Source organism: Lepidochelys kempii, chromosome 18 (assembly GCF_965140265.1).
Source record: "Lepidochelys kempii isolate rLepKem1 chromosome 18, rLepKem1.hap2, whole genome shotgun sequence".
NCBI lineage: Eukaryota > Metazoa > Chordata > Testudines > Cheloniidae > Lepidochelys > Lepidochelys kempii.
In genome coordinates, this window is record NC_133273.1 from 5,385,305 (window position 1) to 5,529,483 (window position 144,179).

General features: G+C 47.5%; 1 protein-coding gene across 5 annotated transcripts; it reads left to right on the forward strand.

The window, feature by feature from the left end:
• The first annotated feature begins 14,467 nt into the window (after positions 1-14,467).
• ZBTB40 (zinc finger and BTB domain containing 40) lies at positions 14,468-91,345 on the forward strand. Of its 5 annotated transcripts, none has more exons than XM_073317231.1 (18): positions 14,468-14,584; positions 26,519-27,325; positions 27,989-28,122; positions 44,637-44,853; positions 45,451-45,593; positions 56,638-56,830; positions 61,455-61,591; positions 62,088-62,286; positions 63,760-63,893; positions 67,496-67,664; positions 71,457-71,873; positions 72,535-72,741; positions 74,868-75,032; positions 75,657-75,871; positions 76,654-76,816; positions 77,458-77,544; positions 80,726-80,952; positions 88,384-91,345. In XM_073317231.1, exons 2-18 carry the CDS (start codon positions 26,581-26,583, stop codon positions 88,576-88,578), a joined length of 3,747 nt encoding a protein of 1,248 aa, XP_073173332.1. In that variant the 5' UTR covers positions 14,468-14,584; positions 26,519-26,580; the 3' UTR covers positions 88,579-91,345. The 5 variants fall into 5 exon arrangements, with proteins under 5 accessions (XP_073173332.1, XP_073173333.1, XP_073173335.1 ...); XM_073317232.1 differs by having other exon boundaries at positions 44,658-44,853; XM_073317234.1 differs by lacking the exon at positions 77,458-77,544.
• Positions 91,346-144,179: the final 52,834 nt, after the last annotated feature.

The following is a 144,179-nucleotide window of genomic DNA, read 5'->3' on the forward strand; positions in this document are numbered from 1 at the left end:
AGCGTAGAGCAGCGACTGCTGGCTGGGCGCCCAGCTCTGAAGGCAGAGCGGAGAGCAGCGACTGCTGGCTGGGCGCCCAGCTCTGAAGGCAGAGCGGAGAGCAGCGACTGCTGGCTGGGCGCCCAGCTCTGAAGGCAGAGCGGAGAGCAGCGACTGCTGGCTGGGCGCCCAGCTCTGAAGGCAGAGCGGAGAGCAGCGACTGCTGGCTGGGCGCCCAGCTCTGAAGGCAGAGCGGAGAGCAGCGACTGCTGGCTGGGCGCCCAGCTCTGAAGGCAGCGCTGTGCCAACAGCAGTGCAGAAGTAAGGGTGGCAATGTGAAAAGTGATATTTGAGATGGCAGTGCTGCAATCCAAACCTCTTGTGGCAAAGATGGTGGCAGGGTGTTGGAAAGGAGGGGACTACGCTCAAAAGAAAGAAGATTAAATAAGGGGAAGTTCAGTAGAGAAATTTGTGCCAGCAGCACAGGATAAGTGTCTGTAAATAGATTTGGCATGAGCTGATGAGAGTGGAGAGAAGGCCAGCCAAAATAGATTTGTGGATGGTGCAGATGGATAAACTGTATGTGAAAGAAAGCATAGAGTCAAATATAGTAAACATCTTAAATGAATCACATGGTACTATAGAATCCGTATGGATAGAAATTCCACGCTTGACTAATAAGAGTCTAGCAGTAGGAATATGCTACCAACCACCTGACCAGGATGGTGACAATGACTGTGAAATGCTTAGGGAGATTAGAGAGGCTACAAAAAACTGAAAACCCAATAATAATAGGGGATCTCAACTATCCCCATATTGACCGGGACCATGTCACCTCAGGACGGGATGCATGGATAAAATTTCTAGAAACAATTAATAACTGCTTCTTGGAACAGCTAGTCCTGGAACCCACAACAGGAAAGGCAATTCTTGATTTAGTCCTAAGTGGCGCACAGGATCTGGTCCAAGAGGGGAATAGAGCTGAACTGCTCAGTAATAGCAACCAAAATGTAGTTAAATATTACATCCTTCTGGGGGGGAATACCAAAGAAACCAACCCAAGAAGCATTTAACTTAAAAAAAGGAACTATACAAAAATGAGGAGGCTAGTTCAATGGAAATTGAAAGGAACAGTCACAGAAGTGCAATGCCTGCAAGCTGCACGGAAACTATTTAAAATCCATAATAGAGGCTCAAATTAAATGCATACCCCGCCCCCCACAAAACAGTAAGAGGACCAAAAAGAAAAAATGCCACCATGGCTAAACCGCAGAGTAATAGAGGCTGTTAGAAACAAAAAGGCAAACTTTAAAAACTGGAAATCAGATCCTACTGTGGAATATAAACTCTGGCAAGTCAAGTGTAAAAGGATAATTAGTCAGGTCAAAAAAGAAGTTGAAGAGCACCAACTAGCAAAAGACACAAAAACTAACAGCATTTAAAAAAAAATACATCAGAAGCAAGAAGCTGCCTAACAATCAGCGGGGCCACTGGATGATTGAGGTGCTAAAGGAGCACTCAGGGAAAACAAGGCCATTACAGAGAAGCTAAATGAATTCTTTGCATCCGTTTTCACTGCAGAGGATGTGAGGAAGATTCCCATATCTAAGCCATTCTTTTTAGGTGACAAATCTGAGGAATTGTCCCAGATTGAGGTGTCAATAGAGGAGGTTTTGGAAAAATGGATAAATTAAACAGTAATAAAGCACCAGGACTTATTCACCCAAGAGCTCTGAAGGAACTCATATATGAAATTACAGAAATACTAACTGTGGTACATATACAGAGGCTGATTTAAGCGATAGGTTTAGATGGCTAACGGTAGCTAATGTGACACCAATTTTTAAAAAAGACTCCAGATGCGATCATGGTAATTACAAGCCAGGAACACATGCCTGGCTGTTACTTGTTGGGGTCACTATGTCTCAAACTCATTTTGAACCTGTTACATCCAAAAGGGGCTTCTGGGTATGAGACAAGAGATACACCTGTGTGACCACAACCAGAGCACGTCAGAGATGGCTCGACAAAGCCAAATCATTCCATGGAGATGGTCTGATTAAGTTTGAGGGGAAGACCGTCTCCTGCCCTATAGCTGGCTGGTCTGGGCCCAGGGTGGGGATGGAGGAGAACCAGGTACGTCCCTGCTCTGCTTGACTGTGAGTGACCTGGGATGAAAAACTCTGATCTGAATCAGGCAGAGCGAGGGACCAGGGTACCAAATGTATAGGCATGACACAGCAGGTTGTGCTAGCGGGGGCGTGGCACTATATGTGAAAGAAAGTATAGAGTCAAATATAGTAAAAATCTTAAATGAATCAAACTGCACCATAGAATATGGATGGAAATTCCATGTCTGAATAATAAGAGTATAGCAGTAGGAATATACTACTGACCACCTGGCCAGGATGGTGATTGTGAAAGGCTTAGGGAGATTACAGAGGCTACAAAAACAGAAAATCCATAATAATGGGGGATTTCAACTGTCCCCATATTGATACAGAGATAAAACTTCTAGACACCATTAATGACTGCTTCTTGGAGCAACTAGTCCTGGAACCCACAAGGGGAGAGGCAATTCTTGATTTAGTCCTAAGTGCTGCACAGGATCTGGTCTAAGAGGTGAATATAGCTGAAGTGCTCAGTAATAGTGACCATAATGTAATTAAATTTTACATACTTGTAGGGGGAAAAATACCAAAGACACTCACCACACTATCATTTATCTTCGAAAAGGGGAACTACACACAAATGAGGAGGCTAGTTAAACAGAAATTAAAAGGAACAGTCACAAGAGTGAAATGCCTGCAAGCAAGTTCTGGTTGCCACATTTCAGAAAAAGAGACCTTTTCTTTGGTGCTGATGATGAGACCTGCTTCTGCGCCTCGTTGTAGAGACACCTGCCCCAGAATGAGAGGAAACAGCACTTTCCGAGCCCGAGGACAATCTGCAGCCCAAGAAGGGCCTTAGTACCGAACAGGGGCCACTAACAGGGATTTTCGAGAGGGAGTTGGAAGGGGGGTGGGAAGGGGGAAAGGTACACTTGCCATTCTTTAAAACCTTTAAACTATACTATAATCAAAACTTCTTGATTTAAACAAAAACCCTATCATTAACCTAGGTAACGGTAGGAGAAAATGCAGGCAGAAGCCCAGCGGCAGAGTGGGGGATATCCTGTTTATTGCGTTCAGTGTAGCATGTATAATTACCTGCCCTGTGGATGGGTGGTGTATCTGTGCATTCGGTGCAAGGAGCTCCTGGCCCTCAGAGACTGTGTATGGGCTTTGGAGGCCAGGGTGGCAGAACTGGAGGAGCTAAAGGAGGCAGAGAGGTATGTTGATAAGACTTTATGGGACACTGTAGATTTGTCCCACCTCTGGTCAGACAGCCCCTGCGCTGTTAAGGAGGATGAAAGGCCCAGAGAAGGAGAGCAGTCAACGGGAATAGAGGGAAACCTTCCCAAAGTTGGCACCCTCCTTCCAGATGATGCTGGGGTATCCTCTTGCACTGAGGTTACCTCTCCGGGACAGGGAACTCCAGTCATTAGAAAAAGACAGGTGTTAGTAATGGGAGATTTGATCATTAGAAACATAGATAGCTGGGTTTGTGATGACTGGGAGAACCGTATGGTGACTTACCTGCCTGGTGCAAAGGTTGCGGATCTCTCAAGGAATCTAGATAGACTTATGCGTAGTGCTGGGGAGGAGCCGCCAGTGGTCCTGGTACATGTAGGTACCAGTGACGTAGGGAAGGGTAGGAGAGACGTCCTGGAAGCCAAATTTAGGCTACTAGGAAAGAGACTGAAATCCAGGACCTCTATGGTGGCATTCTCAGAAATGCTTCCAGTTTCAGGTGCAGGGCCATGTGGGCAGGCAGAGCTTCAGAGTCTCAACGTGTGGATGAGATGATGGTATAGGGAGGAGGGGTTTAGATTTATTAGGAACTGGGGAAACTTTGGGGATGGGGGAGCCTGTACAGGAAGGATGGGCTCCACCTAAACTGAAGTGGATCCAGGCTGCTGGCACTTAACATTAAAAAAGTTGCAGAGCAGTTTTTAAACTAAGAGATGGGGGAAGCCGATTGCTGCAGAGGCGCACATGGATCAGACAGAGACGTCTCTTAGAGGAGAGTCTAGTGAGAGAGATTCTCTAGAGTTTAGTCAGGAGGAGAGGATGGAAGAGGCTAAAGTATGGGCCAGATCAGATGAGAAATATTCACATAAAAAAGAATCTGACACATCAGAAAAGGGAAGACAAATAAACGGTGATAAGTTTTTGAAGTGCTTGTACACAAATGATAGAAGTCTAAATAATAAGAGGGGTGAACTGAAGTGCCTTGTGTTAAAGGAGGATATTGACATAATAGGCATCACAGAAACCTGGTGGAGTGAGGACAATCAATAGGGCACAATCATTCCAGGGTATAAAATATATCGGAAGGACAGAACAGTCGTTTTAGTGGCACTATATGTGAAAGAAAATGTAGAATCGAATGAAGTAAAAATCTTAAATGAATCCACATGTTCCATAGAATCTCTATGGATAGTAATTCCATGCTCTAATAAGAATCTAACAGTAGGGATCTATTATCGACCATCTGACCAGGACGGTGATAGTGACAATGAAATGCTAAGGGAGATTAGAGAGGTCATCAAAATAAAAAACTCAATAACAGTGAAAAGAAAAGGAGTACTTGTGGCACCTTACAGACTAACAAATTTATTTGAGCATAAGCTTTCGTGAGCTACCGATGAAGTGAGCTGTAGCTCACGAAAGCTTATGCTCAAATAATTTTGTTAGTCTCTAAGGTCCACAAGGACTCCTTTTCTTTTTGCGGATACAGACTAACACGGCTGCTACTCTGAAACCTGTCAATAATAGTGGGGGATTTCAATTATCCCCATATTGGTTGGGTACATGTCACCTCAGGACGAAATGCAGAGACAAAATTTTTCGATACTTTAAATGATTGCTTCTTGGAGCAGCTGGTTCAGGAACCCCCAAGGGGAGAGGCAACTCTCGATCTAGTCCTGAGCGGAGCGCAGGACCTGGTCCAAGAGGTAACTATAATGGGATCGCTTGGAAATAGTGACCAAAATATAATAACATTTAATATTCCTGTGGTGGGAAGAACACCTCAGCAGCCCAACACTGTGGCATTTAATTTCAGAAAGGGGAACTATGCAAAAATGAGGAGGTTAGTTAAACAGAAGTTAAAAGATACAGTGACTAGAGTGAAATCCCTGCAAGCTGCATGGACACTTTTCAAAGACACCATAATAGAGGCCCAACTTAAATGTATACCCCAAATTAAAAAACATAGTAAAAGAACTAAAAAAGAGCCACTGTGGCTTAACAACCATGTAAAAGAAGCAGTGAGAGATAAAAAGACATCTTTTAAAAAGTGGAAGTCAAATCCTAGTGAGGTAAATAGAAAGGAGCATAAACACTGTCAAATTAAGTGTAAAAATGTAATAAGAAAAGCCAAAAAGGAGTTTGAAGAACAGCTACCCAAAAACTCAAAAGGTAATACCAAAATGTGTTTTAAGTACATCAGAAGCAGGAAGCCTGCTGAACAACCAGTGGGGTCCCTGGACGATCGAGATACAAAAGGAGCACCTAAAGACGACAAAGTCATTGAGGAGAAACTAAATTAATTCTTTGCTTCAGTCTTCACAGCTGAGGATGTTAGGGAGATTCCCAAACCTGAGCCATCCTTTGTAGGTGACAAATCTGAGGAATTGTCACAGATTGATGTGTCATTAGAGGAGGTTTTGGAATTAATTGAGAAACTTAACAGTAGCAAGTCACCGGGACCAGATGGCATTCACCCAAGAGTTCTGAAAGAACTCAAATGTGAAATTGCGGAACTATTAACTATGATTTGTAACCTGTCCTTTAAATCAGCTTCTGTACCCAATGACTGGAAGATAGCTAATGTAACGCCAATATTTAAGAAGGGCTCTAGAGGTGATCCTGGCAATTACAGACCTGTAAGTCTAACGTCAGTATCGAGCAAATTAATTGAAACAATAGTAAAGAATAAAATTGTCAGACACACAGAAGAACATAAATTGTTGCGCAAAAGTCAACATGGTTTCTGTAAAGGGAAATCATGTCTTACTAATCTATTGGAGTTCTTTGAAAGGGTCAACAAACATGTGGACAAGGGGGATCCAGTGGACATAGTGTACTTAGATTTCCAGAAAGCCTTAGATAAGGTCCCTTACCAAAGGCTCTTACATAAATTAAGTTGTCATGGGATAAGAGGGAAGATCCTTTCATGGATTGAGAACTGGTTAAAAGACAGGGAACAAAGGGTAGGAATAAATGGTAAATTTTCAGAATGGAGAGGGGTAACTAGTGGTGTTCCCCAAGGGTCTGTCCTAGGACCAATCCTAGTCAACTTATTCATAAATGATCTGGAGAAAGGGGTAAACTGTGAGGTGGCAAAGTTTGCAGATGATACTAAACTGCTCAAGATAGTTAAGACCAAAGCAGACTGTGAAGAACTTCAAAAAGATCTCACAAAACTAAGTGATTGGGCAACAAAATGGCAAATGAAATTTAATGTGGATAAATGTAAAGTAATGCACATTGGAAAAAATAACCCCAACTATACATACAGTATGATGGGGGCTAATTTAGCTACAACTAATCAGGAAAGAGATCTTGGCATCATCGTGGATAGTTGTCTGAAGACATCCACACAGTGTTCAGCGGCAGTCAAAAAAGTGAATAGGATGTTAGGAATCATTAAAAAAGGGATAGAGAATAAGATGGAGAATATCTTCTTGCCCTTATATAAATCCATGGTACGCCCACATCTTGAATACTGCGTACAGATGTGGTCTCCTCATCTCAAAAAGGATATATTGGCATTAGAAAAGGTTCAGAGAAGGGCAACTAAAATGATTAGGGGTTTGGAATGGGTCCCATATGAGGAGAGATTAAAGAGAATAGGACTTTTCAGCTTGGAAAAGAGGAGACTAAGGGGGGATATGATAGAGGTCTATAAAATCATGAGTGGTGTGGAGAAAGTGAATAAGGAAAAGTTAAAAGAAAAGGAGTACTTGTGGCACCTTAGAGACTAACCAATTTATTTGAGCATGAGCTTTCGTGAGCTACAGCTCACTTCATCGGATGCATACCGTGGAAACTGCAGCAGACTTTATATATACACAGACATCATAATCAAAAAGGCTGACAAAGGAGGTGCTGTTGTCATCATGAATAGGTCGGAATATGAACAAGAGGCTGCTCGGCAGCTCTCCAACACGAGTTTCTACAAGCCATTACTCTATGATCCCACTGAGAGTTACCAAAAGCAACTACAGCATTTGCTCAAGAAACTTCCTGAAAAAGCACAAGATCAAATCCGCACAGACACACCCCTGGAACCCCGACCTGGGATATTCTATCTACTACCCAAGATCCATAAACCTGGAAATCCTGGGCGCCCCATCATCTCAGGCATTGGCACCCTGACAGCAGGATTGTCTGGCTATGTAGACTCCCTCCTCAGGCCCTACGCTACCAGCACTCCCAGCTACCTTCGAGACACCACTGACTTCCTGAGGAAACTTCAATCCATCGGTGATCTTACTGATAACACCATCCTGGCCACTATGGATGTAGAAGCCCTCTACACCAACATTCCACACAAAGATGGACTACAAGCCGTCAAGAACACTATCCCCGATAATGTCACGGCTAACCTGGTGGCTGAACTTTGTGACTTTGTCCTTACCCATAACTATTTCACATTTGGGGACAATGTATACCTTCAGATCAGCGGCACTGCTATGGGTACCCGCATGGCCCCACAGTATGCCAACATTTTTATGGCTGATTTAGAACAACGCTTCCTCAGCTCTCGTCCCCTAAAGCCCCTACTCTACTTGCGCTATATTGATGACATCTTCATCATCTGGACCCATGGAAAAGAAGCCCTTGAGGAATTCCACCATGATTTCAACAATTTCCATCCCACCACCAACCTCAGCCTGGTCCAGTCCACACAAGAGATCCACTTCCTGGACACTACAGTGCTAATAAACAATGGTCACATAAACACCACCCTATACCGGAAACCTACTGACCGCTATTCCTACCTGCATGCCTCCAGCTTTCACCCTGACCACACCACACGATCCATCGTCTACAGCCAAGCTCTGCGATACAACCGCATTTGCTCCAACCCCTCAGACAGAGACAAACACCTACAAGATCTCTGTCAAGCTTTCTTACAACTACAATACCCACCTGCAGAAGTAAAGAAACAGATTGATAGAGCCAGAAGAGTTCCCAGAAGTTACCTACTACAGGACAGGCCTAACAAAGAAAATAACAGAATGCCACTAGCCGTCACCTTCAGCCCCCAACTAAAACCCCTCCAACGCATTATTAAGGATCTACAACCTATCCTAAAGGATGACCCAACACTCTCACAAATCTTGGGAGACAGGCCAGTCCTTGCCTACAGACAGCCCCGCAACCTGAAGCAAATACTCACCAACAACCACATACCACACAACAGAACCACTAACCCAGGAATTTATCCTTGCAACAAAGCCCGTTGCCAATTGTGCCCACATATCTATTCAGGGGACACCATCACAGGGCCTAATAACATCAGCCACACTATCAGAGGCTCGTTCACCTGCACATCCACCAATGTGATATATGCCATCATGTGCCAGCAATGCCCCTCTGCCATTTACATTGGTCAAACTGGACAGTCTCTACGTAAAAGAATAAATGGACACAAATCAGATGTCAAGAGTTATAACATTCATAAACCAGTCGGAGAACACTTCAATCTCTCTGGTCACGCAATCACAGACATGAAGGTCGCTATCTTAAAACAAAAAAACTTTAAATCCAGACTCCAGCGAGAAACTGCTGAATTGGAATTCATTTGCAAATTGGATACTATTAATTTAGGCTTAAATAGAGACTGGGAGTGGCTAAGTCATTATGCAAGGTAGCCTGTTTCCTCTTGTTTTTTCCTACCCCACCCCCAGATGTTCTGGTTTAACTTGGATTTAAACTTGGAGAGTGGTCAGTTTGGATGAGCTATTACCAGCAGGAGAGTGAGTTTGTGTGTGTATGGGGGTGGGGGGGATGTGAGAAAACCTGGATTTGTGCAGGAAATGGCCCAACTTGATTATCATGCACATTGTGTAAAGAGTTGTCACTTTGGATGGGATATCACCATCAGGAGAGTGAATTTGTGTGGGGGGGTGGAGGGTGAGAAAACCTGGATTTGTGCTGGAAATGGCCCACCTGATGATCACTTTAGATAAGCTATTACCAGCAGGACAGTGGGGTGGGAGGAGGTATTGTTTCATATTCTCTGTGTATATATAAAGTCTGCTGCAGTTTCCACGGTATGCATCCGATGAAGTGAGCTGTAGCTCACGAAAGCTCATGCTCAAATAAATTGGTTAGTCTCTAAGGTGCCACAAGTACTCCTTTTCTTTTTGCGAATACAGACTAACACGGCTGTTACTCTGAAACAAGGAAAAGTTATTTACTGGTTCCCATAATATAAGAAGTAGGGGCCACCAAATGAAATTAATGGGTAGCAGGTTTAAAACAAATAAAAGGAAGGTCTTCTTCACATGGTGCACAGTCAACCTGTGGAACTCCTGGCCTGAGGAGTTTGTGAAGGCTAGGACTATAACAGGGTTTAAAAGAGAACTAGATAAATTCATGGAGGTTAAGTCCATAAATGACTATTAGCCAGGATGGGTAAGGAATGGTGTCCCTAGCCTGTTTGTCAGAGGGTGGAGATGGATGGCAGGAAAGAGATCTGTATCATAGAATATCAGGGGTGGAAGGGACCTCTTGATCTCTGTTAGGTTCACTCTGTCTGGGGCACCTGGCATTGGCCACTGTCAGTAGACAGGATACTGGGCTGGATGGACCTTTGGTCTGACCCATTATGGCCGTTCTTATGGCACTATAGAATATTTTGATTAAAAGACTAGAATGATATAAAGTCAACATTGCATACATTAAATGGATTAAAAACTGGTTAAATGACAGGTCTCAAAATGTAATTGTAAATGGGGAATCGTCACTAAGCAGATGTGTTTCTAGTGGGATCCTGCAGCAATCAGTTCTTGGCCCTACACTGTTTAACTGTATTTGCACTGTATTTTTATCAATGACCTGGAAATAAATATAAAATCATCACTGATAAAGTTTGCAGGTGACACATAGATTGGAGGAGTGGTACATAATGAAGAGGACAGGTCACTGATACAGAGCAATATGTATCATTTGATAAGATGGACTCAGGAAAACAATTTGTGTTTTAATACAACCAAATGTAAGGTCATACATCTAGAAACAAAGAATGTAGGCCATGCTCACAGGATAGGGACTCAAGGGTCACGATGGAGCTCCCAGTGTGACATGGAGGCCAAAGGGGCTCATGTGATCCTTGGATGTATTTGGCACTGGTGCAACTGCTGCTGGAATTCTGTGACCAGTTCTGGTTGACAAATTGGAGAGGATTCAGAGAAGAGCCACAAGAATGATTAAAAAACTGAAAAACATGCCTTATAGGGAAAGACTCAAGGATCTTAATCTAGTTATCTTATCAAAGAGAAGGTTAAGGGGTGACTTGACCACAGTCTATAAGTATCTACAGGGGGAACAGAAATTTGATGATAAAGGGCTCTTTAATCTAGCAGAGAAAGTTACACAATGAACTAATGGCTGGAAGTTGGAATTAGTCAAATTCAGACTAGAAATAAGGTATGCACTTTTAATGGCCAGGGTAACTAATCATGGGAAGAATTTACCAAGGGTTGTGGTGGATTCTCTATCACTGGCAATTTAAGATTGGATGTTTTTCTAAAAGATCTGCTCTGGTTTGATCCCAGCTATGCGACTTGAAGCAGGAATTAATTCAGGGAAGTTCCGTGGCCTGTGCTATGCAGGAGGTCCGACCAGACAATCAAAATAGTCCCTTCTGGCCTTAAAATTTATGAATTCTCATTCAAAGCCAACAGCCTGAGAGATTTCCCAACATCCTGGCCAGACTCCCTCACAGGGTCTTGCTTCCCACTCAGGCTGTCAAGAGAGCAGGTCATTTGGTGAGATGGGGGTGGGGGAGTGAGATCCAGGGTATAGCTCAGCTCCAGCAGTGGTAGTAGGGTAGACAGCATCATCCATTGGGAAGAGAGTGGAGAAATTGTAGGGAGATAAGGCTGCACCCAAGGCCAGATCATGACCTACATGAGGTGGGGATGGCATGACCCATTGGGAGGAACGTGAGGGATGCTGAGGCTCCATTCCTGTCCTGAGTGATCCGTTCAGATGCACATAAGATGGTGAAAGAGGCCAGAGGGTGCATTGGGAAGTTGGAATGGTACAAAGGAGGGAGGTTAAGCACTGGAATGGGTTACCTAGTGAGGTGGTGGAATCTCCATCTGTCAGGGTTCCCTCCCCACTCTGAACTCTAGGGTACAGATGTGGGGACCCGGATGAAAGACCCCCTAAGCCTACTTCTACCAGCTTAGGTTAAAAACTTCCCCAAGGCACAAATTATTCCTTGTCCTTGGACAATATCGCTGCCACCACCAAGTGAGTTAGACAAAGATTTAGGAAAAGGACCACTTGGAGTTCCTGTTTCCCCAAAATATCCCCCCAAGCCCCTTCACCCCCTTTCCTGGGGAGGCTTGAGAGTAAACAAGGTGAACACAGACCAGACCCTTGAGTTTTTAGGACACTAAAACCCCAATCAGATTCTTAAAAACAGAACTTTATTATAAAGAAAAAAAAAGTAAAAGAAGCACCTCTGTAAAATCAGGATGGAAGGTAATTTTACAGGGTAATAAGATTTAAAACACAGAAGATTCCCTTCTAGGCAAAACTTTAAAGTTACAAAAAAGAGGGCTAAATCTTCTTCTTAGCATAGGAAAAATTCACAAACTAAAATAAAAGATATTCGAACACATTTCCTTGCTATTACTTACTATTTCTGTAATTTTAGATGTATCATTCAGTAGGAGCTGGATTAGTTGCTTGGTCTCTCTCTTTGTCTTGGAGAGAACAACAAAGAGAGCACAAACAAAAACCTTCCCCCCCCCCAGATTTGAAAGTATCTTCTTTCCCCATTGGTCCTTCTGGTCAGGTGCCAAGTAGCTTAATGGAACTGATTAATCCTTTACAGGTAAAGGAGGGATTTTATGCTACCCTTAGCTGTATGTTTATGACACCATCGTTAGAGGTTTTTAAGGTCTAGCTTGACAAAGCCCTGACTGGGATGATTTAGTTGGGGTTGATCCTGCTTTGAGCAGGAGGTTGGACTAGATGACCTCCTGAGGTCTCTTCCAACCCTAATCGTCTATGATTCTATGAAAGTGGCAGAGCCCTTCATACAGAGGGCCGTACAGAGACACTAGAGGTTGCATTGCTCAGCTGCATCTGAGGAACCAGCAGAGCCCTTGGGAAGAAGGGAGTCGGATGTTTGGGTGTGTAGGTTGAGGGACTTCATCAGAAAGCAGGAGTGTTTAAAACAGGTAGGGATGAGGGGAAGTTCATGGAGATGCCCAGGTAATGCAGGGCATGTGTGAGGCAGGAGATGTAAAAAGATGACATGTACAACCCCCAGAGGTAGTTTGGTGAGGGCATATGGGATGTTCCAGGTAGTGACAGCGTACTTGGCCTGTCAAGTGGTGTCCTCATGAGCCTAAACTGCAGGAATGAGGGGGTTTGAATTGCTTCCATAGTGTGGGGATGGATGTGGAAGAGCAGAGATGTAATTATAAATCATGTATACAGCATCAGAAATACACATGGTGCTTTACAGGACACAGGCACCTACAGGCTAAGAGCAGGCAAACAAACATTCAATAAAAAGGAGTACTTGTGGCACCTTAGAGACTAACAAATTTATTTGAGCATAAGCTTTCGTGAGCTACAGCTCACTTCATCGGATGAAGTAGCTCACTGTAGCTCATTACATCTCTGCTCTTCCACATCCATCCCCACACTATGGAAGCAATTAGTTCTTTTACTGAGCCATGGGGTTTACAGGTGGTCTCCATTCTCTCTCTGGGTGCACGTCACTATAGAGAATCACACCAGTATGAAGTGTGAGTAAAATGCTACCATTTCATGCTGCCTACTAGACAATATGTTTGATTGAAGTGTTTGGGAAATTTCACTTGAGACAAGAAGGCGGGTGCATAAACATTATTTTTTGCTTGAATGTCAGACTTCATATGAACTTGGGCTACACAGTGAAAAAACTAGGAAGTACAAGACACATATCTCTGAGGTAGAAATCTGGAACTAGAGAACTTGCTGGCATTGCTCTGCAGTTTAATTCTTGAGTATCTAGCGATAGCACTCAATACTGTATACTTGCGGGCAAATTACATGTGAGAGGCTGGGTGTGGGTGGAACCTGGAGGGGTGGCTGTTCACCAGCAAAGCACTATAAAAGGTGTCTCAGGCTGGAGAGCTGACAGGACACAGCTGTTTTGTACCCTGGGGAATGTCACAACCCTACCTACTTTTTTTTTATTCTATAAACATGAAGGTCTAATCTTCAACTGCAAACAAAAACTAATTTCTAGAAAGTTAAAGGGAAGTGATGAAAACATCAAGGTCTTTGTCACGCCTATTACTCCTCGCAGACAACAGTAAGCATAAGCTTTAGTTTTATTTTGGAAGTGTAGATTTAGTGCTGGTGAAAAATATTAACCTATTTGACTTTCCATGGGCTTAATTTGGCCCTTGAGCATATGACTTAATTTACAGTTTTTAAATCTGACTGTTATATGCAATGTTGTAGCTGTGTTGTTCCCAGGATATTAGAGAGACAAACTCCTTTATCCCAGATGGCCTGTCACCAGTGTGTGAACACAATCCCAAACCACTTCCACTTGGGCTAACCTAGTAACAGCAGGAGGCTGTCAGTCCATGGGCAGGTGGACTAACCCCTGGGGAAAATCTGACCCACACTTTGCCAGTGGGTTACACACATGTTGCTGGACCATAGCTCCAGCCTAAGCCATAGGCCTGGGCCCCGCGCCCCAGCTCCCGGAGTCAGGCGATCACACAAGAGTCCCAGCGCTCATTCACTGGACAGGAAGGGTCCAGTCCTCCCGACTGCAGGAACTCACTGAAAACGCGAACCAAGCAACACAGCTGCGAGCCAGGCTCGAGCCTGCAGCCGCCCAGGCCCCGCGCCCCGGGCTAGCAGCCCCGCCCCGCCCAGGCCCCGCGCCCCGGGCTAGCAGCCCCGCCCAGGCCCCGCGCCCCGGGCTAGCAGCCCCGCCCCGCCCAGGCCTCGGGGACAGGCCAACCCTCCACCCCACCTGCCCAGGCCCAACCCCGGGGGGTTTCTCGTGTACTCCCCTCGTCACGTGATATGGGAGCCTACTGGACATGCATCACGTGACCGGACCAGCCGCCAGACCCGCTCTCGCCACGTGACATAGGCGGCCGTGCGGGGGCGGGGGGGGGGGGTAAGCTGTGGCTTCAAGATGGCGGCGCGCAGGCCGGGGCCCGGCACCGCCGGGGGGAGCCTGTTGTTGAAGCTTTATTGTTCCTGCTGCTGCCGCGCCGCTCCCAATAAAGGTAACCATGGAAACGGCCGGGCCGGGCAGTAACAGCCACAGGGAGCCGGGCGGGGCCTCAGGGGAACGGGGCATTCCCGCCGCCTTTCTGCCCGGCCGCGGCCTGAGGGCTCCACCCCACGAGCCGAGGGACCCCCCCACGCCCCTGCTCCTCGAGCCGCGGTGGGGGCGGGCTTGTCCCTTATCACCCTCCCGCGCCCCGCGTGCCGGCTGAGGAGAGCCCCGGCGGGTGTGGGGCCCTCTGGCAGACGATGTCCTGCTGCAGTGAGAGCGAGCCGGGCCTTGCCTTGGAGGGGCCGCAGTGCTCGGGGGCCTCTTTCCCCGCTCGCTCCTCCCCGCCCGCGCAGCGGCGTCCCCGGGGCCAGGCCGTGGCCCTCCGCCGTGAGGCGGGGCGCGCCGGAGGCTCGGCTTCCAACCCAGACGCCGTTCCATGCCCGGAGGCGCTTTTGCGCTGCCCCGGTGCGCTCTGGGCCTTGGTGCCGGGTCTGGACCGCCCAGGCCTCTGGGGGACTCTGTTGAGAAGGTCCCTAGCGATTTTTCACATTTTAACTGAGAAAAATGGGATGGACATAATTAGCAAGGATCAGATTTTGTCATGGTTGTTTCTAGTAAAAGTCAGGGACAGATCCCGGAAGCCATGACCTGTCTGTGACTTTTGCTGCTGTGGCTCCCTGGTTCCCCCACCACCGTGGTGGCTGGGAGCTGTGGGGTTCCCGCTCTGCCCATGGCAGCTGGAGCCGTAGGGTGACCATATTTCCCCAAGAGAAAATGGGACACCCCAACCGCTCCCCCTCTGCGAGCCTGTCACCGTCCCTGGAACCCTGAGGAGGCCCCCTCAGGAATCTGTCACATGTCCCAGGAACTTTGCAGGGGCCCCCTGTTGCTGCTTGTCACTCCCTGCCGGGGCCCCACTGGCTGTCAGTCCCAGAGTCCTGCAATCCCTGGGGCTGGAGCAGAGAATGTCAGGGAGGTCTCTGGAAGTCAGGGATTCAGTGACTTCCATGACCTCTGTGACATAAACATAGCCTTAATAATTAGGGACATTCCCAGATCTCTTACTCTGGGCCCACGGCCCTGTCTGCTCTTCTAAAATGTTGAAAACCAGATTGTTGTATTTGTCTCATCTGACAACATGAACTGGCTTAAAAATTGCTGCACTGGTTGCTGGGCTTATAAAAATATTTTAAAACTACTTAGTGGGGTAGGAATTAAAATCCCAGTTGCTGTATGTGTGGAGTTCTTCCAAGGATTTCACAATTGTGCTCCAATTCTTAGAATGCTGTTAGGGTTCAGAATTATGCTGTACACTTTATTATGATGATCTCCTCATTCTTGAACATATATAAGGCACACTTAAGAAAGCTGAAAAGCCTGTCCTGCGCAGTCAGGTGTGCCCAACTAATGAGTGTTACTCAGATTCTTTCTTTGCAAGGTGGGGAGAGAGGTCACTTTATTTAGGTTGTTAAATACAATGTTTATTTAAGCAAATAAATTAGAATGTAAATTTATGAAGAAAAAAACTAAATATCTTCTTTAGTTACTTTTCAAGTATAATTTAATTCATGATCAAGGACCCAACTTATACTTGCATTAGGATGATGTATTTTATTTTTAAAATGTTATAGATATTTTCTCCTTTCTTTATGCATTTCTTTCATAGATTCCCACCCTTGGGTTTCAGAGTAACAGCCGTGTTAGTCTGTATTCACAAAAAGAAAAGGAGTACTTGTGGCACCTTAGAGACTAACCAGTTTATTTGAGCATGAGCTTTCGTGAGCTACAGCTCACTTCATCGGATGCATACCGTGGAAACTGCAGCAGACATTATATACACACAGAGATCATGAAACAATACCTCCTCCCACCCCACTGTCCTGCTGGTAATAGCTTATCTAAAGTGATCATCAAGTTGGGCCATTTCCAGCACAAATCCAGGTTCTCTCACCCTCCGTTCCCCCCCCGCCCAAACTCACTCTCCTGCTGGTAATAGCCCATCCAAAGTGACCACTCTCTTCACAATGTGTATGATAATCAAGGTGGGCCATTTCCAGCACACATCCAGGTTCTCCGTGAGGGGGTGAGAGAACCTGGATGTGTGCTGGAAATGGCCCACCTTGATTATCATACACATTGTGAAGAGAGTGGTCACTTTGGATGGGCTATCACCAGCAGGAGAGTGAGTTGGGGAGGACGGAGGGTGAGAGAACCTGGATTTGTGCTGGAAATGGCCCAACTTGATATCACTTTAAATAAGCTATTACCAGCAGGACAGTGGGGTGGGAGGAGGTATTGTTTCATGATCTCTGTGTGTATATAATGTCTGCTGCAGTTTCCACGGTATGCATCCGATGAAGTGAGCTGTAGCTCACGAAAGCTCATGCTCAAATAAATTGGTTAGTCTCTAAGGTGCCACAAGTACTCCTTTTCTTTTCACCCTTGGGTTGTACATATCCCTCCCCATATAAGCTTGTGATCTGGAAAGCAGTAGCCAGTAGCGACTGCATTTATGCCTTCATATCTCTGGTGTTACAAAAATAAAAAATGAGGGTTTATAAAGAGCCATGGTCCTTAACCATCTCCCAGTTCTTTTTGCGTACCATAAAATCAGAACCCTTGCTAATCCCAATAATCTCTGCTTTGTTAGCCATCTTTAGTGCTGTTTTAGCTAGTGGGAGGAAGGAATGGGCTTACGTTTAAGGCACTAGACTGGGATGCCACAGGCTTCATGTGTGACTTTGGGGATGTCACATGGGGCAGATTTTGTGGGGAAAAAAAAAAAGTTCAGCATCCAAAAGCTTCCATTTGGACAATCAGATAAATGGCCAGATTTTCAGAAAGAGTTAATTTCCCATTTGGGCACTGTTCTCAAAGGGAGCTGATGAATATGAAGTATTTTTGGAAATTTGGCCCTTAATTGCTGTGTGCTTCAGCTTCCTATTTGTAAAATGGAAATAGTAGTATTTCCAACTACAGAGGGGAATTGTGAGGATACATTCATTAATGACTGTGATGGTGGCCTTATCAGTACCTAAAGAGAGAGATTTTAGGGTATAAAATCTTAGAAAATGTCTCCATGGCCAATGCAGAGAAGACAACCAGCTGTGAATCCTCTGAGGCCAAGATGCTTCTCTTGGGGATAAGTACTCCTGGGGGAATTCTGCAACAAAAAATTAAAAATTCTGCTCACAATATTTCAAAATTCCGCATATTTTTTTGTCAAAATAACACAATATAATCACACCACTTTCAATTATTTTGGTCATTTATTTCAAAATACCTGTCAGCAAGTATGTCTGTAACGATACAGACAACAACAAAGATTCAGGAAATGTTTTCTGACAAATAGATTCCTTACTAGACATATTAATACAGAACTCTCAGTAATAATTCATTTAAACTACAATACAGAATCGTATTTCCCGCACTCCTCAGAAGCAGTGTAAAGGCTTGGGGGAGTCAGGGGTAACAGAGGAGATGAGGGAGATGGAAGTAAATTGCTGGGAAGGAGCCTGAATGTGAACTTGGAGGGTTGCTGGGTATAGGTGGGAAAAGTATGGAACAGGTTTTTTGGGGGGTGGGGAGGGATTGTTAGGGAGTTCTGCCATGCGGACCCTGGGTGATCCCTAGCTTCTCTCATTCAGTCAAGAACATCTGCCCCCTGTCCAAATGTGTCCCTCCACCCCCTGTCCAAATGTGTCCCTGCACCCTCACTCAGACACCCACTTCCCCATCCCCATGTGGTCCTGCACCCCTCCCCCTGACCCTGTGTGGCTCTATACCCCTTCCCCCCATCACCATGTGTCTCTGTGCCCCCACCCAGACACTCCCCTGTCCCTATGTGTCCCTGTACCCCTCCTCCTGTTCCCATGTATCTCTGTGCCTCCACTCAGCCACCCCCATCCCTACATAGCTCTGCACCTTCCTCCCCACTGTGGACCTGTGCCTCCACTCCCATTCAGCTCCTGCCCCAGTCTTTCTTCCCCCACTAGCCCTTATGAGCCCCTGTCTGATCCCTCTCCCCCCCCCCCCCCCCGCAGCCTAAGCTGTCTGTCTCCCCATAGCCCCTGTCTCCTGACGTGGCCTGACAGGCGCTGCAAAGAAGGCAGGTTCTTTCTCTTCCCTAGCTGGCCTGGAGCTGCTGCTTTGTTCTATCACCACAGCGCCCTCTGGTGGGTAAAAGGCAGAACTGAAGCAACATTTTGGGAGAAGCTTTTTTCTGCACAATAAATTAAAAATATGCATGTCTCAATAATTATGCACACGCACAGTAGCACAGAATTCCCCCAGGAGTAGATAAGGGAGTCTCACGTACTGATCCATCTGGTCCCATCCCACTTCTCTTCTATTAGCTGGACATGCTGGTTGTTGTGAAGTTGCTTATGAGAGCAGAGCAGCTGGTATTGCTTTTATAGAGCAGTACTGAGGGATTTGTTTTGGAATAGAATAATTCTATGGACTTTACAAACAAATTTGAGGAAAATAGGCACCATTTTGGGCTGACCATTCTTATACCATGTCCTTCCAAAAGGTTTTCCTTTAGAAGACTTTCAGTGAGGATCATTATGGACTGCTTCATGCCCTGTCTGATATCCGTCTCTGTCAAGGCTAATTCCCCACTCTGGCACTTGGAGTACAGAAGGTAGGGGGGCCTGCAAGGATTCTAAAAATTAATACTGGCCACTCCAGGCTTGTATTAAACTCCCAAGGTTACAGCTTTTCTCTGACCTTGGATTGGTAGATGCTGCCACCACCCAAGTGCAGAACCCCTTTGAGAACCAAGGAAGGCGCACTCGAGAATTCCTTCCAGTGGGGTACCCTAAAGCCCTTTCACACATACACCCCCCTCCAGGAAAGAGCTGAGAAAGAAAGAAAGAAAAAAGGAAATCAGCTGTTGCCACCAGCTAATTAAACAATGTGTACACAAACCTCTTAAGACACAAAAATCCAATTCTGTTCTTAAAAAAGGTAAATTTTATTAATAAGAAAGAAAATACAGCTGGAAACTTAAGTTACTGCTAGATTTTAAAAGAGCAACTACAAGAATTAAGCACCAAGAATCGCTTTTCTTGAGGTCCAGCTTAAAGGTTATAGGCAAAACAAAAACACTTGGGGTTAGCACAGAGTTGTCCACAAGCCATAACGAAATAAATAGGATAAACCAAATTGCGTCTTCCTAGACATTTCCTGACCTACTTACATATCTGGGGTTTTAAATGAGTAGTTTCTAGGTATGATACTGATGATTTTTTCATACCTGGCCCAAGCTTCTTATAGCATAGCTGTTGCCCTGTCTTTCTCTCCCCGGGGGAACAACAACAGACGGACAAAAGGGGAGTTTTTTTTCAATTTTAAAAAGTTCTAGTCTTCCCATTGGCTCTTTTGGCCAGGTGCCCACTCACTTCCTTTTACCTATCCATAGCAGTGAGACTTTTTAACCCTTTACAGGTAGAGCAATTAGAAAACAGCTACTAAGAGCGATTTTATAGCTACTAGCTGGCTGGGTGCCCATAAAAGAGAGCTACTCCCACCCCCTTTCATTTATCACAGTCTCACTGGAAGAGTATGTTCTGTGCTTTATTGAAAGCAGACTGGCACAAAGGAGCTGGTCAAAACAGTGTAAACACCACAGTGAATTACAGTGTGGAATCTATATGTGTGACGTAAACATGAACAGAAATTGAAATCTGCAACTGGCATCATGTATGTATTGCAGGTGTTACTGAAAACCTGTATAATCTCAGTATTTCTCTCAGCATTTTTGGGCACAATGAGGCATGCTAGGAACAGAGTTTCAAAGCAGACTTTCTTTCAGAGTAGCAGTCGTGTTAGTCTGTATCCGCAAAAAGAAAAGGAGTACTTGTGGCACCTTAAAGACTAACAAATTTATTTGAACATAAGCTTTCGTGAGCGACAGCTCCGATGAACTGAGCTGTAGCTCACGAAAGCTTATGCTCAAATAAATTTGTTAGTCTCTAAGGTGCCACAAGTACTCCTTTTCTTAAAGCAGACTTTGACTTTGTTTTTTGTTTTTTAGATTTCGACCGGACTTCCATGATTGTAATTTTGTACTTTGATTAGGGCTACAGTGTTCCAAGTAGGATAGATGGCAACCCTTGCTTCAAAGGATAATGGAAAACTCACTGTGAAGAGCTGGGACATACCAATTTGTTTTTCAATCTATTTTATTTCCATTCAAAGCATCAGTGCAGACAGATAGCCTAGGAAAACAAGCAATGCTTTGGCTGTATTCTGCCACGTTTAGAGATTGAGGAAGACTGAATATAGTCAAAGTGTTGCTTGTTTTCCTCTATCTGTCTGCACTGATGCTTTGAACTGAAATAAAAATAGATTGAAAAACAAATTGGTATGCTCTGGCTCATCATACTGAGTTTTGCATTATCCTCTGGGAGCATTGCCTGCTCCTGCACTTTGGATCACCCAAGAGGAAGGTAATGACCCCTCAGTTTCTTTCAACTCTTCAAAAGACTGTCACTTTTGGTGGGAGAGGAAAGATAATCCATTCATGTATGTGATGTTCTGGCTTTCCAATAACCCTTTTTCTAAGGTCATCATCTTGATAACAAGAAGACAGGAAACTGGTAACATGCACACAAAAAAGTATTTAAATTCTGAGTTAAGACAGTCACTCTGTCCTTAACTCTCACATTTACACAGCATTTGATATGGAGCCTCGCTCACTTTTCAGAGACTGCTGCAATGGCCAAGGGACAGCACAGTGAAAGAATGTGACGGAACGAACGTCGGCTTTATGTTCACTTGTGTTTATTGGTTTAGATGAGAACCTTTAAAAACATGATTTGAGCAGGTGCAACATGGGCATTGACAAGGCAAGCTCACCTCTCACGGAGAGCAGTCATCTTAGGAGAGAGAAGGACGTTTGCCCCAATGACCAATTCAGGGCTTAGCTACTGTAAGCAGAGTGCAAACAAGGGGCCCAACTAGTGACGACCGTGATAGGATATTTCATGATGCGGGCTTTAGACTCATCAGCTGTCAGACCGAAGTGACTTTTATTTATAGCTGGCAGGCTGGATTATTCTCTTTGCTGATCAGTAAACCTTCATTTTATGTACTTTGCATGCTTTGTAATTTCCTATAAGCTTGAATATAAAATATTTTCCCGTAATGTTCTTACACTCAGAGTGTTTAACAGCATTCCCTTGTTTAGCCCCTTATTAGGCAATATTATCTTCTTTTGCACATTGCTTTTATCACCAGTGTCTGCATTGTCCAGGTCTGGCAATAGCATTTGTTAGCAAAGTTCTGTCAGCGGGGGGAGCCCACAACTGTGAATCTGTAGATTGTTAGTCACTTTGGTTCTAATAATCTTTAAACACAATGTTTAAAGCAGGTTTTGGTATTTTTATCGGTATCAGCAGAGGTGTTGGTCAGAACTTTATATATGTTAGTTATGGCAGTGCCAAGGATATGAGATCTTCATGAGTACAATGGCACTGGCCCTCTGACAATCCCTGATGTTAACAGCTTTCTAATGGCATGAGAGCACTAGGTACTCCTGAGGGAATTCTGTGCCAAAAAATTAAAAATTCTGTGCACAATATTTTAAAATTATGCAAAATTCTGCAGATTTTATTGGTCAGTAAATGAACATGGAGGCTCCAGCAGTGGGGAGCACAGGCCATTGGCTGCATGGAGGTGGGAGATAACCCTGTAGTTCCCCCTCTCCACTCCAGAAGGATGGGGACTTGGCAATGAGGCCGTACCTGACCCTGACACAGCACAAGGTCCTGCCCATTCACGCCAGGTGTACCAGGTATGGGCAGGCAGGCTTAGCCCAGCAGGATCCAAATGTAGAGGGACGTAGTGGGGGGGATCCAGGTGTAGGGTGAGAGGGTTCTGTGTGGAGAAATCTGGGTGTGGAAGGCTTGGCGACAGGTCCAGGGGGGATCTGGATGCACAGGGGCTTGGTGAGAGGTTCCAGATGCAGGGGCAATGGGACTCTGCCAGGGGGTCTAGGTGAAGGTGGTTGGGGCTCAGCAGGAGGGGTTCAGGGTTTGGGGGGCTCTAGGTGTAGGGGTTCAGTGTAGGGAGGGGGTCCAGGTACTGGGGGAGTGGGGCTTGGTGGGGTGGGGAAGTTCTATATGCTTGTGTTATACAGAATGTCAGACTGGATGATTGCATTTGTCCCTTTTGGCCTTGGAATCTGTGAAAATGGTCCTCAGTTCCCCTCCAAGGCAGCAAGCTCCCTGGATGAGAAGGCATGAAATGGCCTGCTTTTCCTCATATGGTTCTTCCTCTCTTGATCCATGAAGAAAGATTATAATTGGGGGGCTAACTCAGTTCAGCAAGTGTCTTGGCCTTCTCTCCAGGAGACTCCCTCGCACAGCCCCTTCTTTTGTTTAGATTGCCATGGAGTAGCATTGAAAATGAACAGAGGCAGCTTTCTGATCAGAAGAGGAACAATGTTCAGATGGCTCCCATGCCCCAGAGGAACCAACAACTGCACAGCTAAGCTGTGCTGTACAGAGGGTTTGAAATCCCTAAAGAAGTGAGCTCTCAAATCCTTGAGCTTGGCTCAGAAGTGGCCTCAGCGATTCAGGCTGAAAAAACAATAAAATTGCCTTTTCCTTTCAAGCAGGGATGGCAAGAGGCACAAAGAGAACATGCTGTCAGTGCTTAGTAGATAAATAACAAGTAATAATGATGACCTGAAAATATTCCCTGTACAGCCCAGGCAGTAAGCCAGCTTTCCCAAAAGTCATCCATAAAGTGTCTAGAAGCTGAAACCAGACAAATTCAAATTAGGATGAAGACACACATTTTAACAGTGAGTGTAATAAACCATTGGAAAAAACTACCTAAGGAAGAGGTAGATTCTCCATCTCTTGATGTCCTTAAGTCAAAACTAGACACCTTTCTTGAAGATATGCTTTATCCAAACATAAGTTATTGGGCTCAATCCAGAGGTAGCTGAGTGAAATTTAATGGCCTGTGATATACAGGTCAGACTAGATGATATAATGGTCCCCTTTGGCCTTAAACGTTATGAATAAAAGATATGTAATCTGCCCAGGGAGCTTATGCATCTTGGACAACAGTCCTGAGGTTGAACATAGCAGTCACCTTTAGTGTAAAGAAAATGTCCATTCTCTTTGGGATCTCAGTGGCTCTTTAGGACTCTGCAAGTGGATGACTGCAAAAGGGGCTATGACTTAGTGGCTCAGAAGCACTGGCAGCCATGGTCTATGACCCTCTGCTTCAATGTTGTCTGTCTTGGAGAAGGGGCAGGGGCCTCTGAGGCTGGTCTTGGATTTCTTGTATAATGTCTTGACCCTGCAACCTTATCTTCACTACTCCTGACCATTAGCATGGTGGGAAGAAGACTCTGGCTTCAGCCTTGGCACTGTGACGTTGAAGCAAACAGGTGGAGGAGACTGACACTTTGGAAAAGATTTTGAGGATGGGGCTGAGTAGAGAACTCTTCTTCCAGGACATAGATGCTCCCTATTCTCCTTTCACAGGGAATATCCCTTCTTTTATTCCACACCAATCATGATCAAATCCCATTTCAGATACTAGAGATTCTTCAGCTCTAGGCAAGCAGCAGCTGGGGAAATGCTGCTGATACATTGAATCTGGGAAGAAAAATGCGCCTCCTTCTCCTCTCACATATGCCAGTGTAATTCCACTGGTGTGAGTTGTTACTCCTGATTTACAGTATTGTGGGAGGATAATTGAGCACATATGTTTAGTAAACCTGAGCCTAGGTAGCCGATCTGGCACTTCCCACGCAATGGAGAAGAGTTACAGACAACCAGTGGTAATAGTGACACACCTAAGCCATGTCTACCTTTGATCCAGGGAACCAGAAGGTTGAGCTGTTCAGTGTTCAGATTTATACATATTCAGGGAAAGGAGCCTCTATGCTGTACTCTGGGCATTCCTTGACGCATTTTGAAAATGCATTTATTTCCCCGGCCCTCCTGCATCTTGAGTAGCTCAAAAGCTTGTCTCTCTCACCAACCGAAGTTGGTCCAACAAAAGATATTACCTCCCCTACCCTGTCTCTCTACTATCCTGGGAGCAACACAGCTACAACAGAACTGCAGACAACTCTGTCAGTGAGTCATGCTGAACCCTAAAATGTCTGAGTCAATGTGAAGCGATGGAAACCACTACAAGCATGGTTGAGAGCTCTCCAATCATCACTACGATTCGGCGTCTGTTCTCATATGTACTGGTATTCTGAGGCACATGACATTATGAATTGCACCCGTTTGACAGAATGGGCGTTCATCACCAGGCAACTGAAGACATCGGTGTGGGGTCCACAATGGGAGTTAGGTGCCTAGAAAATCACAGGAACAACACTGCAATCCACAAAGCCTGAGTTCTCACTACAAAGAATGGGGAGAGCTGGGCGCTTAATAATGTGATCCACAAAAGCCAGCACACTAGGCAGGGAGCCACGTAAGCTAGCCAGTGGAAGATGATGAGCAGAGGAGTGTGTCCTAAGCCCTTCCCCAAGTCTGGGCTACAGAGATGTGCCTATTTCTGAGAGCAATATACAAATGGGAGCTCCTCTGCTGGAGTCAGGTGGCTTAGGCACCTAATGGGTTTCTTGTGGGAATGAGTTAGGTGCCTGACTTGCTCCACAGAAAACAGGGTGGGAGTGTAGCTGCTGCCCACCATATAACTTTTAGCCTAGTGATTAGAACACTTACCTGAGATATGGGAGATCCATGCTCAATTTCTCCTCTGCCAGAGGAGAAGAAAGGATTTGAATAGGGGACTTCCACCTCTCAGGAGTGTGTGTTAACCACTGAGATATAGGATATTCTGATATGGGGCTCCCTTGGTGCCTCCTGTTGAAGCTGCTCCACTGTGTATCAATAATTAAAGAATCATTGGGCCAAAAAGTAAGAGAGATATTGACTTTATAGTCAAATGGTAGGGCACTCACCTTGGAGGTGGGAGATCCAGGGTCTAATCCCTCTGCTTCAATAATGTTTTAATTATTTCTCCAAAATGGAATGCTTCTCTTCCCCAGTATGTGGATCGCTCTGGGGTTTAGGCAGGAAATAGGCATCTGGATGCCTACAATGAGGCAGTAGTGCACATGCTCACAGGCAGAAACATAGGCATCTAGGGAGCTTTTACAGTGGAAATTTAGGTGCTGAGACAGTTTAGGTGCCTGCAGTTGTTCAGTGGGAGTTTTGTGGACCACAGTGAAGCCTAAAATTGAGATTTGGGTGCTAAAGTACCTTTGTGAATCTGGGCCATAGTTTATATCTTTACAGTGTCAAAGATGCTGCACAACAGGCCTCCCACTTGCATTTCTTATCAAGGAGGCAGTAGCTAACACTAGACTCCTCACACCTTAATAATTCTGTGACTTCTGAGCCCCTTTACACTGTTGGTAAGTATTTCATAGGTGTGCTTTTCAGGAGTGAAATTCACCTGTGTGGAGTGGCCCAGCAAAAGTCATGTATGCCTTCAGGCTTGCTTGAGCTCCCAAGACAAGATTTAATGGGACTCGGGTGGTGCATAGGTTTTGTGTGGGCCCTCTGCATGTGGCTAACTTCACCCTATGAGAAGATCCCTGCAAGATGTCGTGTGTAATGTTCAGATGGTGGGCATAACCAGTTTTCACTAGAACTCTCTTCTCTGCACTTGTGCTATTTCTCTGCCAAATTTAAACTCTGAGCAGTTATGAGTTAAAAGCAGATTTAAAAAAGAAGTCACAAGACTGTTTTTATGTTGGGGAAAAATGTGATTTTGTTTGTATTGTCTGTTCATTCTCCCCATTCTTAAATATACCTTAATTATGGTGGCCATTCCTTAGAAAATTAATGAAAATTTTAAACAAAAACAGGAAGGTTTTTTAGCTGTTTCTTTACACCTTGCTATTGGCTGAGTAAAGTGCTAACAAGGTATTTTGTTTTATCTGTAGCTGGTTCGCATTAAAGCAGTGTTGCATCTGAAGGAGGAAGAGGCCAGTAGACCACTGGAGCAATGGAGCTTCCCAATTACAGCAGGCAGTTTCTACAGCAGCTTTACACGCTCTGCAAAGAGCAGCAGTTCTGTGACTGCACCATCTTCATTGGGACTGTGCACTTCAGAGCACACAAGCTTGTGCTGGCTGCTGCCAGTCTGCTCTTTAAGTCCTTGCTGGATAGCACAGACACCATCTCCATTGATGCTTCTGTGGTGGCTCCTGATGAGTTTGCTCTTCTGCTAGAAATGGTGTATACCGGCAAGCTACCACTTGGCAAACATAACTTTACCAAAGTTATCTCTGTGGCTGACAGTCTGCAGATGTTTGATGTGGCTGTTAGTTGCAAAAACCTTCTCAGTGACCTCATCAACTGCTCCACTCAGAATCAGGTAGTGAGGGACAGCTCCATTCAGACAGTAGATTCATCCAGAAATAATATTGACGCTAATGAGCTACCCCAGACTGAAAACCCTCCTGCTGAAGATGCTACAGATGCTCAGCTTCCTGAAAAGGCTTCAACTTCTGTTGGCTCTGAAGAACCTGAAATGGAGACAGTCACTTCCACCACAGCACAAGAAATTACTGTGACTCACGCCTTGGGCCATGAGGAGATTCTGGAGGAGGAAACCCCAATGGATTCAAAATCCCGCAACGAGGATTCAAATGCCCATGCTGACCACCATTCCCCTTCCAGGCAGGACAGCTGTGAGGAAGGGGAGGTTACTGAGCCCGTGAAGAAGAAAGGAAAAATTGGTGATCCAGGTGAGCAGTTGGGACTCCAGTCACAACCCTGTCTTTCAGCAATTTGCAACTGAGCTCCTTAATTGGTTCCTTGTGTCTGGGTGGGTGGGTGGGGTTAGTTTGGCATGTGTTCCCCTGCTAATGCCTAACTCTGAAACAAGGGTCCCCTTCTAAGAATTCAGTGGATGCCCTCTTCTCCTTTGAACCCAAACAGATCCCTTCTTGCCTTGGGCGTTACAAAGTCTGCTTCCTGATGTACTGTTGTTATTTCACCTGAGCTGCTGTGAGCAAAGCCTGTTCTGCCTATATGTGGACTTCTGCATCTGACATACAGTAGAATCCATTTTTGGTGCAGAGGAAGGGAGGTGGGTAAGGCAATCTGCAGAGCAATAGGTGACCACATAAGTCTGCTAATAGTACTTTTAGCCTTTAAACTTCTGTTCACCATGGGAGGAAATAAAGGTTGCATTTTAAGTAAATGGTTCTAACTAGTGTTAAACACTTTCTCCCCTGCAGGCTGGATGACCTGTAAAAGGAATCTGTGAGTCAGTTTTTCCCTATTATATCAGAGGTGATATAAACCCTGTGTAAAGTGCTAGTTATAAACTGATGACTGTCCATCGTCTTATACTTTCCATGAATCCTTTCAATAAATGAGTAACTCGGCTCACTTCTTACATGCAGAAGCAGAGAGCAAAACCTGTAAACTGGATTTCCTGCTTCAGTATGAAGGTGTTTTCTCAGAGGCCTTTTCTGATACCAAGACCGTGCTGAAGAGACTGGATGAGTGCAGGGGAATTGAAGGGTCTCAGAGAGAGGTAGGTGGTTTGCCGGACAAGCAAGAGGCTTTTCCCCTTCCCTCACCCTTTTAATGGTCTCTGTGTAGGAAATCCCTTCCTGAAGTTTGCCAGAAATTCTAGTAAGTCAGGTGTATGTGTCTGTGTTCCTGAAAATTTTTGACCGCTGGTAGGCATCAGCCATAAGCTTTTGATTCCAAGATCCTCTCTCAGTAAAGTATGCTTGTTCTTCAGATGGACAACACAAAGCAACAGATCTACAAAACCAAACAGCAGGGAGATTGGAGTGGGCCTTTTGGAAACAGATTCTTGTGTCATGTTGCTTGAAGGACAACGCCCTTGAGAGAACGATGCCTGTGAGAGAAGCATGTGTGAAAGCAAGCTTGCTGGGGCATGTAATCCAGAGATTTAAATTTATGCCTGAAGGCACTTTCGTTTGTACCAGCTCTGGCCCCCGGAAGGGGCGGGGTTAAGGGGGTCAGAGCCAGCCCCAGCCCACCCTGTGAGGTAGGTCCCCCCCCCCCCCCGGGTAGCAGCAGCAGCCCGGGGCTCTGGGGGCTATTTAAAGGGCCCGGGGCTCCCCTCTTCTACCGCCCTGGTCCCTTAAATAGCCGCCGGAGCCCTGGGGAAGCGGCGGGGCTTCAAAGGCTATTTAAAGGACCGGGACGGTAGAAGCAGGGGAGCCGCGGGCCCTTTAAATAGCCCATGGAGCCCTGGGGTAGGGGGGGCTCCAGGGGCTATTTAAAGGGTCGGGGCTCCAGCTGCCTCTGCCGCCCCGGTCCTTTAAATAGCCACTGGAGCCCTGGAGTAGCGGCAGCGGGGCTCTAGCAGCTATTTAAAGGGCCCGGGCGGTAGAAGCAGGGGAACCCCAGGCCCTTTAAATAGGTGCCGGAGCCCTGCAGCCGCTACCCCAGGGCTCCAGCAGCGGGGCCCTGGAGGCAATTTAAAGGGCCTGGGGCTCCAGCCACTACTGGGAGCCCCAGGCCTTTTAAATTGCCCCCTGGGGAAGCTGGGCTGCCCTAGTACGGTGCACCGGCTCTTACCGGTACACCATACCGGGGCGAACCGGCTTACTTTCACCTCTGACTCTAGTCCTCACTAGTACTGGCTGCTTGCCTCCTGTTTGTGGTGTTCTCTTCAGGAACAGTATCAGTTTATTATTGTAAAGGACTGATATATGAAATGGGAAAATTAAACTTGGTATGATGGGGTATACAGACTCCTCACTTGCCAAGAAAGAGTTCATGAGAGCCTGTGGGCCCAGTCATCCTCACCCCTTTATACATGTGCAAGGTGTCAAGCCTGGAGGGAGGAGATAAAAGAGGAAAAGTCCAACTCAGTGGTGGGTGATTGGGAGAGGGAGTAGACCACTGGACAGGACTGGCAAGTCCCTGCAGAAACTAGTTTAGGACAGGACATTGGTAAATACTACTTTAAACTGGGGAAAATAAAATTGTTGTTTCAGTATACTAATGAAAATTACTGAAACATGTTTAGGATTTTGATAATAGTTTTGCAATAATGTGGGGTGTTTAATTTTATAAATAAAATAAAAAAGAGCCTTAACCTAAAGCTGTATGCTATTGCCTTGGCTACTTCAAACAGAAACAAAAACTTTTTAATCTAAGAATTCCTCTTCTTTGTTTAGCAATGAATATTACATGTTTGTTTAGCAAACAAAGAAGAGGAATTACCAGATTTAGAAGTTTCAGTTTCTGTTTGAAGTAAACTGCCAAACTAACTGTCTAGTCAAGGACTCCATGTCTTAATCTGGCTGGCTGGAGTTCAACTGCTCCCATTGGACTCAGTGAGTACGGTGACTCAAGTCAAAATATTTCAGCATGAGCAAAGATGGAAACCACTTTATAGAATCATAGAATATTAGCGTTGGAAGGGATCTCAGGAGATCATCTAGTCCAACCCCCTGCTCAAAGCAGGATCAATCCCCAATTAAATCATCCCAGCCAGGGCTTTGTCAAGCCTGACCTTAAAAACCTCAAAGGAAGGAGATTCCACCACCTCCCTAGGTAACGCATTCCAGTGCTTCATCACCCTCCTCGTAAAAAAGATTTTCCTAATATCCAACCTAAACCTCCCCCACCGCAACTTGAGACCATTACTCCTCGTTCTGTCATCTGCTACCACTGAGAACACTCTAGCTCCATCCTCTTTGGAACCCCCTTTCAGGTAGTTGAAAGCAGCTATCAAATCCCCCCTCATTCTTCTCTTCCGCAGACTAAACAATCCCAGTTCCCTCAGCCTCTCCTCAGAAGTCATGTGTTCCAGTCCCCTAATCATTTTTGTTGCCCTCCGCTGGACGCTTTCCAATTTTTCCACATCCTTCCTGTAGCGTGGGGTCCAAAACTGGACACAGTACTCCAGATGAGGCCTCACCAATGTCGAATAGAGGGGAATGATCACGTCCCTCGATCTGCTGGCAATGCCCCTACGTATACATCCCAAAATGACATTGGCCTTCTTGGCAACAAGGGCACACTGTTGACCCATATCCAACTTCTCATCCACTGTAACTCCTAGGTCCTTTTCTGCAGAACTGCTGCCAAGCCATTCGGTCCCTAGTCTGTAGCGGTGCATGGGATTCTTCCGTCCTAAGTGCAGGACTCTGCACTTGTCCTTGTTGAACCTCATCAGATTTCTTTTGTTCCAATCCTCTAATTTGTCTAGGGCGCTCTGTATCCTATCCCTACCCTCCAGCATATCTACCTCTCCTCCCAATTTAGTGTCAAATGCAAACTTGCTGAGGGTGCAATCCACGCCATCCTCCAGATCATTAATGAAGATATTGAACAAAACCGGCCCGAGGACCGATCCATGGGGCACTCCACTTGATACAGGCTGCCAACTAGACATGGAGCCATTGATCACTACCCGTTGAGCCTGATGATCTAGCCAGTTTTCTGTCCACCTTATAGTCCATTCATCCAGCCCATACTTCTTTAACTTGCTGGCAAGAATACTGTGTCAAAAGCTTTGCTAAAGTCAAGGAACAACACGTCCACTGCTTTCCCCTCATCCACAAAGCCAGTTATCTCGTCATAGAAGGCAATTAGATTAGTCAGGCATGACTTGCCCTTGGTGAATCCATGCGGACTGTTCCTGATCACTTTCCTCTCCTCTAAGTGCTTCAGAATTGATTCCTTGAGGATCTGCTCCATGATTTTTCCAGGGACTGAGGTGAGGCTGACTGGCCTGTAGTTCCCAGAATCCTCCTCTTTCCCTTTTTTAAAGATGGGCACTACATTAGCCTTTTTCCAGTCGTCCGGGACCTCCCCGATCGCCATGAGTTTTCAAAGATAATGGCCAATGGCTCTGCAATCACATCAGCCAACTCCTTTAGCACGCTCGGATTTAGCATCCGGCCCCATGGACTTGTGCTCATCCAGTTTTTCTAAATAGTCCTGACCACTTCTTTCTCCACAGAGGGCTGGTCACCTCCTCCCCATGCTGTGCTGTCCAGTGCTTGACCCAATTCAGGGCTATTCTGAGAAAGTTCACAAAGATAGCAAAGAGAGTCTTAGGTGCAGAAATTGCAAAGAAAAAGTGAGTGTAAAGGCAGACTGTATGAGGAAACATTTTGCAAAATGCAGTGGAAAGAACAAAGACACCAGAACTACTGACTTTGGCTAAACGTATGGGAGTTAGAATCAGACTCTGAGGATGAAAGTATTGATATTACTGCATTGTTATTGCCAAGAATATTAAAAAAAAAGCCAGGGCCAGGGCCATATCCAGGGCTATGTGTGGTTTGCTATCAGGGACCAGGAAAGCATTGAAGGACCTCCTGGCTGGTTGCTAGGACTGACTAGGGACCAAGCCTGGCGAGGGCTGCGGCAAGATAGTGTCTCCAGGGAGGAAGCCCTGGGGATACAGCCCCATACAAGGGCTGGACTACTTAAACACCACAGCCCAGGGAGGGCTAGAGAGACATGCCCAACCAGAAGGGGGCACTCATGAGAGGTGGGTGCCAACCCCGTTATGCCCCCTATGCATTGCCCAGCTGAGAGGGGGTGCGCCTGTGTGGAGCAGATTTTCATATTTCGCTGTGCTCAGTAAAGCCTCACAGTGGAACAGCTGCTCAGTTCTCTGCATCACGGATTTGTCCTGAGTCATGTTAGACTGTTATAGATGTGCATTACTCTGGCTCGTCGTTCCTGAGTACTTCTAACGAAGAAAGTTCCATTCTAAAAACAGTGGCTATTGGTGACTTTGCTCGATGCTCCTTTTGTGTGAAAGGACGTTTCATGTCCTGAACAGCGGCAGCCGAGCACCAGCCGCCATGTGAACTCAAAAAGCCACTGAACAAAGTGTGAGGTCAGTTCTAAAACAACAATACTATTATTTTCAAATCCTAGCGGATCTTAAACATAAAAAAGAAGCTTACAAGAAGTGGAAGGTTGGACATATGACCAGGGAAGAGTATAAAAATATTGCTCGGGCATGTAGGAATGTTATCAGGAGGGCCAAATCGCACCTGGAGCTGCAGCTAGCCAGAGATGTCAAGAGTAACAAGAAGGGTTTCTTCAGGTATGTTGGCAACAAGAAGAAAGCCAAGGAATGTGTGGGCCCCTTACTGAATGAGGGAGGCAACCTAGTGACAGAGGATGTGGAAAAAGCTAATGTACTCAATGCTTTTTTTGCCTCTGTTTTCACTAACAAGGTCAGCTCCCAGACTGCTGCGCTGGGCATCACAAAATGCGGAAGAGATGGCCAGCCCTCTGTGGAGATAGAGGCGGTTAGGGACTATTTAGAAAAGCTGGACGTGCACAAGTCCATGGGGCCGGACGAGTTGCATCCGAGAGTGCTGAAGGAATTGGCGGCTGTGATTGCAGAGCCACTGGCCATTATCTTTGAAAACTCGTGGCGAACCAGGGAAGTCCCGGATGACTGGAAAAAGGCTAATGTAGTGCCAATCTTTAAAAAAGGGAAGAAGGAAGATCCTGGGAACTACAGGCCAGTCAACCTCACCTCAGTCCCTGGAAAAATCATGGAGCAGGTCCTCAAAGAATCAATCCTGAAGCACTTGCATGAGAGGAAAGTGATCAGGAACAGCCAGCATGGATTCACCAAGGGAAGGTCATGCCTGACTAATCTAATCGCCTTTTATGATGAGATTACTGGTTCTGTGGATGAAGGGAAAGCAGTGGATGTATTGTTTCTTGACTTTAGCAAAGCTTTTGACACGGTCTCCCATAGTATTCTTGTCAGCAAGTTAAGGAAGTATGGGCTGGATGAATGCACTATAAGGTGGGTAGAAAGCTGGCTAGATTGTCGGGCTCAACGGCTAGTGATCAATGGCTCCATGTCTAGTTGGCAGCCGGTATCAAGTGGAGTGCCCCAAGGGTCGGTCCTGGGGCCGGTTTTATTCAATATCTTCATAAATGATCTGGAGGATGGTGTGGATTGCACTCTCAGCAAATTTACGGATGATACTAAACTGGGAGGAGTGGTAGATACGCTGGAGGGGAGGGATAGGATACAGAAGGACCTAGACCAATTGGAAGATTGGGCCAAAAGGAATCTGATGAGGTTCAATAAGGATAAGTGCAGGGTCCTGCACTTAGGACGGAAGAACCCAATGCACAGTTACAGACTAGGGACCGAATGGCTAGGCAGCAGTTCTGCGGAAAAGGACCTAGGGGTGACAGTGGACGAGAAGCTGGATATGAGTCAGCAGTGTGCTCTTGTTGCCAAGAAGGCCAATGGCATTTTGGGATGTATAAGTAGGGGCATAGCGAGCAGATCGAGGGACGTGATCGTTCCCCTCTATTCGACATTGGTGAGGCCTCATCTGGAGTACTGTGTCCAGTTTTGGGCCCCACACTTCAAGAAGGATGTGGATAAATTGGAGAGAGTCCAGCGAAGGGCAACAAAAATGATTAGGGGTCTGGAACACATGAGTTATGAGGAGAGGCTGAGGGAGCTGGGATTGTTTAGCCTGCAGAAGAGAAGAATGAGGGGGGATTTGATAGCTGCTTTCAACTACCTGAAAGGGGGTTCCAAAGAGGATGGCTCTAGACTGTTCTCAATGGTAGCAGATGACAGAACGAGGAGTAATGGTCTCAAGTTGCAGTGGGGGAGGTTTAGATTGGATATTAGGAAAAACTTTTTCACTAAGAGGGTGGTGAAACACTGGAATGCGTTACCTAGGGAGGTGGTAGAATCTCCTTCCTTAGAGGTTTTTAAGGTCAGGCTTGACAAAGCCCTGGCTGGGATGATTTAACTGGGAATTGGTCCTGCTTTGAGCAGGGGGTTGGACTAGATGACCTTCTGGGGTCCCTTCCAACCCTGATATTCTATGATTCTATGTATCTTTCTGTTTAGCTTTTCTTTCAAATTCATTTCCTTACTGTGGGCCCAGATGTGTTTCCGATGGAGCAGTTGCTAAGACAGTCTGTCCTGTTGCATAAAGTGTCCTCTTTACATTTTCCCATGTATGAGAGTAGGAGTCTTAACTATTTTTTAACAAGGATTACTTTTTCTGCTATGCATTCCACTGGCCTCAGTGGCATTCTGCCTTTCAATATGTGGCTACAGACCCACCCACCCATCCCAAATTTCCTGAGATGCTCCAGACTGCAATATTGTTCTCTTTCACATCCTGCAGGGTTGCTCTATGTAAACCTCCCTACTTCCTCCCACATATGATGGAATAAGGTATCACTATGACAGTATGACATGCTGTCCTGTGACAGTGTGACATAGCATCCTGTTATTAGGGCAGGTTTCCCCCTTTTTAAAACCCAAACCAACGTGTTTACTCATTGGAAAAATCTACATTACTGAGATACTAGGGAGAAGACCTTAACAGCTCAAAAGTCAGGATATTCAAAGTTCTTCTCCAAAGATCTCGGAGCGTTCTCAATCACAGGACTGTTGCCCTCAATGCCTCGAATTCTGGAGCTCTGTGAAAAGCAGTGCTTGTTGCAGCTGCACAAGTGCTATCTGGTGGCACTGAACATTCAGCATCCCAAGTTAGAGGAAGGAAGTGAAGCTCCCATTTCTTCTCTGCAGGAGAGAGCCCAGGAACCTGCCTGTTGCACCCCCTTAGGCCATGTCTGAGCACCTTCTCTCATGAAGTTTCTTGTACAGTTAGTTTCTATAGATTCGTTTGGTTTTCTAGATTCTTTCTGATTTTGGTCAGTTTTAGATTGTTTTACACACTCTGATGCCTTGCAGCTCGGCTCAGGGCCTGCACCGTGACTGAAGCTCTTTCAGACTTCTCTCTTAAGACAGGCTCTCCATTCTCTGTCCTGTTGCAGTTTGAATTCATTCTTTCATTCATCAGTTGGGATGCAGGACAAAGGGCTAAATATTGGGACAGTCCCAATTTTATCAAACTGCAGGGTCCCTCAAAGTGCAGAGCCTAGGGCGGTCGCCCCAAATCACCCTACCCAAGGGACAGCTCTGCCTACCAGAAAGAAGACTGAGAGGGGATCTGATCGTTTTTTATAAATACATTGGGGGAAGACACCAGTAAGGTAGAGACCTATTTAAGCTAAAGGAAGTTGTTCACACGAAAACAACTGGGGATAAACTGGCCATGAATAAATTTAGGCTGGACATCATAAGAAGATTTCCAACCATCAGAGGTGTGGGGCTCTGAAACAGCCTCCCAATAGAATCATAGCATTGTAGGACTGGAAGGGACCTCAAGAGGTCATCCAGTCCAATCCTCTACACTTGTAAGTATTTTCTTACTAAGTATTTTCTAGACCATCCCTGACAGGTGTTTGTCTAACCTGCTCTTAAAAATCTCCAGTGATGGAGATTCCTCAACCTCCTTAGGCAGCTTATTCCAGCGCTTAACTATCCTGACAGGCAGGAAGTTTTTCCTAATGTCCAACCTAAATCTCCCTTTCTGCAATTTAAGCCTATTGTTTCTTGTCCTATCTTCAGAGGTTAACGAGAGCAATTTACCTCTCCTTGTAATACCATTTTTTTTGTACTTGAAAACTTATGTCCTCCCTCAGTTTTCTCTTCAGACTAAACAAAGCCATTTTTTTCAGTTTTCTCTCATAGGTCATGTTTTCTAGACCTTTAATCATTTTTGTTGCTCTTCTCTGGACTCTCTCCACATCTTTGCTGAAATGTGGCACCCAGAACTGGACACGGTACTCCAGTTGAGGCCTAATCAGCTCAGAGTAGAGTGAAAGAATTACTTCTTGTGTCTTCGCAAAAAGAAAAGGAGTACTTGTGGCACCTTAGAGACTAGTACTCCTTTTCTTTTTGCGAATACAAACTAACATGGCTGCTACTCTGAAACCTGTTCTTGTGTCTTGCTTATAACACTCCTGCTAATACATCCCAGAATGATGTTTGCTTTTTTTTTTTTTGCAACAGCGTTACACTGTTGACTCATATTTAGCTTGTGATCCATTATGGCCCCAGATCCCTTTCTGTAGTACTCCTTCATAGAATCATAGAATATCAGGGTTGGAAGGGACCCCAGAAGGTCATCTAGTCCAACCCCCTGCTCAAAGCAGGACCAATTCCCAGTTAAATCAACCCAGCCAGGGCTTTGTCAAGCCTGACCTTAAAAACCTCTAAGGAAGGAGATTCTACCACCTCCCTAGGTAACGCATTCCAGTGTTTCACCACCCTCTTAGTGAAAAAGTTTTTCCTAATATCCAATCTAAACCTCCCCCACTGCAACTTGAGACCATTACTCCTCGTTCTGTCATCTGCTACCATTGAGAACAGTCTAGAGCCATCCTCTTTGGAACCCCCTTTCAGGTAGTTGAAAGCAGCTATCAAATCCCCCCTCATTCTTCTCTTCTGCAGGCTAAACAATCCCAGCTCCCTCAGCCTCTCCTCATAACTCATGTATTCCAGTCCCCTAATAATTTTTGTTGCCCTTCGCTGGACTCTCTCCAATTTATCCACATCCTTCTTGAAGTGTGGGGCCCAAAACTGGACACAGTACTCCAGATGAGGCCTCACCAATGTCGAAGTTTTCTCTCTTCCTAAGCAGTCGTTTCCCATTTGGTATGTGTGCAACTGATTGTTCTTTCCTAAGTGGAGTACTTTGTATTTGTCCTTATTGAACTTCATCCTATTTACTTCAGACCATTTCTCCAGTTTGTCCAGATCATTTTGAATTTTAATCTTATCCTCCAAAGTACGTGCAACCCCTCCCAGCTTGGTATCATTCACAAACTTTATAAATGTACTCTCTATGCCAAGTAGTGGTGACAAACAACCTAGTTAGTTTTAAGATAGTGTTTGATAAATTTATGAGTGGGATTGTTTAACATGGTTGCCTTCTATGATGCGGGGCGAAGGTTGGGGGCAAGGCTTGATGGCCCAAGGGATCCTTTCTGGCCCAGTCTCTTATGTCCTGAATCTCATGCTTCAGGCCTTCAGCTAGTTTCCCCTAATGGTCAGGAAGGAAACTTTTCCCTCCCTGAGATAGTCTTATTTTATTTTTCTCTTTTTCATCTGAAGGTTTAGAGATGGCTGTGGCTGGAGATGGGATGCTGTATGGTGTGGGCCAGTGCTCTGAATTGGTACAGAGTATTCTTTCTCAGCTGCATGGTGGTGGGTCTTGCTCACATGTTCAGGGTAAAACTGATTTCCATTCTGGGAGCTGGGAAGGAATTTTCTCCCAGGTCAGATTAGCAGGGACCTTTGAGCACAAGAAGTGGGGGTGTTTCTCCTTTCTCTGCAGCATGTAGTGCAGGTCATTTGCTAGGTTTACCTGGGTATATCTCACCAAATTAATTCCCTGCCAGTCCTGGGGCCTCAGTCATTGGTGCACTCTGGTCCCACCTGTTCTCTGCCTGTGGCATACAATAGTTTAGTCTCCAGAGGGCTGTAATAATTTGGTCCAGTCTGCATTGTTGGGCTTGGTGTGGGGATGGCTAGGTGGGATTTGATGACATGTGCCATGCAGGAGGTCAGACTACATGATCTTCTGGCCTTGAACTCTATGACTCTAAGGCCACTTCTACACTACCCGCCGAATCCGTGGGTAGTGATCGATCTATCGGGGATCGATTTATCACATCTAGTGTAGACGCGATAAATCAATACCTGATCGCTCTGCTGTCGACTCCGGAACTCCACCAGGGCGAGAGGTGGAAGCGGAGTCGATGGGGGAGTGGTGGCCGTCAATCCCGTGCTGTGAGGATGTGAAGTAAGTGATTCTAAGTCGATCTAAGATATGTCGACTTCAGCTACGCTATTCTCGTAGCTGAAGTTACGTATCTTAGATCGATTCCCCCCCCCCCATAGTGTAGACCAGGCTTAAGTGGCTGCAGAGGTCTGAGGGGAGACTGATTCAGAGGAGAAACCATGAGCTGGAGGTCCAAGAGAGGAGACTTGGAATCCTGGAAGGACTCTGTCCCACATAACAAAGACCACTCAAGAATGTTGAGGAAACTGAGGCAGGGAATGGCATACATATTTTGAATGGCTCTGTATATCTCTTGTACTGTCGAAAGTGAAGAGTGATTGTTTTAGATATCCTTCACAAAGACTGTCTCTTTACTTCAATTATCATGTGTCTTTGAAAGGGTAAACTTTAAACCAGAGCGCTCACAAGGGTGGAGTTCTGGGAAGGGTGAGAGAGGTGTGACGGGTTCAAAACTGGTCTTGGGTCCTACAGCAGCTTCCATGAAGAGTCTGTGCCCAGGGAGTAAGTCCGGAGGCTAAAGAAGAAGAGGGCCTGGAGCCTACTCAGACCAAAGGGGATCTTTAAAAAGCACCTGGGCCCAGCATGTGGGTCCTAAAACACCAGCTGGATGAGTGTCCAGCAAGGGAGCATGATCAGGGCAGTGATAGCAGGTAATAGCCATTTTGGAGCCACTGGAGCATACTCGGAGAAGAGCAGTAACCAGGTGTGCAGGGAGCGCCTCTTTCTGCTTCACACTGCTTCATGCTGGCTACTGCTGTTAAGTCCTCCGGTCTAGGGGAGCTTTCCAACTTTTCAGAGCCTCTTTTGTGAGTAACTCTTCTCTGCTGGCAAGTGAAATATGTGTATTTTTAATAACGTGTCAAGAGAGGGCAAGCAGACTCTGTACCATAGCTGGTAATTTTATGGCGATTTTGCAAGGATGCCCATTAAATCGTAGGCAACACTGGCTTTTCAGCTCCTCAGGTTTCAGCAGTGGTTTGCCTTGGACATGGCCGGCAATTTCTCTGTTCCTTAAGCATTTCGTATTCTTTAGCTTTTTGGACCTTTTCCTCATCCATGAAGGGGTACCTGGTTCTTTACAGTGGACACATGGCACTTCTAGGAAGGTGGCTACACTATGCTCACATTTTCCCTCTATGGTACCACTTCATTATTTCCTGGCACATCCAGTTAAGGTGTATAAAGTCACAGGGTTTCTTCCTTAAGTAATCTTTTGGCTCATGGCTCAGTGGACCCATTCTCTTAAATCCATGAGAAATCTTAGGCCAGGTCTACATTAATACTTATTTTGGTATAACTTACATTGCTCAGGGGTGTGAATAAGCCACCCCCAAGCTACATAAGTTACACTGACCTGAGAGTCAGCATAGAGTGTCTTCACTAGACACACTACAGTGTCTGCGCTGATGTAGCACTTCTAGTGTAGACTAGCCCTTAGTTTCTCCAGTTTTGACTCTACAGTCTCTGCTTCTGGGGATGGAAAATATAGACATGCCCTTGATGAGTTACTTTTCTCTTTAGGGCAGAGGTGGGCCAAGTTTTTGGCCTCAGGGCCACATCTGGGTATAAAAATTGTATGGCGGGCAATGAATGCTAACGAAATTGGGTGTCGGGGTGTGGGAGGGGGTGCGGGATCTGGGGTGGCACCAGAAAGGATGAGTTCAGGATGTGTGAGGGCGCTCTGAGGTGTGGGGGGTGGGGTGTGAGGGCTCTGGCTGGGGGTGTGGGCTCTGGGGTAGGGCTGGGGATGGGGGTTTTGGGGTGCAGGAGGGTGCTCCGGGCTGGGACTGAGGGGTTTGGAGGGCAGGAGTGGGCTCTGGGCTGCGGCGGGGAGGGCACGGGCTCTGCCTGGGGGTGCAGGCTCTGGGGTAGGGCTGGGGTTTGGGGTGCAGGAGGGTGCTTTGGGCTGGGACTGAGGGGTTCGGAGGGCAGGAGGGGGATTAGGGCTGGGGCAGGGGGTTGGGACACAGGGGGGTGGGGGCTCAAGAGTGCAGGCTCCTGGCAGCGCTTACCTCAAGCAGCTCCCAGAAGCAGCAGCATGTCCCTCCTCTGGCTCCTATGCCAATGGTTCCCAGCCAATGGGAAATGCGGGGTGCGGTGCTTGAGGGAGGGGCAGCATGCAGAGAGCCCCCTGGCTGGCCCTACATGTCGGAGCTGGAGGGGGGACATCATGCCGCTGCTTCTGGGAGCTGTGCAGCAAGCTTCCAATCCTGCTCCCCGGCTGGCGTGCCGGAGTGGGGCAAGCCCTTGACCCTGCTCCCCAGTGGGAGCTCAAGGGCCAGCTTAAAAGACCTGACAGGCTGGATGCAGTCTGTGGGCCGTAGTTTGTCCACCCTTGATTTAGTGAGATCTGAGGTTTTTTGGTTAGAATCTCTCTGTGTACCTCTCGTATAAACTATTCCTATATAATTTGGTTCTGGGCTCGCTGAAAACTGCTTGGAAATGAGAAGGAGACTAAAATTGCAGTAATTTGGGGAAGCATGGAAGAGCTTTGCTGGTGTCAAATCTTATCTTCCTGTGCTGTCTTAGAGAAACTCAATTCAAATTATTGCACAGCTCATTTGTTCCATTTACTGCTAGGTTCAGATGAAGCGAAAGGAGTGTTGATTTTTCCATGTAAAGTAAATGTCACTGTGCTTGTGGATCATTTCCATTATATATGAGCCTGCCCAATTATTGCTCTCCTTTTGCAAAAGCAGGAATTTTTGAACAAAGTTATGAGGGAGTAAACTCCTTTATCCTCTGCATCCTGAATATTGGGCAATTGGCTGAAACTTTACTTTCTTTACTAAAGGCAGTGCTAGAGAAATGCTCTCTGTTGCTGGAAAAAGGATCCTGAAGTTCTGGTCTATGACAAGGCCTTTGTCCCTGGTTTTAGTTTGTCAGTTAATTGACATTTTGTGGGCTGAGGTTGAGATGGGACTTCTCTAGCGACATCACCGTTGTTTAAGGATCCACTTGTCAGTTGTCCATGAGAATGCATGTTAGAAAAACAAAAAGACCTCTGGTATCTGAATTGGCAGCGTTGGAATCGGAGTGCACATTTTCTCTATGACTTCTGTGTGCATCATGACATTTTAATTAACTTTATAATTTGGTTATAACCTGCTTGTTTTTTCTATGGTTCAGATATGTAAAACTAGTTCCTGTGCCATCCATGCTGATAACAATTCTGTCTGTATTGAGAGGGGAAGGTTCTGTGAGTCTTTTACTTTTGCTTCAGTGTGTGCACTTCAAAAATTGTTCACTAAAAAAACAACTTCCTTTCACAGAGGATTGATCATTATGTCTCTGAATTTTCCCAGCAGAAACCTTCCTTTTATAGATGGTAAGCCTTGTGTTGCAGGAGACTTTACAGCAATGCTCAGCTAGAACTCTGTGTACAGCCTGTCTCTGAGAGAATATAAATGGGATTGAATTATGGAATCAGCAACTACCTTGTTTAGGGATGACTTTGTTAACCAAATATACCTTGGAGGGGGTGTGGTAGAGTGTGATGAGGGAAGTTCTACATTGAGCATGACCCTTATATCTTGTAGTTTTCCTGAGTTCCAAGGATCCATTCTGCTGTCCCTCAGATAATCACTTTCTCTGTGAAAGTGCTGTGCAGGAGCAAATCACGCAGTAATGGAGTCACGTGAGTTGCTCTGTAGCTAAGGTGTGCTCGGTATCCTGTTCTAAACTCTGGTGTGTGGTTTTTTGGGGTTTTTTGTTTTTATCACATCTCATCATAACTTTTGAGAAAATGCCCTTTTGACTTTCATTAGGTTAAGTAATCAAGCCATTTTGCAGATAGTGCAGCTGATTTTAGAGAGTACTGCTTACTGCCCCAGCTAACTCTCATAAATGTGTCAAGATTTGTCTTTCAGGAGAAGTACACGCAACCTGACTAATAACAAGACTCGGTTTAAAACCAAGGAAGTTATTAATGTTGATGCATGTTGTTGCTGTAGTACTAGTTACTAGCTGACCAAATTCAGATTTAAATAGGAATTCCAGCAGCACTTGTAAGGAATTCCTAGGGAATTTATAAGTTCTGCAGTTTCTCTTGCATGAGTTTCTGTTAAAACTCACTGGACCAACTGTTGTGTGCAGTGTTGTTTGTCATATTGGTCCCAGGAGAAGGGTTTTATGAGCATTCTAAACAATGCTGGAAAAGCACCAACTCTCTGATGCAGATGGGGTGTTTGGGAACTTAGTGTTTTATTCAGAAAAATTGGTTTGATGTGTTCAAGGCTCTTTACAATGAAAAGGGTTTAAAACATTAATTTATAATAAGTGAAAGCTTAGATTCCATCTAAATGTGATATTTCTTAAGCTTTTCCAGGACCTGAGGCATTTTTAAAGTTTCATAGCCAATAATTGTAAGATGCACTATTGAGTCTTCCCCCAAAATGCTGGAAGGTTCTAGTTCTCATGGAGGGCTGTGTCTGAGAGAGGCTGTTCTAGAAACACTGAGAACAGTGGGATTCTTCATCTTCAGAACACCCATCCTAACAAGTCCCAAACAAATTGGAAAAACATTCATCAATATAGAGACAAGGTGGGTGAGATAATATCTTTTATTGAACCAATTTCTGTTGGTGAGAGATAGAAGCTTTCAAGCCACACCTTGACCAGTTCCTTAGCATATGTGCTAACTACTTATGCTAAACAATATGTTGTATCTTGCATTTTTCTGTGATGCTTGGAGTACCTTTCCCAGATCTGTGACTCAAAATCTTGTCTCTCTCACCAACAGAAACTGGTCCAATAAAAGATATTACCTGGCCCACCTTGTCTGTCTGATATCCTGGGACCTACACAGCTACAAGTGCACTGCATTCTCCAAAGTAGTCCATTGAGAAAGACCTGCAATTGGGAGCTTGGGTTAGCTATTCTCTTTACCTTTTAAAAAAAAATTACGAACAATGCTACTTACTTTCTCATATAAGCAGTGAAAGTCTGATCCTGGGAAAGTGTTGAGCACTCTCAACTCCCATTCACTTAAGTGGAAGTTGAATGTGCTCTGCATCTCACAGCATCAGGCCCTTAAAGAAAGGGGCCGGGTGTGCAACACCAGAGAATTTACTAGGTCTGGTTATCAACTTTTTATTCCAAAATGCTCTTCACATTAAAGATCTTTAAGTCAATACTCCAAACATGTCTGCATCACCATTCTTCCCACAGGTCCTTTATAACGGAACCCTTGATGTCCATGTTCCTCTCTTTGGCAGTAAAAATGCCATTAGAAGGGTAAGAGCTGGGGCTCATGCAGCTCTCCCTCTGTGGCTCATGCAGCTCTCCCTCTTTGCAGTAGCTCATTGCATTGTCACACAGTACTAATACATGAGCATTTATACCTGTTACAAAAAGCAAGTACACCATCCCCGATGGGGCCTAAAGCAGTTATCTTCAGTCTTTTTACCATAGAAATGAAAGTGACTATGATAGCAGAAAATGGCCATTCTCCCTGGAGCTGGGCTATGCGCTCAACTTCAAAGGTACTTTTGTAACATCCCTGGAGTCTTTAATAAAGGATGCAAAAAGAAAAGGAGTACTTGTGGCACCTTAGAGACTAACCAAAGGATGCCTGCTCTGAAGGGATGCCTTCTCTCCTTGAGAGTGAGACAGCTTGTGTCTTAAGGGGCGGTATTTACAACATTAATGGGCTCTAAGGAATGGCCATGAGAGCTCCAGCTTATTTTTTTCCCCTGTTCTATCCCTGATTAATAGGTTCCCTAGCAGCACAAGCACATCCACCCTATTGTGCTGGTGTGGGACATAGTGATAGACTTTAGAACCCCACATTCTGATCTTACCACTACCAGCTGAAGCTCTGTGTGCTTGGCATTGCTGAACATCAGGCACCAAACCTTTTTCGGTGTGGTGTGCCTGGTTTTCTGACTTGAGGTCAAAGGTTCCCAGATAGTCTTGCTTAAAAAAAACTTCCCTCTCTCCATGCACACAAGTGACCTCCTTGTTTTGCAGTGAAACCTAGTATTCCCCACTCCGGCCTTGAGTTGTCAAAACTGCTTTGAATGTGTTTTATTAGGTACCTCAGCACTGTTGGAATCTGGCTCATGCACAGGCTCCTGAAGAGATGTATTCAGGCCTGAAATAGGGCCACTTGCCAGCTGCAATTTGTCAGACTGACAATAAATATAAAAGCTGGTCAAGTAGGCTTGTCGTTCTCCTTCCTGAAGGCTTATGGGTGAATTTAAAAGTGTTCTTGTAGCTGATACAGAATTTGATGTGGTTGGAGAGATGAATGTGCCCCTCCACTGGGCACCTCACCAGTCGGTGGGCTGAAGGACTCTGCTGAGCTAGGGGCTGTGGGTGGCTGACCTTTTGTGTACGTCCGCACAGGGCAGTTAACTGTGTTACTAACCCCGGCTAGCATTTTCCTGTTGTCTTACAGATGCTAGTAGCATGCTTGGAAGACACCAAAGAACAGTCAGCGTTCAAGAGCTTGCTCAGCAAAGTGAGGGATGAGCAGAGTCTGGATGCTGAGACTGTTGTGTCTGTACTGAAGCTGTTCCGAAACACACATCCCAAGATAAAAGCAGCACTGCTAGAGAGAGAGCAGGACAGTGGAGAGACCCTGCAGCAAACAGGTAGGAGGGCAGGCACACCCATGGGCATGAGAACAGCTCTTCACCGGGTCTTCCAAAACCCTTCTGCCGCTCTCCCAGCACTCTTTATTCAGGCATGCGGATTTCATTTCACTCAGGCCCTAGCTCTCTGTTGTGTGTGATATAGCCACAAATGCTAACCGAGATCTCCACGCTTTTCGGAGCAGGATTTTGCATTTCCACTCTGACTGCCTGCAGTGGAGCAATCTCAGAAATTTCTTTGCCCTTCACTCACTTTAGGTCTAAATCAATGGCTAGGTGGCCAGCGTGGGCCAGTTCTCTGACTGTGCCTCAGGATTGACTGTTCCTTTCTTATTTGTGTTTGACACAAAGCAGTGGCCTCGCAAACCTGTCATTAACCTCCAGTTTGCTTTGCGGCTTTGTGCTCTGTTAGATAAGTGAGACATTTTTCTTTCATAGAGTTTAAAGAGAATAGTGAAGTGTTTTTCTCTGCTACTTATGCTCAGGATAAGCTTTACTATTCACTTAGATCTTTCTCTCACTGGAAAATCTCTTGCTGTCACTTTTTTCAAACATGACTTATTTTTTCTCTTGCATTTCCAAATCTTTCTTCCTCAGGGAGCACAGAAGAGGGAAAGACCCTGTCTGCTCTATTACTGGAATACAGGGAAGAGCTGATTCAGAGCGTAACACAGCTGAGCCCCATCACAGAGTTCCTAGAAACAGGAGAGGAGGGATTCCTGACTGGCTTGGAGAAGCGGGTAACAAATCTGAAATAAGGAAAGCTCTGTATGTGTGAGGTGTACATGTGGTTCCACAGCACTTATCACATGATTTGCCAGGTCACAGTTGCTTCCCTGGGCTGGTAACTACCTTATTTACCCTGCATAGCATGGAATAGAAATAGTTCAGGTCCTCCCATTAACTTTCTAATTGAACCATGTGAATATGAGAGCTGAATTGCAAAGGCTCATCACTGAGATGAGCACTCCCAGTCCCAGGTCTATGTACCGAATGCCCCACTGGCCAAGCTGGGGGAGGGGAGGCAACTAGTGTTCTTTATAAGTTCTGTGAAAGTCCACTGTAGTGAACCCAGAGAGCAATGCACTACCACAGGGCTGTGAAGGTCAGGTCAGGAAATTAAAACACCAGTGCTGAATACCCACACCCCAGCCTAATTAGTAGGCATGTCATTCTGTATATGTTTGTCTCAGTTGTTAAGTTATCTTTCAGGTAACTCTCCAGAGCTTTTGGTTTACTTAAACTGGAAAAACAGTTGTTCATACGTGTAAAACATCGCCATATGCAGAACATCCTCTTCTCAATTTTTGATATTCAGTGTTAGGATATAGATATTCAGGCCTGTCTGCAAAGGCCTGTACTTTAAGAATTTAGGGGTATTCTTATCACTTGGCTAGTTCTAGAGGTATAAAAGAGAGAATCAAAATCACTGTCTGCTGGTGTAAGGGCCTTCTCTTACTGTGACAGTTTGAGGCCCTGTTCTTAGGCTAAGGCCTTTGGCTAAGCAGCAGAGGCAGCCATAAGCTAGGAAGCGAACAGTCACATCCTCACATTCCAAACTAGTCACATTGAAATAAGGTGCTATTGGGCTGTCAGGCACTATCAGGACAGGATTGTATTCCTATCACCTCCAGAGAAAGGGAAGTACCTAGAAAATGTAAAAGGAAACTTAGTTTGATAGCATCCTGTCTGGCAAGAACTCACTTATCAATAGCTAGGATGTGAAATCCTCACTTCTGTATTGTTTTGTCATTATAGTTCCCACTTTGCTATTGTTTATTGGCATGGTCTCTGTCTGGTTCTGTGATTGTTTCTGTCTGCTGTATAATTAATTTTGCTGGGTGTAAACTAATTAAGGTGGTGGGTATAATTGGTTAGCTAATCATGTTACAATATGTTAGGATTGGTTAGTTAAATTTCAGTAGAATGATTGGTTAAGGTATAGCTAAGAATATTACTATATAAATTAGGGGCAAACAGGAAGTAAGTTGGGATTCGAAAATAAGGAAAAAGGAACTTGTATTTTAGCTTGCTGGAAGTTCACCCCAATAAACATCGAATTGTTTGCACCTTCGGACTTCGGGTATTGTTGCTCTCTGTTCATGCGAGAAGGACCAGGGAAGTGGGAGAGTGAAGGAATAAGCTCTCTAACATTCAGCATAGTTGAAATTTACTAATTGCAACTCTTAGTATTTCCTGGTGGATTAGCAGTGCTCACCTGTGAGTGACTGCATTGTGCACACAGACTGGCCTAGCCTAAAGGACCTTCTGTTTTATACAGTTTAGCACTTTCTGCATTGTTTGGGGAAGGCTGTTTACAATCCATCTACGTACACCAAAACTCTGAATTCTCTTGTGTGTGACCTGTGATATATTTGGTAAAGGTGCCTGCAACCTCATTTCTGTTGCAGTTAGTTGGGCCTGTTTGTTGCCCTATGACACAGTATTGCAATGAATAGAGAGTATCCGTGAGGCCATTGGTGGGAATGAAGCCTGCTTTCTGTGTGAGTGGGTTTGACTTGAGGCCACAGCACCTGAGCTGAGAATCTCTGTTCTTACCTATGATAGTCTCTTAAATTACTGTTTGTTACAGGCTCCTTTTATTAACTGCTCCCAGCAAAATGTCTCTGAGCATGAACTGTGCTGCCAGCCATTCTAGAAGGCCAGAGAAGGTGCTATTATCAGAATCCCAAGTTTACCCCTCCTGGCTTTAGAGATTAGCCCAATGTTTGGTAAACTTCCTCCATTGAAGGAGACATGATTAAATGGGAGTGGGTACATGAGAAGGAAGGGTCACACAAAGCAGTGAGCATCCACCACAGGTATTACAAAGCCTGAGGCACAGATGCTCCAAGAGGTTGCATGGATCTGAGCTCTTGGTCCTTGATGCTGCATCAGGAGTGTAGATCTGTATGCATTAAGAGCAAGTGGAGCTAGCTGAAATTTTTCAATTTTTTTTTTTTGAAAAAACATCTTTTTTTGAAATCTTAAGTACTCCCCCAAAAATTCTGTTGTTTTTTTTTCTTTGTAGTGGTGTTTTATTTATGAAATTGTGAAATGTAATGCAGACTTCTTCGTTGAGTGATGTCCCTATGGGTGCCCCGAGCTATAATCGGAGATTTATGTTAGCAGTGCCTAGTTGGGTTGCACATATGCGGTCCCCGTCTTGTGCTGCTTTAGGCAGTTAACTGGCGTTGTGCGACCAACTGTCCTTAGTTCCTTCTTTACCGCCATTGGCTGTGAGTCAGTTCACTTAGCAGTGCCTCAGAGCTTATTTAGTGTAGAATAACCCCAGTTAGTTCTAATACTATTAGAAATAGTCAACCTGTTTTCATTTGTTTTGTCCCTGTTTATTCCCCCTCCCTCCCCAAAATCCTATTTCCTGACTAGAAGTAGGTTTTCGTTGAACCTTTACTCCCAGTTCTCCCTTCATGGGGGGGACGAAGCTCTCCTCTCAGGGGCATGCCCTGTTCCCCTGGCTTTAAACGCTGCCTCACCTGTAAGGCTATCGATACCAGTGTTGGACAGAACACATCCCTCAAAAGTGTTCGCACTGCCATAAGTTAACAACCAGGACCAGGAAAGCCAGGAACTTGTAACTAAAATTACTCCTAATGGAGAAGTCCCTCAGGCCAGCATCTGAGCTGGAAGCAAGGACACCCACCCCCTGCCTTCCCCCCACACACACACCCCAGACACAAATCACCTATGGCAACCTCTGACAGAGGCTCTTCTACTAAGGCTCAGACAACAGACCACTCAACTGTAAAGGCGACTAATAAGCATCCTGCGGCTTCGCCAACTCGGGAAACGGCCAAGAAAAGGCGTTCCCCGCACCAGCATGCTCAGACTGTACCTACCACACCATAAGCCTCTACAGCTGAGGTAGCAGCACCCTCCGGTTCCATGGGTACAGCGAGAGCTAAAGACTCTAAATGAGTCAGCTCTGACACAGTAGTAAGGAGAAAATGAAACCCCCATGCTTCTGCACCACCGAAGCCAACCTGGCACCCAGCAGTTCCCCGCTAATGCAAGCCATGCTGCTACCTACTGGTGATATACTGCAGCTGGCGTGCGTGCCCGTCCCGACACAATCAGCAGCACCAACCGCTACGGCCCCCGTGGCACCGCCACAGTCGGTACTGAATCAGTTCTAGCTACAAAAGGATTTGACGGTCTCTTCAATGCCTGAATTACCCATCTTCGGCACCAGCGGTCCCCCAGCCCGCTCAGTACCAAGTCACCTTTCCACTACGCCTCAGTCAGCTCCTCCCCCCTTTCAAGCGACGACGATGATGATGATAATGGAGAGATTTATTTCTCCCAACACTCTTTTCCCATTCACAATCCGGCAGGGCATGCCCCATCACACAGAGGATATCATGCCGAGGCCAAAGAACCTCAGTGGTACAAGTACCCATGGATGACACCCATGCCACCTCCACCACAATGGTCATATTGGACACCACGAATGACACATCCCTCTTACCACTGCAAACCTCCCAGTCCATGGTACCGGGACCATCTCAGCCCCCTGAGGAGGTGCCTGCAGAACAGGATGAACCCTGTGACTAGGATGTTGAACCTACCCTCCACTTTTCTTCATCTTCTCCTGATGACACCATCATCCCCTCCGCCTGCCTCTTCCCCCCCAAATAAAACATTGGGGACGACTTTAAACAATTTTGAAGACCTCTATAGGAGGGTTGCAAGCTCCTTGGACATCTCACTGGAAGAAATCCAAGAAACACAACACAAACTTCTTGACATTCTATTGACCTCATCTAAAATCTCCCTACCCATGAATGAATCTATCATGGAACCAGTTAGACTGATTTGGCAGACTCCTCCAGCAACCATTCCACCAACTTGTAAGAGCTCTGACAGAAAATATTATGTGCCATTGAAGGGCACAGAATTCCATTTTTCCCACCCCACATCAAATTCTTTGGTTGTTGATGCAGTCAACAAACAGGGCAGACAACCATTCCCCAAAAATACATCATATGACAAGGACTGGAAGAGGCTTGACCTCTTCGGCCGCAAGGCTTATTCTTTGGTGACTCTCCGTCTTCAAATTGCCAACTATGAAGCACTACTTAGAAAATATGACCACACAAATTATGTAAAATTAGCAGACTGTATTGAATTTCTCCCCAAGGAGAAAAAAGAACAATTTAGATCACTCACCTCTGAAGGACAGCTGATTGCCAGAATGGCTTTGCAGGCTGCTTTGGACTCTGCAGATATGGCAGCCCGGTCTACAGCTAAGGTGATAGTCAGGAGGAGAGCTTCTTGGTTGCATCTCTCTGGAGAAGCCAGAGAGGTGCAATTGACACTGAAGATTTTCCATTAATAGACCTAAATTCTTTGCAGCCAAAACTGATGAGTCTTTACATACTCTCAAGGGCAACTCTCAAATCCCTGGGTATTTATACCCCTAGGAACACGAGAAGACAGAGCAAATATTACAATCCACAAAAGTTCCAATCTACACCATATACACAATCAAACAGGCAGTACGAACCTCAGGGTTGTAAACAAAGGTCTTTAAGGAGACAACAGTCTCCACCACAAGCTGCCACGTCCACCAACCATCCTCTAGACAGCAAGTTCGATGTGTTGGTCGAGGGCCCGAGAACGCTACATCTTTCAACGCTGGAACCCTTTCCCATCTCAGACCTTCTCAGACCGTCTTATCCCATACTACCCAGACTTGCAGTCCATCACAACAGACGGATGTGTATTGGAGATAATCAAGATCAGATACTCCATCCCATTTACTTCCATCCACCCTCCCTCTCTATCCTCCTTAAGGGACTCCTCTCACAAACATCTACTGTAACAAGAGGCTGCCCATCTCTTGCATCTAGGAGCAGTAGAACTGGTACCATCAAAATAGCAAGGGAAGGGTTTCTATTCATGTTGTTTTCTCTCAGAAAAAAAAGAGGATGGAGACTCATTCTCGATCTCAGACTTCTCAACAATTTCGTAAAAACCCAACACTTCAAGATGGTCACGCTAGCCTCCATAATCCCGGCGTTAGAAAAGGGGGACTGGTCCTCTAGGATGTGTATTTTCATATAATCATCCATACCTCATGTCGGCAGTTTCTTTGGTTGGCAATAGGACAGGATCACTTCCAATACAAGTTCCTTCCTTTTGGCCTATCCACTGCCCCTCGAGTTTCTTCAAAGGACCTTGCTGTTGTGGCTGCCTGCCTATGCAGAAAAGGAATTATGATATTCCCATACTTGGACGATTGTCTGCTCAAAGCACCGACACAACAAGCGGCACTAGATGCCACAGCTGTAGCTCACGAAAGCTCATGCTCAAATAAATTGGTTAGTCTCTAAGGTGCCACAAGTACTCCTTTTCTTTTTGCGAATACAGACTAACACGGCTGTTACTCTGAGAACAGACACTCACGCTCTTTACGAGGTTAGGCCTCCAGATAAATGCACAAAAGTCTACACTGAAACCAGTGCAAGAAATTAAGTTCATTGGAGCGTACCTCAATTCTCCCGAGGCAATGGCCTCTCTACCACAACAACAATTCCTCACCTTAACCCACCTGATTTCCATGGTACAAATCAGTCCTCAAGTCACTGCCAAGACATGCCTGCAACTACTAGGCCACATGGCCTCCACAACGTATGTCGTCAGGCATGCAAGACTCCACATGAGGTGCCCACAAGCCTGGTTCCAATTGGCTTATGTCCTCCACAGATACAATATAAACAAGTGCCTCACAATATCAAACAAGGTAAAAGAGTCTCTACTCTGGTGGACTCAACCAGACAATGTCTGCCTAGGTATGCCATTCACACAAACTCCCCCAATGATGACCATCACGATAGATTCTTCACTTCTGGGCTGGGGAGCACATTTACACCCGCATTCTATCCAGGGCCACTGGTCCCCAATGCAAATTCTTCTGCACATAAATCTTCTAGAATGGAGAAGTGTTCGCAATGCTTGCTCCCAGTTCTTATTGATCATCAAAGGCAAGACCATACAGATCCTCACGGACAATGTGGCTTGCATGTTTTATATAAACAGACAAGGGGGAGCACAATCACACTCCCTCTGTGTAGAAGCCATAAGACTCTGGCAGTGGTGCATCAGACACAATATCCACATTACAGCACAATATCTACCTGGCTGCCAGAACACTATGGCAGATACATGAAGCAGGAATTTCTTCCAGGACCACAAGTGGGAACTGGACACACACGTTCTCCAGAACATCTTCAAGAATTGGGGATTCCCTATGATAGACCTGATTACAATGGCACAAAACACCAAATGCCCACTGTTCTGCTCCAGGGCAGGACTCGGTCACCGCTTTCTGGGTAACGCTTCCTTGTGAAGTGGAAAGCTCCTCTCCTTTACATAATTTGATAACATGATTTTGGCAATTAATTGATCTTTAACTATTCATGATAAATAGGACCAATGGCCTGTGATGGGATGTTAGAAGGGGTGGGATCTGAGTTACTACAGAGAATTCTTTCCTGGGTATCTGGCTGGTGAATCTTGCCCACATGCTCAGGGTTCAGCTGATCGCCATATTTGGGGTTGGGAAGGAATTTTCCTCCAGGGCAGATTGGAAGAGGCCCTGGGGGTTTTTCGCCTTCCTCTGCAGTATGGGGCACAGGTCACTTGCTGGAGGATTCTCTGCACCTTGAAGTCCTTAAACCATGATTTGAGGACTTCAATAGCTCAGACATAGGTGAGCGGTTTATTGCAGGAGTGGGTGGGTGGGATTTGGTGGCCTGCATTGTGGAGGAGGTCAGACTAGATTATCATAATTGTCCCTTCTGACCTTAATATCTATGAATCGACACGCGTTTCCCCCAGCCCTCCTCCTAACTCCGGTGAGCCACAAGATCAGACATGAAAACACCAGGGTAATTCTGATTAGCCCGCATATGGCCTTGCCAAACTTTCATAGAATATCAGGGTTGGAAGGGACCCCTGAAGGTCATCTAGTCCAACCCCCTGCTCGAAGCAGGACCAATTCCCAGTTAAATCATCCCAGCCAGGGCTTTGTCAAGCCTGACCTTAAAAACCTCTAAGGAAGGAGATTCTACCACCTCCCTAGGTAACGCATTCCAGTGTTTCACCACCCTCTTAGTGAAAAAGTTTTTCCTAATATCCAATCTAAACCTCCCCCACTGCAACTTGAACTTTGTACCCTTACCTTCTCAAACTCTTGGTATGCCCACCACAGACACTCCCGCTTCTGCCTCGTCTTCTGTCTCAGAACACAGGTCACATTCTTCATCCGGATCCCCAAAGACTCCATCTCAAAGCGTGGCTACTCAGTGGCTGAAGGGATCTGAAATAAGGTATTTGAATGAAGTACAAAACACTTCGCTACATAGCTGCAGAACAAACACCCGCACCACCTACCTATACAAATGGAAACAATTTGATGCATGGCGCCAACAAAAATGAACTGCAGCAATTTCAGCCCCTTTGCCACTAATACTGGACTACTTATTACAACTTAAAAAGTTGGTTCTTTCCATGAGCTTGATTGCAGTGCATCTCTCCGCTATCACAGCGTTTCACGACAAGGTAGACGAATTATCTATATTTGCTCACCCACTCACCAAAAGGTTCCTCAAAGGCCTCAACAACTTCTACCCTGAAGTGAGAAAAGTTACCCCACAATGGGACCTTAATCTAATCTAGTCCTTCAAATACTCACCTGCCCTCCATTTGAACGCAGGATGACATGCTTTTTGTTGCATCTTTTCTTATGGCGATTACATCTGCCAAATGGATGGGAGAATTGGGCACTCTCATGGCAGACCCACCATACACAGTCTTTTTCAAAGATAGTTTCCCTCGTGAGATTTTGCCTAAAATTGCCTCATCTTTTCACCTCAATCAACCTATCCACCTACCGATATTCTACCCCAAGCCCCACGAGGCTAGATGGCAGTCCAGACTACATACCTTGGATGTACGCAGGGCAATAGCCTTCTATGTAGACAAAACAAAAGCCTTTTGTAAGTCTCCAAAACTGTTTATTTCAATCACTGAACGATCGAAAGGGAATGCCATATCCACACAGAGGCTATCCAAATGGATTTCGAATTGCATAAAACTGTTACCATCAGCATGTCCAACAACCCCATTTGGGGATTCTCATTCGTTCCACCATGGCCTTATCAACCCCCAGAGCATTCCTTAACAATGTTCCCATTACAGAAATCTGTAAGACTACAACCTGGGCCTCAGTCCATGCATTTACTCAACATTATGCTTTAGAACAACATGCAACCTCCGCTACCCTGTTTGGACTCTCTGTACTCTCATCTGCTATGACTTCAACTCTGAAGCCCCTTCCACCTACCGGAGGGCAGAAGAAGAAAAAGAGAAAGTTACTCACCTTGTGCAGTAACATAAGTTCTTCGAGATGTGTCCCCCTGTGGGTGCTCCACTACCCTCCCTCTTCCCCTGTACTTCGGAGTTTCACACTAGTGCTCTGTAGTAGAGAAGGAACAGAGAGGGGGTTGGTCGCATGGCGCCAATTAGCCTTCTGAAGTGGTGTGAGATGGGGACCACGCATGTGTGACTCAACCGGGCACTGCTACCATAAATCTCCAATTATGAGGTCAGGGGCAGACAAACACCTAAAGTGGAGCACCCACACGGACACAGATCTCAAAGAACCTATGTTTATGCAAAAGGTGAGTAACTCTCTCTTCTTTTTTTTTTTTTTTTTTTTCCCCCACAATGCTGATTCACCCCAAGAGCAGTTCCATCCTGTGCATTGAATGAGGCAGGGGTCCCATGGAAACAATAGTATGTGATCTTGTAATTAAAAGCTATCATAATGCATACAGACAAGGGGGCTGGATTAAGGTTGCATGTGCAACCTTAACTGTGGCATTTCCTAGCTTGTGAGAGCTTGACTTTTCAATCCTTATATTCTTTTAACGTAACTTTTTGATGCAGTTTCCTAATTTAAAAAACAGATTGAAAAAATGCAAATTCCATCATGTAGAACCATGCTGACCCCCAGGCTGTGTCATTAGCAGGGTCTGGACCCTTTACAGTCACAGCACAGATCTACAACTTGAGCTAACAGAGTAATTGGTAGCAGTAGCAGAAGGAGATGAAACACACTTTTCCAGTGGGTTTCACAACTATTTGCTGACAGCAGAGCAATGTAGAGTCTGCTGTTTGTAAAGGGTTTTCTTGCATAGTGTCCATGCTAGCCTGTGTTTGGAATGTGGTATCTGTTATTCCTTGTGAAAAGACCATCTCTTCTGCTACTGCCTGTATTCGAGAAGTGCAATCTTGTATTCAGAGTGTGTTTTTAATCTTGTGCTAAGTATTTGTTATACCATGCATAAGGGATGGTCCATGGCTGGGTCATATAAATAAATCACTGTTAACAAATAAGATATTTATTAAAATAATAAGTTTTTTCTCTCCCTTCCACCCATTTTCCAGGAGCAAAAAAAAGAAAAAAAACTGAAAAAACAAACAAAAAAACCTAAAAACCAAAAAAATTTTTAAAAGGAAATTTATTTTGAATAAATCAACAATCTTTTTGGAACCTGCAGAATGAAAATAACATTGAAATTCTTTGTCAAAAATGTTTTTTCCATTTTTTGACCAACTCTAAGTGCCAGGTTCAGTGGGAAAACATAATCCCACTGGGGGGAGGGATAGCTCAGTGGTTTGAGCATTGGCCTGCTAAACCTAGGGTTGTGAGTTCAATCCTTGAGGGGGGCCACTTAGGGATCTGGGGCAAAATTTGGTGATTGGTCCTGCTTTGAGCAGGGGGTTGGACTAGATGACCTCCTGAGGTCCCTTCCAACCCTGATATTTTATGATTCTATGATCTGACCTTGTGCATAGAGGGAGGTCAATAAACTACATATACCTATGTGACGGGTTCCCCGAGGTGCCATCTGGAACTGGGTGCCACTGAGCAGTCTGTGCCACCAACCGGGGCTCCCTCTCATACTGTGATGCTGTGACAAGCTGCAAACCTTTCCAGGTACTGCACTTACACAACAGCAGTAGAGAGACTCCAGCCAATTCCCCGCAGCTTCCCAGACTGACGCCCCAGGGCTGTACCATCTTGCCCTGGTCAGAAGCCTGAACAATGTAAGTTTATTACTCAATCTGCCACTTCCACAAAGGAAAGTGGACATCCACCAGCCCTTACAATCTGAGCGGATTTCCTAAGCTCTTCAACCAAAAAGTGCTGTTTTAGGTAATATATAAAACAGGTTTATTAACTATAGAAAGACAGATTGTAAGTGATTATAAATAATAAAGCATACAGATCAAAGTTGGTTACATAAGAAATAAAAGTAAAATTGCAATCTGAGTTCTATAAACTAGACAGGATTTGAATCAAGCAGTGTCTCATCCTGATAGATAATACAAACAGGTTACAGATCTTCCATACACAGGTTGGAAGTCTCTTTCAGCCAGAGACCACCTTCCCCAGTTCAGTCATTATCCTCCAGACGTGTTTCTTCACAACCTATTTTTCTGGTTGACAAATGTCAGTCACATATAGTGTGCTTATAAACCAAAGTTACAGGCACCTTATAAATACTTCAGAGTATGATGTGAAATACTGAAGCAATGGATACAGTAGGTGCAATACTAGAAAAAGTGTAAAAAGATTATACAAAACTAATAGAGCATTGTGTAATCTTATGCCATTTTAGGCCATCTTGAGTCATTCAGACATAAGTCATTAAGAATTTCTCATAACTGGTTGTTTGCTTGTTCCTTCAGGTGATTCTGGATTGCTGTGAAGGCAGCTCCCACAGGGAGGCAATGGAGAGTCTGCTCAGGAAGGTGGTGGAAGAGAAGACCCTGAAAGCTGAGAGCTTGGTAAAACTCCTTGGGGCTGTAAAAGCATCATTCCCTGATCTGCACCTTCTTCTAGACAATTTGGTGGCAGCAGCAGTTGTGTCTGATGGCACAGGTATTAATGGATTTAGCTCAACAAAGAAAAGCTAAGGGGTGACTTGATCACAGTCTATAAGCAGCTACCTGGGGAGCAAATATTTGATAATGGCTTCTGCAATCTGTCAGAGAAGGGTATAACACAATCCAGTGCCTGGAAGTTGAAGTTAGACAAAATGAGACTGGAAATAAGAGATGTAAATTTTTAACTGTGAGGGAATTAGCCACTGGAACAATTTACCAAGGCAAATTCTCATCACTGGCAATTTTTAACTCAAGATTGGATGTTATCCTAGAAGATCTGCTCTAGGAATTATTGTGGGGCAGTTCTGTGGCTTGTGTTACACAGGAGATCAGACTGGATGATCACAGTGACCCCTTCTTCCCTTAGAATCCATGAGTCTATGAAATCTTCAAAGTGTTCAGATAATGGCCAGAAAGTTTGGATGTTTGTCTGGACTTCAGTGCACTTCTGAAAGCTTACTTTTATAAAAGCAGAAATGGAGACTATTTTCACAAAACACCAAATGAGTGAAAGAACAATGGGATAAGAGGACCTTGCCAGTGACAATGGTCTGTCCCTCCCCAGGCCCATGTTATGATACAGAGCAAGTGTTACCATATGCAAGCCCATAACTGCTTCTTGGTGAAATTTAAATATAATGATTTAAAGCTAATCTGTTAAATACAAGAGTGTTTCTGTCCAGTATCTAATTACAAATAAGCTTTTTAGTTAATCACATGAACATAACAGCACTGGTATCTGCGACAAACCTAAGGTTGCATACAGTGTTCCTTTTATAGGCAAAATTGCCAAACTCCACTGTTTGATGCACTGATGTATTAGTGGCATATTTGGCTGCTCGTACAGGTGCCCCCTTATGTGAGAAAAGCAGATACCAAAATCTCGCAGATACCAAAGCATTCAAGCACAAACATCGCCTTTCATGCCCAGTATTTCATGTTAGCCAATCTCACTGCTGAGGAAAATGAGTCTCTCTCCAGAGCGCAGGATGTGACTAGCTTTCTTTCAGAAGGCTGGTTTTGAGTGCCTTTCCCCATGGCTTGGGACTCATGTGGAGATTGTGGGCTAGATTTTCAGTTTGTGTATATCCATTGAAATCAGATGCCAGCTGAGAATCTGACCCACTAAATTCCACAGGAGTCTCTTTGGTTCTGCAGAACATATAAGCCCTACAGTCTCCCAGAGCTGATGGGTGTCCCTGAGATCTCTCTCAGGATCTTACAAGGTTTTATCAGAGAGCTAGATATAATTTACAGGACTAAGGAGAGAACCAGAGCTGGAGAGTGGGCAAAGCTATAACCTCTGCAGCAGATGGGACACTTAAAACAGTTACACCTTCCACATCATGAATGACCATATGAAATATAGGTTCCCACACTGAATCCAGGCCCTCTCTTGGAGCTCTTTCCGTTAATGGCTGCAATCCTGCAGTGTTTAGTTGGCATTTATACAGTTTGTTTTGTAAATTTATAATGTAGCCCTATGAAAATCTAGCTCTAATAATCTAATCTAGAATTGGTGTTTGGCCTTACCCAGGAGGGTCCCACAGATGTGTCACAGAGCAAGTTAAAAGGGAGGGGCTTTCCTGTGTCACAGGTAAATGTCGATATAGTAACATGGGAGAGTCAGTAGTTCTTTCCCAGGGACAGGACCTAGGGCTGTCACATAGACTGGCACTGTTACTGTGTTTAAGCATAGTGTGTGGTAGTAATGAGACCTTTGAAGCAGTCCCTATGTGATGGCTGCTGCTGGAGTCCTTGAGTCTGCATTAATATCTGTTGAATGCAAAGTCCTTGAGTAATTGTGCTGCTGTGTTTTGCCACAGCTGCAGTTTGGAGTAGGTTGCTGGGCAGTGTCAAAGTGTAATTGCAGCTCGAGACCACGAAAGTATGGATCACCACAGCATTGGGGAGAAAAGAGTGTAACTCCCAAATAACCACTATTAATGCATTTATAGTCATTTCTGTGAAAGATTTCAGGCTCCAAGGCATTCAATCCCACACAGGAGACCCTGGCAGATGCCTACCTCCAGTGTGCCCAGTGCAGCCCCTATTCTGGCTCCTCTATAACCTCCAGCTGAGGTTCTGGTTGCACCTTCTCTATTTAGGCACTCCCTGTCCATGGCTGCACTGAGTCACCGCACCTCCTCCTCAGCAATGTTCCATCTAATTTCTTAGATCCATGTGTGAAATGAATTTTTTGTTATGTGCACCAATATGGAGGAGATGTGTGGCGGGGTGGGGTCGAGGGGTTCAGAGTGTGGGAGGGGGCTCAAGGTGCGGCAGAGGGTTGGGGTACAGTGGGGTAGGGGAATTGGGGTACAGGAGGGGGCTCAAGGCTAGGGCAGAGGGTTGGGGTGTAGGGGGGGCAAGGGGTGTGGCTGGCGTTGAAGGCTCTGGGGGGGGCAGGGATGAGGGGTTTGGGATGCAGGTTGCAGCGGGGAGAGAGGACTTCCCCCAGTCCGCTCTCGCTGCAGCAGCTCAGGGCTGGGGGAAGGGTGCCTCTCCCTGGCCACAGCAGCTCTGTTTTTTGAGCTCTGAGGACCATCCCTCATTTGAGTGGGGTTGGACCTTCTATCCTGTGTGGGCCTAGGTCCTCCCTCCTGGACTTCAAATAGGCCAGCATCTTTCATCAGTGCTGAAGCCACTTAAAAATTAAAAACTAAATTGAAATGCAGTGAAATGTAAATGAAAGTTTAATAGAAAGCAAATTTGTGCTCATAATACCGAGAAATCCCTCTGTGACAAACATTCCAGGCAGACAGTTTGCCTCATCATTTGTTGAGCACCATTGCTTCCCTTGAAACATCAGACTACGAATATGGTTAATTATCTAATGGTAATACCCATTCCAGCAAGGAGCATTCCTTCATTACATGAGTTGCATATTCTGGAATTGAAATTGGAATAAATAGAAGCACAGTTCTTTACCATGGAAATAAAGAGTGTGGGAGAGTCCACTGATACCGTACTGCACTGTGTGTCAAATTGAACAGCTCTGGATTTGGTAGAGTATTACTGTGATGTGAAATGTACCTTATTGCTATGAACAGAGTTTAAGTGACTCATACTAAGTGTGCATGCATTTTCAGGGCTAGACATGATTACAAGATTTGGAATCAATTCTAAGAATTAATGTTTGTTTAATGAAATCTTAAACATTAAACATGAGAAAAAAACCTACTAGTTCTTAGCCCAGCTCCCTGCTCAGTGCAGGATTGTTCCTTACAGCTCCAGGATGCTACATTTAACGCTAGATTGGGCAATGAGGCTTTCACCGCTTCGCTTGGGAGACCAGGCCACTGTCTCATTTAATTCACTGGCAGGAAGTTTTTTCTGATGTTCACTCTGAATCTTCCTTTTCTTAATTTCATCCATTAATTCCCATTGCCCCCTTTCACCACCCTAAAGAGTTGTGCTCTCTCTTTACAGTGTGTACATTTCCAATTCTTTGAGACTCTCTATCTATTCCCCAAAAGCCCAATAGCTCTGTAATTGTAACTCATTCCTTCCTTCAGCATCTGAATCTCATTGGTGCTCTTTCCTGATTCACTCAAGTTTTCAACTACATTCTGGTGTTGCTGTGCCTACAGTGGAATGTGGCATTCTAGGTTCCTCATTTCTCAGGTCTTCAGAAGAGGCATTGGGGTTTTTTTGTTTGTTTGTTTTTTGGCTGCTGTTTTGCAATCCACAATTTGCTTTACTTTCCCCTAAATATTCTCATCAAAGATAACCCCGCCTACCCTGACCCAGATTATCTTGGCCATGTGGTTGTTTGGGAAATGGTGTAGTGTATTTAATATATTACTTGTACACACCTGAAGAGTTACTCACAGTCTGTGACTTATAGACCATAGGCGCCCTCAATGTAACGACAACTAAAAGTCAGCAATGGAACCTTCTAACTACAGGGGAATCGAAAGGAGAAACTGTGAAGGATCGTCTCACAATATTGTCTTCATATACTGGACTATAAGGTCTGTTTAAGAAGCTGAGCCTTTGATCTTCTGAACTAGGAGGACTGTGACTGATGCTTTGAATAGACTAGGAATATCTATCTATCCAGCCAGGAGACTTTTATGTGTATACACACACTGTACAGTTTATAATGTCTCCTTTTATATGGATAAGTTTAGAGCTCAGACAACTGAATGGCTAATAGCCTTTGGCTAGACCTCACTAAAGGGCAGGTGGACACTGCAAACTTCTGTTACACAGCTCAGCCAGTGCAGTGCACCTCACACCTGCTGCCATCCATTCCTTCTGATCCCCGGGGCTCTGCCAGTAACACTCCATCCTGACTGGAGTATCTAACTCTGATATTCATAGCACAGTACTACCAAGACACCTCAGACCTGTCCTGCAACCCCTTGGCCTCCAAGGCTCTTGTGAGGAGAATCTGTGCTTCCTTCAATTTTCAGTTTACAGATCCTTAGTGATTAGAACTGAAGCCTATTTTTACCTTGCATCCTGTGCTTGGATTTGGACCCAGGTCTTCCAAATGAAAGGCTACTGCAGTAACCTAGTGTTCCGGTGTGGTCCCCTGTCTGCTTTATCCCCTTAGCTCTGAGCATCAGAAAGGCACAACATATTGAACTGTTGTTTTCATTTGCATTCAGCCAGAAGGACCCCAGAGGATTATGGGACCCAGTTACTGAAACGATACCAAGAAAACTTTGCAGAGCTCTTCATGGACACACAGATGCTGCTGCGAGGGATCTCAGCTGCACAAAACTTAGCTCCTGGAGAAAGAGAGGTGAGAGGATTGTCTGTCTTCATATTTGACTAGAGTATGGTGTCCTAAACCCTGATTTGTATGTGGAAGGCTAAAGAGGACCTGATTATTTCATTCATCAGTGCAACACGATGTGGGTTTTTTTATTGCAGAAGTTGGGTTAATGTCTTGTTAGCTTTCACCAGGTGCAGCAAAACACAGCAAAAGATGGATTCATGGAGCTAAAAGTTGCCAAATAGCAACTACTCACTCCACAGCCAAGGGAATGGCTTCAGTTTCTCTTGGTGCTGGCATGTCTTATCGCACACTGGTACTCCTGTAAGTACCCAGTCTGGCTGCACATTAGCTGCTGCATGGCTCAAGCATTTTGGTCACATGACACATATTCCTGGTATAGGTCGCAGCAGGGCACTATCAAAATGCGCGTCCAGATCTCCAGCAGGCAGACGGCTAGTTGGCTAGTCTGTGGCAGATGCATAGAAGTTCCTCTTAGTGTCTTGGTGCCTGTTTCTTGAAGGTAATGGAACAGATTGTGAAGAGGGAGACTGACTCGAGTGGTTTCAGCTCACTCGTATCTGCAGCACTGGAAGAACAAACTGTGTCGGTGACTGCTGTTTGGCAGCTGCTACTGGCAGTGCGAGAGGCAGAGCTTCCTCTGAACCTGCTCATTGAGGAAATCCGGAAGGAACCCGATGCAGAGTTTTTCTTCCAAACAGGTAGTGATGTTGTATTCTGGACAAAGATGCTTTCCTTCTAGATCCCACCAGATCCTCCCTGAGGTGCCTTTCTCATTGTTCCCACCCATCCGTCTCCCCCTCATCCCCGCAGACATCAGAAATGGATTATCTACAGAGCCTCCCTCCCGCAGTCAACAACAAATCTCACTCAGTCTACTTTCCTCCTATGCTTTAGAGGTGCTTTCCTCTCAGATCCCACCAGATCTTCTCACTTCCTGCACTCCCCCCTGCTGCAGATGTAGAGATGTACAACAGTTCTCACCACAATCCTGTGAAGTGGTGACTAAATGCTTCAGAGTTCAGATAAGCATCTAGAGGTTTGGCTGTGTGTCTGAATCCCTTGGGTCACCCCCCAACGTGGCTGGAAAAATGGTGAAAGCCATCTTTCTTGTATGACTTCCAGCACCCACTCTTTATAGTTGGAGCCGGAAACACCAGAACAGCTTTTCATGTGGTGTTATGCATTGCTAGAATCGTGTAGCATATTGCTCATTGAAATGAGAAATAAGGGGACACAGCAGGACTGGAGAACTGATATTTACTAAACTCTTTCAAACAGCGCAGCATTTGTCTCTAGAAATCAGCAAAGCTTTTGGGGCCTGGGGAGGGTGTTTGTCTTTCCCTGACTCAGTTCCCTCTCCCTGGTGTCCTGCCAGGTAACGAAAATGCAAGTCTGTCACCTCTCTGCACCTGGTTAGCACCTTCAGTAAAAAACTGATTTGAAAGAATTCAAGAGGTACCATCAAACTGAAACCCTATCAGTTTGAAAACATAAGCTAATGGTAACTCCAAGGCCACAGCTGGTACAGGTCCACTGCCTGACCCTCTAGAACTTATTTCTGCCTCAGAGTTTCCCTGCCAACTATAATTACATTTTTCTACTTTAAAATGCTTTTCTTTCCCCACTTACTGAATAATAATCTCACACAAACAAGAGTGGCGCTCAGCTGGCTGACTCGCAATGTTGGGAAAGAGTGAAGCTGACTGTACACAAACTGCTGTTAAATGTACCAGGTAAACACACTGGAAAAACTAGAGAAAATATATTTATCCTCTAATTTGTTCCACTACAGCAATCTTAGGCACTGCTGGTTACAAAAGCAGGCAGGATGCACTCAAAGAGAAGTGTGATGATTGTTTAAGTTGACTGTGTTTCTTTAAAGAAATTCCTTCAAAAGAATCACGAAACCTGTTCTTCTCACCCCACGCTCCAAAGTGGACAAGCATTGAACACTGTTACTCCTGCTTTATTGCTAATTGGATTAGTTGTTGAATGGTGTTTTCACAGCCATAACTAATGCCACCAAAGTCTTCACCTTAGTCCTTGACCCTCCCCCAGCTCTCAAAGGGAAGCGTTCCCACTGAGGGGAGGTGCCCCTATCTGAAATGGGGTGAATAGAGATAAGAGCCTGCAGGAACCCCCTCCATTCTTAATATATTCTTTTCCTTCAGTGGCCACCAGTGAAAGTACAGCCATCGAGATAATACTGAGACACAGCAAGCTGATCACGGAGGCCATCAAGCAGAGAGCTGGACTGGAGGGCTTGGCTCCAGGAGAAGTGGGCCTCACAGAGGCAGTGAAAGAGGTACTGATGGGGTGGTAAGGTGGCCCACAGCTGTCCTCTGCTTTAATGCAATGTACATTCCATGATATTGACGGCTCCTAGCTTGAAATGTTCCATCCTGATTCAAGTTGAAACCACTTAGATCAGAGTAGAACATGGCATACTGGCATCTGTGTTCTCGGAGCTACCCTTCTCTGAGAATGAGGGGTTGACAGACATTTTATGCAAGGTATGCATGCAGCTCTGGCTCCTGGAAGTTACCAATAGGCCCTCATTTGAGCAAAATGTGGGTGCCCTGCCGTACAGTACCAGCTCATCTCTGCAAAGTGGCATAGATGCCTTAGGGAAGCACAGCTGTCAACTAGCATGGTGTGGACTGTCCTGTAGGTCAGCAGCCTCCAGACTGCCTGTCAAACAAGTGAAGTATTCATAGGGGACATGCTGAGAATGATATGGCTGTTGCTATGACTTGGTGGATTTTAGCTGTCTTGTAATGTTGGCAAGCCCACCTTGGCATTCACCTCTAGGAAAGGGAGACTAGGCCACATCGAGCCTGTAGAACTAAAAGAGGCAAAAGCATCTGCTGGGCTCCTCAGTGGCTGGCTGGTGGGTGAAATTTATTCACAGAGCAGCCTTCAGCTGGTCAGCTCTGCTCTTCTAATTGGTGTTGCAGCCTCTCTGAGGATTTGGTGTTATTTAGACTGACTGTAAATATTTGTTAAAATGGAAAGTTCTCTCAAGCCTTGACCTGTTGCAAACTCCCTAGTAACATCCTCAACTCTTCCCATGCTGTTGCTTATCTCATACACAGTTAATGCTTCTATGGCCAAGAAGAGCTACAGTGGGTATAGTGGCATGGGGTCAGAGTTGAAGGGGAGGGAAACACCCAAAGGCCATCGGAATGATGACTTTAATGTCCTATAAATCACAGCACATCAATGCTATCTCCCAATGAAAGGCTGGAGTTACCAGTTAGCTAACAATGTCATTACCCTCAAGGAAAGTGAGCTATTGGGGATTGAAATGGTCCCCACTTCCTTGGAGCAGCAGTGCTAGGTTGGCTCAGTCCAAAAGCAGCAAATTGAAATCATGTAACCTTTTCTTTTTTTAAATCCCCAGAAGCCCTTTCAGCTGGTGCAGAGTTATAAACTAAGTAAAACACAATATGTACCAAAGGAAAGTCAGCAATAGAGGAGGTTTTGGAACAAATTAATAAATTTAACAGTAATAAGTCACCAGGACCAGATGGTATTCACCCAAAAGTTTTGAAGGAACTCAAATACGAAATTGCAAAACTACTAACTGTGGTATGTAACCTATCATTGAAATCAGCCTCTGTTCCAGATGACTGGAGGATAGCTAATGTAACACCTATTTTTAAAAAAGGCTTCAGGGGCAATCCTGGCAATTACAGGCCAGGGAGCCTGACTTCTGTACCAGACAAATTGATTAAAACGATAGTAAAGAACAGAATTATTGGACGCGCCAATGAACACAATATGTGGGAAAGCGGGAACGTGGCTTTTGTAAAGGGAAATCATGCTTCATCAATCTATTAGAATTATTTGAGGGAGTCAACAAGCATGTACATAAGGCTGATACAGTGGATGTAGTGTAGTTTGATTTTCAGAAAGCCTTTGACAAGGACCCTCACCAAAGGCTCTTAAGCAAAGTAAGCCGTCATGCGATAAGAGGGAAGGTTTGGATCAGTAACTGGTTAAAAAATAGGAAGCCAAGAGTAGAAATAAATGGGCAGTTTTCACAATGAAGAGAGGTAAATAGCAGGGTACTCCAAGGATCATAGAATCATAGAATATCAGGGTTGGAAGGGATCTCAGGAGGTCATCTAGTCCCACCCCCTGCTCAAAGCAGGACCAATCCCCAACTAAATCATCCCAGCCAGGGCTTTGTCAAGCCTGACCTTAAAAACCTCAAAGGAAGGAGATTCCACCACCTCCCTATGTAACGCATTCCAGTGCTTCACCACCCTCCTAGTGAAAAAGTTTTTCGTAATATCCAGCCTAAACCTCCCCCACTGCAACTTGAGACCATTACTCCTCATTCTGTCATCTACTACCACTGAGAACAGTCTAGCTCCATCCTCTTTGGAACCCCCTTTCAGGTAGTTGAAAGCAGCTATCAGATCCCCCCTCATTCTTCTCTTCTGCAGACTAAACAATCCCAGTTCCCTCAGCCTCTCCTCAGAAGTCACGTGTTCCAGTCCCCTAATCATTTTTGTTGCCCTCCGCTGGACGCTTTCCAAATTCTTCACATCCTTCTTGTGGCGTGGGGCCCAAAACTGGATACAGTACTCCAGATGGGGCCTCACCAATGTCAAATAGAGGGGAACGATCATGTCCCTCGATCTGCTGGCAATGCCCCTACTTATACATCCCAAAATGCCATTGGCCTTCTTGGCAACAAGGATCTGTACTGACACATGCTATTCAGCATATTCATAAATGATGTGGGAAAAGGGCTGAACAAAATTTGCAGACAATACTAAACTACTGAAGATAGTTAAGTCCAAAGCTGACTGCAAAGAGTTACAAAGGGATCTCACTTGACTGGGTGACAAAATGGCAGATGAAATTCAGTGTTGGAAAGTGCAAAGTAATTGGAAAAAAATAATCCAAACTATACATACGAAATGATGGGGTCTAACTTAGCTGTTACCACTCAAGAAAGCAATCTTGGAGTCATCGTGGATAGTTCTCTGAAAACGTCTGCTCAATATGCAGTGACAGTCAAAAAAGCGAACACTGTTCGGAACCATTAGGAAAGAGACAGATAATAAGAAAGAAAACATAATAATGCCACTGTATAAATTCATGGTACACACGCATCTTGAATATTGTGTGCAGTTCTTGTTGTCTCGCCTCAAAAAAGATAAATTAGAATTGGAAAAGCAGAGAAGGGCTATGAAAACGATGAGGGGTGCGGAACAGCTTCCATAGGAGGAAAGATTAAAAAGACTGGGACTGCTCATTTTAGAAAAGAGACGACTGAGGGATCTGATAGAAGTCTATAAAATCATGAATGGTCTGGAGAAAGGGTTGTTATTTCACGTATTCTTTACCCCTTCACATAACACAACTTAGGGTCACTGAATGAAATGAATAGGCAGCAGGTTTAAAACAAACAAGAGAAGGTACTTCTTCACACAACTCACTGTCATGCTGTAGAACTTGTTGCCTGGAGATGATGTTATGAAGGCCAAAAGTATAACTGGGTTCAAAAAAGAATTACAGAAGTTCATGCATGATAGGTCTATTGATGGCTATTAGCCAAGATGGTCAGGGATGCAACCCCATGCTCTGTGCATCCCCAAATTTTCAGTTTCCCGAAGCTGGGACTGGATGACTGGATGGATCACTCAAAATTGGCCTGGCTTGTTCATTCCCTCTGAAGTATCTGGCGCTTGCTGCTGTCAGAAATGAGTTACTGGGCTAGATGGACCATTGGTCTGACCCAGTATGACTGTTCTTATGTTCTGAGCTCTGTGGCGAAAGGCATGTTCTTCTGTTTCTCATACAGGGGTCTAAACCAAGCTAAAGCAATTACAGGAATGAAAAAAACATAGTCTGCCATGTGACTACTTCTTCTCTCTTGTGTTTCTTTAGCTACTGAGTATTTCTTCTCAGAAGGAGAGTTCAGAGGCCTCCTTGAAAGCAGCTCTGAGCGCTGCACAGGAGAAGTCTGTACCTGCCATCAAGATCTGTCAGCTGTTATGCACTGTTCATGAGTCTTTCCCAGGCCTACAACCAGTGATGCAGGAGCTGGGGCATGTGGGTAAGAAACCTGCAGGTACCACTCCAGTTCGCTTACACCAGTCTCTGGTAATTGGAGCTGTGTGTGGTTTAATGTGAGATCACAGCATGGAATTGTTGCCTGCCCAACCCCTGTATTGTACTATTAGAATGGGGCATTCACTAAAGGTGTGCTTGGGATTCTAGTGGATTCATGCATGTCCCCTAGTACTAGGAAATGTACTGCAAGGTCATTCCTACATTAGCAGGGACATGGATTGGTTGGCTTAATAGGTGTCGACCATCTCTAACTTCAGTGATTCACCCACTACCTTTATATGTGATTTCATGGGCTAGGCTTTTGCTCAGGAAACACTCAGGCTGTTTGTTAGCTGCATTGCATGTTCACTGGTTTACTTTCATGTGGAGCTATCTCAGCCCTGGCTGTTCACATGATACTGGATCCATGTACGTTTCTGTGTTCATATTGTAAATATATTAGCCATCTCATAGGTTGACCTAAGAAAACGGTATTGTCCAGCACAAGTCTGTAGTGATATTACAACCCTATAGCACAAGGACTATGCAGTTTAGTGGTTGTTTGAACATTCAGGCTGTTTTTCCCAGTGTATTCTTAATTTGGCCCTATTGTACGTATGCTTACCCTCTAGTTCCATTGATTCAAAGTGAGCAGGCTGCATACAGCCAGAATGATCATGGTAGTGCCAGCATGGCTGAGGCTGTTCTGATTCTCAGACCCGTCCAAACTCCAATACAGATATGATATCTCAAACAGATGGACAGATCCTCCATCCAGATTCACATTCCCTGTCTGTCATAGCATGGATACTGGTTGGCATACTTCAGCACAGAGAATCTCTTCAGCTGAGATACAAAATGTTCTCCTCCACAGTAGAAAGGACTCTGAGACTTACTCTGCCAAGTGTAAAAGATTCACTATCTCGACACAATAATGCCAGTTATTGCCATCTCTGCTTCTGATACCAGGCATCCTGCAGTCCTACTGTCATTGATAAGCTCTCTGAGAGTCCACCTAGCAACCATCTCACCTTTCCACCCTACAGTTCAGGGGTATTCCACCTTTTCAGACCCTACGGTGACTAGGTGTTCCTAAAAGGCCGTATGAGGGTATAGCCTCCATACAGAAAACTTTCCCATGCTAGGGATCTAATTATTATACTGGCAGGGTTATGGGCCCACCTTCTGAGCCACCAGCTATATGTTTCCTGTTTCATCTTTCTACCAGAACAGATGTTCTAGTAGCAATAACATCAGAAGGTAAGGATGATAAAAGTACTAATGACAGGGCCCCCACATATGATTTTTAATAATGACAGGGTGTCCTCAAGACATCATCCAAAATTTATACCGAACATAGTTTCTGACTTCCGCCTAAACCAGGTTATACATGACCTGTGTTTTCCCCAAAACCACATTCAAACAAAGGCAAACCTAAGTGTCACACCCTAGCTGTTCGCAGAGTGCTCCTTTTACACTGATAAAACTAAGGCATTGAGGGTATTCCCCAGTCTGTTCATAGCTTATGCAGATGAAAGGTCAGGCCATTTCAACACAGAGACTTCCTAACTGGATTTCTACTTATTCTTAGCCCACATAGACCCACCAGTGAGAGTGACAGTGTGTTCTGCTAGAGCACACGCAGCTTCTGTTGCTTCTTTGAGCAGTGTTCTGATACTAGAAATATGTCTGGCAGCAACCAGCTTTACTCAATGGTGGAAGCACCAAGATCTGATGCTCGTTCTGGTTGGTCTATCCTGTAATCATTGTTGAGGTATCTGGGTGTGGGGTTGCTCAGAGCACCTCAGAAAACAGGGGGGTTTCCTGCTTAGCTTACAGCAATGGTGGTTCTTTGAGATGTGTTGTTCACATCTATTCCAGTGTTTGGTGCAATCGAATTCAGCACCTGTTGGCCAAAGGTGGCTGTTGGGGGACTAAGTGTCCAGGTGCTCCCAACCAAGGGCAAAAGGGCAGAGTGACCCCACCTGCCCCTCAGTTCCTTCACCAATACAGAGTCCAGGCTTAATCAGACCTCGCAGTAGCAGGAAGAAGGGCAGGTTAAGGAATATATTTGAACAACCAGTCTTGAGGAACTACAGTTCCTGTAATTTGAGTAATCATTTCTTCTTCATTGAGTGCTTGTCTATATACATTCAACTGCTGGTGTCTTACAAGCAGTGACCTAGATTACAGGAGGTGGGTTCTAAGAGTCTTCCTTACGCACCTGCCTCATATACACATCCTGTGCATTCTTTGGGTAGTTTATGTACTATAATAAGTATTGCAGCTCAATGGCAAGTTCAATTCAGGGGGTGAAATCCTGGTCACAGTGAAGTCAATGGCAAAACTCCCACTGACTTCAGTAGGGTCAGGATTTTCACCCAGGATGCCGTATCAGTCAGCCAGGGCCTGGGAACATCTTAAGTCCCAAGTTCCTTGCTGCTCATATCTTAGAGAATGTTCTCTGTAGCATATCCAAAAGAGTGTGTATTGTCTAATCACAAAAACCTATTTAAGATGATTTAAGGTGCTGAAGGCTACAGGGAGCCTCAATGCTGTGAGTGGGAAAAGCTTCCTGTGCTGGTGTCAGGGGAGTAGATTTGGTCTGTGGGAGGGGAGTAGAGTGGAACTTTAGTGGGGCTGAAATGGAAGAGGTGAGATATTGATGGTGCTGTCTTGGCAAGGGAGGGTGAACTGGAGGCTCATCTTAGAGTTTATTTTACACTCTCTACATTTTCAGTATGCCACAGAGTGACATCTTTAGGTTTCAGAGTTAATGATGCATTAAAATACATGGGTATTTAACATCCCTCAGCTGTTTTTCAGGCTGCCTACAAACTCAGGGTGACAACACTGCATTTGTTACACTCAGTTTACATTTGCAAGGCTCACTCCATAACCACAAAAGTTAGAAACATACTTTCAAAAATGCAGCCTGGAGTTCCTGAGAACCGTGCTGTGGCAAGGGCTGAATTCTGCACTAGTTTCCATGGCCACAGATTTGCAGAATTCTACCTATAATGAAGAAGCCAAATAACTGTTTATATTTGTATTGCCTCCCCCACACTGATTACCACGGGGGGGGGGGTTCCTGTAGGCTGGAGTCTGGTGTACATTTTCCAGTTTGTGTCTTTTGGGATTGTGCTGATGCTGGGGCTTGAAAAATTGTTAGAACCTCTGAAAAGGGGGCACTAATGAGTGATTTTAAATCCAGTAGCGGTCTTCCCAGAAGAGCATGAAGCACCCCAGAGTGTTAGTGTGTCCTCTTAGAAACAGGCTATGATGGAGAGGGATTCCTGGGACTTACCCTGTTCAATTAAGGGATCTGTATTCACTTTAAATGGAAAATTCAATGCTGCCTTATCTCTGGTGCCACTAGGGTGCCATCATAACAAAGGCCTCAAACCTGCAAATCTTTACCCACACAGTAATTTCACTCATGTGAGTAGGAGGCAGTTTCAGAAGTGCTGAGTTCCCTGCAGCTCTGGTTATTCTCATTGGTGCTGAAATGAGAGCTGAGTTCTTTTGAAATTCTGCCCAGGTGCTCTGTCGCTTTATCCAACCCTCTGTAGATATTGGCATTTTTGACAGAGAAATTCAGGCCTGATGCTCCACTTCCTTGCACCTGATATTGTCATTGCGACCTTCACAAAGTGAATGTGAAGTGCTGCCATTCGGATGTGACCATGTTCTGTACACATTCAGGCATCCATTCACACCTCTTAGTAGGCATGGGGTGAGGAAGGCCAGAACCTGGAATTGTCAGTAAGCACTGAAATGGGAGTTGTGCACACAGGGTTCCTGACCGAGGGAAGTGGGGAGAAGGCTGGAATCAGGAAATGGAAGGTGAACAGTGAATCCCAGATTGAAGCTATGGACAAGGAGGAGGAGAAGGCTGGGGGTGCAAGCGCCAAGGAGCAGAAGGAGCCCCAAGAGAAAGCTCCCTCCAAGAAGAACTTTGTCTGCAAGGCCTGTGATAAGAGCTTCCATTTCTACTGCCGTCTGAAGGTGCACATAAAGCGGTGTCGTGTGGCCAAGGGGAAGCAAGTGCAGTGTAAAGAGTGCAGTGAGATCAAGACCTCCAAGAAGGAGCTGGAAAAGCATCAGCTGGAAGCCCACGGAGGGCCTGGAGCTGCAGGGACAGCCAAAAAGAAGAAGAAGCGGCTCCCAGTGACATGTGACATCTGTGGAAGAGAATTTGCTCATGCCTCAGGTAGGATTAGACCTGGGAGAGATTCCACAAGCAGCCGGGGAAGAGGTGCTTAGATACCAGGGTAATGGCCATAACGACAACACATTAGATAGCCTGAAATCAGAGCCCCTTCCCTCACTTATGCACTGGGGACTCTAGGGGAGATTGAGAAGCTCTGAACTGCACTGTGGAGAGGGAAATGCAGTTCAATTCATTTCACCTGCCCTGCTGATTGCCCCAGCTTCTTGCGTGATTGTTTTTTCCACCATTGCATGAAGCTTATGTCGGAAAAGTGGGGCTGCTGGCAATTTAAAAGGCCTCCAGAAATAATTGCACTGCAAGATGGCCTGTTCAGTTCTTCAGCTGGTGGTAAGAAAAGGGCCAAAGCTTCTCAGTGCTCTGGGTTCTTTTTCCCCTTACCCCAAGCCTCCCTGCTGTCAGCGTGGTGGATGGGGTAACACTGCTCTATGGGCAGAAGAAGTTCACTGCCATGTCATTCTTTCCTCTTATCAGCAAGTGGCAGCTAGGGAAGCAGTTTGGGACTGCTGGCTGCTAAGAAAATCAGCTCCTTGGATGTGAAGTTAGGCAGTCACCTGGTGTCACGGCTGGGATGGGGTATTGCTTTTGTACAAAATACCTTTGTGCCGGGCATTAACTGCTGCCCTTGGTCTCCTACCCCCAGGAATGCAGTACCATAAGCTAACGGAGCACTTTGACGAGAAGCCCTTCTCCTGTGAAGAGTGTGGTGCCAAGTTTGCGGCCAACTCCACCCTGAAGAACCATCTGCGGCTGCACACCGGAGACCGCCCCTTCATGTGCAAGCACTGCCTCATGACCTTTACGCAGGCCTCCGCCCTGGCCTATCACACGAAGAAGAAGCACTCTGAGGGTGAGCCTGCTGGAGTCATTGTGTCCCTGTTGTGCCCCAGGGCCTGTGTGCCTTTGTGTATGCTTAGAGGAGGAGCATGGCCTGGCAGTTAAAGCACAGGGCCGCACTATAGGTGCCCTGGCTGCAGAATGGGATATTAGTATTTACATATGTGAGGGGTCATGGCTTCATCCATCCACGCCTGGCTACCTCTACTGCTCCTGCCTTGCTGGTGGGTTGTTCCCTCAGCCTCCCTGGTAATGGCTCCTCTGCTTTTGTCCTTGGCTGGTGCCTGTCTCCCTGACTGCCTGCCTTTCTCTAACCTTATCTGCTGACAATGGTTTCAGTTACTCACATTAGCAGTTGATGCAGATCATTCCCCAGCTCCAGCTGCCTCTAACATCACCCTGTCACTGCCCAGCTGCCATCTCACTCTGTCTCTGAAACAGACCTTCCTGTGTTCCCTCTCTCTGCCTTTGTTCTCTGTGTCCACTGCCCTTCCTGTCTTCTGGGCCCACAGCTCCAGTGTCTATTGACTCCTCCCCTCAGCCCTACATTGAGTCCTTCGCTGAATCAATGCTTCTCCCTGTCTGGTAAACCTGCCCTTTCCTCTCCATCCCCACTGCTGAAACCCCAATCCCCACCTGGGTCATCTCTTGCCTTGATTATTGCTGGCTGTCCTGCTTCTCTAGTTTGTCCCAGCCACAGCTGTGAAACTCCTCTGACCTCAGTACCCACTCCTGGAATCCCTGGGTTGGCATTCTGACTTCTACAGTCTCCCATACAAGCTCCAAGACCTTGCCTGGAAGGCAGCACATACTGTTGTCCCCACCTAGTCCCTGTCTCTTTCTCCTCCTCCACTGCACCCCCCCCCCCCGCCCCCATTCTTGTCCCAGGCCTCTGCCCCTCTCTTCCCCTTTTGTCTCTTCCTCCTTTTCTGAGCTTTATACCTTCTAAGCACTTCCATCTCTGCCTGGAACAGCCCTGCTGTCCTTGCCTGCCTGATGCCCTCTCTGCCTCCAATCTCACTGTTTCAAACACGATTGAATTCATGGAAGTTCTATGGCCCATGCTTTGCAGGAGGTCAGACTAGTATAGTTATCTCTTCTGGCCTCATCTATGAAAGCAGCCTGCCTTCCCCTCTTCTCTGCAATAGATTTTCCCATGGTACATTTTGATAACAAATCCAAACACAACACGTTTCCATTTTGGTTTTCGAAAACTGAAAAAGTTCCTGCTTTTTAAAAAAATATATATATATATATATTCCTTTTTTCTCTGTCTCTCTTTTTAAAAAAAACAAACAAAAAGCTTCCTTCCTCTTTTTCCCTTCTGGAAAAAAGGTACAAAAAGTAGGAAATGGGGAGAAGGTGAGGGGAACCCCCAAAATCAAAACCCATTTTTGGAAGGTTTTGAAAAATTAAATTAAATGAAAAAATTTTGCTTCATTTTAATTTTTGTCACTGAAAAATATAAAAATCAAACTGTTTTTCCAAAACATTTAAATTTCAAGGAAATTGCACGTTAGACTGGAAAATGTTTCAGTAGAAATATTCCACCTCACTCTACTCATCAATGCTTCCTACATCCTCCCTCACAGAATCATAGAATCATAGGACTGGAAGGGACCTCGAGCAGTCATCTAATCCAGTCCCCTGCATTCATGGCAGGACTAAGTATTTTCTAGACCATCCCTGACAGACTGCTGCCTTGGGTGTGTTTCCTTGTGTCGTGGAAGCTTGTAAGCTCCTCTGAGCAGAGAACGTGTTGCTATGTTTGTAAAGCACATGGCAAACTTGTGGCATAGCATAGATGTTTTACAATAATAAAACTGTGTCTATAGAACAGCTAGTAGTTAAATGGTCTGCATTGTAGCTGCATGTATGATATTGTCTGTGTTTATAGTCAGAGAGAGCTCACCTTTTGCACACAAGGTTTTGTGGTTCTGATGCCAGCGTCTTTGGGAAGGACTGCTTTTGTCTGGAAGTTTGTCTTGGAACCGACACCTTGCTCACATGAGAGCTTTTGTGTTCCGTAACCTCCGGCCTCCTTTCCTGAGAAGTGAGCTTATGATGTCCAGAAATCCTGTCCCCCTTGTCAGGGCCAGCTGGAGAAGTTCCAGCCTCTGATCTTGGCTCTCACTGCAGGGAAGATGTATGCCTGCCAGTACTGTGATGCAGTATTCGCCCAGTCCATTGAGCTGTCTCGTCATGTGAGGACTCACACCGGAGATAAGCCATATGTCTGCAGGGAGTGTGGGAAAGGATTCAGGCAGGCTAATGGGCTCTCCATCCATCTGCGCACCTTCCACAGTGAGTATCTGAGCCCTGCCATGCCTCAAATAGAGTCCTTCCCATAAGGCAGAACAGAGCTGTTGGAGCTCCTTAAACAAATGGCCATCAGAATGTGACTGAGAGGCAGAGATGAAGGGGCGATGCCATGTTCAAGTGTTTGATGTTCCAGACCACAGCAGTCCTTGCTCTGCCAGGCAATGCAAGGGGCAGTCCTGGTGTCCTGGAGCTTCATGGGCGCTATGAAGGACTGCAGTCTGGTCTTTCACTGGTGCTTCCATGATGGTACTTTCCCTCCTGGAAAGGAAAAGGCTGTTAAGCTTTACATGGTGGAGGTAGGGGTGGGATCTTCTCAAGGAAACAACAGCACCGTCTAACAACACAGGCCAAGGGAAAGTGGGGCTCCAAAGAACCAACTGGGAATCTTCATCACTGTAAGTGACGGGGGAAGAAAGAGGGGAATAGTACTTACCTGCAAAGATCCTAAAACTCAAATGTTTGCTATTGCCTGGAAATAACTAGCATTTCTTTTCCTCTCTTGCTCCCCTCTTTCTTCTGCCTCTTCTCATTTCTTTTCTTCTTGATCTGTCTGTCTTCCTCTCTCCTCTCCCCCCCCCGCTTTTCACCACCTCTTTGTGGGAGCAGATATTGAGGATCCGTATGATTGTAAGAAATGTCGGATGAGCTTCCCCACCCTTCAGGAGCATCGCAAGCACATTCATGAGGCCCACTCCAGAGAGTACCATCCCTGCACTACCTGTGGGAAAGTCTTCAGTGCTCCATCCCTCCTGGAGCGCCACATGGTGACCCATGTTGGAGGGAAGCCATTCAGCTGTGAGATTTGTGACAAAGCCTATCAGGTGGGCTGGGCTCAGTGCACATGTTACCCCAACATCCCAAGTACCCTAATGCACGTGTTATCCCACCCCTCCAGCATACCCCATTGCATGTTGCTTTTCAGAGAAACCACTCACTGACAGTGTGCAATTAGACACTCACACAGGGCAATGCCTCCATTGCAAAAGGAACAAGACGACTCGTTGTTCAGAGCAGGGGTAGTCTTGTGACCAGTAGAAAGAAGGGAGGCGTACAAACAAGGACAATAGAAATCTGTAGGCTTTGAAAATGTGCCAGTTGCAAAGATCTAGATAAATTCCTGCCCTGGACTCCCCAGAATCTGAGCTTTGGCTTCAATATAAAGTTTCTAGCCTTCTTGGCTGCTAAGATCCGTTAGAATAGAATTCCCCATTTTGCAAATGGCTCCCTAGTGAAGCAGCAGGTATGAAAATTTAGCGCCAAATGGGCCTGTAGTGAGGAGGATGGGAGAGAATGAGTAGTGCTGGGCTTTTCAGAGGCTGTGGGATGAATTTTGTTAGTAGAGCTCACATGCTTTCTAAGCCCCACTCAGGATGCTGTACTGCTGATGTAAATGAGTTACAGTAACACAAGCAAAGTATCAACTGTACTGAGTGGCACAGGGTGGGTTGGGATCAGATCAGATGAGCAGTACAGTTTGCTGTGTGTCTTCCCATGGCGCACAGCTGCTGTATCCATGTGGCCTTATGACCACAGCCTGTTGCTGTCACATTACCCTGTGGAACAGCTTTGCCATTGTAACATGGTTTGCTTTATGTCTTTACAGCAATTGTCAGGGTTATGGTATCACAACCGGACCCATCACCCTGATGTCTTTGCAGCTCAGAATCACCGCTCTTCCAAGTTCTCCTCACTGCAGTGCAGCTCCTGTGACAAAACCTTCTCCAGCACTACTGCTCACAAGAAGCACGTCAAGGCAGAACATGCAGGTAAGAATCCAGCACTGTGTGCTCTGGGGAGCCAGTGCTGTGGAGTTCGAAGTGAGCTGCATGAACAGCCCTAACCTGGCAGGATTGTGCACAGCAGTCTCCTGAGACAGCACTAAAATTCACTATATCCCATCAAACCAGTCTCCTCCAGTGAGTCCCCTCTCTAGGAATGTCTACACTATAATTAAACACCCGCAGCTGGCCCGTGTTAGGTAATTCAGCCTTGCAGGGCTCGGGTTACGGGACTGTTTAATTGCAGGGTAGACATTCGGGCTTGGGCTGGAGCTAGGGCCTCATGAGCAGGGAGGGTCCCAGAGCCTGGGCTCCAGATCAGGTCTGTACATCTACACCACAGTTAAACAGCTCCACAGCCCGAGCCCAAGTCAGCTGACACAGGCAAGCCGTGGATGTTTAATTGCAGTGTAGACATGCCCTCTGTGTGATTAACTCATTCTGTAACAACTTCCCTTTGCTAAGTCATCTCTCCTAAGATGCTTCTTGTTACTGTAGTGAGATGGGCTCTTGCTGCCATGGCCCCTTGAGAAATGGCGACTGTCTAGGTCGGGAGCCCTGGTCCACAGTGACTGTCTGATTTGGAAGGAACTTTGAGCCCACACCTCTCCCCATGCTCTTCTTTTCAGATGTGAAGTTCCATGAGTGTGAGAAGTGTAATGAGCTTTTCCCCACGCTGGCTCTGCTGCAGGTCCATGTCAAGTGCAGGCACTCAGGTCTTTTTTTATTGTTATTTGTATTCCCATAGCACCTAGGGAACCTGTGTCATGGACCAGGCCCCCATTGTGCTAGGTACTGTACAAACCCAGAACAAATAGCCCTTGCCCCAGAGCGCTTGCAATCTAAATATAAGACAACAGATGGCTACTGAACAGAAGGGGGAGTACAAGGAAACAGTCAGACACTACTGGTCAGCACCAGCGGACTCAGCTCACCAGCAGCCTAACTGTTGTCTTTTGTAGGCATCATGGCAAAGGAGAGTTTGAAGGAGGGATGTGAAGAAGGCTAATGAAGTGGCTTTGTTGGTGTTTATGGGGAGCGCCTCCCAGACATGAGGGGCAGTGTAGGAGAAAGCACAAAGGTTCTTGTTTGAAAATTTAACAAGTGGGTGATGGAGGCTGGCATCACGAGCCAATTAGAGGTGGGAGTCAACATCTCAATAGTGAATGAGAGATGATAGGTAGAGTGGGGATAGGCTGTGAAGGGTCTCGAAAGTGAATACAAATAGCTTATGTATGGTACGCTAGAGAAGAGGGAGCCCGTGGAGGGACGCAAAAGGCAGGGGGGATGTCATGGTCCGTGCAGCGAGCTAAGAGAATGATCCTTGCAGCAGCATTCTGAATGGATAGGAGTGAGGCAAGGTTGCCTTTGTCAAGGCCCAAGAGAGAAGCATCTTGCAGTAATCAAGACATGAGATGAGAGCCCGGAGGAGAGATGTAGCTGTGTGGATGGATAGGAAAGGCCGTATCTTAAGGATGTGATGGAAGAAGAATCTGCAAGATTTAGACATAGCTTGGATGTGAGGCCCTAGAGTGCATTCCAAGTCACAGATGATGCCCAAGTTATGGGCCTGTGTGACAAGCTTGGTTGGATAGTTGTCCACAGTAATCAAGAAAGGAGGTAGGGGAAAGGTTTGGAGGGCTGGGGAGATTAAGAGCTCTGTTTGAGCCTCAGTTAATGGCTAGACATCCATAAGGGGATGTAAGAGAGGCAGGCCAAGATTTTAGTTAGGACAGAAGGAGACCGGTCTGGAGTAGCGAAGTAGATCTGTGAGCCCTCAACATAGAGATGGTAGTTGAATTTGTGTTTGCAGATGAGATTATCACAGATGAGTTGTAAAGGGAGAGGAGAAGGGGATAAAGACAGAGCCTTGTGATAGCACCACAAGACAGCTGGGGTGGGGTATGAGGAGGATCCTCCTAGGACATGCTGAAGGAGGAATTAGAGAAGTACAAGGAGAACCAGGAGAGGACAGTCAGGGAAGCCAAGGGAGAAGATGATTTCAAGAAGAATAGCATGGTCAGTGGTGTCAGAGGTGACTAGCAGGTCAGGGAGGATGAGGATAGAGGACTGGTTCTGAGATTTGGCTAAAAGGGGGACACTGGAGACTTTGATGAGAGCAGTTTCAGTAGAGCTGAAGGGGAGGAAGCTACTGTGGAGAGGTTCTGGAATGGAGTTCCACTTTTCCAGTTCCATACAGTGATTGTAGAGAGCAAGGAGGGAGATGGGGCACTAGTTTGTGAGGTAGGTGGGGTCAAGGGTGTGTTTTTAAGATGGGAGAAACTAAAGCATGTTTGTCTTGTGAGGGGAATGAGAGAGGAGAATGAGAGTTTAAGGAGAAGAATAAGGGAGGGTGTGAGGGAGATCAGGAAATGGGATGGAGTCAGTGGGGCAAGTCAAGGGGTTGGAGGAGGAGAGCAGATGAGAAACTTCTGTGTCTGTGAGCAGAGGAGGAGAATGTTGTAGGTGGGGAGGCGGGAAGGGAAGGCAAGCTGAGGGGAGGGGGAAGGTCACTGTCATATTTTGTCAATTTTCTCATGGAAGAAATCAGCAAGTTCCCATGTAGAAACAGAAGTGGAAGCAGGACAAGGAGGGAGGAATGAGTCAAAGGTGACAGAAAACGCGGCTGGGATAGAGGACATGGTGTTCAGTTAGGTTGGAGAAGGAATGTGTTTAGCTAGGAAGATGGCGGAATTGACGGAGGAGAGAACAAATATGTAGTGGAGGAAGTCACTTTGGTTCCAGAAATTTGGCCCAAGACACGCTGGAGCAGAAGTGGAGGAAGCAGATGTTGGGGGTGAGCTGGGGCTGAGCGTTGTGAGGGCAGATCTTGCAATGGTCTTTTTAAATCAAAATTGGAAGTTTTTTCTAAGTGATCTGCTCTAGTTCAAACAGGAATTAATTCAGGGCAGTCCTATGGCCCGTGTTGTGCAGGAGGTCAGACTACCTGATCACAGTGGTCCCTTCTGGCCCTATGTTCTATGAATGTATGAGTTGAGATTGGAGAGGAAGGCTGGTGGATCATGGATGACAGCAGCGTGGCAGGGGAGAGGAGAGAAGGGTCAGATGCAGGACTGCTCAAATGAGGAGAAGGAGTGAGGAGGGAGAGGTTGGCAGCAGTAGTAATGGGAGAGAAGAAGCCCAACAGCCCCACCACAGTCTGATACAGGGCAAGGAGTATGAGAGAAAGAGGGCAGCTGTAGAGGCAGTATCAAGTTGAAGGGATCCAGGTCTGTGTGAGAGCCAGGAGCTGGAGAGAGCGAGGTAAAAAGAGGTCGTGGATGGCTGAGATCTTGGTGGAGATGGAGTGGGTGTTCCAGAGACAGCAAGAGAAGGGGGAAGGCGAGAGATGGGTATGAGGGGTGGAGGTGGTGGCAGGGATGGGGTTGGCAGGTAGAGAGGTTGGGGGATGGAGGGAGGTCCAAGTTTGGGGCAAATATCTCCCGAGGTGAGAAGGGGAGTGTGGATATAGGATCTGGATTTGAACTGGTGGAAGGAGATGGGAAGAGAAGGCGGGAGCTGGTGGGAGCTGTAGAGGGGTGAGGGTAACAGGAAGAGGCAATTGAATCAATGCAGGGAAGAGAGGGATGGAGGCTGTGATGCAGAAGGGGGGTGGAGAGAGCTATGGGTGAGAGGCAGATGGGCAAGATAAAACCAAACCCCCACAACAATCCACGCCATAGTGCATCACAAAGTGCAGGCAGGATCCCTCACCATCGTATTCAGTGTCCCACCCCTGCACACACCACTGTGCGGCTCATTGCAGAGCCTCTCACACACTGCTCCTCATTGTCTCCAGCATCACACTCCTTCCTCCCATGCCTACCCCAGCCCTGGCTCTCTGCTCTTCCAGTATGTTCCACTCAGAGTGATGCTTTCTCCATGTCTCTTACACAGGGACCCAGCCATTTCGCTGCTTGTACTGCATGGCCTCCTTCCGCTTCCCGGGGGCCCTGCAGCACCATATCACCACAGAGCACTTTAAGCAGATAGAGAGCACCTTCACTTGTGGGCTGTGTGGGGAGCTTTTCACTACTCGGGAGCAGCTGCAGAGTCATTACAGCGCTGAGCACCCAAAGGTGACGTTCACGGAATGCCAGGCCACCACTGCCCAGCTTGTGCAGGTAACTGATTCCTCCAGTCACTGGCAGGCACCATGAGTGCCAGGCAAACCTCATGTAGGGGAGGCTGGAATAAGCTCCCAAAGTTGAAATGCCTCTGTTGATAGAATCATAGAATATCAGGGTTGGAAGGGACCTCGGGAGGTCATCTAGTCCAACCCCCTGCTCAAAGCAGGATCAATCCCCAACTAAATCATCCCAGCCAGGGCTTTGTCAAGCCTGACCTTAAAAATATCTAAGGAAGGAGATTCCACCACCTCCCTAGATAACGCATTCCAGTGTTTCACCATCCTTCTAGTGAAAAAGTTTTTCCCAATATCCAACCTAAACCTCCCCCACTGCAATTTGAGACCATTACTCCTTGTTCTGTCATCTGCTACCACTGAGAACAGTCTAGATCCATCCTCTTTGGAACCCCCTTTCAGGTAGTTGAAAGCAGCTATCAAGCAATCCCCCCTCATTCTTCTCTTCCGCAGACTAAACAATCCCAGTTCCCTCAGCCTCTCCTCAGAAGTCATGTGTTCCAGTCCCCTAATCATTTTTGTTGCCCTCCGCTGGACTCTTTCCAATTTTTCCACATCCTTCTTGTAGTGTGGGACCCAAAACTGGACACAGTACTCCAGATGTAGCCTCACCAATGTCGAATACAGGGGAACGATCACGTCCCTCAATCTGCTGGCAATGCCCCTACATATACATCCCAAAATGCCATTGGCCTTCTTGGCAACAAGGGCGCACTGTTGACTCATATCCAGCTTCTCATCCACTGTCACCCCTAGGTCCTTTTCTGCAGAACAGCTGCCGAGCCATTCGGTCCTTAGTTTGTAGCGGTGCATGGGATTCTTCCATCCTAAGTGCAGGACTCTGCGCTTGTCCTTGTTGAACCTCATCAGATTTCCTTTGGCCCAATCCCCCAGTTTGTCTAGGGCCCTCTGTATCCTATCCCTACCCGCCAGCGTATCTACCTCTCCTCCCAGTTTAGGGTCATCTGAAAACTTGCTGAGAGTGCAATCCACACCATCCTCCAGATCATTTATGAAGATATTGAACAAAACCAGCCCCAGGACCGACCCCTGGGGCACTCCACTTGATACTGGCTGCCAACTAAACATGGAGCCATTGATCACTACCCGTTGAGCCTGACAATCTAGCCAGCTTTCTATCCACCTTATAGTCCATTCATCCAGCCCATACTTCTTTAACTTGCTGGTAAGAATACTGTGGGAGACCGTGTCAAAAGCTTTGCTAAAGTCAAGGAACAACATGTCCACCGCTTTCCCCTCATCCACAGAGCCAATTATCTCGTCATAGAAGGCAATTAGATTAGTCAGGCATGACTTGCCCTTGGTGAATCCATGCTGACTGTTCCTGATGACTTTCCTCTCCTCTAAGTGCTTCAGGATTGATTCCTTGAGGACCTGCTCCATGATTTTTCCAGGGATTGAGGTGAGGCTGACTGGCTTGTAGTTCCCAGGATCCTCCTCCTTCCCTTTTTTAAAGATGGGCACTACATTAGCCTTTTTCCAGTCGTCCGGGACTTCCCCCGATCGCCATGAGTTTTCAAAGGTAATGGCCAATGGCTCTGCAATCACATCCGCCAACTCCCTCAGCACCCTCGGATGCAGCGCATCCAGCCCCATGGACTTGTGCTCGTCCAGCTTTTCTAAATAGTCCCGAACCACTTCTTTCTCCACAGAGGGCTGGTCACCTACTCCCCATGCTGTGTTGCCCAGCGCAGCAGTCTGGGAGCTGACCTTGTTCATGAAGACAGAGGCAAAAAAAGCATTGAATACATTAGCTTTTTCCACATCCTATGTCACTAGGTTGCCTCCCTCATTCATCAAGGGCCCACACTTTCCTTGACTTTCTTCTTGTTGCTAACATACCTGAAGAAACCCTTCTTGTTACTCTTAACATCTCTTACTAGCTGCAACTTCAGGTGTGATTTGGCCTTCCTAATTTCACTCCTGCATCCCCGAGCAATATCTTTATACTCTTCCCTGGTCATTTGTCCAATCTTCCACTTCTTGTAATCTTTTTCTGTGTTCAAGATCAGCAAGGATTTCACTGTTAAGCCAAGCTGGTCGCCTGCCATATTTACTATTCTTTTGACACATCGGGATGGTTTGTCCCTGTAACCTCAATATGGCTTCTTTAAAATACAGCCAGCTCTCCTGGACTCCTTTCCCCCTCCTGTTATTCTCCCAGGGGATCCTGCCCATCAGTTCCCTGAGGGAGTCAAAGTCTGCTTTTCTGAAGTCCAGGGTCCGTATTCTGCTGCTCTCCTTTCTTCCCTGTGTCAGGATCCTGAACTCGACCATCTCCTGGTCACTGCCTCCCAAGTTCCCATCTACTTCAGCTTCCCCTACTAAGGGTTGAGAGGTCCATCCCTCTCCTTCCTCCCCTGCCTCCTCCCAGCCCCATTATTCTCTGCATTGGTGGGCATCCCCAGCTCCCCTACTTCCACTCCTGCTCCACAGCTCCCCTGCAAAAAAGCGTGACTCCAGTGAGCCCCATGTCTGATAGGTCCTTAGGCTGCTTGGAGCTCCCTGGGCTCTGGTATGCAAAACACAGGGGTGTGACTGGTTTGGTGGGGAGGAAGGAGGGAGCCCTGTCAGTATGTTAATACTTTAACATCAGTCAGGGTTTGGGTAAGCAGGAAGTGCTGAGGCTTTGTTCAAACTGAATTGGTTCCCCATCATGAACAGCCCTTTACCTCCACGCTTTCCATTCCACAGACCCAGACTCCCATTCTCACCCATGCTCTCGGGGAACTCAGACAGAGGTGTTGGCGAGATGTGTGGAGCAGACTGATTACTCAAAGGAAGAGTCTGTTGGAATCCAGATGACATTCCCCATTAGATTATAACTATTTTGTAGAAGGCCAAATTAGGCCTGGAACCCCATACTGTCCCTTTAATATTGACAGGTTTGAGAGTAACAGCCGTGTCAGTCTGTATTCGCAAAAAGAAAAGGAGTACTTGTGGCACCTTAGAGACTAACCAATTTATTTGAGCATGAGCTTTCGTGAGCTACAGCTCACTTCATCGGATGCATGCCGTGGAAACTGCAGCAGGCTTTATTTATACACAGAGAATATGAAACAATACCTCCTCCCACCCCACTGTCCTGCTGGTAATAGCTTATCTAAAGTGATCATCAGGTGGGCCATTTCCAGCACAAATCCAGGTTTTCTCACCCTCCACCCCCCCACACAAATTCACTCTCCTGCTGGTGATAGCCCATCCAAAGTGACAACTCTTTACACAATGTGCATGATAATAAAGTTGGGCCATTTCCTGCACAAATCCAGGTTCTCTCACCCCCTCACCCCCCTCCCAAAAACCACACACACAAACTCACTCTCCTGCTGGTAATAGCTCATCCAAAGTGACCATTCTCCCTACAATGTGCATAATTAAGGTGGGCCATTTCCAGCACAAATCCAGGTTTTCTCACATCCTCCCCACCCCCATACACACACAAACTCACTCTCCTGCTGGTAATACCTCATCCAAACTGACCACTCTCCAAGTTTAAATCCAAGTTAAACCAGAACATCTGGGGGGCGGGGGAGGGTAGGAAAAAACAAGAGGAAATAGGCTACCTTGCATAATGACTTAGCCACTCCCAGTCTCTATTTAAGCCTAAATTAATAGTATCCAATTTGCAAATGAATTCCAATTCAGCAGTTTCTCGCTGGAGTCTGGATTTGAAGTTTTTTTGTTTTAAGATAGCGACCTTCATGTCTGTGATTGCGTGACCAGAGAGATTGAAGTGTTCTCCGACTGGTTTATGAATGTTATAATTCTTGACATCTGATTTGTGTCCATTTATTCTTTTACGTAGAGACTGTCCAGTTTGACCAATGTACATGGCAGAGGGGCATTGCTGGCACATGATGGCATATATCACATTGGTGGATGTGCAGGTATACGAGCCTCTGATAGTGTGGCTGATGTTGTTAGGCCCTGTGATGGTGTCCCCTGAATAGATATGTGGGCACAATTGGCAACGGGCTTTGTTGCAAGGAAAGATTAAGAATGAGCTCTCAAAAATGGATACTCTCATAAAAAACCAACCTTCCACACAAACTTCCTCGTGGCTGGATTTTACTAAAACTAGACAAGCCATTTACAACGCACACTTTGCTTCTCTACAAAAGAAAAAGGACACTAAACTTTCTAAACTACTATATGCTACAAGGGGCCACAGCAATGGTTCCCTCAACCCACCTAGCAATATTGTTAACCTATCCAACTATAATCTCAGCCCAGCAGAACCAGCTGTTCTATCTCGGGGCCTTTCCTTCTGCCCCTCCATCCCCACGAACATGATACAGTTCTGTGGTGACGTAGAATCCTATTTTCGACGTCTCCGACTCAAGGAATATTTCCAAAATACCTCTGAACAACATACTAATCCGCAGAGACCTCCCTACCAACACTACAGAAAGAGGGATGCTAGGTGGACTCCTCCTGAAGGTCGAAACAGCAGACTGGACTTCTACATAGAGTGCTTCCGCCGACGTGCACGGGCTGAAATTGTGGAAAAGCAGCATCACTTGCCCCATAACCTCAGCCATGCAGAACACAATGCCATCCACAGCCTCAGAAACAACTCTGACATCATAATCAAAAAGGCTGACAAAGGAGGTGCTGTTGTCATCATGAATAGGTCGGAATATGAACAAGAGGCTGCTCGGCAGCTCTCCAACACGAGTTTCTACAAGCCATTACCCTATGATCCCACTGAGAGTTACCAAAAGCAACTACAGCATTTGCTCAAGAAACTTCCTGAAAAAGCACAAGATCAAATCCGCACAGACACACCCCTGGAACCCCGACCTGGGATATTCTATCTACTACCCAAGATCCATAAACCTGGAAATCCTGGGCGCCCCATCATCTCAGGCATTGGCACCCTGACAGCAGGATTGTCTGGCTATGTAGACTCCCTCCTCAGGCCCTACGCTACCAGCACTCCCAGCTACCTTCGAGACACCACTGACTTCCTAAGGAAACTTCAATCCATCGGTGATCTTCCTGATAACACCATCCTGGCCACTATGGATGTAGAAGCCCTCTACACCAACATTCCACACAAAGATGGACTACAAGCCGTCAAGAACACTATCCCCGATAATGTCACGGCTAACCTGGTGGCTGAACTTTGTGACTTTGTGCTTACCCATAACTGTTTCACATTTGGGGACAATGTATACCTTCAGATCAGCGGCACTGCTATGGGTACCCGCATGGCCCCACAGTATGCCAACATTTTTATGGCTGATTTAGAACAACACTTCCTCAGCTCTCGTCCCCTAAAGCCCCTACTCTACTTGCGCTATATTGATGACATCTTCATCATCTGGACCCATGGAAAAGAAGCCCTTGAGGAATTCCACCATGATTTCAACAATTTCCATCCCACCACCAACCTCAGCCTGGTCCAGTCCACACAAGAGATCCACTTCCTGGACACTACAGTGCTAATAAACAATGGTCACATAAACACCACCCTATACCGGAAACCTACTGACCGCTATTCCTACCTGCATGCCTCCAGCTTTCACCCTGACCACACCACATGATCCATCGTCTACAGCCAAGCTCTGCGATACAACCGCATTTGCTCCAACCCCTCAGACAGAGACAAACACCTACAAGATCTCTGTCAAGCTTTCTTACAACTACAATACCCATCTGCGGAAGTAAAGAAACAGATTGATAGAGCCAGAAGAGTTCCCAGAAGTTACCTACTACAGGACAGGCCTAACAAAGAAAATAACAGAACGCCACTAGCCGTCACCTTCAGCCCCCAACTAAAACCCCTCCAACGCATTATTAAGGATCTACAACCTATCCTAAAGGATGACCCAACACTCTCACAAATCTTGGGAGACAGGCCAGTCCTTGCCTACAGACAGCCCCACAACCTGAAGCAAATACTCACCAACAACCACATACCACACAACAGAACCACTAACCCAGGAACTTATCCTTGCAACAAAGCCCGTTGCCAATTGTGCCCACATATCTATTCAGGGGACACCATCACAGGGCCTAACAACATCAGCCACACTATCAGAGGCTCGTATACCTGCACATCCACCAATGTGATATATGCCATCATGTGCCAGCAATGCCCCTCTGCCATGTACATTGGTCAAACTGGACAGTCTCTACGTAAAAGAATAAATGGACACAAATCAGATGTCAAGAATTATAACATTCATAAACCAGTCGGAGAACACTTCAATCTCTCTGGTCACGCAATCACAGACATGAAGGTCGCTATCTTAAAACAAAAAAACTTCAAATCCAGACTCCAGCGAGAAACTGCTGAATTGGAATTCATTTGCAAATTGGATACTATTAATTTAGGCTTAAATAGAGACTGGGAGTGGCTAAGTCATTATGCAAGGTAGCCTATTTCCTCTTGTTTTTTCCTACCCTCCCCCCCCCCCCCCCAGATGTTCTGGTTTAACTTGGATTTAAACTTGGAGAGTGGTCAGTTTGGATGAGGTATTACCAGCAGGAGAGTGAGTTTGTGTGTGTATGGGGGTGGGGAGGATGTGAGAAAACCTGGATTTGTGCTGGAAATGGCCCACCTTAATTATGCACATTGTAGGGAGAATGGTCACTTTGGATGAGCTATTACCAGCAGGAGAGTGAGTTTGTGTGTGTGGTTTTTGGGAGGGGGGTGAGGGGGTGAGAGAACCTGGATTTGTGCAGGAAATGGCCCAACTTTATTATCATGCACATTGTGTAAAGAGTGGTCACTTTGGATGGGCTATCACCAGCAGGAGAGTGAATTTGTGTGGGGGGGTGGAGGGTGAGAAAACCTGGATTTGTGCTGGAAATGGCCCACCTGATGATCACTTTAGATAAGCTATTACCAGCAGGACAGTGGGGTGGGAGGAGGTATTGTTTCATATTCTCTGTGTATAAATAAAGCCTGCTGCAGTTTCCATGGTATGCATCCGATGAAGTGAGCTGTAGCTCACGAAAGCTCATGCTCAAATAAATTGGTTAGTCTCTAAGGTACCACAAGTACTCCTTTTTTTTTTAATATTGACGCTATCAGTAGAGAATAACTCTTTGGATGTGGGAGCCCGGTGTGTGAGATTCCCTGGGATGGTGTTCCACTCGTGTGTTATCATAGAATCTTTATGATCCAAGACTGCATATGGTGCTAAATTATAGCAGCTTTGTGAAGAGAAATATTAAAATTGCTTGCCTGACTTCTCTTTTTCATCACTGGTGCGTGCAGCTTGGAGTTTCCCATTAGGCTCATGCGTATTGTAATTGCAGTCCTCTGGCGTGAAAGTAAATGTTATCATTAGAGCTTGGGCCGAGAATGAATGATGCAGACGTTGGAGCAATTTAGAGGAAAGCATGCTCTAAGTATCTCCTTGACTCTCTCATTCAGGTGATTCAGACATCGGAGCAAGGAGAAGCAGCTGAGCAGATGATCACCTTGGACGAAGCCCAGCTTGCTGACTCCCAACTCTTTGTGACATTGCCAGATCCCCAAACTAACCAAGCTGGCTCGGAGCTAGTGGCAGTGACTATGGAGGACTTGTTTGATGACAAAGTAACTCTGATTTGTGAAGAGGCTAAGTGAGGCATGGCTGAGAGCACTTGGAGGGGAAACCACCAAGCTGGCTTATCGGCTGTACGTACCGAGGTGTGCTGCTCTGGCAGTGAAAAAAACTGGGATATATGAGACTGGCAAAAGAAGTGACACACACTGCAGGCCCAGCACATGTGAGAATGTGAGAGATTGGCAGTACTCACCCTGCTTGGAAGTCATGGATCCAGGATGGCGTCCTTCCCTAGCAGGGGCGGTGGGCAGCAGCTTTTGGTTCTGAGGGAGCGGGCCACATGTCCCTTCCAGCCCAGGTTTGAGTAATAGGAAAAGAGAGATGGAGCACAGCTAAGCAAAGGCTCTGCACAAGCATGTGTGGGGAGCAGAAGAGGGAGATGGAGGGAATTTCATTCAGTCATAGAAAGAGTTAGGGGCTGCCCGTTCAATAATCAAGAACCAGACTAAGCGCTGCTCTCAGCTATGTTGGGGTGCTGGTGACAGATGCTTATGGAGAAATCAGAGAGTATAAAGGCTGTACATGGACACACACGATATTTGCGAGAGCATAGATCTGTGTGGATAAGGCAGCTTCTGGTACACTGCTTCATTTCTTCTCTTGCCCCCTCTCACATGCTACACTGCTCTTGAGGCCTCTGATGTGTCTATACTGCATTTTAAACCCCTGGCAGCAAGTCTTAGAGCCTGGGTCTACAGGCTCAAGGTCACAGGGTTCACTCTACAGCACTAAGAACAACCATGTACATGATTGGGCTTGAGCTCTGACGCCCAGACATACCCATAGAAAATTTGGCTGCAGCTGGGCCCTCCCCTTGGATCTCTGCTCAAGCTGAAGTTTCAGGGGCATTGCCCTAAGTGTCTGTCTTAACCTGACAAAGGGAAATCCAAAGCTTAGTCATGGGAATGAAAATAAGGTGTCTGGGGCTGGCAGCTGTAGGGTCTCAGGATCAAGCACGTGTGGGACAAACCATTGTGCATAGTTACAGGATGTTGGGTTACCTCTCTCAGCAGATGTAGCATATCTAATTAGCTGTCTGTTATTCAGAAAGTGGCTGCTAAGCAGGTGGGAATGGCCCAGCCTCATTCTCTCCTTTAGTCAGGACCGTTAAGCACCAATCTTGCTAACTTGGGGACTACTTGGAGCCTTGTAGGATTTCAGCAAGTGGCCCTTGCCTTTCTCAGGCCGAGTCCTCCTGGGAAAGCTGGCTGTCCATCCATCCCACATCTTGCATCCCCCTCAGCGTTGCACAACTTTTAAAATGGTATACAGGAAGCTCTAACCCAAAGTCAAAAAACACTAGCCTCCGATAGCCCCTAATATCTGCAGCTGGCTCCGTTAACCTGTCTCCAGCAAGGGTTAGCAATGCCTTGTGTAGGCAGAGCCTAATCCTGGCCAAATCACTTCCAAGGCTATCAGAACAGTTCATGCCCTACACTAAGTAGTAGGGTCAGACCCACAGCTGGACAGCTACAGCTTGTAGCCTCTTTGTAAGATGACAAAGCCGCAAGATCTCCCTGCCTCCTCTAGTGCAGCTGAAGCTGCAGTGTTTGAAGAGAGAAGCAGCTAATCTGAGTGCTGTGGTCCATCATTTCTCAGGCGTTTAATACTATTACTGATGAATTGGCGCTCATGCAAATATTTCTCTTTGAGCACATAATGGTTGCCAGAATTGTACACAGCCATTCCCCTGCAGCACACAATACATGGCTTTGTGAAACGCTTTCAGATACCTTGCATAAAGCTCGCTGTCTGTGCCAGCACAATGCAAAACCTTCATTGCTGTGTAATGGCCCCTTTAAGAATAAATTTCACAAAGCATTCTTATCTGCAGTTTCCTAAAATATAATCTGATAATTAATGGTTTGCTGAACCCATTACGAAGTGCGAGTAGATGGATGCGGGGTTCCTGCAGCTCAGAGGGAAGTAGTAGCATTTATCTTCCTTTTCCTCATGCCAGAAGGTTGAACTCTGCCACTGCACCATTTACATGCTGAACAGTGATCCTCATGGGCAGAGCCCCCACGGTGAGCTATACCCATGTAATCATACTGCCCAGAGCCACACAAGAGCAGAAGATGAACAGATCCTGGCTTTTCAACAGCATCCTGAGCTGGTTCCTTGCAACCACTAGCCTGAGACTGTTGTTAAATAGTCCAAGCTTTCCTTGCCAATCACCTTGCTTGATGCCCCTATTTCAACTTGAAGGATGTGAGCAAATGGCCAAGGTGCCATTTTCCTTGCTGAGAGCAAAGGCCCAGAGAAGCAGACATTCTGCAGCATGAGTTTGTGGGTGACGGATGATGATGTCGCTGAAATGCTGCACAGTGTGTAGTGATGTGCTCCTACCTCTGAATCTCTCCCTCAGGCACGCACATGCTCAGGCTGTCTGTCCCTGCGGATTTTAAGTCAGAAGCAAATCGAAGACCCTTAAATTAACCCTGAATCCAAGCAAATCGAAGACACTTAAATTAACCCTGAATCCAAGAATGGCCAGGAGATGGTGCTCAAGGTCTTGGGAGGTCATTGCAGTGGAAAGGCCTCTGCTAACTTTTGCTGAAGCTCTCCTTGGACATTTCCAAACCTTCTCTCGCTGCTGGGCTCTTGGGCCTCTTGAGAATTTGACCTAGCACCCCAAGAGTTAAAGCACCACTCTGTTAACACAGCATGAAACTGGTTTGATGAGGCTTAGGGCCAACCCCCTCTCCCTAGGGAGGGTAAAAATGCTTCTGCTTACTGCTAGCAGCAATGAAATGGTCCAGGAACAATTCCTCCTTCGAACAAGAACAGTGAAGAAAATAGCATTGATACTTATCATATCTAAATATAATCGTCTTTCCTTTGCAGGATGCACATGAAATTGGGAGTAGGGAGGTGGGAGGGGGTGCGGGCTCTGGGGTGGGGTCAGAAATGAGTGCAGGGTGTGGGAGGGGGCTCCAGGTTGGAGTGTGGGGGCGGATGAGGGCTCGGGTGGGACTGGGGATGAGGGGTTTGAGGTGCAGGAGGGGGCTTCAGGCTGGGACCAAGGGGTTCAGAGGGCAGGAGTGGGATCAGGGATGGGGCAGGCTGATGGGGGAGGGCTCTGGCTAGGGGTGCAGGTTCTGGGGTGGGGCTGAGGATGAGGGGCTTGGGATACAAGCGGGGCTCTGGGCTGGGATTGAGGGGTTTGGAAGGCAGGATTGGGATCAGGGCTGTGGCAGGGGATTGAGGCACGGTGGGGGCTTGAGTGCAGGCTCTGGGCGGCACTTACTGTAAGCAGCTCCCGGAAGTATGTCCCCCTCCGGCTCCAAGGCGTGGCCAGGCAGCTCTGCACGCTGCCCCGACTGCAGGTACCACCCCTGCAGCTCCCATTGGCCGCAATTCCTGGCCAATAGGCGCTGTGGGGGCGGCGCCTACAGACGGGGCGCCGCACAGAGCCGCCTGGCCACCCCTCTGTGTACTATGTAGGAGCTGGAGGCTGGGTCATGCCAGCTGCTTACTGAGAGCAGGGCAAGCCCCCGACCCCACTCCCTGGCTGGAGCGCCGGAACAGGGCAAACCCACCACCCCACTCCCCGGCGGGAGCTGAGTCCGGATTAAATGGTTTGACTGGCCGGATGTGGCTCGCGGGCCATAGTTTGCCTACCCCTGATCTAGTTAGTAGTACCCTTCATGTTAGAGAAGTGTTCGTTGTAGTAGTTTGTTTCCCTCGGTGGTGTCCTCACTAGGGTTTAAACATAGGTCTGTCATGTGGGAGAGCAATCCCAACACACGATGCTTGCTCAATCTCAGCAAGGCCCACATCAAAGAGCATTGTACGTGTGATGAGTCCCCCGCGTCGTCTTCCCCCCCCGGGGTGCAACCTGGAACAGTGATACCACTGAGACCTCTGATTCACCAGCCTGGGTTTCCTCTCACACTGTGCTGCTGTGACAAGCTGTAGACTGCTCCTGGTCCTACACTTCCACCAGCATTCACACAGGCAGGACTACACCCAGCTGCAGTTACATGTAGGCTCTAGCCAGCCACTGCATGAACCAACAATAGAGAGGCTACAGCCAAAATACCCCCCACTTCCCAGCCTAGGACCCCAGAACTGTACTGTCCTGCTCTGGTCAAAAACCCGATCGGTATGAATTTATTACCCAGTTCACTTGTCCCTTGATGTGGAGAGGTCAATGCATACCAGCCCTTGTTAACTGAGCTGAGATTTTCCCAGATACTTCACTCAAAACCACACTGGTTAAGATAAAACAAGTTTACTAACTACAGAAAGACAGATTTTAAGTGATTATAAGTGATAACAAACAGATCAAAGCTGGTTACCTAGGAAATTAAACAAAAATGCAAACTAAGCCTAATATTCTAATAGGATTTGAATCAGCAATATCTCACCCTGACTGATGATACAAGCAGTCCACCAAGTTTCCATATACAGGCTAGAAATCCCTTTAACCCAAGACCAGCACTTCCCCCAGTTTAGTCTTTGTTCCTCAGGCATTTCCAGGTGTTCTCTTGTGTGGGGAATGAGGCCCCAAAACATAAACGCTGACTGCATGGGTGCTCCAGGGCTGGAGCACCTATGGGGAAAAATTAGCGGGTGCTCCAAACACACCGGCAGCCAAGCTCCCTCTTCCTCACCTCCTTTCCCCCGCCCCCCGCGAGCATGCCACATCCCCACTCTCTCCCTTGCAGCACTTCCCAACCTCCTGCCACTTAACAGCTGTTTGGCAGAGCTTAGGACTTTCCGGGAGGGAGGGGAAGGAGCAGGGACGTGGCGCACTCAGGGGAGGAGGTGGAGAAGAGGCAGGGCAGGGGTGGGGATTTGGGGGAAAGGGGTGGGAAGGGGGGCATGGCTGGAGTGGGAAAAGGCGGGGTGGGGCAGGGACTTTGGGAAAAGGTGGAATGGGGGTGGGGTGAGGGTGGTGCAGGGGTGGGAAGAAGCAGGGCAGGGGTGGGGCCAGGTATGGGGGGGTGTCGAGCATTCACTGGGCAGAGAGGAAGTTGGCGCCTATGCCCCGAAAAGATGTCACTCCCTATCTTTTATAGTCTCTCCATAGGGCTGGAACCCCTTTGTCCTAAGCCAAGTTCCCAGCCCAGTTTGTGGAAAAATACATGTACCAAAATGGAATTCAGTATCATGTGGTCTGGTTGCATGCTTTGCTGACTCATAGCAGCCATTAATCATAGGCTGGCTGAAGCATTCCCAGATGAGGACAAGCCTTTTCCATAGTCCATTGTCTTTGTTGATGGGCCATTAGCACTGTCTCTAGCTTCTTCTTCTTGTACCTGAAAGGCTAGTTGTGGGTGTTACCCAGAGGAAGCACATTTGAAATACAGATGCATAGTCAATATTCATAATTTCAGATACAAAAATGATACATGCACACATAGGATAATCATAGTCAGCAAATCATAACTTTTCAATAGACACCTCACTTGATACACTTTGTACAAGGTGCATCATAATTGTCATGATCATAACATAATTATACCACTATGAGGAATATGGGATGCAGTGTAACAGTACAATCTGCAGATTGTTTAGATCACCCTTGGGTACCAAGAGCGCTGCCGCCTCACATTCTGGAGCAGGTGCCTCTCTGAAAAAACAGAGGAGCTATTCCCTGTTGACTGCACTCCACAGCATCTCCCCACTCTCACTCCCCACCCCTCTTCAGGGATCCCTCTCATGAAATACCACTCTTCAAGCATGTCTGTCTTTTGCTGGCTTTTGGAGCGGTGGAGGAGATTCCACTGGAACACCAGGGTCATGGCTTCTACTCCCAGTACTTCCCGATACCCAAATCCAAAGAAGGGGTAAGACACATCCTTGACCTTCGCAGCCTCAACAATTATATCAGGTACATGAGGTTCTGAATGGTCACTCTATCAACTATTTTCCCTATGTTGTCTCAGAATGATTGGTTTGATGCTCTGGACCTTCAAGATGTCCACTTTCATGTGGCAATTTTGCTGAGCCACAGAAAGTTCCTTCAATTTATTGTGACAGAACACCACCTTGAGTACACAGTGCTTCCATCCAGCCTCTCCTCTGCCCCCTGGGTTTTTCCCAAATGTGTGGTCGTTGTATCTCAAGAAGAAGGGAATTCACATCTTCCCTTATCTGGAATACTGGTTACTGAGGAGAAGATTCAGAGAAGTTCTTGCTGGTGTCAGCACAACACTGCATTTGTTTAACAGTCTGGGTCTCGTTCTAAACACTGGAAAGTCAACCTTGGCTCTCACTCAAAAAATCGAGGTCACTGGAACCCTGTTATATTCCCTGACATTGAGAGTGTTTCTGCCAACCAACCGTTTTCAGATAACTAGCCATCTTTGCCTCAGTCTGCAATCTCAGTCCTCCATGATAGTTCAGACATGTCTGAGGCTCTTGGACCACATGTCTGCATGTGCATTGGTAGTCCATTTTGCAAAGATGTGCCTTCACCCCCTTCAAATGTGTCTCAGGATGATCTACCATCCTACTCTTCATTCTCTAGACCAGCGTTTCTCAAATGTGGCCTCCAACAGCCACCAGCGGCTGTTTTTGCGGCCACGACCACTTCCTGAGCTGTGATTGGGGGACAAAGCAGCAGCCCCTCCCCTCCCTGTTGCTCCTGGATGCTCCAACTTTGTGTTTGCTGGCGCCGCCAGCATGGAGCGGTGCCTTGCAGCACCTCTGGAGCCACTCGGGGCACAGTGCCAGGGGAGCCTTGGACTCTGCAGGCAGCTGGTGAGTTCCCAACCCACCTTCCTAGGGGCAGCAGGGCTTGGGCTCCGGCATGGCAGGGCTTCAGGCTTGGGCCCCAGGGCTCCGGCAGCGGTGCTTTGGGCAGTGGCAGATTACTGCATGGGCCGACAGGGCCCGTGCCTAGGGGCCCCGGACAATTTGCTCCTTTCCCTGCCCCGGGCTCCTCCTCACTGCTCCTCCTCTTCCCCCTGAGGCCCTGCCCCCTGGCCTGGCTGGAAGATGGAACCTGTGGTAAGGTGAGCCTATTCCCCCTGCCCCCACACAGAGCTGGCTGAGCTGCACACCAGAGCCCCTCTCCCTTTGTCCCCCATGCAGAGCAGAGCTGGCCCGAGGGTCATCCCTCCTCCATGCTGAGCTGAGCTGGCCCTGGCCCCTCCATACCTCTGTGCAGAGCTGGCCTGAGCCACTTGTCCAAGTCTCCCTCCTCTCCCACGCAGGGAGTCCAAAGACCTGCCATCCCGGGGCCAGAGCCTGAGCCCAAGCCCTGCTGCCCTGGTGATCAGTTGCCAAGAGCAAACTGGACAAATGCCCAGTTTTACCAAAAAAGTTGGGACATCTGGGGCCAAAATGGGACATATGGTCACCCTAGGCTGGGGTCCCCAAACTTTTTTTGGTTATGCCCCTCCCCCCTTACCCAGTCCGTGCCACCCTGGGAGCTGGGCCAGGAGCAGGGCTGGATTTGGGGGCCAGGAGTGGGGCCGCAGCTGGGAACAGGATTGGAGCTGCAGCTGGGGCTGCAGCCAGGAGCAGAGTCACAGCAGGGGCAGGTCAGGGCCCCACCGTGCCCCCCCGAACATTTCTCTGTGCCCGCCTAGGAGGCGTGCCCTACAGTTTTAGGGACCCACTGCCCTAGGCTGTGGTCAGAGCTGCCCAGGGAGCCTGGGCTGCTGTGGGGAGCCCTGGACCCACCACCTGCCCTGGGCAGCATGCCTTGGGGGTCAGGGACATGTGCCAGGGGCTGCTCTTGGGGAGGAGCAGGGGGCAGGGCCCATCGTGGGGGAAAGGGAATGTGGGGGGCCCAAATGTTTGTGCCCAGGGCCCCAATAAATCTTAATCCACCTCTGGCTTTGGGCTCAGGCTCCAGCCCCAGGGTGGCAGGACTCACCACTTACCCACCCCCACATCGTCCCTGACCCCCAACTTCCTCCCTGGGCTTCTCTCCCATCCCATCATTCATGTCCCCCGCTGCCTCTCCAGTGTCCCCACCCCTCCCATTGCCCCTGGCCCCCACTGCCTCCCCGGACTCCCCCCAGCCAATCGCTCACAGGCCTGGCTGCCTCCCTCTCTCCCCCATTGCCATGGACTCTCTTCTGCTGCCTCACAACCCAGTCCCCACCCGCCCCTGCTCCTCACCTCTTGACCACGGCCCCCCATCTGGCAGTGGCACCCTGGGAGGTCACCCACATCTCCCTCCTGAAAGACCAGCCCTGGTTAAATCTGCCATGCCTGCCCCCACCTATTCCCCAATACAGACATCAAACCATGGTGTTTAGGTCCACTAAAGAACAGAGACAACTGTGCATTATTTTTATTACTGAGTCTGCAAAAAAATAAACCTACATAAATACATTGCAATGATTTGGGTGTGTATATGTGCATAGTTATTTGTTTTGTCTAAAATTAATTAATTTATTTTATGAAAAAGTGTCAGAGCAGCCACCAGCAGGAACTCTGAGCACGACAAATTTTGTTGTGCGAACCCCTGCTCTAGACAGACCAGTTCATCTTCCTACAGGGTTCCTGGACTCCTTGTAGTAGTGGATGTGTCCAGAGAACATTTGCCAAGGTGTTCCCTTTGTCCATCCCTTGCCAACCAGGTTGGTTGTTACCAATCCCTCCCTGATGGCTTGGGGGGCGCACCTGGGTGCTGAAAGTAGGGGGATTGTGGTCAGAGCAGGAGGCCTCACAACATGGTGGAGATTTAGAGCGTCTACAGTGCATGTCACACTTTTTGGGATCGTATCAGAGACTCGTAGTTCATATGCTTATCAACAATACCACTGTGATATATTATGTGAACAAACAAGGGGGAGCATGCTCCAGGTTGCTCTGCCTGTGGAAGCAACAGGCTGTGGAAGTTCTTCCTTTGGCTGTGGAAGTTTTGCCCTGAGGAGAACATTACTCCAATAAGTGTTCACTTGCCTGGGGTTTGGAATCATCTTGCGGACCATCTCAGCAGGTATTTTTCCCTGAGTCACGGATGGTCCCTAAAGACAAGTGTTCTCCAGGTCATCTTCAAAGCTTGGGGCATCCCAACAATCAACCAGTTTGCTGGAAGGGACAACAGGAAATGTCGTTTCTGCTGTTGGGGGGGCCTCAGTCCAAACTCCCTGTCTGATGCTTTTCACCTCAGCTGGCAGTCGGCTCTCCTATATACCTTTCTCCTGATCATCCCTCAGGTCATCCTCAAGCTTAAGGTGGATTGGGCCTAGCTTATTCTCGTTGCCCCAGCATGGCCCAGTAAGTTCTGGTTCTCCAACCTTCTCACACTGTCTATTCAACTTCCCATACCGCTTCCTCTCCATCCTGACTTACTCACTCTGAACCAAAGCTGCACCTTTCATCCTGCGCTTAGCTCCCTGCATCTCATGGCATGGCTGCTGCTTGGCTAAATCTTCGGTGGCTATCCAGCAGGTGCTCCTCAACAGTAGAAAACCTTCCACCAGATGGCCTGTTCAGCTAAATGGAAGCGATTTTCAGTGTGGTCATTAGCTCACGGAATCCAACTAACACTGGCCTCTATCCAGGACATTTTGGAGTAGCTACTGCACCGTCAGTCATTGGGGCTTGTGTTTAGTTCGTTAGAATGGTATCTGGCAGCGATATTAGCATTTCATCCCCCCATTCAAGGAAGATCAGTCTTCTCCAATGCCATGGCAGCAAGATTCTTAAAAGGTCTCTGTCTACATCCTTGAATCCGAAAGCCAGTTCCTCTGTGGACCATTAACTCAGTCCTAGCGGTCTTAATGGGACCTCCATTTGAGCCCCTGTCATCTTGTCCCTTTCTGTTTTTGTGTCAGAAAACTGCATTCCTGGTAGCAATAGCATCCACCAGGAGAGTGTATGCATTGCAGGTTCTGATGGCTGGGCCTCTTTATGCACAACTCTCGAAAGACAAAGTGGCTTTACAACAGCATCCAAAATGTTTGTCTGAAGTGGTTTCTCGGTTTCAATTGAACCAGGTGATAGATTTGCCTTTGTGTTTTCCTAAGCTGCATCCATCTCAGGAGGGGCAGTGTGTCCACACCCTAGATGTCAGGCGATGTCCTGGACAGGACTAAACCATTTCATGCTTCGCCTCGTTTGTTTGGGTCATGTGCAGATCGCATGAAGGGCCGAGTGGTCTCTTCGCAGATGATCTCAAAATGGATAACATCCTGCATCAAGACTGCTTATGAAATAGCCTTGGCTACCCCTTCTCAGCAGATGCGAGCTCATTCTCCAAGGGCAGAAGCAATGCCTGTAGCATCCCTCAGTGACGTTTCCATATTGGACATTTGCAGGACTGCTACATGGTTGTCAGTACCTACGTTCATGGACCATTATGCCATAACCGTGTCTTCCACGGCAGATGCAAGCTTTGGTAGAGCAGTCCTGCAGTCCTTGTTTAGTTGGATTCCAAGCCCTGCTTCCTGGGGTGAGGGTACTGCTTGTGAGTTGCCTAGGTGGAATACATAGCTGCATCTACTCGAAGAAGAAGAAGAAATGGTCACTGGTTCTTCAAGATGTGAAGCAGACGTGTATTCCTTGACTTACTCTCCATCCCATCTGCATCAGAGTACTGCCCCTCTGTGAGTACTGCTAGGCAAATTTCTCTGGCTCTGGTGCTCGGGACATGCACGGACATCCAAGTCACATCTTGAAGGACCGCAGTTAGTGAATAACTCTTTCTGACTGCCATGGATTAGGCCTCAGGCCCCCAGTACTATGTGCTGTCATCAGCATCTCAGCTGCTAGTTGAGCACTCTTGTTTAATGCCTCAAGCTTCCCTCTACAGTGTGTGAAATTAGGGGCTGGGGCTGGAGCCATGCCTGAGAAATTTGTTACTGCAGTGACTGCTCCTGAGAGGTGGAAACTTATGATAGGCCTGGCCTTTCCAGCCCTGTGCTCGGTGCAGTCACTCACCAGCAGGACAGCCCCAGGCAGCGCTGTTTCCGCTCTTGGTGTTCTCACCCAATCTAACACAAGGTCTGATTTAACCAACAGACTAGCCCACCCATTTAGGGTGTCGGCTTCTTGCATTTGTACATGGGCTGTTGGAAACAAAATACCCTCCCCTCTGGGGATCCAAACCCCCAGGAGTGTCCATCCTGCAGGATCTGCGATGCTGTGGGTATCTTGAAGGACTCCCATGGCATCTGTTTAATCTACTCAAATTCCCTGTACATTGGGCAGTTATTCAGGAGGAGGTTTGTACCAATAAGCTCTGCTGCTCTCTGCAAACTGTGGCCTGAGGTGTTTAAGCTCCCCACTCCCCCGCTCTCCCACTCCCCCTCAAGATCCAAAGGTTCCCACTCCCAACATGTTCTTCCCCTATGGAAATCCCTTCCATTGTGCTTTCCTCCCGCCAAGGTCCAGGTCCTGTCCTTGGATCCTTGTGCTGCATGGCAGACTCCTGCTCCCTACAGCAGCAGGCCGAACCTGGTTTTCATAGGAATCCTTGCTGGTGTTCAGAATGGGCAGTGTGATAGCAGAGCCAGTTGTGCTGCTGCAGTCCCCAGAGTAGTGATGTGCCTGCAGGCGTTCCCCGGAGACGGGAAAACAGGTTTGTGCCCAAGGGACAATGTTATCTCAATTCTGTAGGTGTCCTCTGCACTAAGTGGCCCAGAGCCTGACCCTAGAGCTGACATCCCAGATCAGGCCCAGACAGTGCAAGGGGTGAAGAGCTAGCCTTTGGGTCAATGCAGCAGGATGTCTTCACTTCTGAAAGTCTCTGGAGAAGCCAGGGCGGGTGTTAGATGGGAATTCACTAGTGAGCAAGCCTCAGCTAATGGAGCTGGGTCTTTCAGCTGACAATAAAGCCTCCTGCTTTTAGATTTGAAGATCCTGGGTTCAATCCCCACTGCTGACGATTCTACCAGAGGTGTCCTACTATGCTTGCAGTGGATCAGAGTGAAAGTGGTCCTAGTAATGGGTAGAAATAAGCAGATTTATCATGGTGAAAAGCTGGGAACTAAGGGCCCTACACATAGAGTTTGGGTCCATTTGTAATAAGTTGCTTCTTTAGACTATTCATGGCTAGAGGTAGAGAAGATACCAACAATGGAGGGAGGGTGTGGCTGGGTAAGGATGTCCTTATCGAATGTGAGCAAATCATTTTGGGAAGGGGAGTAGCTCTTTGCACGGTTCTGGTTCTGAGCTCCTCCATCACCCTCAGCCAGGAGCCATTCCACTGAAGCAGTGGGGTTGCAACAGCATAAACCCCGTGGAAGACCTGAACGGGGCCCTATGCATGTCTTCCTGGGCACAGCCACATCTCCCTTCCAGACTCCTGCATTGTGCCACTGTGTGCTGCAGCAAGGCCTACCCCAGAAAGGAGATAGAGGATGGCACCAGCACTGTGAACTGTTAGCCAGAGTATTGCCATTGTACAAAGTCCATCAAGCATCTCCTGCATCATTGCGAGAATAATACTTCAACCCCCCACTTCCAGCTCTTTCTGCAGTGAATATGTCAGAGCAAATGGCAACATTAATGGCACCTGCATTCTATCTAGAAAGAAAGTGTATTTTTCAGAGCATATACTAGCATGGAGTATGTACAATGTAAGGTATTGATTGCTAATTTCTTACTTTATGCTGCATTTGTTTTTCTTCTATAAAAATAAAATGTGAAAGATGAAATATGTAACTGCACTGCAAAATGTAAATGAATTGATTGATTGGGAGGAAAATGCGGTTTTAGAAATTGCCTGTATCTGTGATTTTCAACTGCTCTCCCAGCTGTGGGGTAGAAAGTGGGCACCTGGACTTGTGGAGTTCTGTTGTGTCTCTAAAACATTGCGCCATCCTGAAGGCAGCCAGGCGCTGGGCCTAAGTCACGTGCAGCATAGGCTGTGTTGCATAGGAACTGCCAGACCTGAGCAGAACTGGGCCCATCTAGCCCTTTACACGGTCTCCAACAGTGCCCAGTATCAGATGCTTCCAAGAAAGAACCTGCAAAAGAACCTTGTAATGGACAGTCGGGGAATAACGTGGCCATTGGGGAAATTTCTTCCTGACCAGGATCAATTAATGGTTGTTGGCTTATGCCCTGAAGCAGGAAAGTTTATAGCCCTTATTGTGGGGTTGTTTTTTTTAATCTGTTAAAATGATGATGTTTACATTTTAAAGTTGAGTATCTGAAAGTTAGGAAACAACTGTTGCCCATCCCGTTCATGTGTCCATTGTGTGCACTGTGTGAGGCAGGATCCTGTTGAAAAAACAGTCTGTAATCATCTAATTAAAGATTATCTCATAAAGTAGATACCCAAGGGGCCCATAATAAGGTTGCACAGTAATGGTAAAGTGGCATTTCTTAACTTTTGAGTGCTTGACTTTACATTCTAAATAACATTCTTTAGTCTTTTCTAGGAAATTTCCTGTTTTGGGTTGCGTTTTTGTTTTCCTTTTCTTTTCAGGAAGTTTAAAAACTGAATTCTAGTACGTACAGAATACCCATCAGGCATCTCAGCAGAGTTAGAACCTGAACATTCAACATTACAGCACCAACTTAGACCACGTGAGCTTCAGGACTAACTACGTTAGTGGGCAGCAAGAGAACTCTGTGAGCCTGGAGGGTTGGGGGTGGACTCAGTCCTCAGGATGGGCTTGGGGGAGAGCTCAGTCCAGCCTTACTCTCTCTTTTCACCTCCTCCCTGAAGTTGGAGGAGTTCTTGTCCCTTCTGTTGCCTCAAGAGGGGGGGATGTGATGCTGGGTCCGTATGGTGGTACCAATGGTGGTAGGAGGGAACCTGGCCTGCTGTGAGGGCTCTCTCTCCACCCTCCTTGGGAGTAGGGGGAGCTTTAGTCACATGTTCAATATCTTCATAAACGATTTGGAGGATGGTGTGGATTGCACCCTCAGCAAGTTTGCAGATGACACTAAACTGGGAGGGGTGGTAGATACGCTGGAGGGTAGGGATAGGATACAGAGGGAACTAGACAAATTGGAGGATCAGGCCAAAAGAAATCTGATGAGGTTCAACAAGGACAAGTGCAGAGTCCTGCACTTAGGACGGAAGAATCCAATGCACCACTACAGACTAGGGACCGAATGGCTCGGCAGCAGTTCTGCAGAAAAGGACCTAGGGGTTACCGTGGACGAGAAGCTGGATATGAGTCAACAGTGTGCCCTTGTTGCCAAGAAGGCCAATGGCATTTTGGGAGGTATGAGTAGGGGCATTGCCAGCAGATCGAGGGATGTGATCATTCCCCTCTATTCGACATTGGTGAGGCCTCATCTGGAGTACTGTGTCCAGTTTTGGACCCCACATTACAAGAAGGATGTGGAAAAATTGGAAAGAGTCCAGCGGAGGGCAACAAAAATGATTAGGGGACTGGAACACATGACTTCTGAGGAGAGGCTGAGGGAACTGGGAATGTTTAGTCTTCAGAAGAGAAGAATGAGGGGGGATTTGATAGCTGCTTTCAACTACCTGAAAGGGGGTTCCAAAGAGGATGGCTCTAGACTGTTCTCAGTGGTAGCAGATGACAGAACAAGGAGTAATGGTGTCAAGTTGCAGTGTGGGAGATTTCGGTTGGATATTAGGAAAATCTTTTTCACTAGGAGGGTGGTGAAACACTGGAATACGTTACCTAGGGAGATGGTGGAATCTCCTTCCCTAGAAGTTTTTAAGGTCAGGCTTGACAAAGCCCTGGCTGGGATGATTTAGTCGGGGATCGGTCCTGCTTTGAGCAGGGGGTTGGACTAGATGATCTCCTGAGGCCCCTTCCAACCCTGATATTCTATGATTCTATGTGGTGGCCCCAAGAGTGAGGGGAGGAAGAAAGGGCCGCTAGGACTCTGTGCCAGCTCGGGAGAACCTCATCCTGGTTCTCTTCCTTTATACCAACTTCCTTTATACCACCCAAAGCTGCTCTAGGAGCTCCCCGATGTTCCTTGTATAGTGGCTGCTGCTGCTTTGGCATATTTACTTATTATTCTGCCAGACTGCCAAAAGTATAAAGAATGCAAGCCAGAGAAAGGAAATGGAGATTTTTAGCAGATTGTCTTAACAGAATTTCATGGGACAAAGAAAAGGCACTTCTGTAGTCCAAGGGCATTCACCTTCCTGAATATCAAATGTCTGCTTCTAACAATGAAGGTGTGAGAGCTTCTCAAAGAAACAGTTGAGTGTTAGAATAAATACAGGGGTCACTACCTGCTGTCCCTAGAATATTTTTTTTACCCTAACTAATGTTTCCATTATCCAAATAAATGGCTAATCCTAATATGCCCCTGACTGCAGTGATACCTTATGGCAATGAGTTCCACAAGTTAATTATGTATTATGTCAAAAAGTGCAAACGGGAGCCCTCGCTTTACCTTCTCTAGATGATTTTTTTGGTCTAAAGCTTTGCCCTGTCCCCTCTTTTCTGTGTCCTCTCTAAATTGTCCTAATGTTATCCATCTCCCCACACATAGAAATCTGATTTAAAATGTGCCAGTTTTTAATCCATTTATGATGTGCCATGTTGATTTTGTGTAGCGTTCACTGATAGATTTTAAAATATAATTGTTAACGGGGACTCATCATCAAACGGGGGTCTTTTGGTGGAGCCCTGCCAGGAGCTGGTTCTCAGCCCAGTGTTTTGTCAGTGATCTGAAAGAAAATATAAAGTCATTGCAGATAATATTTGCTCATGATGCAGAGATCAGCTGAGTTATAACAAAGTGATCTAGATTTCTGGGTAAGCCTGGTGCCATTAAACAATGTATATGTTAGTATGGCCAGATGTAAGGTTATAGAGGTTATATGACTAGAAACAAAGTACATCAGCCACTTACATTTACAGAGATATCCTACAAAGCAGTTATGTTGGAAAGGACTTGGCCAAATGAATGTGAACTCCGAGTGATGCTATGGCTAAGACCATACTTGGATACTTTAACAGGGAAATATCAAGTTGGAGTAGGAAAATTGTATTACCTCTGCACGCATCGTAGATTTGATCATTTGTGAAACTGGAATATTATGCACAATGCTGGTGTCCACATTTTAAAGGGATGTTGGAGAGGGTATAGAGAACAGCTACCAGTATGGTTCAAGATCTGGAAATCTGCCTTACAGTGAGAGACTTAGGGAACTCAATCCATTTAGCGCATCAAAAAGAAGATTAAGGGGTGATTTGATCACAATCTGCAATTCATAGAATCATAGAATATCAGGGTTGGAAGGGACCTCAAGAGGTCATCTAGTCCAACCCCCTGCTCAAAGCAGGACCAATCCCCAATTAAATCATCCCAGCCTGGGCTTTGTCAAGCCTGACCTTAAAAACTTCTAAGGAAGGAGATTCTACCACCTCCCTAGGTAACGCATTCCAGTGTTTCACCACCCTCCAAGTGAAAAAGTTTTTCCTAATATCCAACCTAAACCTCCCCCACTGCAACTTGAGACCATTACTCCTTGTCCTGTCCTCTTCTACCACTGAGCATAGTCTAGAACCATCCTCTCTGGAACCACCTCTCAGGTAGTTGAAAGCAGCTATCAAATCCCCCCTCATTCTTCTCTTCTGCAGACTAAACAATCCCAGTTCCCTCAGCCTCTCCTCATAACTCATGTGTTCCAGACCCCTAATCATTTTTGTTGCCCTTTGCTGGACTCTTTCCAATTTATCCACATCCTTCTTGTAGCGTGGGGCCCAAAACTGGGCACAGTACTCCAGATGAGGCCTCACCAATGTCGAATAGAGGGGGACGATCACGTCCCTCGATCTGCTCGCTATGCCCCTACTTATACCTCCCAAAATGCCATTGGCCTTCTTGGCAACAAGGGCACACTGCTGACTCATATCCAGCTTCTCGCCTACACAGGGAGAATATTTCTGATACTAGAAAGTATTTTCATCTAATAGCCAAAGGCAGAACAAGATCCAATGGCTGAAAATTGAAACTAGAAAAATTCAAACTGGAAATAAGGTGCAATTTTTAAATAGGGTAATTAAGCAGAGGAACTATTTAGAGGGGTGGCAGATTCTCTATTGTTTGAAGTCTTTTAATGGAGATGGGCTGTCTTAAAATCTACAACCTGTGAATTGTTTCAGAGGAGCAGTCGTGTTAGTCTGTATTCGCAAAAAGAAAAGGAGTACTTGTGGCACCTTAGAGACTAACCAATTTATTTTGTGAGCTACAGCTCACTTCATCAGATCCGATGAAGTGAGCTGTAGCTCACAAAAGCTTATGCTCAAATAAATTGGTTAGTCTCTAAGGTGCCACAAGTACTCCTTTTCTTTTTACGAACCTATGAATTGTTCCCCATCACTGATCCTTATCTAGTTCTGCTTTTTTCTGACATAGAGTGGTGTGACGGGGTAACATCTGGCCTTTGCTGCTCCCCACAGGTGGCGAGGCAGTCCTACTACACCCTGCCCCAGGAAGCAGCAAAGTGAAGGGGAAGGATTCCTCTAAGTCTGCCTAGAGAAGCCTCACAGAAGCAGCCAATCAGAGCCCAGCAGGCTCAGATCAAAGGCACTGCCAGGCCTTAGCAGGTCAGTTCATGGCTGGGACCTGAGGGGGAACGAATGGTGCTCCTCTCTAGCTATGAAAACTTGAGGGCTAGCCAGAGTCTATTTTCTGGCTGCATTTTGCAAAACTGGATTTGCAAGAAGAGAGAGGATATAAGAACCATACCACAGTATAAGGGTGAAGCTAAAGGGGCCAGGTAGGAAGAGGCTCAGGGAAGAAGCAGCAGCAATGAATTGGATCGAGCTGTTCGTGGCTGCTGTTTATAGAATCTCTGGGTTGGAACCTGGAGTTCCCACACTGGCCACGTTTAAAGTGGTATAAACCCCAAGAAGAGGAGCAGGCTTAGTTGGAAGCCAGGACAAAGGGCTGAGTTTGAAGGGCCCAGATCTAGGGCTGAAGATCTTAGTGAAGGCAAATAGACTGTCTACTTATTGGACTCCTTCTACCCCAGAGGGGGTTCATTCAGGCAGGAAGGCCAAGTCACTGAAGACCCATCAAAGTTGGCCGGTAGCCTGCAGGGAGCACCAGAGGTGAGAAAAGGACTGCGGTACTCCAGTTAGCTGCTTCCAGGAACTCCGGAGGTGAGTGCCCCGTTGTAAGTGGCCACAACTGAAAACAATATCGAAAGTCAGATCATGGCATCAATTTATATTTAACAGCATGGCCATATTCTCATTGTTATTTTCTACTGTCCCATTCTACATACTGCTTTTTTTATTGTCTCTGTGCACTGAGAAGTTAATTTCATTGAACGGCCCACAATAACATCTAGGTCTTTTTCCTGAATGATTACAGTACATTTCAAATTTAGCAGTATGCAAGATCAATTCAAATTGTTCCTTCCAATGTGCATTACCTAGCATTTGTCAACATTACATTTAATCTGCTGTTGTGTTGCCCCCTTTCCTAGCTTTGTTAGCTCCCTCTGAGGTTCCTCACAGATCTTTCTAGTCTCAATTAACCTAAATAATTTTGTGTCATCTGCAAATTTAGCCACCTCACTGTTCCCTTCTCTTGCCAGATAATTAGTCATTCTGTTAAATACACACAAGTCTAGTGCAGTTCCTGGGGGAACCTCACTGTTCATCTTTTGCCATGAAGAGCCAGTTTGTGATCCATGACAAACTTCACCTCCCACCCTGTGATTTCTTGGTTTTTTTAACAATCTCTACTGAGGCTTTTGGAAAGCCCAAATCAATTAAATAAACTAGTTCTTCTTCATCCATTGCTTTATTGACACAAATAATTCTAGTAGCAGATGCATGATTTTCCTTTATGGAAACTATACTACTTGGTTCCTCTGTGTTTTACAATTCTCTTTTTAAATATTGTTTCAACCCTGGTACAGCTGAGTCTGCTGAGTCATAGAATCTTCTTTGCTTATTTGGAATTGCACTTTTTGTTATTGAAGAGGCATGGGGCGTGCAGTACTTGGATGGTGTGTGCATAGTGATTTACGTTTTTATAATGCCTTTAATTCTGAAGAAACCCAGACTGTCTTACCTGCTATATATCCAAAATCTCTTAACCCATATTTCTCTGATTTATGACGCAAACAGTTGTTTAACTGCACAGGGCAATGCTGAATGACAGCGTAGCAGAAGAATGCTGAGGACAGCTGAAAATACAGGAGCAATATAGAATCATAGAATCATAGAATATCAGGGTTGGAAGGGACCCCTGAAGGTCATCTAGTCCAACCCCCTGCTCGAAGCAGGACCAATTCCCAGTTAAATCATCCCAGCCAGGGCTTTGTCAAGCCTGACCTTAAAAACTTCTAAGGAAGGAGATTCTACCACCTCCCTAGGTAACGCATTCCAGTGTTTCACCACCCTCTTAGTGAAAAAGTTTTTCCTAATATCCAATCTAAACCTCCCCCACTGCAACTTGAGACCATTACTCCTTGTTCTGTCATCTGCTACCATTGAGAACAGTCTAGAGCCATCCTCTTTGGAACCCCCTTTCAGGTAGTTGAAAGCAGCTATCAAATCCCCCCTCATTCTTCTCTTCTGCAGGCTAAACAATCCCAGCTCCCTCAGCCTCTCCTCATAACTCATGTGTTCCAGACCCCTAATCATTTTTGTTGCTCTTCGCTGGACTCTCTCCAATTTATCCACATCCTTCTTGAAGTGTGGGGCCCAAAACTGGACACAGTACTCCAGATGAGGCCTCACCAATGTCGAATAGAGGGGAACGATCACGCCCCTCGATCTGCTCGCTATGCCCCTACTTATACATCCCAAAATGCCATTGGCCTTCTTGCCAACAAGGGCACACTGCTGACTCATATCCAGCTTCTCGTCCACTGTCACCCCTAGGTCCTTTTCCGCAGAACTGCTGCCTAGCCATTCGGTCCCTAGTCTGTAGCTGTGCATTGGGTTCTTCCGTCCTAAGTGCAGGACCCTGCACTTATCCTTATTGAACCTCATCAGATTTCTTTTGGCCCATATAGGGAGAATGTAATCACCCAAAGCGGGATGTGTAAGCTCAAAAACTTGTCTGTGTCACCATCAGAACTTGGTCCAGTAAAAGATATTCCCTCACCTATCTTGTCTCTGCCCTGGTCTACACGAGGACTTTGGGTCGAATTTAGCAGCGTTAAATCGATGTAAACCTGCACCTGTCCACACGATGAAGCCCTTTATTTCGACTTAAAGGGCTCTTAAAATCGATTTCCTTACTCCACCCCTGACAAGTGGATTAGCGCTTAAATCGGCCTTGCCGGGTCAAATTTGGGGTACTGTGGACACAATTCGATGGTATTGGCCTCCGGGAGCTATCCCAGAGTGCTCCATTGTGACCGCTCTGGACAGCACTCTCAACTCAGATGCACTGTCCAGGTAGACAGGAAAAGAACCGCGAACTTTTGAATCTCATTTCCTGTTTGGCCAGTGTGGCAAGCTGCAGGTGACCATGCAGAGCTCATCAGCAGAGGTGACCATGATGGAGTCCCAGAATCGCAAAAGAGCTCCAGCATGGACTGAACGGGAGTTACAGGATCTGATCGCTGTATGGGGAGAGGAATCCATGCTATCAGAACTCCGTTCCAGTTTTCGAAATGCCAAAACCTTTGTCAAAATCTCCCAGGGCATGAAGGACAGAGGCCATAACAGGGACCCGAAGCAGTGCTGCATGAAACTTAAGGAGCTGAGGCAAGCCTACCAGAAAACCAGAGAGGCGAACGGCCGCTCCAGGTCAGAGCCCCAAACATGCTGCTTCTATGATGAGCTGCATGCCATTTTAGGGGGTTCAGCCACCACTACCCCAGCTGTGTTGTTTGACTCCTTCAATGGAGATGGAGGCAACACGGAAGCAGTTTTTGGGGACGAAGAAGATGATGATGAGGTTGTAGATAGCTCACAGCAAGCAAGCAGAGAAACCGGTTTTCCCAACAGCCAGGAACTGTTTCTCACCCTGGACCTGGAGCCATTACCCCCCGAACCCACCCAAGGCTGCCTCCTGGACCTGGCAGGCAGAGAAGGGACCTCCGGTGAGTGTACCTTTTAAAATACTATACATGATTTAAAAGCAAGCATGTGAAAGGATTAATTTGCCCTGGCATTCGCGGCTCTCCTGGATGTACTCCCAATGCCTTTGCAAAAGGTTTCTGGGGAGGGCAGCCTTATTGCGTCCTCCGTGGTAGGACACTTTACCACTCCAGGCCAATAACACGTACTCAGGAATCATTATACAACAAAGCATTGCAGCGTATGTTTGCTGTTAGCCACAGGGAGGGGGGAGGGTTGAGGGGGTAGCCACGCGGTGGGGGGAGGCAAAATGCGACCTTGTAACGAAAGCACATGTGCTATGTATGTAATGTTAACAGCAAGGTTTACCCTGAAAGAGTGTAGCCACTGTTTTATAAAATGTGTCTTTTTAAATACCGCTGTCCCTTTATTTTTTCTCCACCAGCTGCATGTGTTTCAATGATCACAGGATCTTCTCCTTCCCAGAGGCTAGTGAAGATTAGAAAGAAAAAAAAACGCACTCGTAATGAAATGTTCTCCGAGCTCATGCTGTCCTCCCACACTGACAGAGCACAGACGAATGCGTGGAGGCAAATAATGTCAGAGTGTAGGAAAGCACAAAATGACCGGGAGGAGAGGTGGCGGGCTGAAGAGAGTAAGTGGCGGGCTGAAGACAGGGCTGAAGCTCAAATGTGGCGGCAGCGTGATGAGAGGAGTCAGGATTCAATGCTGAGGCTGCTGGAGGATCAAACCAGTATGCTCCAGTGTATGGGTGAGCTGCAGCAAAGGCAGCTGGAGCACAGACTGCCACTACAGCCCCTGTGTAACCTACCGCCCTCCTCCTCAAGTTCCATAGCCTCCTCACCCAGACACCCAAGAACGCGGTGGGGGGGCCTCTGGCCAACCAGCCACTCCACCACAGAGGACTGCCCAAAAAACAGAAGGCTGGCATTCAATAAATTTTAAAGTTTTAAACTTTTAAAGTGCTGTGTGGCATTTTCCTTCCCTCCTCCACCACCCCTCCTGGGCTACCTTGGTAGTCATCCCCCTATTTGTGTTATGAATGAATAAAGAATGCGTGAATGTGAAGCAACAATGACTTTATTGCTTCTGCAAGCGGTGATCGAAGGGAGGAGGGGAAGGTGGTTAGCTTACAGGGAAGTAGAGTGAACCAAGGGGTGGGGGGTTTCATCAAGGAGAAACAAACTGAACTTTCACACTGTAGCCTGGCCAGTCATGAAACTGGTTTTCAAAGCTTCTCTGATGTGTACCACGCCCTCCTGTGCTCTTCTAACCGCCCTGGTGTCTGGCTGCGTGTAACCAGCAGCCAGGCGATTTGCCTCAACCTCCCACCCCGCCATAAACGTCTCCCCCTTACTCTCTCAGATATTGTGGAGCACACAGCAAGCAGTAATAACAGTGGGAATACTGGTGTAAGCAGTGTCAGGATGAGCTCCACCCTGCCATCTGGTGGTGAGGTGTGGCAAGTTGTGGAAAAGAACTTCAGGGGCTGATCTCATTTGCATAGGCACACCCACCCCGCCTAGAATGAGGCCATAGCTGCCCAAATGGTCACTTTGGCTGCTGTGGGATCCCCAGTGTCTCTGTTATTGGGGCAGGAAGAATAAATTGTTATTACCCTGATTATGGGAACTGTGCTTGGAACTGTACGTGGCCTTTTGTTATGATGGAGGGACTCACCATCAACTAAGTAGCACTCGCTAGGCAAGGGTCATGGGTTCCAAAACTCTGTAAATTGAGAGAGGTTGGGGACAAGTATTAATACTAGGTGGCATGGGCCCCTTGGTGGGGGCCTTACATGCTAATTGCACTTCCTCCTTTCTTCACTGTGGAATATCAGAGCTAATTTTGATTCCATTAGGAGTCTAGTTACAGGCTGCTAAGTCCACTTTGGGCTAATGGTGCACCAGCACTGAGGCTCCCCTACTACAAGCTGAATTCACCTAAGAGCTGAAATCCCTGAGCATTGTGTTAAGTAGTGGGGGAGCCTGAAGATATATTGTGGAGAAGTTTGCGGGATGGCTGAAGTGCCTTGTGGGCAGGCTGGTGGAGCAGTTCATGGGACGGCGGGAGCTGCTGGTGGGATGCGGAGCGGTGCGGAGCTGAGCAAAGCAGTTTGTGGGGCGGCTGGTGGAGCGGAGCGAAGGCTTATGGAGCTGTGGGGCAGTCAGCTTCAGATCATCAGATCAGATCAAAAAAGGTGCCTTTTACCCCCACCCCCATCTCCACCAGGTTGGGAGGTAAAGCTCTGCAGATAAACTTTTGAAATCTGGGGCTGCCCTGACCAGGGACAGAGACTTTTGGGTCATTGGACTTTTGGGACTTTGGGTGATTTGGGGTTGCTGGACTCAAGAACCAAAGGGAAAGGGCATGCCCCAATTTGCTTGGGGTGAGTTTTTTTGCTCATGGGTTGTGTTATGAATCCTGTTGGTGGTGTTTCCCCAACATAATGCCACATTGTTTCTCTCTGTTATTAAAAGGCTTTTTGCTACACTCAGACTAGGTGCTTGCAAGAGAGGAAGTATTGCCTCTGGGAGGCGCCCAGCGGGGGTGGTTTATATATTTGTCCCAGGTCACTGGGTGGGGGCTCGAACCGGTTTGCATTGTGTTATTGGAATGGATCTTCTAGATATTGAACCCGGCCCTTGTTGCTGCCAACTCTGATGGGCAGAAGGGTTACACTGGTTTCGCTGAGGTCTAAGCGAGTCAGTAAACTGCGCCAGCGCGCCTTTAAACATCCAAATGCACATTCTACCACCATTCTGCACTTGCTCAGCCTGTAGTTGAACAGCTCCTGACTACTGTCCAGGCTGCCTGTGTACGGCTTCATGAGCTATGGCATTAAGGTGTAGGCTGCATCCCCAAGGATAACTATAGGCATTTCAACATCCCCAACGGTTATTTTCTGGTCTGGGAATAAAGTCCCTTCCTGCAGCTTTTGATACAGACCAGAGTTCCTGAAGATGTGAGCGTCATGTACCTTTCCCGGCCATCCCACGTTGATGTTGGTGAAACGTTCCTTGTGATCCACCAGAGCTTGCAGCACTATTGAAAAGTACCCCTTGTGGTTTACGTACTCGCCGGCTTGGTGCTCTGGTGCCAAGATACGGATATGGGTTCCGTCTATGGCCCCAACACATTTAGGGAATCCCATTGCAGCAAAGCCATCCACTATGACCTACACATTTCCCAGGGTCAGTACCCTTGATATCAGCAGATCTTTGATTGCGTGGGCTACTTGCATCACAGCAGCCCCAACAGTAGATTTGCTCACTCCAAAGTGATTCCCAGCTGACCAGTAGCTGTCTGGCATTGCAAGCTTCCACAGGGCTATCGCCACTCGCTTCTCAACTGTGAGGGCTGCTCTCATCTTGGTATTCATGCGCTTCAGGGCAGGGGAAAGCAAGTCACAAAGTTCCATGAAAGTGCCCTTCGCAGCCACTGGGAATTGTCCCAGACCTGCAACACTATGCAGTCCCACCAGTCTGTGCTTGTTTCCCGAGCACAGAATCAGCGTTCCACAGCATGAACGTGCCCCATTAGCACCATGATGCATGCATTGGCAGGGCCCATGCTTTCAGAGAAATCTGTGTCCATGTCCTGATCACTCACGTGACCGCGCTGACGTCGCCTCCTCGCCCGGTATCGCTCTGCCAGGTTCTGGTGCTGCATATACTGCTGGATAATGCGTGTGGTGTTTAATGTGCTCCTAATTTCCAAAGTGAGCTGAGCGGCCTCCATGCTTGCCTTGGTATGGCGTCCGCACAGAAAAAATGAGTACAAAACAAATCTGGTCTATTTCTTGTTTTGATCCACTCCATCTATCTTTTACATCTTTGGCTGGCAGCAGACGGTGCAGTAGGACTGCTAGCCGTCCTCATCTCTTACCTGCCTGGCAGAAGATGGTACAGTAGGACTGCTAGCAATCTGTATCGCCTGCCTGCTCACCATAAGATAGTTCAATAGGACTGACTGCAGGACTAAAGAGAATGACCTGGTCAAGTCACTCCAAATTTAGTCCCTGCGCCCATGTCTGGCCAGGAGCACCTCAGACATAACGATGATGGCTACCAGTCCTACTGCACCGTCTGCTGCCACAAGGCAATGGGTTGATGCTGCTGTGTAGTAGTGCAGTACCACGTCTGCCAGCACCCAGGAGACATACGGTGACGGTTACCTGAGCGGGCTCCATGCTTGCCGTGGTATGGCGTCTGCACAGGTAACTCAAGAAAAAAGGCGCGAAACGATCGTCTGCTGCTGCTTTCACGGAGGGAGGGAGGGAACGGGGGCCTGACAATATGTACCCAGAACCACCCGGGACAATGTTTTAGCCCCATCAGGCATTGGGATCTCAACCCAGAATTCCAATGGGCAGCGGAGACTGCAGGAACTGTGGGATAGCTACCCACAGTGCAACGCTCCGGAAGTCGACTCTAGCCTCGGTACTGTGGAAGCACTCTGCCGAGTTAATGCACTTAATGCGCTTAGAGCATTTTCTGTGGGGACACACACACTCAAATATATAAAACCGATTTCTAAAAAACCGACTTCTATAAATTCGACCTAATTCCGTAGTGTAGACATACCCTCTGAGTGGAATGTGACAAAACAGTGGGGCTAATGTTTCCTACTCTTGCAGAAAGTGCCATGGCATCCATCACCAGGACTGTGGTTATACATCACATCAGACACGACATCTCCAGCAGCACAGCACCCCCTAGCACCCTAGTGGAGCACTGGCTCAGTGCTGACTCAGGGGATTGTACCACCTACTGAATTGTCAAAACCACTTTCACTGGCACCTAGGCTTTCTCTGGAGCAGTGGTTCTCAACCTTTTTGGGCTCAGGACCTATTTGTAAAAATGAATGGCCTGTCGTGACCCAGTAAATAACCTGGGGACGGAGGCCCTGGGGTGGTTTCGGTTGCATCCCGCTCCCCGGAGGGTTGGGTCCTGCCCAGAAGTCACCCCACAGTGATGGCTCCTTCAGCTCTGTGCTGTGGGGCTGGCTGGGTGAGGCTCTCTGCTCCCGGTGCTGCAGGCTTCAAGGTAGCAGTGCCGCTCAGATTTGGCCCCGTCCTCCTAAGTGGACCAAATTTGTGTGAGTGGAATTGTGACCTGGCTTGTGGGGTTGCAGTGCCACTCACTCAAATTTGGCCTACTCGGACTCCCATTGTCATGACGGCTGGCCCAAATCTGAGTGGCGCAGAGACCCCAGAAGTTGCCGTGTCTGGAGCAGGGAGGCGAGCCCAGCCAGCCCCATGGAGCAGAAGCCACCATGCAACCCTTTGAAACATTCTGACGACCCAATTTTGGGTCCCAACCCATGGGTTGAGAAACCCTGGAATAGAGACCTCTCATCCAAGTATTAGCCAGTCCCAGCTTTGTGTTGCTTATGGGATTTGACTTGGGAACTTAGCCCGGGCTGGCAGCAAGCTCCCAGCCCCTCGTACACACTGGAATTAGCAGAAATGATGGCATAATAGAGAATGCAGCTGGAGCCTCATTGCTAGTATCTGTCTTGTTCCCCTCATATTGTTACCTGTTGTTTTCCTCTACTCCGGTTCTTCTGGCTGCAAAAGGCTCTACTGCTCTCGCATACCTAATGCTAGACATTGCAGAAAGATGGCCTTGCATTTGACAGGGAATCAGGCGTTGCTGAGTGATCATTCTGAACTTGTCGGAGCAACTCGGTGCAGAAGCAGCAGAGAAGGGTCCCTTGACAGTGTCAGTGCTGTCAGCACCTTTCCTCCAGACTGCCATGTGCCACAACGAATACAGGCTGGAGCCCTGCCGCTTCCCTTGGCAACTTCAGACTCATCTGTCAGACAACCTGGCACGACAAATTGCTTTCTTTACCTGGTGTGTCAGCTGCTTGTCTCTTCCCCTATTACACTTTGGCTGTGAGCGTGAAGGGTTTAGCCAGAAGGCTCTGGGCAGAGCTGCCGTGCTTCCTCCGTGACCCACACGGTGCTGGGCACTCACCTCACTGCACCGATCGAACCCAATTTCCTTTCCCATGTAACAAGCCTGTAAGCAGCTGGAGAGAACAGAACCAGGGCTGGCAGGTGCTGGCTGAGAGTTTGATTAGACGCATCGGGACAATTGTATACCAAGGAGCAGTCATTTCCCTTCAGGGGAGGTGTACACAGATACGTAATGAGGGGCTAACCTAGGGGTCGTCAGCCTTTCAGAAGTGGTGTGCCGAGTCTTCATTTAATCACTCTAATTTAAGGTTTTGCGTGCCAGTCATACATTTTAACGTTTTTAGAAGGTCTCTTTCTATAAGTCTATAATATATAACTAAACTATTGTTGTATGTAAAGTAAATAAGGTTTTTAAAATGTTTAAGAAGCTTCATTTAAAATTAAATTAAATTAAATTGCAGAGCCCCCCGGAGCGGTGGCCAGGATCCAGGCAGTGTGAGTGCCACTGAAAATCAGCTCGCATGCCGCCTTTGGCACGCGGGTCATGGGTTGCCCACCCCTGGGCTAACCAGTGTCCGTAAAAGCAGCCTGACTTGTTTGCGCTCTGGAGAGCACAAAGGTTCTACCAGCAGCAAAGCCCCCTGCCCAGAGACCAGATCCCGCTGTCGAGTCACAGAGGTCACCCCAGTGTGCTGGTGAGTTCTCAGGGGAATGAGCATCATGCCTGGGTGCTTTAGCAACAGATCCCACATGTGAATGGCTGCGCTTGGCCTGGGGAAGATGGAGAGGATGGTGGGTTCAGGGATTCATAGAATATCAGGGTTGGAAGGGACCTCAGGAGGTCATCTAGTCCAACCCCCTGCTCAAAGCAGGACCAATCCCCAACTAATTCATAGAATTGCAGGCCAGAAGGGGCCATTGTGATCACCTAGTCCGGCCTCCTGTGTAAGCCAGGCCTGGGAAATTCCCCATAATGCCTAGAGCAGCACTTTTACAAAAACATCCAGTCTTGATTTTAAAATTGTCAACGATGGAGATTCCACCATGACCCTGGGTACATTGTTCCAGTGATTAATTACCCTTACTGTCAAAAACGTACCTGTTATTTCCAGTCTGAATTTGTCTAGCCTCCACTTCCAGCCAGTGGATCATGTTAGACCTGTCTCTGCTAGACTGAAGAGCCTGTTATTAGATATTTATTCTCCATATTGGTATTTACAGACTATGGTCAAGTCACCCCTTCACCTTCTCTTTGTTAAGCAAAATAGATGGATCTCCTTGAGTCTATCACTATAAGGCAAGTTTTCTAATCCTTTAATTGTTCTCATGGCTCTTTGAACCCGCTACAATTCATCAACATCCTTGAACTGCGGGCACCAGAACATGGCACAGTATTCCAGCATTGGTCACACCAGGGCCAATGCAAAGTTCTGCTGCTGGATTTGCCAGCTGGCAGGGAGGAAATAGCAGGCTTGTCACATGGGCTAGGGCTGATGCGGGATGTTTCTGGGCTTGTTTCTAGGGAGGGGAGGGGAGGAGTGGGTAGAGGGAGCAGGTTGGCAGGGCTGCAGTGGGGTGGGCTTGTCATACACAGGAAAACAACAGCTTTCTATCACAACTTTACCCCATAGGCGCTTCACCAATGGGTCATTGAGCACTGCAGGGGGAGAGCCTGGCCCCTACCCCTCTCCATAGCAGAGACTGCTTCTACCTGGGGCCTCCACCTACCCCAAGCGTGTGAACTCTGCAGGGCCCCCCCCATCTCAGGGCGGATTGGTACCTTCTGCTCCCTGGTGCCTACCTGGAATTCCCATGAAGATCCTAGAGTGTCCATCCCAGCTCTGGGGATTTGGCCCATCCAGCCTCGTCACAGGTACATGCTCTAGCCTCTTTGTTAGGGCAGCAGTGCTATTGGATCCAGGCTGCCTGAGGACTTTATTCTGAACCTACACTGGCCAGTAGGGGAGGTTTCCCTCATTAGTGAGTCTCCAGCGATGTGCAGGGAAGCATCTGGGAATTAGGGGATAGCTTAATGGCCAGTCAGCCTTCAGGTCCCTTGTCCCCAAGGGAGGCTGACAAGATCTCTTTATTCCCCAGTGAATTGCTTTTCCAGATTAGCCTCAGGATGTGGATCAATAGAAATGGATGCAGATGGCGCAGCTGCCTTCTCTGCCTCCACCGAACCCTATTTGCACATGTCCAAGATCCCCCCCTTCCCTACCAATTCAAACGGGGCCTTTAGCTAAGTGCTCTTGTAGCACAACCTTTCCCTGTCTTTATGAGACCCACATTGAACATGAGCCTAACTGTGCCGCATCCCTGGATTCGCCCCTAGAGTTGCGGGGCCACTCTTAGGTCCAAGCTGCCCTCCTGCCGCAACCCTTGCAATGACAAGGTGGAAACTGAAGGTACAGGTACATAGCTAGGTGGCGGGGAGGGGGCTGCTCCACATAGCTAGATGGTGGGGAGGGGGCTGCTCCTCATAGCAGGATGCCACCAGTTAGGAAAGCTGCTCGCTGTGACGTGCATTCCTGCTGCCTCTAGTATGTCCCTTGCTTTTCTTCTGGCTGGTTTCAAGATGGCTGACAGAGAAACCTGGCCCCAGGCCCTCCCCAGCCATCTCAGTGACTTGCACTCCCAACAAAGGTGGAGAACTTGGCTCTTATCCCGACGTGCAGAGATCTAAGCATTGACCAATGGGCCTCTGGGGAAACCTTATCTCTGGTGTCCCAGGTGCTCCTGGAATCCTCTTCAAACCTTTAGGGGATGTAGCCTGAGACTGTATCCCCTCAGGTAGGTGGAAACCACTTTCTCTGAAAGCAGCATGTTCTGTGCCAGTGGCATTAGCCTGCAGAGCGAAAGCATTACACCCACTGAGTTTGTTCTGAATGAGGAGTTGTGTGTTAATGAACCAATTGCTTTACCTCGCTGCTGATCTCTCCTTGTTGTCCCTCTCCCTGAGTCAGATGAGTTCTACTTGCAGGTTTACCTTTCCTGTATTCAGAGATTCATAGAGTTTGAGGCCAGCGGGGACCATTAGACCTCGTGTGTAACACAGGCCAGGGAATTTCACCCTGCAACGAGCGCATTGAGCCTAGTAACTTGGGTCTGGCTAACGCCTCTGCCAGAAAAGCAACCAGTCTGGTTATGAAGACATCAAGAGATGGAGAATCCACCACTTCCCCTGGCAGTTTAACCACTGGCACAATCACCTTCACTGGGAAAAGTGTGTGCCTAATTCCTCATTTTAATTTGTCCGGCTTTAACCTCCAGCCATTGGCTCCTTGTTCTGCCTTTCCACAGCAGCTGCAGGGAACGTAGCAGCTTATTCATTTTAAAGAGTGAAACAAGAATGAGAAGCCTCCCTCCACAGTGGCTCTGTGGACTGTGCCCCACTGGTATAGGACCAGGTTGGTATTATTGAGTGGCTCTTGGTAAGAGGTAGGGCAGCCCCCTGGGCTCAGAGGGAAGCAGCAGTTGCCTCTCCAATAAGAGGCAGGCACCTCGTCATGGGGGGAGGGATAGCTCAGTTGTTTCTGCATTAACCTGCTAAACTGTGGGTTGTGAGTTCAATCCCTGAGGGGGCCATTTAGGGATCTGGGGCAAAATTGGGGATTAGTCTTGCTTTGAGCAGGGGGTTGGACTAGACGACCTTCTGAGGTCCCTTCCAACCCTGATAGTCTATGATTCTATGTCATCTCATGCCTGGGCCTGGCATTACCCATGGGGGTCTCTTGGCACGGAGTGGCTGGTGGGGGTTCCAAGCATCCTTGAAATGCAATCCCACTTGCGTTGGCTCACAGCCTGGGGCACTCTGCAATTGCAGCTGCTGGGTCAGCTGGGAGGAGAGGAACACCCGACACACTGGCTATTCTGGTAAACAGAGTCCCCTCTTCTCCATTGGGCATGTGTGGGAGGGTGTTTGGTTGGAGCGTCTCTTCCCTTCTTCCTTGATCTTTCCAGCTATGACGTTGCTCTGGACATTGCTAACGGGAAAGGAAGTGGGCCAACGGATGCTCATGTACTGGCTCCTCTGCGTCCCTGCATCCGCTAGTGGGGCCGCACGGCTGTCGCTGGAGGAGGAGGAGGAGGGTTACAACGAATGGAATTACCAGGGAGTGACGTATGTATTTAGGCCCCCTGGTTTTAAACTCTGGTAAAACAGAGCATGTCCAGAGATCTCCTTCCCAGTTCCCCCCAACCTTTTGCTCCAGGACGAAGCATAAGACATTTCAGCACAAAGAATTCGTTCTCAAAGTTGTTAGTGACTGCAAAGAGGGGTTTAGAAGAGAATGACCTTCAGTACAGGCTATAATCTCACTCCCTGATGCTCTAATATGCCCCACTCACACAAATACATATATCCGGCGTCCTCCAGCGAGCATCCCTTCGGGAAAATCAATGAGGAAATGGGATTTGCCAAACCTGATCAGACCACTGGGCCTGCTCCTCCAGTGTCCTGCCTCTGGCCAGGACCAATAGTATACATGTCTCAGGAAAGGGAAACACCCCCCGTTTACCCAGGCACTTACGCTATAATCTAGATGGATAAAATCCTTTCTGGGCTCTGCATGTGACCAGCTCCTGCTTTTAAGTACGAGCTTAAGTTACCCTTGTCTCAGGCCCAATCCTGTTCCCATTTTCTCCTGTGCAAATCCCATGTCACTCCACTGGTTTCAGATGAGTTACACTCACAGAACTGAGCAGTTCTGCAGGCTAGCAGCTCCTATTAGAGACTAGAGGGGCACGTGCTTTGTTGCTCATGTGGGCCCATGCTATGTGTTCCTCAGCTTTTTAAGTGCAAATGCTTTTCCAGGTTTAGGGACCACTGGAGAAGGTGTCTGGGGGAAGGATCCTAGCTGGGAGAGCTGAAGCCAGAAGAGTTGTAACAATGAAATTGGGCAGGGAGAGGAAAACTCCCAGGAGATTTGGATGGGAATAAAATAAAGTGTGACAGCAACATGAAAAGGTCCTGACAGAAAAGCATGGACGCTTCCTAGCTTGTGTAGGCTGAGTGTATTGCACCCTGCAGGGGCCCCTTGTATCCCTCCTTCTATTCCTCCACGCCTCCCTCCAATCCCCCTCTATTGAGGGACTCCCTGTACCCTCCCTCATTCCAGGGGCTCTGTGTGCTACCCATCCCCCTCCCTCACCCACCAGGGGTTCTGTGTGCATACAGCTGGTGGCAGGAGACAGGAATTGCCAGTGTGGTTCCTCATTCCTCCTTTTCCCCTGTGTCCCCCTTCTCCACAGTGCCAGGGACTCTGTGTCCCCCCATTTCTTCCCCATTCCTCCCCCATCAGGGTCCCTTATTCCTCCTCCCACAGGGCTGCAGTGTGCAACTCCTTCTCCACATTCTTTCCCCCACTCCATTCTCATGTATTTTCTTTCCGTCTGGGAGAGACGTATTTCCGGGTGTCCCCAGGCAGACTCCTTTGGGATGACAGGGTGGAGCTGGGAAGGATGCTGGACGGGGTCGATGACAGATGGGCCATTACAGAGCTGGTTAAAGTTGCTGGCCAGCTGCCAGGGACTCCATGTGTATCTCCCACTTCCCCCTTTTGGTTTTTCCAATTTTCACCCAAATCCACTGGCCCGTGGATTTGGGCCTGTGGCCCATTCTGGCCCGTGCTGCCGAGACCATTCCTGACCGTCTGGAATTGCTCAGGTGGGTGGGTTACAGTCAGAGAAATACCACCAAGTTAAACATAGACCTTGACTTCACTCCGCCACACCACTGACAAACCGCAGTGTCCCCTGGCCTCCCCCCACCCCAGCCCTGTAGTTACCAGTGCCCTTGGCAGACTGGGTGATCTGCACCTGTCCCTGGCACTCCCTCCATCTCCGCTCTTCTCGGCCCTGGCCAACCAACAAGTTTGCTGAGCCACGTTTCAGCTCCGTTGCCTGGTCCAGAAATTGGTTTCTAAGTTACTAGCATCACTAAGTGCCTAGCATCACTGAGAGCCCCCTCCCTTACCCTTTAACCCTCGACTCTGCTCAGGAGGCACCTTCTTTTAGCTGCTCGCCTCCTGAAGCCCAGAGCCTTACCTCTGCCCCTGCCCCCACCCCGTCCCTGCCCAATTCCCCTCCTCCTGCAATGCTATTGCTGCCCCTGAGGTTATTTCTTTCCCGCCTTCCACAGATCCCCCACAGGGAGCAGCCTTTGCACTTTCTAGCTGCGACCCATTAGGAGTTGCAATTTTTCCCCCGCCATCCCCTTCCACCCCAAGGCGTGAAATGGATTTAATAACTCCAGCCTGTCAGACGCCCCGCCGGTGGTCTGCACCCTGCCTACCCACCTTAGCGGACCACGAGGCTGCATTAAGAGCCCCACCAGGGAACACCCCGGAAGTCGTAACCCCACCCCCCCATGAGCTGCGGCATGCACTACGGAAGTTCCTAGAACACACCCATGGCGCCCGCAACAGGGTACAGCTGGCTCTTCAGCTATGGGGGGACTTTGATCAAATTCTTCAGGCCACAAGGGCCCTTATAAAGGAGGGCAGGGGGCAAGGAAAGTGCGGTGCTGCGGCCTACAAGCGGGCCCGCAGCTTCCGAAAAGATTTACTCGTCCACGGGATGGGTCACGAGTTGCTGCGCAACCCGCCGGGGGCCACGAACACCCCCACCAATAAGGAACCCCCACCCCCGCAGCCCTCCGCATGACGCCTCTCATTATTGCAACCTTGAACACCAGGGGCTGTAGGACGGCTCTCCGCAGGTCCCAGGTGCTCTCTTACCTTCGGGAAGGGGGGTACTCTGTAGCTTTCCTGCAGGAGACCCATACGGACCCGACCGTCGAGGACAGGTGGCGGCTGGAGTGGGGTATACTTTAGCCACTTCACGACTTGGCAAGCTGGAGTGGCGACCATGTTCTCCCCCACCCTACGGCCCGAGGTGCTAGGAGTCACTGAGGCCGTGCCAGGTCACCTGCTGCACCTTCGAGTCCGTATGGAGGGGCTCGTGGTCAACCTTGTTAAAATCTATGCCCCACAAACGAGCCCAAAGCGGCCACAATTCTATCAGCGGGTGTCCGACTTTCTCGGCACCCTAGATTCGCACGAGTGCCTGGTCCTGGGAGGGGACTTTAACACCACCCTCGAGGAACAGGACCGCTCAGGGGCCGAGCCGAGCCCAGCCGCCGCGAAAATTCTCCGAGGAATAGTCGAACATCACTCCCTAGTGGACGTCTGGCGTGACCATCACCCAGATGACACTTCCACGTTCACTTTTGTCCAGGTGGAGGCCCATCGGTCACACCACTCTCGGTTGGACCGTATTTACTTATCCCGTTTCCATTTTTCACAGGCCCACTCCTCCACCATTCGGCCGGCCCCATTCTCCAACCATCATTTAGCCACCATAACGGTCTCCCTCCGTGCAGAGAGGCCGGGGCCGGCCTATTGGCACTTTAACAACAGCCTGTTGGAGGATGAGGGCTTCGTGACGTCCTTCCGGGAGTTTTGGCTGGCCTGGCAAGAGCAGTGGCGTGCCTTTCCCTCGGCGCGGCGATGGTGGGACCTGGGGAAGGTGCGCGCCCGGCTCTTCTGCCGTGACTGCACCCGGGGCACCAGCCGACGGAGAAATGCGGCGATAGAGCAGTTGGAACGGGAGGTCTTAGAGATGGAGAGGTGCCTGGCCGCCAACCCCGAGGACCCGTCCCTCTGCGGAGTACGCCGGGAGAAGCGGGAGGAGCTCCAGGCCCTCGAGGACCACTGGGCCCGAGGTGCCTTCGTTTGGTCCCGCATCTGCCTCCTTCGGGAGATGGACCGCGGCTCCCGCTTCTTCTATGCCCTGGAGAAAATGACGGGGGCCAAGAAATACGTCACCTGCCTTCTAGCGGAAGACGGCACCCTCCTCACGGATCCGGAGGAGATGTGTGGGAGGGCCCGTGACTTCTACACAAGCCTTTTCTCCCCGGATCTGACCAATCCTGGCGCTTGCAGGGTGCTCTGGGAGGAACTCCCCACAGTCAGCGTGGGCGACTGAGACCGGCTAGAGCTGCCTCTCACCCTGGCCGAGTTCTTGGAAGCCCTCCATTACATGCCCACCAATAAATCTCCAGGCATGGATGGGCTGACCATGGAGTTTTACCTCGCGTTCTGGGACATCCTCGGCCCAGACTTAGTCACTGTCTGGGCTGAGTCCTTGCAGAGCGGGGTCCTCCCTCTGTCATGCAAGCGAGCGGTGCTCGCCTTGTTGCCGAAGAAGGGGGACCGCCGCGATTTACGAAACTGGCGTCCCGTCTCACTCCTTAGCATGGATTACAAAATCGTAGCAAAAGCAATCTCACTGCGGCTAGGGTCTGTGATGGCGGACGTGATCCACCCAGACCAGACCTATACTGTCCCGGGTCGCAGCATTTTTGACAACCTATTTCTAGTCCGAGACCTTTTGGAACTCGGGCGGAGAGATGGTCTGTCGTTCCTCCCTTCTTGATCAGGAGAAGGCGTTCAATAGAGTAGACCATGGGTACCTCCTGAGCACTCTGCAGGCGTTTGGATTCAGACCTCAGTTTGTGAGTTTTCTCCGGGTGCTGTATGCCTCTGCAGAGTGTTTGGTTAGGCTCAACTGGACCCTGACCAAACCGGTCAGCTTTGGGTGAGAGGTGCGGCAGGGGTGCCCCCTCTCGGGCCAGCTGTATGCTCTGGTGATTGAGCCTTTCCTCTGTCTCCTCCGCAGGAGGATGACAGGGTTGGTGCTGCGGGAGCCGGAGCTGCGGCTGGTCCTGTCGGCGTACGCCGCTGACGTGCTCCTCGTGATCCAGGACCTGGGCGACTTGGCGCGAGTGGAGGCATGCCAGGCCATCTATTCGGCAGCCTCCTCCGCCCGAGTCAACTGGGTCAAGAGTTCTGGCTTGGCGGTGGGGGACTGGCGTCAGGTAAGCTCCCTCCCACCCGCGCTTCAGACCATCCGGTGGAGTGCGGGTCCACTGCTCTATCTCGGCGTTTACCTTTCCGCCATGCACCCTTCCCCGCCAGAGAACTGGCAAAATTTAGAGGGCGGGGTGATAGAGCGGATTCGGAAATGGATGAGGCTACTTCGATGTCTCTCCCTCCGTGGGAGAGCACTGGTGCTTAACCAACTAGTCCTGTCCACTCTCTGGTACCGGCTCAACACCCTGGCCCCAGCCCCGGGTTTCCTGACCCACCTCCGGAGATTGATTCTAGAGTTCTTTTGGTCAGGAATGCACTGGGCCCCTGTTGGGGTTCTTCATTTATCCCTGAAGGAAGGAGGGCAGGGCCTGAAGTGTCTGTACACTCAGGTCCGCGTTTTCCGCCTCCAGGCCCTGCAGAGGCTCCTTTATAGTGCAGGTAGTTCAACGTGGAGCATATTGGCGCACGCCTTCCTGCGACGCTTCCAAGGGCTCCGATACGACCGGCAGCTCTTTTATCTTTGTCCAAGAGGTTTTCCGCGAGACCTCTCCGGGCTGCCGGTCTTCTACCAGGACCTCCTCCGGACCTGGAAACTGTTTCTAACGACCAGGTCCATGGCGGCCACCGTGGGAGCAGATCTCCTCACGGAGCCCCTGCTACACAATCCCCAACTCCGTGTGCAGGTGGTGGAGTCCCACTCGGTGCGCCAGAGGTTGGTCCTGGCGGAAGTCACGAGGGTCGGAGACCTCCTGGATTACGACCGGAGAGACTGGCTGGATCCCCTGATGCTTACTCGGCACATGGGGCTCTCCAGCCCTTGTACCCCCCGGCGTGTACTTCAGGAGGTGAAGGCCGCCTTGACCCCCGCTGCTCGGGCTTATGTCAACCGAGCCTTGCGCGAGAGCGCACCCTGGCCATCCTCTACCCCAGGCCCGCCGGACCTTTCCATTGGGCACCTACCCTGCCGATCCCAACAAACCCCTCACCCTTTCACTGCAAGCCGGCTGCATGAACTGCAGCCGGTCAGTTTTCAAATCGCACCACGGAAATATTTATACACACTCACTCACTCAATATTTATACACACTCACGCTTCACACCCTTCACGCCCACACCCTGGTGTCCCGCCCTGATACAAAGGGATACCCGGGACCTCCTGCCATCTTTGGGGGGTGAGCAACCTCAGTGGGCCAGCCTGTATTCCACCTTGGTCCCGAGGCCCATCGGGGACATCAGTTGGTGGCTCCTTCATGGAGCTGTGAGCACGGGCGTCTTTCTGACACGGTTTACCCCCATCCCGGATACTTGCCCTTTTTGTAATGTGAGGGAAACCCTGGCGCACGTATATCTAGAGTGTGCCAGATTGCAGCCCCTTTTCCGGCTCCTCACAAATATTCTATTGCGCTTTTGGCTTCATTTCTCCCCTCACCTTTTTATCTATACACTCCCCATCTGTGGCCCCACAAAATCACAAGATCTCCTGGTTAACCAACAAGATGACCGTTTGGAACATCTCTCCTACTCCTACTCCTAACCAGTAGGACCGTTTGGAACAACTCTCTGCTCCCTTTCATCCACAAACTTTTAGATTGACTGCGTTCTGCTCAAAAGTAGACCTGTGCGGAGCCTATAACCTGGTGCGCATGCAAGAGGGAGATGTATGGTTCTGATTCTGTCTCTTTTGGCTCTGGCATTTGGACTCTGATCTCTGTTGCAGGATCTATGGATTGTTTGTTGATTAGATGATTGATTTTAAAAAAGAAAAGGAGGACTTGTGGCACCTTAGAGACTAACCAATTTATTTGAGCATAAGCTTTCGTGAGCTACAGCTCACTTCATCGGATGCATCGGATGCTTTGTGTGTATATAATAAGATCTTCTAAACTTTCCACAGTATGCATCCGATGAAGTAAGCTGTAGCTCACGAAAGCTTATGCTCAAATAAATTGGTTAGTCTCTAAGGTGCCACAAGTATGCCTTTTCTTTTTGCGAATACAGACTAACACGGCTGTTACTCTGAAACCTGTCATGATTGATTTTAGTTTTCCCAGTTAGGACACTGTAATTTGGTAGGTTCTTGTCCCAAGAGCAGACCCAGTATTGTCAGAATTGCTGCTTTGGGAGCCATGCAGGGCACAGCAGTGACAAACACACTGACACTCAGGGAAGATCTTCTGTAACTGTAACAGTTTTATTATTACAATCATTAGTCCAATAAATAAAACAATCCAAATAAGTCTAAGCAAGATTTGAACGAGCTCTCCCCTGACAGCTAGTGATGAGCTGCGGGGGGGAAAGGCTTCAGGGCCAGACTTTATTTACATGACACACCCACTCCGCTTAGGTGTGAGCCAGACAGATCTGTGTTGGCAAAGTGATCAACTTTGGCTGGTGCTGGGTTACAAATCACTGTAGTACTGAGTGCAGGGGTAATGAAATGTTGTAGGAGTAAAGGGCAGCAGAATTGTGCTTGGCCTGTCCTGATTGAGGGGGTCACCCTCAACTGAACTGAATTCGCTAAGCAGGGGGCTCAGATGCCAGAGGCCTGGGAAGGGTTCGAGGGGGTGGGGACAGGTGTTCCTGCTGGGAGGTGTGGGCTCTGCCTGAGTCCTAGGCATGGTTTAACGTGCCCCTCCCCACTGGTCAAAGATACAGATAATTAAGGTTCTATTCGGAGTTTTTTTGTTTTATTAAGTGATTACTAGAGCTGAAATCATCAGTTGTGGGACAGCATTTGTGTCCAGCCTGCTTCAGCAATGAGGTTCCCCCACTAAGAGCTGACAATGACTGAGAGTCGGGTGGAACCTCAAGAAACCAACCTGCAGAGGTTATAGTAGAGAGGCAGGTGGCAGCAGAAGGTGACAGTGTGCATCGCTGATGACCACAGGGCAGTTGGCGGAGCAGAGCGGCCGATGGTGGAGTGGCGGGTGGTGAGCAGAGCGGCAAGTCGCCAGTCACCCAGCAGGGCAGCTGACACCAGAGCAAGCACCCAGACAATGGAGCGAGCAAGGTGCCTCCCGCTTCAGCCGGGATGGGAGGTGAATTCACACAGCAGCACCTCTGAACTCTGGGTCTTCACTGACTAAGGACAACAACTGTGAGTGGGGTGTGGTGGAGGGATGAGGGAGGGACACGTTAAAGGAACTTTTGGTTGTTGGAGGCAAAAGACACTGGCCAACATATTCTGGAGGGGAGGGAGGTTGGCTCATGGTTTTATGTTTATGAATCCTGCTTGCGGTATTTTCCCAAATTAATTCCGGGTAACTTCCCTCCTTTTTATTAAACTTTTCTTTGCTATACACATGCTCTGTGCTTGTGAGAGGGAAGTATTGCCTTGTGGAGGTGCCAAGGGGTGGTGTTTCATTTTCTCAGGTTACTGAGAAACCTGAGGGGGCTTGAGGGGGCTTGAGCCGGTTCTGTGTTGTATTGTTAAGATGGATCCCTGACTATTGAACCCAGCCCTTGTTGCTGCCGACTCCACCTGGCAGAAGGGTTACACAACTATGATGATGTAATATAACACTGTCAGTGACCAGCACCTTTACAGGTATATACTTGCTCTGTCCTTGGGGAGAGCTCTAGAGGTTGAGACAGATGCTCTGGCATGGTGATGAAGAACTCCAACAGCTGTACCTAAGACCAGGCATTTTATAGACCTTGATGATCCTCATGCATATGTATGCATAGCTCTTCCTTCCTTGACCATATCTTAACTTTCTCAACCTCATTACATTGGGGTGTCCTTACTCTATAGCTTAGTATATTAATGAAATTAAGTGTATTAATATATACATCAACTGGATTACTGTGGTTATCTGCGGTGGAGAATCTGCTGATATTCCTCACCAAAAGTACTCTACTGTACTACAACCTGCCTTCTTGCATTTACCGACCAGCAGTTTGCAACACTTGTGATTATTACAAAACCATAAACAAAGTCTTATGCCATCTTGAGGCTTTAGGTCACTGTTAGTTTACTTACTTATGCTGAGTTATTGAGCATCTACTCCTACTCAGGCTAGAAGGCCATATACTCATACTAACTGCTTAAGCTGTTCTGACAGGTCTACATCTATGGGTCTCTTGCATTCCTGCTATCAATTCCTTACCCCCTTTATCTTCTGACTACTGCTATGATTACTACATGGCTACACCTCCTGCTCCAACCAGTAGGCCTGACTCCTGCTCTGACCACTATGCCAGACCGCTTACGACCTGGTCCCCTGACAATCCCCCACTGTAGACACTGTAAAGACACCAAATGCTTTTCCAGGGAGGCCATTGCAGTGCATCATCCCATCACGACGGAGGAGCTGGCCTGCACCTTTGTCAATGGGAGGCCAGGTGGGCCCCTCACTGGCCTATCCCTAATGCACGGGATCTCAGACTGGGAGTCGGGACTCCTCAGGGGGTCACAAGGCTATTACATGGGGGATCGCAAACTGTCAGCCTCTACCCCAAACCCACTTTGCCTTCAGCATTTATAAGGGTGTGAAATATATAAAAACATGTTTTTAATTTATAAGGGGGGTCGCACTCAGAGGCTTCCTATGTGAAAGGGGTCACCAGTACAAAAGTTTGAGAACTGCTGCCCTAACCCATCCTCCTATGGGGGACGGCCTGCAGAGGGACTTTCTGAGTGCTGATCTTCTTGGGGAGGTGGGGCTCCTTGCTAGGGGGGTGGCTTTCTGAGGCTTCCAATAGCATCACAGGAGTGCAGTGAACTTGGGGTGGTGAACACAAATGTGCACAGCTGTGGGGAGGGGCAGGGGAGGAGGGCTGCTCCCCAGAACTGCCCAGCCACTTGGAGAGCCCAGCTCCCGCAGCAGCAGTGCTGATACAAGCCCCGGTCTGGGGCAGGGGCAGCGTGCAGAGGGGGTCACTCAAGTAGGGTCCGTGGTGATGTATGTGGGAAATCCCTGCAGGGTCTGATGGGGTAACACTGTGGGAAGGAGCCATCTCCCACCCCCCCAGAGGGAGGGGCATATGCAGCTCTCACCACTGTGGGGTGGAGGATGCAATTTCACCCTCTTCTCTCAGCAGGTGTGTCCCCAGCCCTGGAGGGAGGCTGCCAGCTCAGGGATGCTGAGACTCTCCTTTGGCTCCATGTTAGTGGCCCCAGAGGAGCTGCTGTTGCTGAGGCTGTTGCTTTCCTCATCCACATCTCTGCTATTTCACCCCTGGGGACAAGCTGGCCTCAGGCCTCTCGAGGGGCCTAGTTCCTTGGCTTCCTCTTCAGAGCCAGCTCTGCTCCAGGCACGCCTATTTCCTGGGGACTGTGCATTTGGGACCAGGCCTGTCCCTCTCTTTTCTACAGGGCAGGCTGAAGCCAAAAAATGCCCTGCTGTTTCCCATCCTCTGTGATGACCCTGTCTGGGCTGGGGCCCCACACGGACCTGTGCAGCCTCCCTACTTCTCCTTGGCGAGGGAATGGTGCTGGGGTCATTCATGGGTCTGTGTCTCTCTCCTGTATGCCAGGCTTGCACCCTAGCCAGGACTGTTTAGGCTCCCGTCCAGTTCTTCCCTCCCAAGTGGGATGCACTTTCCCCCAAATGAGTGCCCTTCTCTGACTTCCCTCCCCATAGTGCAATAGCTGCTGCTTGTAGGCACATGCTCCATCTGTGCCTGGAACATGGAGTCTCTCTTTGCCTGCAGACTCATTCCACGCTTTGACAAGTTGTTTTAACTTAGCCCTTCTGCCATCTGTTCACCAGCTTCCAAATCTGCCCACTCAGAGCTCCTCCTCCTCGTGTTCTCTCAGGGCATCTCCGTGCACTTGTTGGTATCTGGCCTAACGGTGCAGAGACAACCACACGGCCAGCGGAGCTTGGGGCTGCTATCAGCCCCACACTGGAGTTGCCTAGCCAGAGTCCCACTCGCCTTCTCTCTTGGCGGCACCAAGCGAAGCTGCTCTGAAAAGCAGGTCCAGCTTGACAATATGTTGCTCGTCCAGATGATGGTGATGGGTCATCACCCCGCTGTGGTTATTCCTGCACAAAATAAGTCTTGAATTCATTGGGCGTCGCGTGGCTGGAATGTATTTCCTTATAAAGCCACAAACACTGCAAAGCCCAGCAATCATCTCTGAAGACAGCATTCAGACTCAATTCGAAACCACTCTCCAAGCATTTGCTTACTGCTATCCCCACCTTCCACCACACTAATGCCCTCCCAGCATTCTCCCTACGGTGCCAGAAAGATGTTTGTGCACAAATGTGTTATGGACTCAGGATTATCTCAGGATCCCCTGGGAGAATAACATGATGGAGAAAGGAGTCCAGGAGAGCTGGCTGTATTTTAAAGAATCCTTATTGAGGTTACAGGGACAAACCATCCCGATGTGTAGAAAGAACAGTAAATATGGCAGGTGACCAGCTTGGCTTAACAGTGAAATCCTTGCTGATCTTAAACACAAAAAAGAACCTTACAAGAAGTGGAAGATTGGACAAAGGACCAGGGAAGAATATAAAAATATTGCTCGGGCATGCAGGAGTGAAATCAGGAAGACCAAATCACACCTGGAGTTGCAGCTAGCAAGAGATGTTAAGAGTAACATGCAGGGTTTCTTCGGGTATGTTAGCAACAAGAAGAAAGTCAAGTAAAGTGTGGTCCCCTTACTGAATGAGGGAGGCAACCTAGTGACCGAGGATGTGGAAAATGCTAATGTACTCAATGCTTTTTTTGCCTCTGTCTTCACGAACAAGGTCAGCTCCCAGACTACTGCACTGGGCAGCACAGCATGGGGAGCAGGTGACCAGCCCTCTGTGAAGAAAGAAGTGGTTTGGGACTATTTAGAAAAGCTGGATGAGCACAAGTCCATGGGCCAGATGCGCTGCATCCGAGCGTGCTAAAGGAGTTGGCGGATGTGATTGCAGAGCCACTGACCATTATCTTTGAGAACTCATGGCGATCGGGGAGGTCCCGGACGACTGGAAAAAGGCTAATGTAGTGCCCATCTTTAAAAAAGGGGAGAAGGAGGATCCTGGAAACTAGAGGCCAGTCAGCCTCACCTCAGTCCCTGGAAAAATCATGGAGCAGGTCCTCAAGGAATCAATTCTGAAGCACTTAGAGGAGAGGAAAGTGATCAGGAACAGTCCACATGGATTCACCAAGGGCAAGTCATGCCTGACTAATCTAATTGCCTTCTATAACGAGATAACTGGCTCTGTGGATGAGGGGAAAGCAGTGGACATGTTGTTCCTTGACTTTAGCAAAGCTTTTGACACGGTCTCCCACAGTATTCTTGCCAGCAAGTTAAAGAAGTATGGGCTGGATGAATGGACTATAAGGTGGATAGAAAGCTGGCTAGATTGTCGGGCTCAATGGGTAGTGATCAATGGCTCCATGTCTAGTTGGCAGCCGGTATCAAGTGGAGTGCCCCAAAGGTTGGTCCTGGGGCCGGTTTTGTTCAATATCTTCCTAAATGATCTGGAGGATGGTGTGGATTGCACCCTCAGCAAATTTGCAGATGACACTAAATTGGGAGGAGTGGTAGATACGCTGGAGGGCAGGGATAGGATACAGAGGGACCTAGACAAATTAGAGGATTGGGCCAAAAGAAATCTGATGAGGTTCAACAAGGACAAGTGCAGAGTCCTGCACTTAGGACGGAAGAATCCCATGCACCGCTACAGACTAGGGACCGAATGGCTAGGCAGCAGTTCTGCGGAAAACGACCTAGGGGTTACAGTGGATGAGAAGCTGGATATGAGCCAGCAGTGTGCCCTTGTTACCAAGAAGGCCAATGGCATTTTGGGCTGTATAAGCAGATTGAGGGATGTGATCGTTTCCCTCTATTTGACATTGGTGAAGCCTCATCTGGAGTACTGTGTCCAGTTTTGGGCCCCACACGACAAGAAGGGTGTGGAAAAATTGGAAAATGTCCAGCAGAGGGCAACAAAAATGATTAGGGGACTGGAACACATGAGTTATGAGGAGAGGCTGAGGGAACTGGGGATGTTTAGTCTACGGAAGAGAAGAATGAGGGGGGATTTGATAGCTGCTTTCAACTACCTGAAAGGGGGTTCCAAAGAGGATGGCTCTAGACTGTTCTCAGTGGTAGCAGATGACAGAACAAGGAGTAATGGTCTCAAGTTGCAGTGGGGGAGGTTTAGGTTGGACATTAGGAAAAACTTTCACTAGGAGGGTGGTGAAACACTGGAATGCTTTACCTAGGGAGGTGGTGGAATCTCCTTCCTTAGAAATTTTAAAGGTCAGGCTTGACAAAGCCCTGGCTGGGATGATTTAGTTGGGGATTGGTCCTGCTTTGAGCAGGAGGTTGGACTAGATGACCTCCTGAGGTCCCGTCCAACCCTAATATTCTATGATTATCTTCTCAGTCATAGGGCACAAAAACACAGATTGTTTTAACAAAAGCTGAGATGCTGGAACCTCCATTTCATCTGAGATCTATTCAAGGGTTAAAACATTCGCCCATCATTGCGGCACTGAAATACATGAATAACGTACAGTAGTAATTTTAGATTCAACACAGTAATAAACTTTAAAAATAGCCCTGTGCTTTAGCATTGGCTGAAATCTGGAAGGGAGGCAATTGTTAAATCTCACAATTCAGTAACGATTTGGTGAAAGGGATATGGAAACAGGTTCGATTCACCCCGACTCCCCCTCCCAAACTCTTAAATACTCCTTTTTAAATGACTGATGTGCCAGTATGTTTGGGGCCCATGGCGTAAGTGCTGTATGTTTGAGGGGGAGACTCTGTTTTTCACACATAACAGAGATGGACTCTCTGCTTTAAGTGCAAAACTCAGCCTCTTGAATCTCTGTTAACATACCCTGACCTTTAGCCTGGCTCGGAGCTGGGAGCTACAGTTCTGTTAGTATTTCTAACTCAATAGATCCCCCCTGCCCCACCCAGCTGTCTCTTCCATGCCCCGCTTTTGGAGGCTCTTTTATAAAACAGGCAGGCTCCCTTTCCCACCCCATGACCTCTCCTGCCCAGGACTCCCATCACGAAGAATCCCCGCATGGTACCTTGTCCCACACGCCCACAAGCTCCTCCCTAGGGGTCAAACCTCATTATCCGCCAGCCCTGTCTCATTAGCTGCTCTCCTCTTGGACACCGGCCGGTCTCTTCTCCTGCCCCCCGCAGGTATGTGCAATGTTTGTGTCCAACCTGAGTGACCCTTGTGGCTCCTTCCAGCTCTGAGGGCTGACACCCCCACCTCCCCCCTCAACCCCATGTCTAGCTGCCAGCAGCCCGGCTCCTGGGTGAGGAAATTGGAGCCTGTTGTGATAATAGTGACTTCTCCATAAACCTGCCCTCTCAGGATGGGGCCTCCTGCCCCAAAGGAGTGAGAAATCTGAACCCCTTCTCTAGCCACAGAGATACCTTAGCTTCACCTGGCTGGCCCTACCTGTGGATCCTCGTGCTGAGTATGTCCCTTCCTGGACCTCCCTCCTATGCTGTGATGCCGTGAGGCCCCCTAGCTTCCCTCATTTCCCCTCTTAGCTGGATTCTGCCTGCAGGTCCCGGGAGCCATGGCTAATGCAGACACCGCAGTGGGGGAGGCTTTGTTCTAGACACTGCTGGCTACCAGCTCACCAAGGTGATGAACTGTGGGGTGCTCAAACCCTGTCTCCCTCGCACTCCCTTGCCCCTGTGCTGCGGTCAGCACCGAGAGGGAAGGGCTGAGCTGTTTTGCTGGTGAAGCGTCGCTATTCTCATCGGCTGGGCCAGGAGCCTCTGTTATCACGGCCGGCTCCAGATCACAGCCACACAGGGCTAAAGCCACAGCAACTGCGCTGGCTTTGTCAGGGTTACTCTGCCCGGTCAGGCCGGCGTATCCCAGAGCAATGGTCCAAGGCCTCTGGTGCTGACTGTCCCTGGAGTCCACCGAGCATTACAAGAGCTAAGCAGAGCAGCCTGTCTTCTGAGCAGAGAGGAGGAATGGGAGCGACTGGCCAGGGGCTCTTGCCCTGCCTGTTATTAAGGGTGGCTCCCGGTGATACCAACGTGCAAAGCCTCTGAGCCTGCACTACTTGAACTTTTTGTAGATTTTCCCCCCCTTTGCACATGAAAGGAAGTGGCGTGGAGAGTCTGAGGCAGTAAGTGAGCTCATAAAAGGCTTTTGCTGGGAGCTGCTGCCAGCTGGACTCTGGGTGAGAGCCCCTGAGAAAACCATTTTCACTCGAGTGAAATCCTCCCTCCCGTGACCCATGCAGAGATGTGACCTTTTGTGTGCAAGGAAGATTATCCTCTCCGCTCACCAGGGCTGAAGTCTCTGTGATAAAAGCTTTACTTGAGATCAAAGCCACATGTTTTAACTACCACCACCTGAAACAAAAAGTTTGTTTTTTGCTGGATCCAAGCACTGAAGTGGTGACAGTTCCTGAGCTCATCTCCCCGGCGTGCATGTGCCAGGGCCTTGGGCCAGGCGGCTGGGATGTTGTGATTATCCACATGCCAAGGGGGCTCATCTCAGTTTCCTGTTTCATAAAACCACTCAGGGATTCAGCTCCCCTTTCACTCTGAAGGATTTGCCAGGCAGCTGGGGAAAGAAGGGAGGGGACCCGCGAATGGCTCAGGTTTGATCTGACTGAGCAGTTTCAAGGGCATGCACACACCAGGCATCGGCTTTGCTTAAAGATCCGCTGATGCTACTAGGAGACCTTCTGGGCGAACGTCAGAGGTGACGGAAACTTACACAGCCCTTTCTCTGCAGTGTGTCCCACACACTGCATGGTCAACCCAGGCATTCAAAAACCACGAGACAGGCCCCCAAATTCAAGAGATTGATATATTTTTTTTTTTAAAATCTCATGGTTTTAAAACCAATGTTGGGAGAAATGGGCTGAAGTAAATAAGGTGAAATTCAATGAGGACAGGAAGGAACAATCACTGCATACATGCACAATGGGAAATGACTGCCTAGGAAGGAGTACTGCAGAAAGGTACCTGGAGCTTAGAGTAGATCACAAGCTAAATACAAGTCAACAGTGTAACACTGTTACAAAAAAATGGAACATCATTCTGGGATGTATTAGCAGGAGTGTTGTAAGCAAAACACGAGAAGTGATTCTTCCGCTCTACTCCACACTGATTAGGCCTCAACTGGAGTATTGTGTCCAGCTCTGGGTGCCACATTTCAGGAAAGATGGGGACAAATTGGAGAAAGTCCAGAGAAGAGCAACAGAAATGATTATAGGTCATGTTTTCTAGACCTATGAGAGAAGATTGTAAAAATTGGGTTTGTTTAGTCTGGAGAAGAGAAGACTAAGGGGGACAGGATAACAGTTTTCAAGTACATAAAAAGTTGTTATAAGGAGGAGGGAGAAAAATTGTTCTTGTTAACCTCTGAGGATAGAACAAGAAGCAATGGGCTTAAATTGCAACAAGGGGGGTTTAGGTTGGACATTAGGAAAAACTTTCTAACTGTCGGGGTGGTTAAGAAATGGAAGAAATTGCCTAGGGAGGTTGTGGAATCTCCATCATTGGGGATTTTTAAGAGCAGGTTAAACAAACACCTGTCAGGGATGGTCTAGATAATACTTAGTCCTGCAGGGGACTGGACTATGACCTCTCGAGTTCCCTTCCAAGTCCTATGACTTTTTTTCTCTGCCTTCTGGCTCTTGAGCCTTTAGGTGTAACATTTGTCAAGCTTGTCTCTGGAACCAGGAGGGCTAGAAACTCACGTTTAAAAGTATGCAAACTGAGATTCTCCTGTAGTCCCCTGACTCTAGGAGCTGGGGCTTTAAGAGAAGCATCACATACTTCACGTAGGGAACGGTAGCTTTGTAGCAGGAACAGTCACCAGCAGCAGGATGTCAGATAGGGCAACTGATCCCACAGTCCCACGGACACTTTGATTTACACCGTCTCACACCCTCCTAGTGCTTGTTTTTCCTGTTACAACCTGCTCATCTGTCCTTTTCTGCGACAGTTATGCCCACTTACTGCTTTACACCCTTTGAATCCCCTCTGAATTTGGTCCTCAATAAAAATGGGATCAGTGGGTCAAGTCCTATGCTTGGGGTAACTCCACTGAGGTTAATGGACCTATTACACAAGGGTTAAATTTCACCCTGTGTTTCTAAGGTTAAGCTCAGTAACAGCTGACGTCGGTTCCTCCTGCAAAGGAAACCTCTCACCAATAATGCTAATTACTCCAATGTCCCTCAAAGGAGCTCATTTGCTACAGAGTTAAACCACCTTTCCATCCTCATTCTGAATCCTGATCAGCACACAGAAGCCCTTCCCCTATATGTGGCTGCCTGTTCTAGCCCCTCTGGCCAGAGGTGGAATGAACCTGCCCCGGCTCTGTCATGTCGGAGCCCAGAGGGAAGCAGCTGGACAGACAGGCGCTGACTGAGGGAGAATTTGATGATGCCTGTCAGCTTGTTCCAGTAACAAACAATGGGAGCTAACTCTGGGCATTGGAAAAGATCAGCATGCCTTAAACTGGGGCGGGGGGGGGGGGAGGGGAGGAGGAATCAAACATTTCCTGCGTTTTTAACAATGTAGCTTTGACTTTTCACCCACAGCAATTGAAATAGTTTTTTTCTTCCTTTCACTTGATTTGTAACTCAATTCTACACATATATATTAACATGCACACCACACCTACACGTGTGCACACACGAGCGTGTACACATGCACACACTCACACAGACACACACACGTGCTACTTTTTGTTTTTGCTAAGTCTGCTGCTGTGCTTTATTTTCGGTATCTTTCTCTCCAGGTATTGAGATCCCGATGTGGGCTGAGCACGGTGCAGATGCACTCCCAGGTCTCTGTGTCTCTGCGTTGCCAGTGGCAGAGGGCTATTCCTGGTGTGGAGGGAGGAAGAGCTGCCCTTCACGTCCCTCTCTTGATGCACTGAATGCCATGAACATGCTGATCAGTCTGAGTCCCACATTTCTGGACCAGCTGCACAAGAAGAGCTGCTCCTATACCAGAGTCACCCTGCAGCTGCCAGCTCAACAGCATTTGTACCGTGTAGCTGCCTTGAGGGAACTTGATCTCACAGGGGACTCATCCCCAGTGAGAGAAGCTCCCCGCGCGTTTCGTGATAACACAGGCCCAGCCGAGATTGGCTCAAACACCGACGCGACCTGGAGAAACTCACCTCCGAGCACCATGGCCGAGGGCCATCTCTGATTAGGATCAGCCCCACAGTGCCACCCTCTAGGCTGATGACAGCACAGCTGCCAGCTCGTCATGCCCTCTGGGCTCTCTGGCCAGATGGAGACACTCTATCACCTTCTGAATTTAACCTGGCTTGAGGAAAACCCCTCTGATTGGCTGCCTGCCCCCCCGACCTCCTCGGGAAGAGCAGCCAATCAGAGCAGTGGCGGAGAGCAGGCAGGGCTCCATCCTAGGATGGGCTGTCCTCCCAGGATGGGAGGAGGGAGCTAAGGAATCCAGCATGTTAGGACGGCTCTTCCCCCCCCTTCTCCCTTCCCTTCTGTGAGCAATGTGAACAGGATGGTCTCACTGCGGGTGCTGGGGCAGAATGATGGGAGACAGGGGGCAGAGCTTGCAGGGGGGCTGGGTGCAGAATTAATTGAAGGACTGGGCAGATGTAGGGTGACAGCTTTTGCAGCAGGGCCCAAGATCACCTTAGTATATTTGGGAGCTTGGGAAGTGCCACTAGCCTCTTGCGCTACGCCGGGCAGGGGGATTCAAACATCAGAAGACAGATGAATACCCAAGATATTTCTTTAAAAAATCCCATTGTTTTGGGGCCAGTCTCATGATTTTTTGGCCTCCGGGGCTGGCATCACTGTAATAATATAGTGGCGAGCGCCAGTCACTCGCAGCCTCACTCCCCAGTAATGGAAGAAGGATAATCAACTGGGCATCGGCTGTTCCCAATAGAGTCAGGGGAGGAATTTCTTCCATGTGAAGAACTGCAGTTGCATTATGAGTAATTTTCTCCTTCTGCTGAATCACTAGCTGGTGGTGCCTGCTGGTGGCAAGACTCGGTCACGAAGGACCAAAGCCCTGAGCTGGGAAGGCAATGCTAAGTTACGTCACTCCCCAGAGTGTGCTAGAGGGGCAGGGGCTCGCCACTGTGTTGCACATTACCCATTCCATGAGGCTGTGGGACTTGAATCCTCAGGAAAGGGACGTTTCTCATGTGGGGGGAAATGGCCAGAGTGCAGCAGTGTGCGTCCTTGCAGGACAGGGAAGGAAAGGTCTGTTGCAATGTGAACCCAGTCTGCAGAAGGACTATGCCATTCCAGCCCTTATTAGCTCTCCAATCTCAAGACCAGGTGAAGCTGCAGTTTGTAGTGAGGACTTCCTGGGGGAGCCATTTAAAGTAAGTGGTTTACAGCAAGCAGGCTGCCTGTGGAAGGGGAGAGGAAGAAGGGGGAGTGGCCAGGGGGTTGACTTAGGCTGGGCCTGTTCAGAGGAAATTGTCCTTTTGTCTTGCGTATCAGCGCTGCTTTCGAGGAGGGTGGTTCTGGACACCAGAAAGGCTGGCAGTAAGGCAGTGTTGGGATGCAATCTCAGAGGGGAATCCAGGAGCTCTAATGATCTGCCTTTGATCTTCTATTCAATGTGAAGATTTATTACAGCTTTCATTTCAAGTCAAAACTGATGAATTTCACTGGACCTCTCAAGTGGCTACAATCTGGAGGCATTTATCTTCCAGAGGGAAGAGACAGTCTCCTCTCTTATCTTGCTTCCCTGATGTGGGGGCAGCTGGGACTCTCAGATGCCAGCTGTTAACACTGTTGGGGACACTGGGGCATGGCCACTAGGTAACTCGAGGGGATGGAAGACCATGAGTGTCAATGAAGCCCCCTCGCACTAGGCCCAGGTGTCCTTGCCCCCCCCCCTCCGGCCTGGAGGCATTCGCAGAAGCTCTGCGTACTAGGCCCAAGTGTCCTTGGCCCCCCCCGCCTGGAGGCACTCGCAGCAGTTATGCTGAGGATCTGCAACAATATGTTGCAGAGTCAGACTGCCTGAAACTAAGCAAGGCCAAACAGGGGAGATATGGAAGAACAATGCTGAATAAAGCAGCTTTATGTATGGTTTAACAAATGATACAGAGAACAAGGGAACTAGCTGGGAACTGGATTGGCTGGCTATATGGATACTTGGGGCAGCTTGCTATTGGACAAGTATGCTGGGAAAAAGGATGTATAAAAGCCTGTGTAACTTCCTGCTCTGGGTGCAGGATTTGAGATTCTGTTCTCCCTGTACCCTTTTGCAGCTGCAAATAAACTTTTCTGCTTCTCCACCCCGTTGTGATTATTGGGTGTAGCACACCGGGTAGCGAACCAACTCCAGCTGTTGTCTAGCCTCTCGGCACTGGGTGCCGGCAACAACACTGTGAAAAAGTGCCAATTATGTGGTAGCAACAGGGTTCTGCATAGTCAGGGTGAGACCCCTGGCTCCAAGGTGCACAACAGTCATGCCTTGGGGAGCAGGCCCAGACGTAGCTAAGCTTTGAAAATTCTCTGCAATCCCTTGTTTCTATTCTTTCAGTGAATTCAGTGTTGACTGATGTCTCCTTCTACATCTCCCAGCCTACGTTGCATGGTGCCCTCAGAATCCACTGGCACAGTATCTTTCACTTGTAGCTGAGCATTGGCACAGATCTAGAGAAAGCCCTTTTGACGTTCTCGGAAGAGGGCACCAGAGTTAGTCACCAGCAAGGCCTCTCAGATCACCTCAGCCTGAATTCAGTGAGATGATCCTGATTTTAGCTTCCCTTATTAGCCACTGCTGGAGGTTTCCTGAAGGTTACTTTGATCTGAGCATTGTGTTGTGAAGTTATCACCTATGTCGCAGCATGATGATGTTTCTTGATGACATGGTCTCATGGTGAGGCACTGTAATGATGTCTCACCCTAACCCTGGGACACAACAAGTATGTAATGCAAATCTAACAGCTGAGCTGGCAGCTTTAGGCCCAAGTGCTGCCCCAAATGAGCATGTCCTCCTTCTGCCATGAGCTTATTAACTTTTCCACTGCTAGTATAAGACCTTACCTATATATGTAATATTAAAATTAACATTTAATGTAATACAAAAGTTTAAACAGAAAGAATCCAAATGGGAAAGTTGAAACACTTTGTTTAGACTGGTCAAAAAATTTTCAAAATCAACACATTCCCACAAAACGTTTTGATTTTAACAAAAACACATTTTCCCATGGAGTCCAAGAGTTCCATGGAGTTCCAAGAGTCAACCTGTGGAACTCTTTGGCAGGGGATGTTGTGAAGGCCAAAACTATAACAGTGTTCGAAAAAAGAACTAGATAAGTTCATGGAGGATAGGTCCATCAATGGCTATTAGCCAGGATGAGTAGGGATGCAACCCCATGCTCTGAGTGTCCCTAGCCTCTGTCTGGATCACTTGATGATTACCTGTTCTGTTCATTCCCTGTGAAGCACCTGGCATTGGCCACTGTCAGAAGACAGGATAATGGGCTAGGTGGACCATTGGTCTGATGCAGTATGGCCATTCTTATGTTCTTTGACCATCTCTGATAGATATATAGAAGGCTATGTGTAGGGATAGATCACCTTAGAGACATTGTCAGCTTCTTTTTGTGGTTTTTAATTATGTTTATTCCAGACTCTTCCCTGTAGCTGAGTATCTCTGGGCTTTAGAGAGACAAGGTGGATGAGGCAATATATATTATTGGACCAACTTCTATTGGTAAGAGAGACAAGCTTTCGAGCTTACACAGAGCTCTTCTTCAGGTCTGGGAAATGTATTCAGTGTCATAGCTAAATACAAGGTGGAATAGATAATACATATTTCAAGGGACCATTTAAGGTGAAGTGGCCCGTTGACACCTCTCCAGCCATAGGTGGGGAGGAAAAAAGCTTGGGGGTGGAGTTTAGTGGATTATAGATTGTTGTAATAAGCCATAAATCCAGTGTCTCTATTCAGGCCGTGATTTTTAGTATCTAGCAAAGTTATGTATTTAAGCTCTCAGATTCGTCTTTTGAAGGTGTTGTGCAGGTTTCCTTTGAGGACAAGGACTGAGAGGTCAGATATGAAGTGATCACTTTGTGAAAAGTGTTCACCCACCGGTGATATGGTGTTTTAGTCTTTTCTCATTTTTCTGTGTGAATTTATTTGAGACCATAGTAATTGTCTGGTTTCACCCACATAGTTATTATTGAGATATTTAGTGCACTGGCTGAGGTACACTTCATGTTGTGATAGGCATGTGTAAGAACCATGAATCTTGACAGTGTGTTGTGGGGGGTTGTGTTGATCATCATAGCAGTGAAGATATGTCTACAGGTTTTGCATCCGCTGTTCTCGCAGCATGGCATACTACTTTGAGTTGGTGTGTCCTGGCCTATGGGGGAACCTACTTGTGATGATGAGTTGGGAGAGGTTGCAGGGATTGTTTGAAGGCCGGAAGAGGGGGTTCAGGAAAGATTTCTTTCAGGGTGTGGTCCGCATTGAGTATGGGGTATAATTGTTTGCTGATACCCAATCTGGGTTCCAGGATGAAGTGGCAGGTGACAATTAGGGGTGTTCTGTTGGAGAAAGTTTTATTTCTGTATTGAAGCGCATTTTCTCAGAGTATTTGGGTGGCCTGTTCCATGAAGTGATCTATATCTCTGGTAGAGTGTCCTTGTTTGGTGCAGTGTGTTATGGTGTATATACCTGACTTTCTCCTTGGAGCATATTCTGTGGTATCTGGCTGTAGAGAACAGTTTTATTGGTGTGTTTAGTGGTGGTTACTGGATCTGTGAAGGTAGGTTTGATGATCCACGTGTTTCTTATATATAGTCTGTAGGGTTCCATTGTTGAAGCTGATAATGTCCTGGAAGTTGATGCTGGTCTAGGAATGTTCTAGAGAGAGTTTAATGGATGGGTGGTGGTGGTTGAAGTTGCGGTGGAAATCTATGAAGGAGTTTAGGTTGTTTGTCCAGAGGATGAAAATATCATTGATGTATCTTAGGTATATCATTGGTTTTGTGGTGCATTCATCCAGAAATTCTTCTTCAAGGTTGGCGTGTTGGGGAACCATCCTCGAACCCATGGCTGTTCCCATGGTTTGGACAAAATGTTTGTTGTTGAATGTAAAATTTTTGTGGCTGAGGATGGAATGGATGAGTTTGGCAATGTGTTTAGGGTAGATATCTGGGGATTGTCCATTATCTTGTAAATATTTGAGGAAGGTAGCGATGCCGTCACTGTGTGGGGCATTGGTGTATAACAAGGATAATGTTTGTTGAGTTTCTGGAGGACCCCAGCAGAAAGTCAGTTGTGTCCTGGAGGAAGCTGGCCCTTTTTGTGCTGTTCATCAACTGCTCGCTGGTCATTGTTGGTGATTGGTCACCAGTCACGTGTTGTTATTCCCTGACTGATTGACCCAAACTTTTAAAGCAAATAATAAATAATGCATCTCCAGATGTACATTTTTAGAGACATGAACATTTGGACTAAAATGAGTGACATTTTCAGGACATGTGAACTTTTTCACAAGTGTCTGTTGCCAGTAGGAGTCTATGACGCTGTAGGGAATTGTGAAACACTCTATATTATTATTAATACCAGTATTATAAAATTGCAATGAATCATGCCAGATATGCCATATAAGGTGTCAGTGAAAATGTTATGATTTGCCAAGTATTATGATCTTGTTTATATATTTGTATCACCTTTGTATTATGAGTTACAGATATGTAGGGTATATCTGTATTTCCAAACTTGTGCTGTGTTTCTGAGTGACACCCCCAGACAGGTTGGCGTCAGCACTGCGTTGCCTGTTAGATGGCCCATCAAGGGTCATCAGTGGTACAATGAACCCATGGAAAGGAGCCAGGGGATACACCTTATGACACAGCAAGACGTAGGGGCATGCCTGTGGACAGAGAACTCCTAAGGCTTTTCCATGCCATGTGCTGCGAAGCTTGTGTTTGGGAAAAGGAAGTACATGCCACATGACAAAAGAATATAAAAGGCAGCTGCATCTTCTCCATTTTGTCTTCATTCCTGCTTCTTACCCCTGGAGTAACTTTTCTACAAACTGAAGCTCTGAACAAAGGACTGACTGACCCATCCAAGTTTTGGAGGTGTTGCAGAGGGACTTTCAAGTCAGCAAACTCACCAATACTGCTAAGGACCTGATGTATGGACTTTGAAGTCTCTGTATGTATCTGATTGCTTTACCTTTCAACAACTCTCTTTATGTTCTTTTCTTTTATAATAAACCTTTAGTGTTAGATGCTAAAGGATTGGCTGGCAGCATGGTATTTTGGGTAAGATCCAAACTAATATTGACCTGGTAACATGTCTGGCCCTTTAGGGTCAGAAGAACATTTTGTATAGTGAACAAAGTTTTTAAATAACTTCTCACTGTACTGTACCTATGTGCGGATTGGGAGCCAGAGAACTGGAATGCAATAAAGGCAGGATCCCTGCCTGTCGTGGCACCACGCTGCACATGCCCCGGAAGCAGCCAGCAGGTCTAGGTCCTAGGCAGGGGGACCACGAGGTTCCATGTGCCGCTCTTGCCTACAGGCACCACCCCCCCAGCTCCCATTGGCCAGTTCCCAACCAATGGGAATGCAGAGTTGGTGCTCAGGCTGGGGGAGCTCCCAGAGCCCTGTGGACCCCCGCTTAGGAGCCAGACCCGCTGGCCACTTCTAGGGCACAGCACCAGCCTGGACAGGTAGGGACTAGCCTGCCTTAGTGCCACAGCACTGCCAAACAGACTTTTAATGGCCTGGTCGGCAGTGCTGACCAGGTCCCTTTTCGACTGGGTGTTCTGGTTGAAAACTGGATGCCTGGTCACCCGAAGTGAAGCAGAAGACTGCCTGAGACCGTGAACCTTGATATACTCTCCCCCCAGAAGGGGAAACCCCAATAGTCACCTGGCCAGAGGGCAGAGCTGCGAAGATGACACTGGTTTCTGAGAGAGAGTGAGGGGCTGCAGAGGAGACACTGATGGGGTGTGCCTGCTGGAAGGGGCATTGGC

Excerpts from the sequence above, each read along its gene's own strand:
- ZBTB40 (XM_073317231.1), top strand. The coding sequence starts at position 26,581 with ATGGAGCTTCCCAATTACAGCAGGCAGTTTCTACAGCAGCTTTACACG. Across the intron at positions 71,874-72,534 it reads AGAATTTGCTCATGCCTCAG|GAATGCAGTACCATAAGCTA; the intron begins GTAGGATTAGAC and ends TCCTACCCCCAG. Across the intron at positions 76,817-77,457 it reads CGTCAAGGCAGAACATGCAG|ATGTGAAGTTCCATGAGTGT; the intron begins GTAAGAATCCAG and ends TCTTCTTTTCAG.